The sequence below is a fragment of the Equus caballus genome, chromosome 6 (genome assembly GCF_041296265.1).
Source record: "Equus caballus isolate H_3958 breed thoroughbred chromosome 6, TB-T2T, whole genome shotgun sequence".
Classification (NCBI taxonomy): domain Eukaryota; kingdom Metazoa; phylum Chordata; class Mammalia; order Perissodactyla; family Equidae; genus Equus; species Equus caballus.
The window spans coordinates 60758593-60902771 of record NC_091689.1 but is presented as its reverse complement, the minus strand read 5'-3'; the positions used below and the strand labels follow the sequence as shown (position 1 = coordinate 60902771).

Below are 144179 nucleotides of genomic sequence, written 5' to 3'. Positions count from 1 at the left end.
TAATATTTTACAGATGAAAAAATTCAAGGCATAAGAGAAATTAAGTCACTTGTCAGAGATGAGACAGCTAAGTGGCAGAGCTGGGAGTCGAATGCAGGACTGGCCATCCGAGCACCACGCTCTTAAGCAGTTTGCCCTACTTTCTCCAGTGGAAAGGAGATAGGACCAAGGAGCTGGGGCCAAGAATGGTGAAGTACTTTCCAAGTAAGGGCTTGGAAAGATCTGTCTAATACCATAAAAATAAAAAATAAGTACACTGAATTGCTCATCAGAAAGATGGTATGGAAATTGAAACACACTCAAATAACTTCTTAGAAAAATCCACATTTTAACGTTATTTTAAAATTTCACTGAGATGTTTTGAATTATTGACGCAATCTCAACCTATCAGCACTTGCTACTTTTATGTTAAATGTTGACATGGACGCAATAACATAATTTTTGTCATGCATCATTAATGAAAAAACATGAAATGATAGTTTTGTGTAGAGGAAGATTTTAAGAGGTAGTGATCAAAGGAGCACATTCTGGAGTTAGCTGGGCTGAGCTGAATCCCGGTCCCAAGACTTACTGGCTATGGGACGTGTTGTCTTAGTCACTGCTGTATCCTGAATGCCTAGCAAAGGGTCTGACACTTAATAAACCGATAATAAAAGTTTATTGAAGTTTTAGCACTTAATTCATTTTTCCAGAAAATGAGGACTTGCTCTCTCTCTCTCTTCCTCCTGCCCTTCTCCCCCTCTCTCACTCTCTCGCTCTCTCGCTCTCACACACACAAACACAATCAAGACTTTTTTAGAGCATGGTGCAACATACCATTTCTGCTCTTTCTCTCTCCCTTTCTTGGCATTTTTCAAGAATAGTTGCTTCTCCTAGGACAGTGACATTTGTAAAACAACAATATTAAAGCTATGCTATGAGTATTTTACCCACAGATTCTATGGGCACATATAAGAAATTCGTATTTCAAAGTCTAAAATAGCCAGTTTGTCTACTTCGATCACATTAAATGACGTATTTCACTCCATTTTGTGCCCCATGGACCTGTCTGATTAGAATGTCTTTGGCTAGCATTTATTTTTCTGAAAGAAGGAAAAGAAATTGAGGAACTATTTGGATGGTATCTCAGATGACCTAAGAAACACAAAGGTCCTTAAACAGGCTTTGATATCTGCTCCTCTGCGCACTGGCAACATTCAGTAAAAATAAAAAATCATACAAGAAGAGACTAAATATCCCAAAGCGTCCATAACTGCCAAAATGCATAACTAATATAACGTCCTAAATAATACGGAAGACAGGAAATGGATAAAGTTCTATTTAGTCCAACAAGAATTATCCTTAAGGCTTTTGACTGCCTACTTTAAATTGGTATTTTCTTTTGATTGTAAGTCCAGTTATAATTAGACTATTCAATTCTCCTCCAACAAAACAGACTAAGAGACTTTGGTTAACATCCTAACTTTATTACTAGCAAGCTGGACGAGTTAGCACAAATAATTTGATCTTCCTCAGCTTTACTTTCCTCGTGTTTTACTGAAACAGTTGGAATACATAATTCCTAAAGGCCTTTTTAGTTCTAAAACACTATGAATTATCAGGTTAATAACAAAAATGAGATCTAGAAGACAAACTGTCTTATAAATACTCATTTAATACTTTAATTTGTTTCTTCCATAATAGTGGTCAATATTTATTGAGCCAAGCACTTTTCTAACACTTCATACATATAAACACTTTATTCCTTCCAACATCCCCATGAGATAAGGACTATCATCGTCCCAGTTTTATAAATGAAAAAGAAAAGCACAGTGAACACAGAGCTGGTGGTCAAGCAATGTGGCTGAGATTCAAACCCAGGCCATGTGGCTCAGACCCTGTGTGTTGAAGCACTCTGCAATTCTGCTGGTGCAAATTTCAAAACACTCGTCCTGATCCAGAGGGGGAAAGACTCCACCCCTGGCTCTCACAGCAGTTGGTAATGATTCCATGAAGGCAGAATGTCATGTCTTCTTAGAAATGCTTTTTCTGGTAGAGAAAAGTCTTTTGAAGGTTAAAGTTGATGTCACCCCCCTAGAGAACTCTGTATATATCCCTGGCTCCTCCTGCCTTTTAAATATTTTCTCTAGTTTTTAAATTACACAGTCTGGTTGCTGGGATTTAAAAATGATGCTGATACATCAATATTTTGCTCTTTGTGTCAAGATGTGTAGAAATGAATGCTATCCTATAAAAATATCAGCAGCAGATGATTTAAAAATATGAGTATTGGTTCCTTAGACTATCATAAAATATGGAATAGATGAAGGAGAAAAATTTTGCAAATGGTTACTTAGGTAAGCCTGTAAGTGTTGCATGAATGTGTATGCATGTATGTATAAATATGCGTTACTAAAGAGAGTAGAAGCCAGGTAAAGTGATGGTCTATTATCAGCAATTCCTAAAGAAACAAAAAGATCAATAAGGTTAGTAAGGTTTTAGGTACCTATGTATGTTGGTAAGCTTGTATGTGCTTAATAAGACAAGTTCATCAAGTCGAATTCAATCAAATCAAAAACATATGGTAGGGGCGGGCCCCGTGGCCGAGTGGTTAAGTTCGCTTGCTCCGCTTTCGGCAGCCCAGGGTTTCCCTGGTTCCAATCCTGGGTGCCGACATGGCACCACTCATTAGGTCACGTTGAGACGGCATCCCACATGCCACAACTAGAAGGACCCACAACTGAAAATATACAACTATGTATTGGGGGAATTGGAGGAGAAAAAGCAGGGGAAAAAAAAAAGAAGATTGGCAACAGTTGTTAGCTCAGGTGCCAATCTTTAAAAAAAAAAAAAACATATGATGAACTTACTATGTGACAGCAGACATGAGCTTCTGCCATTTTGACACAGGACCAGAGTTATATGAAAGGACAGGAATGATGGCACATCTCTGGGGAAAACTCCATATGGAAATTACAAAGCTGCCTAACCGCTCTTTACCACCTGCACTGTGGGCAATAACCGCTGCTGACGCGTGGAAGCCATGAATGACAGAAGGAAGGAAACTCCAGCTGGTGATGAGAGGGGTTATGTGCCTCCATCCCAGGGCTCCCAAAAGGGGGAAAAAAGCCCACATTTTCTACTGAGAAAAACGTGTAAAAGGCTCACAATCAACCAAATAACTTAGGAAACATAAACCATGGTCATATTGTTCATAACGCAAAAGTGATGATTATAGAGATTAAGATAAAAAAGAAAACCTTACCAACACGAAGTCCAAATAATATACTTTCTCTCTTGATATTTTAGTAACACAATAGCTATCATTATCTTAATGCATGTGTACAACACGCACAGTTGTGTATTCAATAACTACAATAAATGTTTTAAAATAATTTCCTATCAATTATTATTTGTCATATGCTTTCACTCTCCTGGGTTATTTCCTTATGCTTAACATTCTAAAAGGGTAAGAGAAAATACCAGAGGGCTCAAGACCTCATATTGTATGATTCCACTTACATAATGTACAAAAAGACAAAATTAATCTGCATTATTAGAGGTCAGAATGGGGCTTAGAAGGGTGGCTAATAATGGAAGGGAGCATAGAAGAATTCTATGGGTAAGAATTAGTGGGTAATTCTACCCTAAGCTTCAGGGTTCTTGTGATGTTCTGTTTCTTGATCTAGTTGCTGATTACTGGATGAGTTGAATTCATCAAGCTGTCACAATAAATAAACATTCGGTATATATGCTATTCCTTAAAAGTTTTTAAAAAATTAATTACATTCTTATGCACTAGCCACTTTTAGAAAATATAATTCTGAAAAGATGTTTTTTACATCTATTAGATTGGCTAATTACAAAAAAAAAAATTGACCATACCAAGTGCTGATGAAGATGTGGATAACATGGAACTCGTACATTGTAGCTGGGAACACAAAATACTACAGTTTGGCAACTTCTTATAAGTCATACACATATTATGACCCAGTAATCTCACTCCTAAGTGTTTACACTAGGGAAATAAAAACTTATGCTTAGACAAAAAACTGGACACAAATGTTTATAGCAGCATTATTTATAATCACCCCAAAGTGGAAGTAACCAAAATATCCTCAAGGGGTAAATGCATAAACAAACTGTAGTACATCTATACAGTGGGATACTCCAGTAATAAAAAGGAACAAACTATCTAGGCTGGCCTGGTGGTGTAGTGGTTAAGTTTGCATGCTCCACTTCAGTGGCCCAAGGTTTGTGGGTTCGGAGCCTGGGCATGGACCTACACACCACTTGTCAAGCCATGCTGTGGTGGTATCCCACATACAAAATAGAGGAAGATTGGCACAGATGTTAGCTCAACACCAATCTTCCTCACCAAAAAAAAAAAAGGAGAAAACTATTGATACACACAACACAGATAAATCCCAAACGCATCATGCTAAGTGAAAGATGCCAATCTCAAAAGGTTACTACCATGGTTGCATTTATACGACATTCTGGAAAAGACAAAATATAGGGATGGAGAACAGGTCAGTTAAGGTGTTAGGAGTAGGGGCACAGTCTGACTACTAAGGGGTAACATGAGGGAAGTTTTTTGGGTGATGGATTTGGTTCTGTATCACGATTGTGGTCATGGTTACACAAACCTATGCATATGCTAAAATTCATATAACTATGTACCAAAGAAAAATAAAATTTACTACATAAATTAAAACATAAAAATTAGAAAAAAAAATCCTTACTAATTACAACAAAATATCCAGTGTCCAGGAATAAATCTAACAAAAGTAAAGCAAGCCCATTGGAGAAAAAAAAATAAAACCTTATTGAAAGACAAGGAGTGTCTAATTAATGGAAAGATACACAAAATGTTTCAGAAGACTCAACATGATAAAGATGTTAGGTGTCACCAAATTTATCTGAAAAATTGATACCTTTCTAACAAAAATACCAGTAGGTTCTTTTTTTTTTTTTTTGAGTTATTTGACAAGATGGTTCTAAAATTTCTATAGCAAAGAAATGGGCCAAAAATAGCCAACTGACCTTTGAATAAGATGAACAGGGTGAATGGACTCATTCTACCTGAAAACAAAACTTACTGTAAAACCGTGGTAACTGAGACTGAATACGGATGACCCCTGCTTTACAGTGGTTTGACGTAATGATTTTTTGACTTTATGATGGTATGAAAACAAAATGCATTCAGTAGAAATCGTACTTCAAATTTTAAATTTCGATCTTTTCTCAGACTAGTGCTATGCGGTAGGATGCTCTCTCATGAACCATTCTGTACCTATACAGCCACTCTGTTTGTCACTTTCAGTAAAGTATTCAATAAATTACATGAGATATTCAACACTTTATTATAAAATAGGCTTTACGTTAGATGATTTTGCCCAACTGTAGGCTAACCTAAGTGTTCTGAGAACATTTAAGGTGGGTTAGGCTAAGCTGTGATGTTAGGTAGGTTAGGTATATTAAATGCATTTTAGACATGATATTTTCAACTTATGAGGGATTTATCAGGACGTAACCCCATTGTAAGTCCAGGAAGATCTGTATTGGTGCAGTGCTAAATAAAGAAGCCAAGGGAACCATATAGTAAGTCCCAAATAGATCTCATATATGTAAACTTGAATTATGAGAGAATGGGATTGTGTATCAGAGGAGAAAGTGTAGATATTCCATAAATAGTGTAAAAGCAATAAATTTGGATCATTATTAGTCATGATAGACTAAGGACCTGTAATAGACAAAACTACTTTGTATAAAAACAACAAATTTAAAGGAGTTAGACTAGCAGACTTCAGGACTTATTTAAAGCCACAATAATCAGAGAGTGTTGTGTTGGTGTTAAGATAGACAAATAGATCAATGGAATAAAATAAAGAGTCCAGAAATACATGCACACACATATGTGATGAATTGATTTTTGACAAAGCTACAAAGGCAATTTAGTGGAGAAGGGTCAGTCTTCTATATAAAGCATGCAGGGACAATTGGATATCTATATGCAAAAAAAGAAATGAGCTTCTATCCATATTTTTGCATCATATGCAAAAATTAACTCAAAATGGATCATAGACCTAAATGTAAAACATAAAATTATAAATATTAAAAAAAAAAGTAGGAGAAAACTTTTGTGGCCTTGAATTGGGCAATAGCTTATAATATATGACACCAAATGCACAACACATAGAACAAATTCATACATTGGACTTCATCAAAATTAAAAACTTCCTTTCTCCAAAAGATCCTTTTAATAGAATGAAAAGACAAGCTACAGACTAAGAGAAAATATTTGTAAATCACATAAAAGACTCATATCCAGATGTTAACCATTCTCAAAGTTCAATAATAAAAATATACATAACCCAATTACAAATATGAACAAAATATTTGAAAAGATACTTTGCCAAATAAGATATACAGATGGCACATAAAAAGATGCTTAACATTACTGTCTACTAGGGATGTAGAGATTAAAACCACAATGGGGTACAAAAACACCTCTATTAAAATGTCTAAAATTTTGAAAACTGACCATGTCAAGTGTTGGAAAGGATATGGAGCAACCGGACTTCTCATATAGTGCTGCTGTGTATGTAAAATGACACAACTGCTTTGGAAAAAAGCTTAACTTTTTTTTATTAAGTTAAATACTCATCTATCCTATGATCAAGGCATTCCACTCCTGGCTATTTACCCAAGAGAAGTGAAAGCATATGTCCAGACAAAAACATATAAACAAATGTTCATTGCATCTTTATGTATAATAGCCAAGAATTGGAAACAACCCAAATGTGCAGCAAGAGTTGATTGGATGAATAAATTGTGGTAAATACAAGCAATTGAGTACTATTTGGCCATAAAATGGAATGAAGTATTGTTATACAGCATAACACAGATAAATCTCAAAATAATTTTGCTAAGTGAAACAAGCCAAACAAAAAAGAATACATACTGTATAATTCCATTTATAAAAAAGCCTAGAAAATACAAACTAATCTACCATAACAGAAAGCAGATTAGTGCTTGCACGGGAAGAGGAGACAGGTTGGGACAAGATTGAAAGGATGGATTACAAAAGGGCATAGGGAATTTAAGGGGTGATGAATATGCTCATTATCTTAATTTTGTTTAAGGTTTCCCATGTATGCATATGTCAAAATTTATCAAATTGTACGCTATATTAGTTTTCTATTGCTATATAGCAAATTATCACAAACCTAGTGGCTTAAAACAACACAAATTTAATATCTCACCATTTCCATGGGTCAAGAATCCACGTATGGGTTAAAAGGGTCAGGATCTTACTTAGACTGAAACTGAGGTGTCAGCCAGGGCTGTGATCTCATCTGAGATTCAGGGTCTCAGAACTCAGTGTCATGTGGTTGTAGGACTAAGGTCCCCATTTTCTTGCTGGCCGTCATCCAGGGGTTCTCTTAGCTCCTAGAGACTGCCCTCAAGTTGTAGCCGGGTGTCTCTTTCACAACATGGAAGCTTACTTCATCAAAGCAAGCAGGAGAATCTCCCTCCAGTCTGCTCTGATGGAGTCTTACACAAGACAAACCAATCAGGGGAGTGATGATCCCATTGTATTCACAGGTCCTGCCCATGCTCAAAGAAGAGTGTCTTAATCAGCTAGGCTACCGTTACAAAATACCATAGACTCAGTGGCTTAAACCACAGAAACCTGTTTTGCTCATAGTTCTGGAGGCTGGGAAGTCTGACATCAAGATACTCACTGCTTTGGTTCTGTGTGGGAGCTCTCTTCCTGGCTTTCAGGTGGCAGTTTCTTGCCATGTCCTCACTTGTCCTTTCCTCTCGCTTTTCCTCTTCTTAAAGGCCGCTAATCCCACCGTGAATCCCTCAACTTTATGACCTAACCTAATTTTAACAAGCCAGCCCTGGTGGTCTAGTGGTTAAGATCTGGCACTCTCACCACTGAGGCCTTGGTTTATTTCTGTGTTGGGAACCACATCACCTGTCTGTTGGTTGTCACACGGTGGTGGCTGTGTGCTGCTGTGATGCTGAAAACTATGCCAACTGTATTTCAAATACTAGCAGGGTCATCTATGGTGAGCATGTTTCTGTGAAGCTTTCAGACTAGACAGACTGGGAAGAATGACCTGGCCATCCACCCCCGAAGAATAGCAGTGGTACATCTAAACAATGAGCATCAATGATATAGCACTGGAGAATGAGAGAGCATTGGAAAAATGACCGGACGAGGATCCACTCCACCGTACACAGGGTTGCTGAGAGTGGGAATTACCTCCATGGCACCAACAAAAATCCTAATTACTCCCAAAAGCCCCATTTCCAGATACCATCACATTAGGGGTTAGAACTTCAATGCATCAATTTTGTGGGGACACATTCAGTCCATAACGGAGGGGATTATACAGTGTATGCACACCAAGGAATGGAAATCTTGGAAGCCATCGGAGAGTTCTGCCTACTGTATAACCTTTAAACATGTGCAGTTTATTTTATGAAAACATCAACGTGAAAGAAGAGGAAATGAAGGGCCAGCCTGGTGGCATAGTGATTAAGTTTGCATGCTCTGCTTCAGTGGCCGGGGATCACAGGTTCAGATCCAAGGCACATACCTAGCACGACTCATCAGGCCACACTGTGGTGGCATCTCACATACAAAAACAGAGGAAGATTGGCACAGATGTTAGCTCAGGGACAATCTTCCTCAGGCAAAAAGAGGAAGATTGGCAATAGATGTTAGCTCAGGGACAATCTTCCTCAGCAAAAAGAGGAGGATTGTCAGCAGATGTGAGCTCAGGGCTAACCTTCCTCAAAAAAAATAAATAAATAAAATAAAGATTGGTGGTTGCCAAAGGTGGGGGACAGGGAAAAGGATGAAGGAGGTGGAAAGGCACAAACTTCCAGTTATAAAATAAATAAGTCCTGGGGATGTGATGCACAGCGTGGTGACTATAGTTAATAATACTGTAGTGTATATTTGAAAGCTGCTAAGAGAGTAGACCTTAAAAGTTCTCATCACAAGACAAAAAAATTATAACTGTACGTGGTGATGAATGCTAACTAGCCTTAGTGCGGTGATCATTTCACAATATGCACATATACGAATCATTTGTTGTACACCTGAAATTCATATAATGTTCTATGTCAATTAGATCTCAATAAAAAAGAAATAAATCGAAATAAAAGTAAATAAATCCATTTTATAAGTTAGGAGATGGGCTAAGTTGCTATAACCAAACGATCCCAAAATACAATAGCTTAAACAAGAGAGAAGGTTCTTTCTTTTTCTTGGTGATAGTGGAGGTAGGCAGCCCAGCACTATTCTGGTGGCTCTGCCACCTCCGAGCATCTGGTTTCTGCTTCTAGGTCCAAGGATGTTGCTCCATTTTTCCTCAACTTATAGCCTGGAGGAAAGGAGGAGAGGACCAGAGGAGGGCATGGACGTTTCTTTTAAGGACACGTTCTAGAATAGCATTTCTGAACCTTGACACTGTTGATGTTTTGGGCCAGATAATTCTTTTTTGTGGGGGACTGTTTTGTGCGCTGTAGGGTGTTTAGCAGTATCCTTGGCGTCTACCCACTAGGTACCAGTACCAATCCCCTAGTTGTGACAACCAGAAATTTCTGGGGGTTAGGAGGCAGAATCACTAACCTAGAAAAAGACATGTTACTTCTGGTGTTATCTATTGCCTAGAACTTAGTTATATGGTCATAAAAAGCTGTGTAACAATTACCCATCTAAAACTTGAGAGCTCTATTATAAAGAGAGAGAGAATGAATGTTTGGGGACAACTTGTAGTCTTAGCATCCATTTCAGGCACATGGACTGCCAAATTACTAAGTCCCACCTCATGTCTGATGTACTTGCCTGGGATGCACAATTGGGCTAGCTGTGGAGGGAATGGACTAGGGGCGGTCACCAGTAGGAAGAATTTCTGGGGTCCTTGGCCAGAGTTCCAAAGAAAGGAAAGTTATAATGCATGGTTTAGAAAAGAAAAATGAGAGAAGGCTGGTTACTGTTCTGAGGGAATCTAAGATGGAAAAATCCAGTTTCCCAACTACGGCCCTGCCCTTGGAGTGAAGAATTAGACCAGTTTTACCCAAGAGTTTTTAAAAAGCCAAATCACAAGAAGCTGGTCTGGCTTCTCTTTGAACCTCCTGAAATACTGAAAAAGAAACCCACAAAAAAAATCCCATACACGCATACACACACACACACCCCTCTACACATCAATTTTAGATGGAAATATATCCTTATGATCTTATAAACTATTTAACATGTATATATACATGGATGCACATATGAGTATATGTATATATATGTGTATATGCATTTAAGCATATGTGTGTATACACTCATATATATATTTCCTCCCTTTTTTACACCCCTTCCCACAAGAGGTCTTCTGACTACGTGGTCCTGACAAAACAATCACGAGTCAGTTGTATGTAATTTCCTGGGAAGGGTGGATATTCAGGTTTCTTTCTACTAAGCCCAGTTATCTCCTCACATGAAGTGACAATCGGGCTTTGCATCCCTCAGTGACAACACTGTCTCAGCTCCCCAGCTCCTGTGCAGAAATTCTTGAGGAGGAAAAAATATCTACCCACCTCCCTAAAACAGTATTCTTCAGACTTTGGGCCGTCCAAATCCAAATTTAGGAGAAAAAATGACTAACTCTGCAAAGACAAAGTTCAATCAATACATGCAATTCATATTACTAAATAAAACGCTTAGGGCCTCTATCGGAAGGCCCTCCATTTTGGTTCCTTCATTGGATTTCAGAGCTTCTGTAAGAATAATGGAGAGGTGATCAATCACCCTACATCTGCATTAGGAAACTGCTGGGTGAAAAGGAAGCTTTGCCCCAAGGCAAATTCCTTCATCACCACTAGAAGATAAAAAATACTCACTACTCCGCAAGTGGAAAGTTTTCCAGCTTCATCCCTTTAAGGTCTAGAAGCTATTAAGCACTTAACATTTTAGAATAAGGCAACCCAAGGCTTTCATTGAGCAAACACAATTTAGTCACACAGGTTTGCCAAGCTGCCATGTGGTTTTTGACTTCCTAATACCTCAGATGTCCCCAAGCAAATTTTTAAAACACAAGTTATTCTTTCAAAATGCCAAGATTCCATGGGAACATTATCCTCTATTTCAAAAATAAAGTTTCAAGCTATTCAAAAATAAAGTATCAATCAGTCGGTGCCGAAACTGTAGGAAAGACTGTCGCTCCTGCCTTTAGAAATCTGTACCATTCCAGAATGTGGGGACTGTGAAACCAGATTCCAGCTCACAGGAATATGTGAGGGTTTGGAGCTCTTTAGAGGAGGCAGATATTGGAGGCCCCTGTAAGACAGAGGCTTGTAGACCAACTTCTGTATGAAAGTACGCTCGTAAGTCCCTCTGACCCTCTAAGAGAACAGAACTTTTCGAAGCACTGACCTGTTCGTTACCTTATTTAATCTTCACTAAATTATTCTAATTCGTAGCATTGTTTCTTGTTCAATTAAGGAAAGAAACTGAATTTCTTTAGTCCTATCTGCTTCTATTTCTCTCCCTTCCATTTCACCAATTCGGTCCAGTTCTGAGAACGCACCGAGCAGGTGGAGACCCATGGAGGTGTTTTAAAATGCTGTGATAGACATAAGAACGAAAAATTCTTTTCCCCATGAGATTGCTATTGGGAAAATTCCAAAGCAAAGGGAGACGTGGAAGTGAATGTTTATAGAGTGAACTTCTGGGAGCAACAAATGTGGAGGACAGACCTTTGCCTCTTTGCAATTCAAACTAGGATCAGCCTACTTTATCCTGGGGGCAGACTGAGAGAAAGAGAGCTCTCCTTTGCTGAGTATCGCATGCACGGCTGCACTTCGCAGGCTTTATCTCAGTGAATCCCCATGTGGACATGTTATCCTCATCTTCTGTACGAGGATAAAAAACACACCCACATCCTTGTATCTGGTACACGAAAGCGCATAAATCAAACCCAGGCCTATGGATTATAGTTTTAAAGATAATTGTATCTCACTGATAAATCCTGTGTTCCTGGTCTGTAGCCACATCCTCGGTAGCTGAGGAAGCCCTGAAAATTACCCTTCTCTGCTGCAGCTAAACTCATATCAACTAATCACTCCAAGCTATTGAAAAGGGTCCAGATAAACCTCACTAACTAAAAATATAATGGGCGAAAACCCTCATCCATTTCAAGCTATTTTTCCCGTCTCTTGAATTTTTGAGTGTGAATGTTTGGTTTAAAAACAGCCTCATCGAGCCAAGTTTAAAGAAGTAGGTCCAAGCAGCCTTTTGGTTCAGCTCAATTATAGGAGGGTGGTTGTTTTTTTTTTTTTCCCCCAACCTTTAGAAGATTTTCAAAGATATTTTTAAGAAGTGGGGGAAAAAAAGTTACACGAGAAATTCTGCTTCCCAAGCTGAAACATGTGCATGTGAATCTAGGATAGTTGAACATGAAAATTATTCTTGGGAAAATATCTGAGAAAGAAAAGATGCCATATTAAGGCCAACTGAGTAAGGAAGGTGATGATTAAGTGGGATAGAGAGTAATGTAAGGTCCCACTTCATCTCTGGATAAACTCATTGTCTCATCCTCAATGGAGTTATGCCTAGGATGGGCTGGGGTTGCTTACGACAGGTGATTCTTGAAGTCACATAAACACAACCTCTACCACAACCCCTAAAGACCGCTCTCTCTCCCTCCCTCTCTCCTTCTTTCTCTATCTCTCTCTCACACACACACAGTTTTAAATACACATTTTTTGTATACCATCCAAGATAGTCTATTATTATTTACTAGAGGCATTTATTACTTAAGGGCACTCCAACGCCCACACAAGATCATCTTATTTCCTGTGCTTGCTTCAATGCACATTTTTCCACACGTTTTTACACGAGGGAACCATCACTCTAGCATGCTGACTCGTCGTAGGAATTTTTAGCCATCACCTTTAACTTAGAGCCACTGATTCATTTCTAGAATAACATTAAGCAGAAAAATGAGGAGAAGGAGGGGGAAGAGGAAGAGAGAGAGGGAGAAATGGGGAGGAGAGAAATGAATAAATGGGTTATTGCTGCCATCTGGTGGCAAAGATGCAAAAATACAAAAGATACATTCTGACAGATCAAAATAGAATTAGTTTGAGAAAACCATGGTTTTATAAAATGTCAGTGTTTAATTTCAAAATGATTACCGGATGTTTTATGTTACTTATTTGACCCAGACCAGTAGGAATTTGAGCTGTTCTAATTCACATTTTTTTCCTCAATATCCAGGAAGATAAAGGTGTTCTGAGTTTTCAGGCCCAAGGACTGTAGAAAAGTTTTAATGATCATTGCATCTATCTCACCTCCCATGGTATGCTGGCCCTCAAACTCTTAATTCAGAAGAACTAAAAAGCTGAAAGATTTGCTGTATATGGATGTAGCTTTCAAAGAGGACATCTCAACAACTGTTTGCATCTACCAGGTTCTTACAGTGTATTTCTTAGGAAGTTATCAATGTGATAAAATCAGGCGAAATGCAGGATACCATTGCTTTAACAGTGCAGACTCGCAAGGGGATTCCAAAGTCACTCCTTCCTATCTAAACATCCTCTTATACCAAAGCTTCAGTCATGCGCCAAACAACATGGTCTCCCATTACGTGACGTGCTCCACTCTGTACAGGAATTCAAACTTTCATTATCCACGTGCACAATTTGTTTATTTCTGCCTCCAAGCCTTCATACTTTCTTTCCTTTCCACCTGTTTTCCTTCCATTATCTCCTAGGCAACTATTTGGGTCCTGGCTGAACTTCCAAACTGAACACCGTGAAGATGTGTCAAAGACTATCTACACGTGGCTCTGATCATCACAATCACCCTTTTGCTTTTGATGTGCCAGGCACTGTTTTAAGCATTTCCTACATATGCTATATTTCTGAAGCCTCAGAAAAACTCGAGGAATTATTATCCCTGTTTAAGAGTTGACAGATCTTGGCTCAGAGCAGTAAATAATTTACCAAACTCTACACAGGGAGTGAGTAGAAAAACGAGGTTCTGAAGAAAGCTCAGTCTAATTTAAAGATTAAACTTGTTCCTTCCTTCGTAATCACTCTATCAGCTCTTTAGCATGCATACACGTGCACCCACACACGCACACAAATGTGCATGCACGCACACACAGCTTTGTATAACTGATACAATTACACATTTACATTTAATAATAATAAAAGGACATATATATTCTTACATCACTTTCCTACGCAATTGGATCCATTTCCCTGAATGGGCCATGAGTGATTTGAAGTTAGAAATAATACCTGGCATGTCCTTTTGGCAACTCCAGAGAGCCCACATTAGCGAGCGGTATGATTTCTCGATTTAAGAGTGTGGCTTCTTAAGTCAGACTACATTCTACCACATACCAGCTGCACGGTGTTGAAAAAGGTGCTTGACATTAGACCCTTAGTTTTGTGACTTGGAAACGCTGATAAGGCCTTTTGAAAAGTGGGTGAAATATCCGTGAGAAGAGCTTAACTAGTATCATGGCTGTTGCATGTTTGTCACTCAGTAAAGGTTAGCTTTTATTATTTCTGTCCTTTCTACACACTGGATGTCCAATTCAGGTTGTTAGCTAACTGTTTTCAGTGATATAGTCATGCTTTCACGAAAGGAAGAGAAAAGAGCTCTTATTTATCCTCAAAATACAATACTGGATGATTCTGAATGCCAACTCTAGAATAACAGGACAAGGCTGTTTATAATGGGCTGTAATTCATGTGAGAGCTGGATAGAGCATCTTTAGATATTGGAACAAGCAGAGGGCACCATACTCCTGGATTTTGCAACCTGACAGTGACCATATGGAAAGTCTTAAATGTGAAAATGGCGGCTCTGCCAGTTTTCTCCTAGAGGTCGGCCAAGGACTGTCATACTCCCTGCCCATCTCCAGTAAATCCCAGTAACTAATTCAGCTCCTCTCAGTTTTGGCTTTTTCTATAACTTTTCCCTAACAGACAAACTCAAAGGGGAATTGCAACACAAACACCATTAAACCATGTAAATCCCAGAAATTATATCCAGATTAGACTTTATACTTTCTGCTCTCTAGTTATTTTTTATTTTAAGGATTGGCACCTGAGCTAACAACTGTTGCCAATCTCTCTCTTTTTTTTTTCTGCTTTATCTCCCCAAATATCCCCTGGTACATAGTTGTATATCTTAGTTGTAGGTCCTTCTAACTGTGGTGTGTGGGATGCTGCCTCAACGTGGCCTGGTGAGCAGTGCCATGTCCTCACCCAGGATCCGAACCAGCGAAACCCTGGGCTGTCGCCCCGGAGTGCGCGAACTTAACCACTGGGCCATGGAGCCGGCCCCCTATGCTCTCTAGTTTTTGTGAGGGAATTAAAACAGCAATCACTGAGAGAATTTTTATATTTCTGGAAAAATAATTTAAAATGCCATTTTTAAGGAAAAGAGCAATTATTTCTCATCCTAGGAAATGACAAGAATTTTCCCAAATTACTGGTTAAAGGGTGGTAGTTTTATAAAAGTTTAATGGGGTGTGTGTGTGTGTGTGTGTATTCAAAGGTACTATCATTTCTTAAACCACTGCCCCACTGCCATGGGTACTGAGTCCCTAAGAACCCCAGTTCTGCCATGACCATAGAAAGGTTACCCACCTCAGGGACAACCCACTGAGATTAGAAAAAGTATATAAAATCCTTTAACCTTTAATCCAGCAATCCTGCTGCTAGAAATAAATCCCCAAGATACACTAGTAAAAACAAAAAACACATTTGCTCAAGATTATTCACTGCAGCATTATTTATAACATCAAAAGACTAGAAACAACTCAAATATCTACCACAAAAAGGACTGCTTGGTTAAATAATATATCTTTACACAATGGAGTATTCTACAGAGTAAAAACAGGAGTGAGAAATATTTCTATGCATTTCTATGGATTATGCAGGATATGTTATTGAGAAAGAACAATCAGAGTAGAGAAAAAGTTGTATAGTGTGCTGTCATTTATTAAACTACAGGATACACATACATATGTGTGTGTACGTATATATACACATATATTAAAAAATCAGTAGAAGGATAAGCCATAAAAATTCTTAAATACTTATCAATAGGCTAACAGGGAATACAGAATGCAAGGAAGAAGCATAGAAGCTAATCTTCTGTAAATATAGCTTATTTTATAAATTTGACTTGTGAACCATGTGAATAATTTAAATATTTTATACATACATAAAATATTTCCATATTAGGTATATGAATATGTACAAGTAACTTTCAAAGACAGTAAGTTTTCTGCACATCCTGGTCTAAGGACAAAAAAAACCTTTGAAAGAAACACTTTACCTGTTTCAACAATTTATATTGTTGGTAGTAGTGTTGATATTGTCATTCTGAGACTGTTGAGTGTGTCACATAGGATAAAGTAAATGAATAAGTACATTTGTATCACTGATAAGTAGGAATTTCAGCATGGAAGAAAGGAAATGCAATGTTAAGTTTAGTGAAAGGAAATTAAAGTCTGTCTCCTTGAATATTCATTGAAAGTATCAGTGTGAACTCATGATGAATTTGATCTTTAAGAAAGATTTGAAGGATTCCCTAACTCTGTCTTCTGAAAAGACCTAGAAATAGTGACCAGCCCAGTAGTAAGAGTAGCTTTACTGCCCAGATCGTGGTCTCTAAATATTATTTTCCACTCAATGGAACACGGGCTTCCTAGAGAAATGGCTGAATCCAGATCTGGAGTAAGAAATTTGATTTGCAAAGGACTCAGGGGTCAACTTGAAAAGCCTCCCACTGTCCCAAAGCGAGACAATTAGAGCATCGATAAGAATAATAAATGGAATCACATAAAATATATATTGGTTGTTAGTGCCGTTGAGTCGATTCTGACTCCTGGCGACCCTGTGTGCAGCAGGCTGGAACCCTGCCTGGTTTTTCGCACCGTCCTCTCACCTTCTGGTGCTCTATCAGACAATGTCCCACTGCTATTCACAGGCTTTTAATGGCCAGTTTTTTCTCAGAAGTGGGTGGCCAGATCCTTCTTCCTAGTCTGTCTTAGTCTGGAAGCTCTGCTGAAACCTGTCCACCATGGGTGACTCTGCTGGTATTTGAAATACCAATGGCACAGCTTTCAGCATCACAGCAACGTGCAGCCACCACAGCATGACAACCGACAGATGAGTGGTGTGGTTCCCTGACTGGGAAATAAATCTGGGACACGGCGGCGAGGACACAAAATCTTAACCACTAGACCACGAGGGCTGACTAAAATATGTACAGTCCACGGTTTATAATGTTCAAGCAAGCCAACAAACTCATTGCCCATCTTTGGAGAATGATAGAGAGCAAAGTCAGTTTGAAAAATAGTAAATAAAGGGAAAGAATTAAGCTTTATCCTGCACTTTCTATATAAATTATACTTCAGAGTCACTAAGTGGTTAATGTGGCTAGGGTTCTCTATATAGAAATAGTCCAGCTAATAAACAAAGGGGGCCTGGCCCCATGGCCAAGTGGTTAAAGTGCCACGTGCTCTGCTTCAGCAGCCTGGGTTCATGGGTTGGGATCACAGGCACGGACCTACCCCACTCACTAGCCATGCTGTGGAGGTGTCCCACATACAAAATAGAGGAAGATTGGGACAGACGTTAGCTCAGGGCTGATCTTCCTCAAGCAAAAAAAGAGGAGGATTGGCAGTGGATGTTAGCTCAGGGCAAATCTGCCTCAACAACAAAAAAGGAATGGTAGAATAGTGATATTCTACCAACAGTGATACTCTATCGGAAAGAGTAATATCACTCTTTTTCAAACTCCAATGAGTGAATGGATTTAGACAATGATTATTAGCAACTTCTAAAATCACAAAAAGAGAGCCAATGAGGTGACAGGTGCCTCTTGAAATAAGTGCAAAAAATCTATCAAGTACTCTTGCCTGAAAAATTAAACCCAAATCTCAACTCTAAATCTAACTGCCAATTTACTTAAAATACAGAAATACATAAAATGATACCTTAGAGATGCATTCAGCACCATCTATTTTCTTCAACAAATAAATTATAAGAGAGGGGGAAAAAGTGCTGGAGAGAGGCCCTACAGAGTAAAAAAGATTTGAGAGACGTATTGTCCAATTGCATTGTATGACTCTTATTTAGAACTTGATTTAAAACAAAAATGAATTTGAGATAAATTGAGAGAGTGGGGAAAATGTGAACACTGACAGAATGCTGGCTGATGTTAAGGAATAATTGTTAGTATTTTAGGTGTGCTAATGATATTGTGGTTGTGTTAAGAAGAGTTCCTAGCTTTCAATGATACTGAAATATTTACATAAAAGTGTCTGGATATTGCTATAAAACGATCTGATGTGTTGGAGAAGAATAAGAAGGGGGATAGAGGAAAAAGGTTTGAGCATGAATTGGTAATTGTTTGGAAGTAGCAATGAGTATATGGGAGATAGGAATACAATTCTCTCTGGTTTCATATATATTTGAAATTTTCCAAAATAAGAAATAAAAATAAAATCTGAATTCTTTCCATTAGCCTCCAAGGACCTGTATAACCTGGTCCACACCCACCTCTCCAGTCTCATCTCATCACTCTCCCCTCACTCACTGTGCACCAGCGACTCCAACCTTATTTCTTTTCTGTGAACCTATCAAGTTCTTTGTCCAGAGAGGTTGGAGCAGAACAGATATTTGAAGAGATAAAGGGAACGAACTTCCCCCAAATTATGAAAGACATTAAATAAAGACACAAGAAGACAAAGGAAGCAATAATTTTATATCTATTTGTCTTTTTCCAGCTAATTCTAGTAGGCAGTTACAAGTACTTTATTCAGTGGAGATCTTGCACCTCAAGGCCTGCTTAAATCTACAGTTGACCGCCTCAGTGGGTTTTGACCAAGAAAAGCTCCTCAGTCCCACTCTGATATTTGCATCTTCTGAGTGACTCCAGACACCAGCATTAACAAGCCCCAGGTTTGAGGTTTATAGCAATTGTATGTTCCATGTTATGCCTTCAGAGCTAAGATGCACCAGGATAGTGGAACAATAATTGCTCTTTGTCATTTAATTTAATGTGGAAATGAGAATGGAATAGAATGCTGGGGACAAAATTTTAGAGGTCTTCTGAAGGCACCGTCTTCCCAGATGGTTTTCACTGCAAGGCAACTGATCTGAGGAAGACAGAAGGGGGACACTGGCTTCAGAAACAGGGACTAAACGGTGGGAGATCTGAGATACTTAAGGGTGAAGAAGCCAGAGTGCTTAAATCAATCAGAAAAGGACAAAAAAAAAAATGGGAATGGAGAGAACAACTACAAATTTGGGATACTGTTTGTCCCCAAGGATTTCTTTTATAAGGACACAAAACGAATTCTACTTTTGCCTTCAAAGCCAGTCGTAGAAATCTGGCCATAAAATAAACAGGATAAGACAAAGGGTCACATTAAAACAGGAAGGTAGATGAAGGCAGATAGTTACATAATTTTGCCCCACACCCCTTGGCAAGAACTGACAGTTCCAACGCCCAAGCGGAGCTCCACATGTGATCTCTGACTGATCTGGAAGGAGAATGTACCTGGCGTGGTGAGCGGCGAGCACTCCCGAAAAACTGATGAGGGAGGAAATCTTTTCCCCTGCTAGAATCAAGTCAGAGAACCTTAGAGTGAAGAGATTGGAAAACTAAGAGATCAATGATGGCCACCAGTTGCTTCTTTTAAAAAGGCAGGATGCTGCTAACAACCCATACCATTCACGTGAAAAAATCAGACACCGTGAACATAGCCTGTTTGCCGACCTTGTACTAGACCCAAGGAGCGCGATCCTGAGCAAAACAGGCACGGTTTCTGAGGATAGACAGTGGCCCCTTTTTCTCTATCAGGAAGTCGGTTGTCCAAAATCTTCACTGAGAGACCAGGCAATGGACCTTCCTAGGCTCACCTCTCCTAGCTTCTTTCACCAGCAATCCTTCCCCCCACACCCCTGGGAACCACTTTTTAAAGCTGACAGAGTCCATAAGAGATCAGTATGCAGGAACAAAGGATATGAGACAAGGTCCTCCAGAGGCCAGAACTCTCTACTCCATAGAATTTGTGATATACTGCAATGCGAAAAATTAAATCCTCAAAAATTTAGTTTTCTAAACAGGACAAAATAGCTAAATAAAACAGCCCCCATCAACTTTACCATCTTTACAGTAGTCACTTTATTTATTTTTTATATGTATTCCTGGTGTCATCAAGGTTTTTTCCAGCTTGCATGCTTTCTGTTTTTTTTTTTTTTTAAAGATCAGCACCTGAGCTAATATCTGTTGCCAATTGTTTTTTTTTTTCTTCTCCTCAAAGGCCCCCAGTAGATAGTTGTAAATTCTAGTTGTGGGTCCTTCCGGTTGTGCTATGTGGGGAGGCTCCTCAACATGGCTTAATGAGTGGTGCCATGTCCATGCCCAGGATCCGAACTGGTGAAACCCTGGGCTGCCAAAGCAGAGCTCACGAACTTAACCACTTGGCCAGGGGGTCGGCCCCTGTAGTCACTTTAATTCAAAGATAGACAAGTCACGGATGGTATCATCTGTTTCTGTTTTGTCTAACTTAGAAGAAAATTTACATTATGAAAAAAAAGACAGCACCAAAGAATGAATTCAATTAAGCCTGCTTTATTCCATACATATAAATGAATGTGTATAAACTAAGTTGGTTCATAAAAACCAAGAAGATTTTTTCAGTGCAAAACTGGCATCAAAATTAAAGGAACTTAGAAAAAAGAGTCTCACTTAACAAAAATGGCACAATATTCAGGTACCGTGAAAAGATCAGATTATAAATATTATGCCAGAACATATGAAAACTCATCTTTTTAAAATTAATGAATAATTAAAATACTAAAATAAACAGAAAAGAGACAAAATATTTTAATTCTTCTGTTGTAAAAACATAATTATTTATGTATATATTTTTCTTGCATAAGATAACTTTTATTTTTTGAATAAGTCAATGTATTTGGTTGAAAAAAAGGGAACAGTAGAAAAGTAGGTCTCCTCCCCACTCCTTGTCACCTAGATCCTGTTCCCAGAGGCAACTGCTAAAACCAGTTGCTTGAGTGTCTTTGGGCAATAGGCAGTGCATGGACCAGTAGCGCTGCCATCAGCATCTGTATTCATATTGCTGTCCCACCTGCTGTTTGAGGTCAACACTTGGTCTGATTGGTCCATGAATATCCCCTTGGGTACAAGAATGTGCCTCTTTGCCTGTGTGGGTGACCTTGTTTCACAAATGTAGCACCCTGTTGTATCGATTGCTTTGTTTACTTAATTTATGTGTGAGATTTTCCAGTGCATTCGTATAAGGTTACCTTGTCCTTGCAGATGGCTGAGTGGCGTTCCATTACGTGGATATGTAATACCTTATTCAACCAGTCCTCTCTTGATGCACGTCTTGGTTGTGTCTAAATCTTTGCATAATCTTTGCACTTACTGGAAGCGGAAATGCTGTCTCAAATGGTATTCGTATTTTGCACCTATACTCAGGTTGCCAACTTGCCCTCTAGAGATGATAAACCAATTTCCCCCTCATCGATAATATAGGCCCAGCCAGTGCCCTTTGCCATCACCAACACACGGCAAAATCAAAGTTCTTTATATTTCACATTCCAAGATGGGAAAAGTGCCTTTCGTGGCAGCTTTAATTTTACTTTCTGTTTCTGTGGAAGTATCTGGCATTTTTTAAACTATATTAATAAGAGTTTAGAATGACAAAACTTTGTCATTGTCTATTTCCTTGAAACTCCGTCCATCAGAGAGTTGTTAAATTTTAGCCTGGATCTTTGCCTGAGAGATGATTCACTGAAACCTCCCTGCTTAGCAGATGAAGCAAACCAGGCATAGCCAGGTGAAGGGAGCTGGCCTCCAGCAGGGCCGGGCCGTGGCTGCCCCGGGGTCTTGTCCTGACACAGGCCCCGCGCTGCTCCTTACTGTTACACTCACGTTTTGTTTCACGTCTTTATATCACGGATACGATTTTATATTATATCACTGCCAAGGGCCAAAGACTAAGGGCTGACATATAAAATGCTTTAATTTAATTCCAGCCTCAATTTTACTTTATGCAATGCTTGCTTTCCAGAACGTTCTGAATTTCTGATTATTATTTTATTATAAAGAGCTGACCTGTAAGGGAGAAAAAGATGTATCTATCAAAGATATTTCCCTCAGAGTCAAATCAAGAGGGAACTGCTTTGTTTTCCTAAAAGTGAACGTTAAATTCTGCTTTTCCCATTTCACAACTCACCATGGCTCTACATCTCTACCAGGATTTACTGTGCTCCAGTATATTTTGTTACATTATTGAACAGGCAACACTGAACAACCAAAGATTAACTTTTTCTATTATTCTCTGTTTCACCCCATGACGGAAATTCAGATCTGTCTCTGTAGGACATCAAGGTGAGAAAATGATTTAAAACACAGACTGTTAACACAATCTGCTCTCTCAGGGACATGAATAAATTGGAGAATCTGTAACAAAGCAGCATCACCAGTTTATCAGTGCCATAATTATTTTTTAGTGTTCCATGATAGGCTGTGTTTATCAGAGAGAAGATCTTCAAGCCAAGTAAGAGATTTCATAATTTACAAAAGGCTTTTCCTTACATGATCTAACTTAATCTCACAACCGCTCTCTGAGGTACTGGTAGTTATCTTCCCATTTTACAGTTGAGAAAATTAGCTTCTCCAAAACTGTCCATCAAACAACAGTGACAAAATATTTTCACAAAAACTGGATGATCCAAAGAGCAGTACAAGCTAAAATATATTTTCCTTCTGAAAAAGATGTTACCAAGAACAAATCATCATTTCATATTGCACTTAATTTTGGCTCCCAACTTATGGTTTTTGGCTTTTTATCACCTCTTCCTATGTGCCTTTCCATCTTTTTTTCTCCCCTTGAATTCAAGCCAGATCTTCCTCAGAATTAATGTTTGCTAAACATTGCAGAATTTTCTAAATCTTATCTTTAATACTCATGCGATTTACTCTGCAGAAGAAATACCTATGTCTCTTCCTCAAGGTGGTTAATGTGGGTGAACTTATTAACTAATTGTCTTTTTCAATATCTACAGAAGGATGACACTAATTTCCAGAATCAATGTATCCCACTCTGTTCACAGATGAAGCTACTCTGTTATCATTAGCCATCACCCACCACCATGAGCCAGATGCTCTACGGACTGTCCTCCCATCATTACATTTGGGTATTGCCTTAAATAGGTGATCATAAAAGCCATCTTTTTGTGTGTGAGGAAGGTGGGCCCTGAGCTAAGATCTGTTGCCAATCTTCCTCTTTTTGCTTGAGGAAGATTGTCACCGAGCTAACATCTGTGCCAATCTTCCTCTATTTTATGTGGGACGCTCCCACAGCACGGCTTCATGAGCGATGCTAGGTCAGAGCCAGGAATCAGAACCTGTGAACTCTGGGCTGCCAAAGTGGAACATGCGAACTTAACCACTATGCCACTGGGCTGGCCCCCAAAGCCATCTTTTTTAGAACAATTCTGATCTTTGAATGCTTCTAATATTCGGACTCAATCACAAGATTTAAAATGAGGGAGATAATGATGAAGATTCCTATATAAAAATAATAATAATACCCAGACAGAGATTTAAAGATCCTTTGCACCTAGCATTGATGACCAAGCGTGGTCAGGCTGGTCAAGTCATCCCGAGGTTCCCAGAACATATCTGGGAGCAGAATCCCTTCTGTAACCATTACCACAGACATGCTAACAGAGATCTCAGTTCCTGAAAGCCCAAATGCCCTACCACTTCAGTGTTGCTTCATGCCTTTGTGTGCTCAGCTTTTAGCCTCCTCTCTGGGCAGGTACCTGCCTCAGATGAATCTTCACCAAGAGCACCTGTAATCAGCGGAGCTTTAAACAGGCAATGGGAGGTATGAGGTCTAGATTGTACAAACTGAGAAGAACCTGAAGGCAGCTGGTCTATGAAAGTGAAACCGAAGGGCTTAAAGGGCATTCACTCTCTTGATAGAGTAGACAGCCCCTTGAAGAAACTGAGAAGCTATTCCTTATACACGAGGGCACGGATAGACGTTTTTCATACCTACACCTGTACTTTCAGGTTTGCTTGTTTGTTTTTGTCATTGAGATTAGGGAAGGGGGTAGGAGTTAGTGTTTAAAGACATCACCTAATCATTCCTTTGCAAAGTCAGGGAACAGAAAACACAATTCTTTCTCTTGATGCAAGTTGAGCATTCTCTGCGCATAGAGCGAAGAAAAGTTCTCTTTTGCCGTAAGCAAAATGTTGCCTGTGTTAGCTGCCTGAACATGGTTCTTAGAAAAGATATCAACCATAATGTCTTTAAAGAGCACTAAAATCAGGCTTCTTGCACCTCATGGCTGCTTCGTAGCTGTTTCTTCAATACTCCCTCTCTGGTGCACCACAATTAAGGCCCCCTTTTGTGGCTGCATGTTGGCCCTGCAGAAGCAATAACAACAACAACAACAAATCAATGATCTAAGGAACCTGGACTAAGATCCCAAGTGCATTCCTCAATAAAATCTGATTTAAACATCCAAACCATTGTACCTGTATTTATTACTATTATAGCTTCTATAAGTGATTATAATTTATTAAATGCATACTGTGTACTAGTGTTTTACATATATTAGCTCTAATCTTCAGAATGTTCCAATTTATAGATGAGTAAACCGAGGTTTAGAAGAATTAAGCTATTTACCTAAAACCGCAAAATTAGCAAGTGGCAGAGTCCTGGTTGAAACAGGTTTTTCTCAGTCCAAAGCTCATCCTCTTAGCAACTCTGCCATCTAAGGAGACAATAAGAAAAACATCAACAATTTTAAACTTACTGAGTGATTAAAAAACAACACATAAATTAAGAGAAAAATCCAAATTTTCAGCACTACTGCTACAGTTTCCTGTTCCTTTGGCTTCTAGCCATGATTGATTTGATGGGAAAGATAGAAAAAGATGAGTGAGGTCAGACTGAGTGAACAGAAATATTGGGAGCTCTAATTTAGTGTTGCGCACAGCACTTCTAGCAAATTTCCAGTAGGCGGCAGTGTTTAAGAGCATTACTTACAGCCACCACGTGACTGCAGCTACTGTGGCAATGAGATTGGGTGTCAAACAAGACTCTAAACTATGGCCAAAACTCGCATTTCCAGTTAGGGAAATGAATACTGCTAACAGTGATCGCAATGTCAACAGAGCCTGACTCTGTATTTCATACATCGCCTAGGAATTTGAGACACAACAAAAAATAATAGCCATTTAAAACCACTCTGTAGCTTAGCCCACAAAATTCCAAAGATGGAATTGGTATTTGGAACAATTTCAAGGGTCTTACACAGAATTCCCAAAATAAGAGTAACTGAATTTTCTGTAATTTATTAATGCCAGTGTTCTATATCTGGAAGTTGAAGGGTGAACCCCAAATTAAACAATTATCTGGAAATGGTAATGCTTTATCTCATGAATCTTTTATATATCTAAAAAGTCATCTGTAGTCAATTCCACTTATCATATTAAATATCTTTAGAATTTTAACATTCTTTTCATAATTGGGGTTTCTTCCAAAGAGAGGAATTCATGTTTTCAAGACACTTTAAATCAAATGTGCATGATATTCACATCGTCCTTTTTCTTTTTTTGCTATGTTTTCTTGTGCAAACTTGTTACTGCAATGTAATATACATAAAGTGTGCCAATCATAGACATACAGATGATAAATTCTCATAAACATAACTATGTTGCCAAAACCTAGATCTGGAGACTGAACATCCTCAGACCAAGAACCCCATCACGACCCTTCTAGTCAATACCCTCCATAACCACTTTCCTGACTTCTAACACCGTAGACTCACATCTAATTTGAAAATGTGTAAATCATCTGGTATACTTGTAATAGCAGAAGCATAAATACATGCAGAGTAAACATAGTAACTAACCAATGAAGTGCTCACATCTTGAATATGGGGGGCGGGGGTGTGCGTATGAGAGAGAGAGATAAAGACAGACAGAGAGAGACACTTTTGGAAACAGCTGATGAGATATCTGGACTCTCCCTTTGAAAAATGCACGTGTGCATATATACACAACTTTACATAAAAATGCAGAGGTTTTTGGGTCTACTGAAAGGTTAGAAAGCCTTACATCAATGAATATGACTTTAGGCAGTATAAAAGGGTAATTTAAAACTTTTCAGGAAATATGGAATGTAAGCAACAGAGGACATTCCCTGGTTTAAATACATACACAGCCCGAGTTCCTGAATTAAGTTAAGGAAGATGATGTGTCTAAAGTCATCATTAGCCACCTCGCACTTCGTACTCTGACAACGCAGAATTGCTCGTTGCTCCCTAGCTTACACGGCCATTCCGCGTCTCAGGATCTTTGCTCCAGGTTCGCCCCTCCGCCTCTGCTCCCTCCTCTTCCTCTTCTCTCCTAAGGTGGAGCTGAGGTTTATTCAGCTCCATCTTAGAAGTGAGTACAGACCTCCAATTTTCAGGAAGCCTTCCCCGATTGCCTAAACCCTCCGTGCTCCCAGATGAGGCCAGATGCCTCTAATGCCCCCTGCTCATGAGCCCATCGTTTCATATGACCCCTAGACACTAAGCAACTTGAACGTAGGAACTGAGTCATTTAACTTTGTGTCCTTAGGTCTTACATGGCACCTGGAATGCAGAAATGCTTTTGAATGGATGAATAAGTTCACATATACATATGATACATCCATTCAGTATTCACATTCAGGTGGCTTAAGTTCAGACACCATTGAACTTGTTTTCAGGAGAACTTGAAACAGTATCACTCCCTTTGAACAGGCTTGTTTAAAAGGAGCATGTGCCCATGAATAAATTATCCCATCTTCTCTCTCTCTTTCAGCAAAGCAAACTCTGAAAGGAAATGGGGCAGCTCCTTCTGGGTGAGTCCCCGGTTGGTCAGTTTGGGTAAGTGATTTTTTATAGTAAACATTTCCTCTCTCTTTTGTGATCCTTTTCATTATTGTTGTTTAAATAGATATAGATGCATATGGTATAAAATTTAAAAAGCTGCAACAACACATACACTGAAAAGTAAATTTTCTCCCTACCCCATCCCCAGTTACTCAATTCCTTCCCCTAAAGCAATCACCATTGGCAGTATTTATAGTCTAGGCATATAAAAATATTTTTATTACATTTTAAGACGTATATTCAAGAGAAAGAATTTGCTTGTGGTTAAAACATTCTCAGGCTTTGACAGTTGCTAAAAACAAAAAACCAGCATGTTCTCCAGGTGCTCCTTGTGGACAGGCTGCATCTGAGGTGCCTATAGGGGTCCAGGCAAATCCATTCCAGGAGACAGATGGAAGTAGAGGTCTGAGGCTTGGAGAGAGGTCTGGGCAGGAGGTAAAGATCACAGGTCCGAAATCGTCAATGCCATTGGAATGATATAACAGCCCACACAGCATGGACAGAGGAGGAGTGAGAGGCTGATGTGACACTGAATCCTCAGAAGCACCGATATTAAGGACAGATGCAAGAAGAAGAGCTAATAACCAAATCCAGGCAGAATCAGTTAAGGATAGATGTCTTCAGTCTAGGCTGCTATTACACGATGCCGTAGACTGAGTGGCTTATAAACAACACAGATTTATTTTGCACAGTTCTAGAGGCGGGAAGTCCAAGACCAAAGCGCTGGCAGACCCAGTGTCTGGTGAGGACCCGCTTCCTGGTTTATAGATGGCTGCCATCTTCTCTCTGTCCTCACAAGGCAGAGGGCGTGAAGGAGCTCTCTGGGGTCTCTTTTATAAGGGCATGAATCCCATCCACCAGGGGCTCCACGTTCATGCTAATCACCTCCCCAAGGCCTCACCTCCAAGTACCATCACACTGGGGATTATGCTCCAGCATATGAATTGTGGAGTGACACAAACGTTTGGTGTATAGCAGGGGTGAATTAACAATGGCAGATTTTGAAACATCAAAGTAAGGGTCAAATCTGCCCTCTGAACGCTCTAAATTACACTGATATGCACTAGAAAGGCCAGCCCTGTAGGATACTGAAGGGAGAGGGATTTGAGTGAGAGATGCAAAAACATATTATCCATTATTTATTGAATGGTCACTCTGCGCCAGGAATGCGGGAATATAACAATGAACAATACAAATTCTTGTTCTGTCCTTTCACAGGTTCATCATCTTGGAGCAACTGTAACTCTAAGAGGATGCCCTAAGATGACCTTTCCTCCTCACACTGGTGGAACATTCAAAGTAGAGACATTGGTCTCAGGTTGCCGATATGTAAATCATCCACTTGAGCTTAGGATGATTTTGAAAGGCCTGTAAACATCTATTGCCCAACCTGCTCAAAATCTTTGCCTAGAAAGAGAGGCCAGGTGTGCAATAGGGGAAGCCTACTAAAACACATCAAAGATGGAGGAGGAGGATGAGGACAAGGGTGAGGAGGATGAAGAAGAGGAGAAAAAATGCAGCAGCAGCCAAGGCATCAAAAGGGTCTGAGGTTTCCAAGTTTTCATATAGTCTTCATTCATTCATCTATTTAAAAGTAAAAATAAATCCTTAAGTTATTTTCTATGATACGCCTTAAATTGTTTTAGGCACTGAGAATACAGAGATGAAAGATGGGCCTCTAGAAGTTTGAGGTTCACGGATAGATGAACAGACTCTCCCTGTTGGTGTAAGAAGGTGCTGTACAGAGTGTGGCACCATTCCAAGGAGCCCTTTCATACACACATGTGCACTGATGCTCGGTCACATGGATACATGCGCAAGGGGCTAAGGAAGCAGGAAGAGGGATACTTCGCCTGTTTAGGTCAAGAAAAGATTTCAGGAATTTTAGACCAGAGATTATTAGTTCTCTCTTGGTTGCTGTTGTAGGGCATTTCCTGCACAGACTTTATCTAATTTGAGCTTCATAACAATCCAATGCCATTCTGATGCCCATCTTACAGATGTCAAATATTCAGAAAGATTATGCTGCCTACTCCCCCTGACAGAGCTAGTAATGGGAAGGTCTGGATTCAAACCTAGACAATCTGAGAATGTGCTTCTCTGATCATCACCCTTATCACCCTGATCAAAGCATTTGGCATTGAATTATACGTGCTTCTTTCAGGAGTAGAGTAAAGGAGGTGAGACTAGGGAGTCAAAGTAAGCTTTGAGACTCTTTAGAGGTTTAGAAAAGTTTTCCACAAAATTCAGGCTTTGGAAACCTGTATCAGAATTACTTGGATATTTATTATATATGTGGGCCCTTGAACTCCACCCTTACCCTCTGAATCAGAATTTTTTTGTATGAGATGTTTCAAAAACACTGGTTTCAAGTGTGACACTTAAAATATTTTTTTAAAATCACACTACTATGATTCCAAAATGATGAATGTGATACAGTTTAAATATATTGATATCGAACCTGAAGTGAGTTCACTCATCCATTGCTCAGCAAGCCAATCTCTGACACTGGGTGTAGTGGAAGAACGTAGGACTTTATTATTGCACAGTGCTGAGCAAGGAGAAAGGGCAGCTAATGCTGAAATCCCAAACTCCCCAAAAAGCTAAAAGGAAGGGTTTTTATTTGGGGTTTTATGTCGGGGGGTAGCATATGGCCTTGCTTGTCAGAGCTTTCCCACCAGCCAGTGTTTTGCCTTGAGACTACTTGCAGAGAGGAGGGAGCCCGAGACCTTGCTGTTCAGCAGCTTACCCACCAGCCTGGAGCTCCTTGGCGGGGAGGAGAAGGAAGAGATAACGAATCCAGGTGCTCGTCCTTGGCTGTGTCGGTCTCCCTGGAGGATAGGGGATTTTGGAGCCAGGAAGACAGGGAGTTTTAACCTGTTTTGGTTTTAATCCCATATATGCTGGGTTTAATGTAGAGAAACTGATATCAGGGCCAGTATCAATATGATGCCGTGAATCTCAGCCTGTATCTAAAGCATCCATTTTATTCTGATATAGCAGGAAATTGACAATTTTCCTAAGTGCTTGTTTATGAAAAGAGGATCTGGGGCCACAATAGAGTGAATGATACTGGACTTGCAAATGTAAACAACTAGGAAACGAAATGAAATAGGAGAAACAACAGTTTTTAGACATTGGAAGACAGACATGACAAGATCATGCTCCATGAAAAACAGGAACGAAGATGAGCTGTATAACTGCCTTAACTTTCTTCCTGGAAGCAGTTTTTGGACCACAATGTAAGCAGAAGCAGTCCAAGCAGAGCACTGACATCTCACTAAGGTGAAGAGACAGGGACTGCCATCAGGAAAGTTGAGGCAGCTGGAACATGCGGGACCGCATAAGACAGGAGGACAGCAAGGAACAACTGCCAAGGAAATATAAGCTGAACGATTCCCAGAACCCAAGTGAAATTTGGAGATGTTCAAATTCTGATCAGCCATTGTGGAGAGATCCTGTTGAAGACCCAGGGGGAAAATGACCACAGAGTAAAATTTCTCTAGAATTGCTCTAACAGAGATTAAAAACAAGCCTCAGTAGAATCAAGCTGATCCACAAGTAACTTAAATGCCTTCCAAACAAACCTCAACATCCTCTGTAGAATGTAGCAACATCTAGATGCTTTAAATGGTAACATTCACAGTTACAATGTCCAGCATCCCAAAAAAAAAAAAAAAAACTAGATATGGGAAGAAGCAGAGAATTGTGACCTATAACCAGGGGAGGAAAAGCTGTGAATACAAACAGAAGATAGAAATGATGAAGCTGGTTGAAATTTATACACACGCACACACTCAAAGATGTAAAGGAAAATATGAATATACACAAGAGAGGAATTGAAACTATAAAAAGAACCAAATGGGACTTTCCAAAGATGAAAATATCCTTTCTGAAACTTAAAATATACTAAATGAACTTGAAAGCAGATTAGAACCTACAGAAGGAAATTTCAGTGAACCAGAAAACATAATAATAAAACTATACAAACTGAAGCATAGAGAGAACAAATAAGCTGGCTTGTGGGACTATACCAAGCACACTAATAGCAATGATTTCAAGCCTCCTGGGCTTGATTCTTAGCATCACTGCTTAATAGCATTGTGACCTTATCCAATTGATTTCAATTCTCTGTGCCTCAAATTCTCCAACTTTCAAGTAAGAAGAGAAATAGCACCTGGGTTAAAGGGTTCTCCTCAGGGTTAAACATGTTAAGATGTGTTAATATAGATAAAGTATCTGACACACCCAGTAATCACTCTGAATTTTAATAATTTTTATTAAATTCCAAATGGTAAGAGAAAAAATTGATTATAGTAAACTATTTCTAGCTGGTGATTTAAGATTTATAATATTTGGGGGCCGGCCCTGTGGCCGAGCGGTTAAGTTTGAGTGCTCGGCTTCCGCAGCCCAGGGTTCAGATCCTGGGCGCGGACATGGCACCACTCATTAGGCCATGTTGAGGCAACGTCCCACATGCCACAACTAGGAGGACCCAACAACTAAAATATACAACTATGTAATGGGGGAATTGGGGAAGAAAAAAAAACGCAGGAAAAAAAAAAGAAGATTGGCAGCGGTTGTTAGCTCAGGTGCCAATCTTTAAAAAAATAAAAAAGAAAGTTCTCTGATGGCTTTCTGTTTAAAAAAAAAGATTTACAATATTTAAAACTAGAAAATATAATTTTCTAAAAGTATAGCAATCATTATGAATAATAAATAGTTTACTTCTGAAGAAGGGTAAGATTTATTAGAATCTTATTGTATACTAACAAAATTTCAACTCTATCTTTTATATAAGATGTGGAAACAAAACAAAGACACAGATAAGAAGAACAAATTAGTGGTTACCAGAGGAGAAGGGGGTAGGGGGAGGGTAAGGGGGTAAAGGGGCACATATGTATGGTGATGAATGGTAACCAGACTTTTGGTGGTGAACACGATGCAATCTATACAGAAGCTGAAATATAATAACATACACTTGAAATTTACACACTGTTATAAATCAATGTGAGCTCCATAAAATAACTTTTTTAAAAAAAAGATGTGGAGACAGAAAGGATGCACATTAAATTGTTAACAGTCATACCTCTAAGGAGAAGATTGGGAAATGGGGAAAATGAGGACTTTTGCCTTCTACTTTGTACATTTCTGTATATTTTCAATTCTTTCTAAAGTCATCAAGTGTTTATAGAGTAAAATTAAGAGAGTTAATATGAGGTGATCTGACAGTATGGTATTACTTAATTAGCCAGCAATTGACTGATGTTTTCTTCTGCTTCTGGCTTTACCATGATTCTGTTGCCTCATTAGATTGGCACCCTTGTTCATTAAATACTATTAGACAATTGTCTCAAGGTCAATACCATCAGTACACTAATAACTTCGCTGCCAAGATTATATGGGGCCATTCAAAGCACCCAGTATAGCATCTAGCACATAGCAGGTCTCAATAAATATTCATTCTCTTATGTACCACTCCCAAATAGCACCCATTTTTTTCATTTAATGATCAACATCAAGATTCTGGATTTTAGGGGTTGCTTTTGATCCACCTGATTTTCTGTAATTTTTCTTTTTTAGTTTAGTTTTGTTTGTTGTTGATATTTTTATTTCCTATAGGCTAAAATGGGAAAAAACAAAATGAAATACTAATAAAAGGGCTTTTTTGTGTTTAAATGCATACGAGAAAAGTCTCCTTTATCATTTTTTTGCTTAGGAAGTACCAGCGAGCATTTGGAGTGAAAGATAAACACAGCTGCAGGGAAATCGCTTTCAGAAACCCATTAAGCCAACCGATTCCAACCACTGGTGATGGATGAGTGGTAGAAACAAATTCCTTTGTGGTGCACAAGAACACTGCAGAAAGTTGCATTTTAACCTGCCTTACATAACAAGCAAGACGTAATAGCTAACCTAAATACACAATCCACAGCTAAAATGCCCGAGGCATATGTTGTCTGCAACATTTTCTGCCCTGAAAGTGCAGGAAATTCTTGAGTCTACTGACACTGCCTAAAAACCTAGGTAGGGCTTGATATATTTTGAAATATTTGTTTATTTTCTAGTTAGAAAAATGACCTGTGCTCTTTGCACAAATTGTTCAATATAAAGAAATGCATATTTAAAAAACCACTCGGGTGCATACAAAAACTGATGAAATCTGAATAAGGTCCATGGTTTAATTCACAGGAGTGTACCAATGTCAATTTCTTGACTTTAATAACGTATGACGGTTAAGGGAGGTGTTCTTATTGGGGGGAAGCTGAGTGATAGGTACATGGGAACTCTCTAAGTAATTTTTGCAAGTTTTGTGAGTCTAAAATTATTTCAAAATAAAAAATTTTTAAAAATCACCTACACTTAATATTTTGGTGTTAAAACAAATAATGACACTATGATTAAAAAATGGGCAAAAGAATGTATCAGTGAGGACCGTTCCTAAGGCCAGTGATTTCCCCACCTGGAAAAGTCCAGAGAAGGGGCTCAAACACCATCACCTGTTTGTCGCTTGCCTGCCATCCCTCCATTCATATTTCTTTTGGTTGGTTCTAGCTTCAGACAGGTTCTTCTCTTGAGAAGTTACAATGTATCCATGGGGAGAAAAGGGTGATAGAAGGACAGAAAGCTCCTGGCTGTCCTCACAAGTAAGGTGAATAGTTGCTAAGTAGAAAAAACAAAACAAATGTCCACTCTAGTAGATGAGCAGATAACGGAAAGTTAAAAAAAAAAAAGCAAGCGTTCTACAAGTATTCAAAAGGTATTTATCTTTACCAATAATCAAAGTTATATAGATTTAGAACAAGCTACAATTTCCATCTGACAACTGATAAAAATAAAACATTGAGACAGACGTGGCTGGGGAAGCATAAAACAATCTTACTCTTGTAGAAAAGAATCTATTCATATTCTTTGGCCCAGTAATTTCACTTTTAGACATCCTAAGGAAGGAATAGAAAATACAGATGAGGACTATGTACAGGGGTATTTATACCATGTTATTTATCATAGTAAAAACTATAATGTCTCAAAATATGGAAATACTTAAATCGTGGTATTTCTGAATAATTGAATACGTAGTAACCATTTTTAAAAAGGAAACCAATTTATATGTATTTTAAGAATGATGCAAAATTTTGAAATAGTTTGCTTACTAGCTGTATGATCTCAGGCAGAGTATTAACCTTATGTGCCTCAGTTTCCTCATCTGTAAAATGAAGATACTAACAGTACCTGATATGGTTGAAATGAGATGAAGTGAGTTATACAAGTAAAATAAGTATTTCATGTCATTAATTCATTAATTGCATCTAATACATGCTATTGATGTATTGCATGCTTGGCACATAGTACTTATAACAATAAATGAAGCTCTTTTATCATATAAAACAAATTCCTGGATGTGTATTGCTTTATAGACCTCTAGGAAAACTTTAGGCAAGAGGACCCCACAGTTTTCCATTTTAAAGTCTTAGTGATAACACTTTCCACTTTACAAATTGATATGCTTTAAAGGACTACGTCTCTTTCCTTTTTTTTTTTTTGAGGAAGATTAGCCCTGAGCTAACATCTGCTGCCAGTCCTCCTCTTTTTTGCTGAGGAAGACTGGCCCTGAGCTAACATCCATCCCCATCCTCCTCTACTTTATATGAGGGATGCCTGCCACAGCATGGCTTGACAAGTGGTGTGTAAGTCCACACCTGGGATCCAAACCTGCGTACCCCAGTACGCTGAAGCAGAATGTGTGAATTTAACCACTGCACCACCAGGCAGGCCCTCTTTCCATATTTTAAGGTTCTATATTAAAAGGTTAAGAACGACTGGGTATCAGGACTGTGATTCAAGAAGTCAGGACAAATAAGTGGTTGCTCTGCGGATCCGCACTGGGTATGAGAAGGAAGGAGCAGGGGACTGTTATTTTGTTATAATCATTTCCATTCTTTTCAATTCTTTCTCTTTTGTTTGCTAAAAATAAAAAATTAATGTTTTGAAATGGACACAGGAAAAACCACTCGTCTTCTTCAGAGTCTCTAAAATAAGAAAAGCTGTGAAACTATAGAACAAAAATCCTTGGAAAAAACCTGTGTCCACTGACAAATGAATGGATAAAGAAGATGTGGTATATATATGCAATGGAATACTACTCAGCCATAAAAAATGAAATTGTGACATTTGTGACAATGTGGATGGACTTTGAGGGTATTATGCTAAGAGATTAAGTCAGATGGAGAAAGTCAAATACTGTATGACTTCAATTATGTGTGAAAGATTAAAAAAACACAATAACAAACACACACATAGATACATGGAACAGATTGGTGGTTACTAGAGGGGAAGTGGGGTGGACCAAGGGCAAAAGGAGTAAAGCAGACATTTGCATAATGACACATGGAAACTAGACTTTTGGTGGTGAAAATGGTGTAGTCTACACAGAAGTTGAAATATAATGATGTACATCTGAAGTTTATATAATGTTATAAACCAGTGTTGCCTCAATAAAAAATAGAAATTTAAATAAACATTTAAACATTAAAAAAATATGATCAACATTTCAAATAAAAAGAAAGCTTGCTACCAAGAAGAAGAGGCCATGGTTCTAGGAATGGGAAATGTTGATGGCTATGGGAGGACTTCACATAACGGAGACCTTTGCAATGCCCTGAGGGTAGGTGGGTTGGGCACTTCTGTTCCCAGGAGCTGTGCCCAGGCAACCTCAAGGACACCTTTTCGAAAGCAGTAGAAAAGCTCTGCTTCCTGAGGGGCTCTACTGGAGCTGGTCTGCCTGAATGTTAATCTTCAGGAAAAAATTGTGAACTCCAATCTGGTGCACAATTCACTCTATGTGAACAGTTTCTTGTCAATATCAGCCTAAGGGGACTGAACACTTACCAAGTCAAGGCTCACCCAAGGTGTCTTTCAAAGACTCATATCTCCCCCAGTAAGAGAGAGCAAGAATGTATTTTTCTGTGAGTGGGACATGTTTAGTCAAAGAGTTATCCACCGATGATTTTCAGGCACCCAGACAAAACGGCCTCCAAGGACAAGAGAAATAAAAATCCATGTACACTCTTTGGCTTGAGTCCGGGAATTTGTTACCAACAACATTACTTCAAACATCAGTCACTCATGTGTACTAGGGGCCTGATACTGCTTAGCACAAACTAGTCCACATCCAGCAGGACTCCACCACTGGCCAATGCAAACCTACTGGTATCACTCAGAATATCATCACCTCCCTTTAAAAAGGAATAGCTAATATGTACACGGAAAAGGTACTCCATTTTACAACTATCCAATGATGGCTAGACAATTAAATAGCTAATTATTTTGCTCTTCAAGAAATTAAACCTTCAATTCTCTTGTTTCCCGACTAACATGGTTTCTCTCGTGGCCTCATTTTTTTCTGGTAGTTAGAGATACCCACCAACATCAGTTCTTCATTTACAAGCAAATATTACTATTATAGCTTCAACTTAAGTAACAACTTGCTTATCTGAAACTCAGCTTCAAGGAAACTCAATTATCTGGAATACATCCAGGATTGGGAAATAAAGGAAAATGGCCAAAAAAAAAAAAAAAGGTGTAAAACAGTCTATGAACCAAGGAATGGATGCTTCTTAAATCCTAACTCAGTTTATTTGCTCATATTGTGCCCCAAGGTTAGTAAGTATCTAGCTGGGAGACACATGAGTGTCTTATCAGATACTATGTTACTTGGAGGTATAAAAAGGAAGAAAATACACTCAAAGAATTTACAGCTTTAATAAGATTAGCTAATCTCTCTTTACAATCACAGAAAGAAAAAAAAAACAGAAAAATAGAATTTAAAGAGAATCCCCACAAGCAGGCACAGAGATAGCAACAAGATTAAAATTATTTCTAGTTGTATTCTTTTTTTAATTTACTTTTTTAATTTTAATTTAATTTAATTTAATTTTTTTTAGGAAGATTAGCCCTGACCTAACATCTGCCGCCAATCCTCCTCTTTTTGCTGAGAAAGATTGCCACTGAGCTACCATCCATGCCCATCTTCCTCTACTTTATATGTGAGACGCCTGCCGCAGCGTGTCTGAACCGGCGAACCCAGGGCGGCTGAACTTAACCGCTGAACAACGGGGCGGGCCCCTCTAGTTGTATTCTTAACTCAGAGTGACTTGAGGCTAGTCACTCATACTCTGTGTATTCATTTGGATTCAATTATGTCAAAACTCCTATTCCATTCTAAAGTTCTATGAATTTGGTTTTAAAACAGTTGGTAATTTGGCAACAGGAGATAATTATTTTTTAAGTTTATTATATCTTTTTTTTTTTTTTTTTTTGGTAGGGAAGATTGTTGCTGAGCTAAGATCTGTGCTAATCTTCCTTTATTTTATGTGGGATGCAGTCACAGTGTGGCTTGACAAGCAATGCTGGGTCCATACCCGGGATCCGAACCTGCAAACCCCGGATCTCTGAAGTGAAGTGCGTGAACTTAACCACTATGCCACCAGGACAGCTTTTAGGAGACGATTTTTTTCAAGGCACAAGATATCAAAAAAAAAAAAATCAGCGGAGCAGTTTGAGGTCATTTACTATGGAAGCAAACACTCTATCCTCCGTGACAGGCTTTATTATAGCACATAAACATTGCGCCCAATGGCCCATAGGCAGAAAAGGCCCAGACAGAGCAACTGTATGTTATTATATTTACATTCTTTATCCTTTCATTTTTTTTTAACTTGTTTACTATCTGTGTTCCTCTACTAGAAGATATGCTCTCCATCAACAGGCATCTTGTCCATGCCCGTCGTGTTTCCATAAATATTTTGTGAAAGAAATAATCTTCTCTTTTGATGATTTTTGACATTTGCATTCAGTTTTATAAGCAAATTTCTAAGAATTAATTACTTTTATCTCTAGACGAACTAGTTTAGTGTGCACTGCCTATGACGTATTTTCCAACACCCCCAAGCAATTCTCCAGTTCTCAGCAGACAATGACTGCGTGTCCTACAAATTTAATTCAATTCTGACGCTATCTACTTGGTGATAGCATCAGATCCCACAGGTTAAAGGCTCAGTCTCACAGGATTCCCTCTGCTGCAGCCACGCCCATCACCGGTGGAGGCTGTTACCTGTGCTTGTGACCCACTGGCTATAAATCAGAGGTTCCCATGAGTTGGATTCATTTGCTAAAGTGGCTCACAGAATGCAGAGAAACACACATTTACCAGTTTATTGTAAAGGATATTATAAAGGATACAGATGAACAGTCAGATGAAGAGGTCCGTAGAGAGAGAGGTCTGGGGTGCACCATCCTTCTGGTATGTTTACCCACACAGAAGCTCATCCAATCTTATTGGTCAAGAGTTTAAAGAGCCTTAACCTCCAGTCCTCCCACGCCCCCTTCCCAGAGGTCATGGGCGCGGCTGAAAGTTCCAGTCCTCTATTCTCTTGGCCTGTCTGGCGCCCATCCCCATCCTAAGGCCACTGGGACCCTACCCTAAGGCACTTCATTAGCGAAAATCCAGGAGTGATGGAAAGGGCTTGTTATGAGTAACAGAAGGTACTCTGATCGCTTAGAAAATGACAAGGTTTTAGGAGTTATATGCCAGGAGCCGGACAAAAACCAAATATATTTCTTATTTTACCACATTGCCTATACTTTATACCATAACTTCCTCCTTACTTGGATCCCTCATTTTGTTTATTTTTCAATGAATTGAGATATAGCTTCCAAAAGATTGCTTAAAGAATCAAATAATATGAGGTGTGGGGAAGAAAAAGGTTTTCTCCATCCTCTTAGGGTCTATGGGTGGGTCTGAAAAAGTAAATGGACTAAGATGGATTAATGGGAGAAATGCATACAAATTTTATTAAATTTTTACATGTACATGGGTGCCTTCACAAAAGAATGAAGCCCCAAAGAAGAGACCAGAGCAGGAAGCTTTGATACCTTTTAGACAAAGAAACAATAAATTTGCAAGGAATTTGACAAGACAGAAGGATTTGGACTGGGGTAGTAAATGGCGGAGAAGCAACTAGGAAGATAAAGATTGGTTTAACAAAGTTTGTTTATACAGATTTCTCGGTCCTGTGTCTGGTAATGAGTGTCTCCCTTCCTCCTGGTACAGGAACAGTACCTTTCCCACGGGAAATCTATCTCCTGCTCTCAGGGAAGAAGGACAAGGCAGAGGGAGGTCAGAGTGACCTTTCTGCTTCTGCTGTTTTCTAAAACCCCTTCAGCTTAAGATATTTAATATGGCAAAGTACCATATTTTGCCATAGCATGTTGTGAATTCCATCAGGGGAGTATGTGGTCTGAATCGTTGCATATATAAAATTGTTCTTCACTCTTTACACTGAAAAAAATAACTTGCCTGGGTGTACAGTTCTCAAAGATCTTTGAGACAGCTAGTGTGTGCTCCCTTCGCATTCAGAGTTGTAGATAAAGAATTCACTTTGATCAATCAGGTTAGTCACTGATATGGAGGGGCTGGAGATGAGGGTAGGGGAAAGAAATAGAGAGCTCTTCTTATTTTTTCCCAACCCCCCCTCTCCCCCTACCAAAGACATTCAGTAATAGAGATGACAGGAAGGGGAAAAGTTGGGGAGATATTTAGAAGTTTACAGAAGATACAGATTAACTCTTTTGGAAAGTAGATGAGAAAGAAGTCTAGGGTGGCTAGATTTCTTCTACAGTGACTTGCTAGTCTTGCTTCAAACTTGGATTCAAGGTGAATACAATAATACTTTTGAGACTATGCACCAGCTCTTCCTCTCGCCGATCATCCTGTTTCAATTTGTAACTGGACTGTACCTATTTTCAGGGTCATTCAAAGTCCCCACTAACTGGACTTTATAATCCCAGAAAGTCTGAGATTTATCAGCTCCTCTAGACACACCCCTTTCTTAGCAGCTCTTTTTTGAATTTTTATTGTACTTTAACCAAATCTCGATTACACTTATCACATTGTATTGTAATTGAAAGACTTTGTCTACTTGTCTATCTCCTTTGAACTGGGGGCATCTCAAGGGATGTAGTGTTATATGTATCCATCTTTGTACCTTCAGTGCTTGATACTGAGATGAAATATAAGCAGCAAGTATAGGATTAAGGGCCATTTATGAAAAAAACCCCAAAACATTAACAAAAACCTCATTTTAAAATTTTTTTTTAAAGATTGGCACCTGAGCTAAAAACTGTTGCCAATCTTTTTTTTTCTCTTCTGCTTTTTCTCCCCAAACTCCCCCAGTACATAGTTGCATATTTTAGTTGTGGGTCCTTCTAGTTGTGGCACCTGGGACCCCGCCTCAGCATGGCCTGATGAGCGGTGCCATGTCCATGTCCCAGATGCAAAGGGGTGAAACCCTGGGCCCCCAAAGCGGAGTGTGCAAACTTAACCACTTGGCCACCGGGCTGACCCGAAAAACTCCCTTTTATATCCAGAGAGTCTGTGAGATTGCTATACCTCAAGTCATTTTAATTAAACACACACACACCCCAACCACACACAGACCTGAAGCTGAATCTTCAGGATAAGTCAAACTGTTTACTCATTCATTCATCATTCATTAATTCACCAACATTGTACTGAGGTACCAGGCACTGGGCTGGGTGTTGAAGGCACAGAGATAAACCACAACATGCAGGTTTGGAGTAGCTCAGGGACTACCAGAGAAACTGCATCTTAGTAGTGGCCCCATTACTGCCTTTGAGATCGTATAGACTGTAGAGAACGTCAGAGGTCAGGCACTAGACCTCACTGGTTTTGTCAGGCAACTAGTAGACAGTTAATGCATATTTGATGAATTGAGGTGGAAAAAACCCCACGAGTCATTGTTGCATCAAATGAACTATATCCGAGATGATGAAAATTGAAAATTCAGTTTTATTTTTAAAAAGATTCAGAAGCACCAATACTATTCCAGGGGAACACGCCACCACAATCTTGGCTAAGAACAAGGGTCCTCTAAAGTTGAGCTGGAAAGCAAAACAAAAATTTATTCTATTTGGACTAAATCTATTCAAACAAGAGTGTGAGAGCCCAGAGCAGTCGAAGATGATCAGGTTTCAGAAATAACGCGGTGTGTGTGTTGAAGAGCCTGTAAACTGTGAAAGCGACCGAGACCGGAGGCCGCCTCAGCCACCAGAAGGTGACCTCCTCATTTGGGGAGGGCGCGGGCGTGCGCACGCTTGAGCCCTTGTCCTTGAAGGGGATTGAGCGAGCGGAGGGGAGGGGTAGGCGGTGCTCGGGTTTCCAATCACAATAAAGGAAGCTAAGAGGCTGCCGGGGGGGGGGGGGGGGGGGGGGGAGGGCCCGCCTCCTCCTCCTCCCTCTTTGCGGATCTTGAGCCGAGGAGACGCACGCAGCTGACATTGTCTGCCTCGTGTGACTCCTACAACCGTCTCGAGAGCCTTCTCTCTGCTGGTAGGTTTCAGCTCAGGACCCTGAATCCTGGCTCACGGGCAAACCCGGTGGGATGTGCAGGAGGGTCCTTGTGTAGCAAGACTCGGGGAAGGACCAAAACAAAAAGGGCTTCTGTCCTCTGGGGCCTTTAGTCCTGAGCATCCGGGCTCGAGCCTTGAGTCAACCCTCGGGTTTGGGGCGGCAGGCGGTGCCCTCGGCCGGGGAGCAAGGCGGAGCGAAGGGGCAGCCACCGAGCTTTGTCCCTCGCGCAGCCGGGCTCGCCTGCAGCTCTATCGGGGGAAAGACTTGTTGCATTTGTACCTAAAACCTGGGCCCTACGTGTCCTTGATCGGTTTATGGCGGCCGCATCACCTCCAGTGCCTGCCGGCGGGAGTCCGGACACGTGCCTGAGGAGCTAGGGGAGGAAGAAGGAGCCGGGTGACATGCGAAGGCTGGCTGATCTTGAACGTGGGTATTGGAATCTCCTACCCCGGGAGTGGAGAAATGCGCCAGCTTTCGCCGGGCTGAGGGTAAAGGATGATCAGCAGGTTTGGCCCTGCGCTCCAGTCTTTACCTGGGTACAGATGCCGCCCTTCCCGGAGCCACAGGTCCGTTCTTTTCTAGCCTTTTTTCTGGATGGTTCGCGTGTTTTTGCTAACTTTGCCAGCTTTGGGTGTTCAAAATAAGGAAGGCCTAGACTTTTCCCTAGAGACCTTCTCCTGGGAGATGTGTGGTGGCTGCTTCCCCTTGTGACCTGCCCTCCCCGCTTCCTGCGCCAGGACGAAGAGGTGACCTGTGGGCGGCGAACAGTGCAAGCTGCAATTGGGGCCCGGAGAGAGGGGGAAGGGGAGGGCTGACGCTTGTTTGGTGGAGGAATTAGATGGCAAACGTGGCTTTTTAAAAGGTTTGAGTTGAGGGATATTCTGTAAAGAATTATGAAGATCTTTGTTAAGATCTTTGAATCTAAGGCACTGGTTTATTTCTGATGATGCATTTGGGGGGAAGGATGTAAAGAACCCAGAACCGAAAGTTTTTACCCGATCATTCTTGTTCCTTACAGCCACCTCTCTGATCTTGGCACAGGCCTGCATATAATATAGAACATTTTCTGCTAATCTTTTAGAGCGTCTATTAAGGAAAAATTAAAGAAAGACACTTTTCTCCAGAAAGATCTGAAAGAAAATCTGTACTGGCTCAAGCCTCTAAATTATAGTTTCTGAAATTCCCAAAATTAATTTAAAAAGTGTGTCTGAACAATTAATCTGTATTTCTATAACAACCATTTCTGGATTTTTGTTTTCCACTGTTTGCTGCGTTCCCTGTATACCTAAAGGATGTTAAAAAACATACCAGTTAATGAAAATAAACTTAATGGAGAAAAACTGTTCACCTAGAAGAGATGCAACATTCTTTTGATTCTGCTGAAAATGCAGGACATGTGTGGATGTCGTTAGAAGGGCATCCATTTGTGGAGGCAGTTGCATGCCATTGTATATTTCTTTTTTCTTTACCACCCAGGAGAAAGCTGCAGATGTGCTCTGTAAAGGCAAAATAATCTCTCAATGTAGTCCCTAAAATTGGGGGGAAATATTTTTAGGGAGAATAGCTATAGATCAAAATAGTTGTTGCACAGCCATCTCCAAATTCAAGTACTTTATTTCACCTTAGAGCTTTACTCTTTCTTAACATTTACAATTGCTAAAGTAATTGTTCCTTAGTCCACTGCAGATGAGAAACAAAAAAAACGAGACTGGCAAGCGGAATTACAGTTTGAAACAGGTCCAGGGGCCTCTGACACAACAGTCTGACATAAAAAGTAAAAGGCAAACTAAAATAATAATCATTATAATGGGTTATAATTATGTGATACGCAGAAAGAGTTTACTTATGATCTGTACCCTCTGTCTAAGAAGGCAGGGCAGTATATTTTGTATACAAAATTGCCTTGGAATTGATGTTTATTTTAATAAATTTGCCTTTGTTTTAGTTATTCAGAAAATGCACCTGATTGCTGACACAGATAAATTTGGTGTTACCATATAGAATGTTTTCAAACAAATTTCAATTGTATTTCATTTTTTTGGCTTCCCGCCCTCCTTTAATGGCTGGAAAGAAGCTGATTCAAGGCTGATATTCTTGCAGTGGGACCCCCTGAAAGGAGAATGTATTAAGTGTCTGTCCACCTTCCAATTAGCTTTCAACGTGCGCTAAAAGAAATTCAGAGTAATGTTTTTGCAGATTTTGCAAAATATTATTCATTGCCATTTTGTTGTCACTGTATTTAAGCACACATTGTAGAGCCAGTATGCTGTGACACATTTTAAGTAAGATTTAAAGAAGAACCAGTCAGTTCCTATCTTCCAAGAGTGATAATAACCATTAGTTGTAGAAATTATGTTCATAACTGTCTATTAATTCTTTTAGACCAAGCTTAAATATGGGTTAATACTGCGCCTTAACTTAGTTTACTTAGTTACATATAAGTTCCTTATGGGGGGACTAGAAACAAATCAGTTACTTTGAATATAAATATTTATGTCTTTTAGCCAGTAAATGAAGAGCCATAAGACAGAATTGTTACAACTTGGTAAATACTAACTGGAATCATAGGCCAAAGAGAAGAACTTGAATTCAGATGGGCTTCATGGAGGTTTTCGTCTTGATTAAATTCTCCATTAAATGGGTCACATGGTTCATTAAAATATATTCTATGTTTTAGAACAGCGTGAGGCTAACTTTGACCTGTACTTTAGTTCAAAATTGCAACAGTTAACATTTTAAAGATTATTCCGATTCAGGTTGCATGTGTAAATGTATGTATAATGTTTTGATTCTTTTCGTGCAGTGCAAGATGGCAACTCTTAAGGAAAAACTGATTGCACCAGTTGCGGAAGAGGCAACGGTCCCAAACAATAAAATCACCGTAGTGGGTGTTGGACAAGTTGGTATGGCGTGTGCCATCAGCATTCTGGGAAAGGTACATTTCAAGAACACCAAAGATGAGAGTTTCAGCATGTGTATACAATCTCTTTAGGCACTTCAGAATTTTACCATATCTTTAAAAGATAAAAGATTTTTTTTTCCTGAATAATTTGAAGTAAGTTGTAAACATGATACTGTACCTTTAAATACGTGAGTGTGTTTCTCCCATGAGAATGATACACTCCCTATGACATGGTGGAGTTCTTGTACTGAGGGAACTTAACATTGATAGAATACGATTATCTAATATACAGTGCCCAGATTTGAAATTCTCTGGCTGTCAAAATCATGCTTTTTATAGCTGTTTTCACCCCAATCCAAGATCATACATTTCACATACTTATCATGTCTCTTTATACTTTAATCTGGAACTGTTACTCGGCCTCCCTTTGTCTTTCCTGTCTTTGGCATTTTTGAAGAGTCCATATTAATTTTGTAGAACGTCCCTTAATTTATGTTGGTCTGATGTTTCCTTGTAATTAGGTTCAGGGTAAATTTTTGGGTGGGGTAATGACTAGGTGATGTCATGTCTTTCCCGGGGCCTTACATCAGGTGTTCGACTTGTCTCTACTGGTGGTGTCTGAGAATCCTCTAGTTGAAGTAGTGACTGCAAGATTTCTCCACCGCAAAGGTCCCGTTATCTTCTGTAATTAATCAATACAGTGGCTTCTTGATGTCATGGAAATATCCTGTTATGCCCTTCAAACTTTCACCCAATATTTCATTTTGAAATAATTTCAAACTTACAGAAAATTGGCAAGAATAGGAAAAAGAGTAAAGCTTCCACAGCCACTTGACCCAGATTTACCAATTCTTAACATTGCTATATTCTCATTATCATTCTCTCTGCCTCTCTAACCATATACATGGATTTTTTCTGAACCATTTGAGAGTAAGTGTGGATATCATACGCTTTCCTTCTAAGTCCTTTAGAGTACATTTCCTGAGAGGACATATTCTTACATAATCAGCACAGTTATCCACATCAGCAGATGTTACACTGGTGTCGTATACTAGATTTTCCTTATATAGCCCCATAGATGTTTGGCTTGCCTCATATATACCCCTTGTGGTTCAAACCACAGTTAGCTTTCTTTAGTCTCCAAGGACTTTTGAAGAAGGAGCTCTTTTCTTATTTACCTCACTGAATCCATTCTTTGTTCTTTCTGAAGGCTGCCTTAAAGTAGGAACACCTCCCCCCGCAAATGCCGCCTTGCCTTCAGTAGAGCACACTGTCCCTTTGTGTCATGTGGAGGCTGCCTGAATAACTCCTAGCCAAGCATATTTCTGTTTACAAAGTTTAAATTCTAAAGGAACAAATTCTGGATCTTTACAGAGAAAAAGTTACCAAAGAAATAACTAAAATATATAGGGCACACCAATGAAAATTTTATTCTTTTGCATTTTTTTCTGGCTAGTTTTCAGGGACTAGGTGCCTGTGATTTAGGATAGCTGCTTCCCAAGATACAGGAATTTAAATAGTCACAATTTAGTGATCACTGTTCATACCAGTAAAACAAAAAGTATTCCAGCTTATGTTTCCTTTTTATACATTTATCGGGTGTATACCATGTTTGTACTAGCCCTGTGGTCAGTAGTTAAGATAAAGATTTGGGTCGCTCACCACTGCAGCCCAGGTTCCTTTCCTGGTTTGGACCACACCACCATCTGCCTGTTGCCATACTGTGGTGGCTGCATGTTGCTGTGATGCTGAAAGCCATGCCACCGATATTTCAAATACCAGCAGGGTCACCCATAGTGGACAGGTTTCACCGGAGCTTCCAGACTAAGACAGACTAGGAAGAAGGACCAGGCCACTCACTTCCAAAAATACTGGCCATGAAAACCCTGTGCATAGCCATGGAGCATTGTCTGATAGAGCGCCAGAAGGTGAGAGGATGGCACAAAAAGACGGTAGGGTTCTGCTCTACTGGACTCAGGGTCACTAGGAGTAAAGATTGACTCCATGGCACTAACAGCAAACCATGTCAAAGTGTTTTAACAAAAATCCTTCATTTTAAACAACAACCTCAGGAAATGGGAACTGTTTGTATCCTGTTTTCAGACGACGTAGCTGAGGCTTAAAGAGACTGAGGAGCCTGCCCACAGTGGTAGAACTGTATTTTGAACCCAGGGCTCTGGACTTGTAACCATAGAGACTCCCCAATTCCTTTTGTTCTGTGCTAGTATTTGGGCAGTTAAAAACACAGGATATTAATAGTAGCTAAAAATTCTTTTCCTCGTGCTAATTTCAAAATTTAGACCTTTCAGGAAACTGTTGCTGTGCTATCACCATTCTGTAAGGAGTACCTCTATGGTTATTTTAATTATAAATTTAAAATCTTAACTGAATAATTTAGTTGAGACTATCCGCGTTACGTAATACTTTGACCCAATTCAAGGGCTTGAGAGAATAGACCCTGCTGCTAACACAGTGGGAATCTTCCAATTTAGACGCTGTGAAGGAATGACTGCCTTGTTCAAGGACCATTTTACTAATTAAAAATGTTTAAATCTAATTTTAATGGGTAAGGATTAAAGTGCTTCAGCACTGTTAGTAATATTTGGTAAGGGTTATAAACCCTGCTAGTTTAATAGAGACAGGAAAATAGCGTCGACTCTGTCAGGCGTCTGTATTTGACCTCACTCCACAAAAGTTCCAGGGGGTGCTGTCATCTATATACTACTGTTGGGAAAAAACAAACTCAGCAAGATTAAACAACTTGGTTAAGACGCCGCAGATAGTGAGTGCAGATGTGGCCTTTTTGAGTCCATCACTGGTGTCTCTACAGAAGGCACACATTGCTTTGGCCCAGAAAATGAGGGACACTAGAGCATCAGATGGAGAGGCTGAGGAGGCCCATGAAGGCAACTGAGGCTCCACCGTGCTATGACCCACCATTATGAATTGTTTTCTGCTTCTACTCTTGCCTACTCCCCACCCTTATTGCCAACATAATAACTATAGTGAGCTTTTATAAAAATGTAGCTCCCCTCCTTAACATTTTCCAGTAGTGTCACAGCGCACATGTACCACACACACACATAAAAACCTGTGAGGTGTCAAGGGTCTCTCCCTGCCTGTCTCAGAGCAAGGCAGTGGAGTGCACAACGCCAGGGGCACCATTCACAGTGTTCGTAGCACCTTCCAATGCAAGGTGGTGCTAGTGTCTCTGACTTCATCTCTTACCCTCTGCCTTCTTTCTTCAAAACACCCATCTTATTTCTGCTTAAACTCTTTTGCTTGATTTTCCCTTCACCTGAGGTGTCTACCCTAGACCGTCACTAACTTGACTCTTTCCTGTTATTCATAGCAGGTCTTCCCCAACTGTCTGGTACAAAGTAAACTTTCTTCCCAGTAACTTTGACATCACCCTGCATGTGTTTGTCACACTTCCATCATCAGCATCCTCTTAAATTTGTTGCTTAGTTCCTAGTCCCTTCCTGATGCAGCCACAAGAGCAAGGACTTTGCCGAATTTGTTCGTTACTATATTCGTGATTAGTAGAATAATGCCTGGCACATTCAGTAATAACTATGTATTAAATAAATGAATATTCCTGCTATTACTAAGAGATTGCACTTATATTTGGTCAAATTTTGATCATAGCTTTTCCTCTTTCATGGCTCCTACTGCCAAATAGGACTTTTGCCTCACTACCAATCGCAGGCTCTGCATTGTAGCTGCCAAGACCTCATCATGTTGTCAGGGTCACGTAGAGCTTACAGGCAAAGTTATTCTACCCTTACCCTCGGTCCAGCTGTTTTTCGTTTGAGTGTCCGTTCTTGATTCAGTCAACTGTCGCCATGTTCTTATGATACAAACAGAGCATAAGAAGTCTCTTAGAAGGAGCGATGTAATTGCAGACATATCGCAGAGCAGTTTTTGCGGTGCAGGACTTGACTTCAAAGTGGAACTTAATTAAAGTTTGATATTTATACAAGAATAGAAGGGTTAGTGGAACAGACTAAAAGCCCAGAAACAGGCCCCAAAAGTAGTTAGTAAGATAGAAGTGGCATTCCAGAGGAAAAGAAAAATAAATTACTGAATAAATGGTGCTTGTCCATTTAGCTAATTATTTGGAAAAAGTTATACCTTTTCCTCCCACAAAATTTCCTGCAGACTGAACACTTGAATATAAAAATGCAACCATCAAATTAACATTGGGCATTGGTGGCAGTATTTATTAGGGAAGAGGACCAAGAGGCAGATTATGGCTGTGAATGGTCTACACAAGACTTGAAAAGACATTTTTATAATATGTTAAACAAGGTTTCAAGAGTGATGTTCTTGGCTTCTAACTGACCTTGTTCCGTAATAAGTTACTGCGTTTGCAATTAATCTAAGCCTTGCTGTTTCAAACATTTTAAAATATGTATTTACAGCTTAAGTGAAATATATATGGTAAATTCATAGGCTGTCCAGTATGTGAAGACAGGAGGAGATTTATTTCAGCCAAACAGCAGTGTCAGTACTTAATCACGCGTCCTCTATTTGCCTGTCTCCACGCTTGGAGGATATTCAGTCGTGCAGATGCAGCTAAATTCAGCGCTGCAATTATTTTTTTTTAAGTGTTGGATCTCTTCCTTCCTTGCCAGCTGAGTAGTGTGCACTTCTCAGCCAATTCTCTACGCCCACGGAAACAAAAGACAGCATCCGAGATCCGGTGACATCCTTTTCCAGTTAAGCCCCAAATTGTTTTGCCCTGTTTACTGCAACAGTACACATGTGATGTTACTAAAATAAGAGTAATATTCCTAGTGCCCAGTACCTTGACAGAATGTTATGGCTTTTAAGTTATACTGTATTAATTTAGGGCTTAAAAAACAAATGAGGGGCTGGCCTCATGGCCTAATGGTTAAGTTCCATGTGCTCTGCTTCAGCGGCCTGAGGTCACAGGTTCGGATCCCTGGCGCAGACATGCAGTGTCGGCAACCCACATATAACGTGGAGGAAGAGTAGCACAGATGTTAGCTCAGGGCTAATCTTCCTCAGCAGAAAAAAAGAATAAAAAAATCACAAAGGAGAGTTTTGTGTGATCTTGTCAGAGGCTGCAGAGGAACGAAACCATTTTAAAGTGTTAAAACGTGTTTAAGTAAAAATGGATGAAGACTAATGCCAGTATTTGACATACAGGGAAATGAGAAAATAGTTACGAAGTGATCCCCAACTCATAAAATGGTCTTGTCAGAAGTTTGCAGAGAAATCAGTCGCTTGTGAGAAAGAACACACTCAATCACAAGGAGGCTTGAGTCTCAGAGAAAACCTCACAAGCAAGCCTATTGTATCGTGCTTCTTGAGCCTAGCCAGCCCCTGGGATGCTAGAGGCAAGGCACGGTGCTCATTCTTTGGCTTCTACAGGGAGGAGGGTGTGCTTTGCTGGAAAGCTAAAGTGGCTCAAGTTTCCTTTTTGGCCATCTCCGCTCTCTCTGCTTTTTCCTCTGCTGGTCAGTGCCCTTCTGATACCTCTAGTTCCGTCCTAGGCTATTTCTGCCTTAGCCTTCAAAGGGCTTCCCAAACCCCAGTTACCTACCCTTTTTGCCCATCAACACCCTTCACCTGTATAGCTAATCGCACTCTCCCTAGGAGAGATATTTGCATTTTTAAGTGGGCTCCAGTGTTGATATATTATATTCAGCTCGTTATTTTGTTAACAGCCCTGTAAAGAGTAAAGGCAGGGACTCTAGTGACATTTCACTGGAAGGGATAACTACTTTTTAAAGAGTTTGCAAATTATGAGTTTCCATATGATAACCGAATTTCAAAGGTGAAAGTTTGTTTAAATGTGTTTAGATTGACACCCTCTCCCCTCTTTGTTACGAGATGAAAAGATCAAAGACTTGCTGAAGAATGTACATGATTACTGAAAGAGAGTGTCCAGGGTTTTGTTTTTTCTCCCACTATTCATGTAGAGATAGAGAGAACCTATAAACATAAAATATGTTACATATAAAACATGTTCTATAGAACATAACAAATTATGATACTAGATCAAGATTAAATAGTATATTTATTGATTTAGGGTTTTATTTTGGATGAGCAGCACAGGATGACAGTTGTTGAAAATGGGAACTCTGAGACTGGGCAAGTGCTGGTTGATGGTGTGTGGCGAATCTGCTAGTCCTGGACCACTCTGTCCATAAGACTCTCCCCCTTTTGCCCACCAAGACTTTCAAGTTGGTCAGAGCCAACCTGAGGATTCCAAGCTTCAACCCGGGCTTCAAGTCCAACTGTAGAGTGAACTCAAACTCTTGATGGTTTAAACCAGATCTGTCTTCTCAGCAACGCCCCCCAAACTGAGGTGACCTTCGGGATGGATAGACTGCCCGAGGTTTCTGGGTCTGGGTGAGTCTCTTTCTTCACCACTGCTCCCCATTAATGTGAAGACTTGTGTGCCCTGAGGCCACTCTTGAACTGGGTTGATTTCATCTGGAATCTTTTAGGTCTACATATTATTTTTTTATTTTATTTTTTTAGTTATCTTATTGAGGTCACATTGGTTTATAATATTGTGTAAATTTCAAGTGTATGTTACTGTATTTCAGCTCCTGTGGACTGCCTCTTGTTCACCAGCAAAAGCCTAGTTTCCTTCCATCGCCATGCATCTGTGCCCCGTTACCCCTTTTGCCCCACTCCCTTCCCCCTCCCCTCTGGTAACCACCTATCTGTTCTCCACATCTATGTCTTTATCCTCCACATCTGAGTGAAATAATATGATATTTGTCTTTCTCTGCCTGTACGTCTACGTCTCTTTAAAACAACTTGTATCATGCTAATTGGACCCTAGTTAAATACTAGAAGATGAGATTCTGAAAAATCTCTTCTGTGTCTTAAGTTCACTATTCAAGACGTTTTATTAAGACATTGTTTAAAGAGCACAGCTAACTCCATGATGAAATTCTCGAGGTTTTTAGACTTGGGGTATTTAGCCATTTAGAGGCTCTCTGGGTTGTTCTGTAAGCTGATATCCTTGAGTGGTTTGGGGGACTAACACCTGTTTTGTGTTTCTAGTCTCTGGCTGATGAGCTTGCTCTGGTGGATGTTTTGGAAGATAAACTCAAAGGGGAAATGATGGATCTGCAGCATGGGAGCTTGTTTCTTCAGACACCTAAAATTGTCGCAGATAAAGGTAGTTTCCTTTCATGCGCCAAGTGATCTAATAATAAATAATATCCTCACTCCCTGATAGAAAATTAGTCTTCCGTCTTGGTGGATCTAGTGTTGGCACTTTCTTCTTTCCTTCTGGGTCCAGTTCATCTTTGAGGACAAATGCAAGTGTTAGCTCTGTAAACCCCCCACCACATCCCTTTCACACATTTGGTTCATGACATTTTAGTAACTGGTGTCATAATGCTTGTTTACATGTATCTGAGAACAGGAATATTTTAGATCCAAAAAAACATTTGTGCAACGTCATTTGAGTGCCTTGAAGAAACCAAATAAATTTATATCTGGCCGTCTCTCTTCTGCTTTTTTTTGTTTTGAGGAAGATTAGCCCTGAGCTAACATCTGCTGCCAATCCTCCTTTTTTTGCTGAGGAAGACTGGCCCTGAGCTAACATCTGTGCCCATCTTCCTCTACTTTATATGTGGGACGCCTGCCACAGCATGGCTTGCCAAGCAGTGCATAGGTCTGCACCAAGGATCCAAACCGGCAAACCCCAGGCCGCTGAGGCAGAGCATGCGAACTTAACCGCTGTGCCACTGGGCCGGCTGCCTAGCTGTCTGTCTTCTGGATTAGCACATTTAGGCAGTGATTTTGCCACCGCACCATGGCTGTGCCTAAAGGTATAAGAATGTGGGCCTCCAAAATAATTTCCAACAATACTCCTACTACTAATAGCTGGTTTTCATTGAACAATTAGCATTCTGGGTACTGTGTGAAACTTTGGAGGTCTCATCTTACCTCATCTTTACAACCACCCTATGAGAGGTCCTGTCTGTTACCTCCAGTTTATGGGAGAAGAAATTGATAAAGTGTTCATAACTGTCAGAAGTCACATAGCAACAGTTTAATTTTATGAATCATCCATAGCTATTGAGTCTAATGATCCCATCAAATCATAATGTCTGTGTATTTTGGGAAAGGATGTGCTTCCTTAAAATGAGTATTAGAGGGCCCGCCTGATGGTGCAGCAGTCAAGTTTGCACGTTCCGCTTCAGCAGCTCTGGGTTCACAAGTTCAGATCCCGGGCATGGACCTATACACTACTTAAATCAAGCCATGCTGTGGCAGGCATCTCACATATAAAATAGAGGAATATGGGTATGGATGTTAGCTCAGGGCCAATCTTTCTCAGCAAAAAGAGGAGGATTTGGCTGTGGATGTTAGCTCAGGGCTAATATTCCTTGGAAAAGAAAAATTAAGTATTAGAAAGTAATGTCTGGCCAAGAACAAACCCTTCAGCACCTTCTTTTCGCTTCATAGGTTGAGTTAACATTTTAAGACTAAAGGTACCTTTGAATTGCTTTTATGTTGGAGGGCGGCCTGTTGAACTTTGGACTCACTGTTTACACTTTGTATTATTGCTGGCAATCCAATATTCTCTAAAGTCAAGAGCATTTTGAGTTTGTTAGCCAGAAACATAATTTAGAGCCTTCCTTATTTCCTTGGTCCATTCTCTGAGCCAGTTTTATGGTTGGAATGCTTCCATGTAGCCCAAGGAGGAAGAAGCCACAGGGGCATTGCACTTCAAAACCTTATAATACAGAAAACGGAATTCTCATATCAGTTCTAGAAGCTTTTGTGTGTTTAGGTTTCTAGAGCATATCATATATGCTATGTTTGGATGAAGAGCTGTATGTATTTAAAGTACCTTTTTTTCCCTTCTCCTTCAAGATTACTCTGTGACCGCCAATTCTAAGATTGTGGTGGTGACTGCAGGAGTCCGCCAGCAAGAGGGAGAGAGTCGCCTCAACCTGGTCCAGAGGAATGTTAACGTCTTCAAATTCATTATTCCTCAGATCGTCAAGTACAGTCCTGACTGCATCATCATTGTGGTTTCCAACCCAGGTATGATTATAATGCCTTGAGGTTCACTTCGGTTAAGTTCAGTGTTTTGTTTTATTTTGTGTTTGGAAGTTAAAAAAATCTCTTCCGATATTCACTACCAGAAGCAATTCATGAATCTTCTGTTATTGGCCTCAAAAGAGCAGTGTTAGCACAACAAATGGCACTGTCTCAGGCCAAATGCTTACAAATGCAAGAGGAGTTTTATATGAAGCAGTTTCATCTGTTGGTTTCATCTGGGTTTGTTGTAGAGTCGAAAAGCTTTTCAATTTTCTATCAAGATTATCCTGGGATGCATGCTGAAATATTTGAATGTAGCTCCAACTTGGAAGAAGCATTTTAGCGTATATGACCTGTTTGCCAAAAAAATGCATTCTGGTGGACTTCTCGCTAAAACTCTTCAAAATTGAATCAGATTGAATTTGACAAGAAGCATGTAAAAACCATCAATCAGTCCAGTTTTAAAGGGAGTCATGGACTGTACTGATGGACAAACACATGCTAACACCAAATGCTATAATGAAAGCTGCTTTCCTTGCTAAATCAACATTTGCAGAATAAACATTAAAACTTCTGATTAGAAAGAATTGCATTTTTCCCCCTAACGAGTCAAAATTCACTCTCTATTTTACACTTTTTTTGTCTATAATTTGCCACCAAGCTTATTGTTTATTGGTGAGCATAGTAGATATATTGATGAAATGGTCAAACTGACTGTCTCTGAGACTTCACATACGGACAGATTGTGAATAAGAATCCAGGGAATCCTTAATAGTTTATGGAATATTGAGAGCTGGGAGTCGACAATGACAGAGATTATTTTAGTACTATTCCTATTCTCTGCAGTCCTGGACTGGGGGTTACTGAATAGTTCAATCTCATATATGAACCTTCTCATAAAGGTATGGTGGCAGATAGATGCAGAACAGGAATGACAAATAGCTGGCACACAGGAAGTTGTTGCATCCTGTGTCTAAGGCAGACGTGATTAACTGGTTATACAACTTTCTAGGTATAGCTTCAAAGCCTTAACTCTCCCGGGAGTCACTCCCACTGACTCAGAGTCTCCAAGGAAGAGTTTCTAATCTCCAGTACAAAATGACCTTAAAATATCTTAGCTAGTGTCTGTATATGAGTGTGGAGGTGGAGACTGCAAGATTAACCCCTTGAAGGGCCCAGCCCTGTGGCCGAGCGGTTAAAGTTTTGTGCATTCCACTTTGGCAGCCCAGGTCCATGGGTTTGAATTGAATCCTGGGCGTGGACCTACTCCACTCACCAACCACACTGTAGAGGTGTCCCACCTACCAAGAAAAAATAGAGGACGATTGGTATAGATGTTAGCGCAGGGCAAATCTTCCTCAGGAAAAAAGTGAAAAATGAAATAAAAGCTTAACCCCTTGACTTGGTTATGTGCACATTTTCCCGCTGTTTACAGCTTAGGCTTATGGGCTGTGATCCTCTCTAGACCGGTAAGTTTTACCTCTGGGCAGACTCGGGGCTGTGTACACCAGAATAAAGGTTCTCTCATAGAGGTCCTTTCATTCAATAGTAAAAAATGTTAATAGCTGTATTACCAGAATTGTTACTGCATAGTATATTGTGCCCAGGAAAATTAATAGTAGCATGCTTTGATAATTCAGTGACTAGTGGCTTTTGGTTTATGATGACAGTCATTACAATCATGGAATGTTAGAATTGGGAGAAACTTAAGTGACGATCTAATTCAAGCGTTATTCTCTTTCTTTTTACATATTGTAAGTTAATTAATCTGTGAGGCTCTTATATATTCTTGTTTCAAGTGATAACATAAATTTAAAAACCACAATATTGCATTTTTCATGTTTTGTTAATCTCTCTTAATATAAGACATAGAAGTTTTTTCTTGTTTCGCTAACTCCCATGATCTCTAAAGTATTTACATCTTTGATCTCTAAAGTATTTACGTCTTTCTGGCCGTGTCTCATTGGGGAAGGGGGAAGTGGGAGAGGAGGAAGCAGGGCACCCACTAATTGGCATAGCAGTCAAAATCAGTTTTGATTCACTTAACATGTATCATTCCTAAAATTTTTAGTGGATATTCTCACATATGTTACCTGGAAACTAAGTGGATTACCCAAGCACCGTGTGATTGGAAGTGGCTGTAATCTGGATTCTGCTAGATTTCGCTACCTTATGGCTGAAAAACTTGGCATTCATCCCAGCAGCTGCCATGGATGGATTTTGGGAGAGCATGGCGACTCAAGCGGTAAAAAAAAATGCAAAAAAACCCCTAGTATTTACTGAATACTTACAGTGTTGTTCTTGCCATTGTGAATTTTTTGTTTTTAAATTTTATTTTTATATATTTTCACATACTTCACATTACAGATAAGTAATTTGTGGGAAGCTGCTTTAGTACTGATTAGGTAAATATCTGATTCCTCGTCAATTTTTTGCCTGCTAAGATTAGTAGCCATTAATGATTCTTGGCTAAATAAATTGTTGCTATGATAGTTGTCAAACATGACATTCTAAATCCATCATTTCTTCTATACTTATGATTTGTATTCTACTGTAAGGGAGAGCTTTCTCTTCCCTATTTATTTATTAGTCATTTGTATCAATGTGGACTCAGATTTTTATTTTATTGCACAATTGTTCTGTCACTATCATTGTAATATGCAAATTGTCCCAGAATTGGCCAGTAATAGGCTCCTCAAGCTGGCTTCTGTGTCTTTTTGACACGTCTCATCATTTTTTGAGCCCTTCCTTGCTTTCTGGAGCAATAAAGTGCAGCAGGCTCATCTTATACTTTTCCTTTCCCAGCACGAGAACTATCTGTTTCTTCGATGAGCCCTGTTTCCTTCTAAGAGGAATAATATTTAGAAACCAAGATCTGGGCATAGGTGTGCTCACACTCCTGGTATATCTTTGCTTCGAGGCCCTTTCAGCGGGCAGAACTATTATATCCATCATGTTTATTGAAGGAGGAATGAATTGGCTAACAAAACCTTTTAAATAATCAGTGTCTACTGTTCTATTACGTAAAATAAATCTTGCTTCATATGAAATCTGATTTTTAATAAACCATTTATCATAACTATCAATCACTTAAGTAGTATGAGACCATATAATAAATCTCTCAAATGTTTTCATTAGGAATTTAAATAGAATTGTGGGACATAAATTAATCATTGTAAAAAGATCAACATTAAAATTATATTGCACTTTTATTTCTTTTATAATACCTTGTTTTGAAATGGTTAAAAAATCCATTTATTTTAAATGTTTTAAGTTAATATTTCTCTGTTCATTTAAATTGTTTCTGTTCCAAACAATTTTATGTTGAAAACATTTATGAACAATTCTGATTGTATTTCATAACTCTAAGCCTATTTATTAAACCAAAATACATTGAATAGGCTTATGGTATAAAAGTGTAATGATCCAAAACATTTTAATATTAACGATAATCTGTATTTTACTAAATTCATATCTGCCCTATATGCAAGGAACTCTTTTCTCCCTCAAAGGTTAGGGTATAAATTTCCCTTTGAGTTTAGTGGTAGTGTGTAATGTGATTCTTAGTAAAGAGTTTACTGTGATATTCTAAGAATTTGGTCTTACAGTTACTACATTTGTGCTTTTTTATATAACGCAGATTTTTTTTTTCTGGCACATTATACTGCTTCATTCAAGAGTTCCTAATATCCAAGGATTTGTCTGAATTTGTGTCCCATATAAAAAGTATTTAGTACAATGTCCGGTGTGCAGTAAAGGTTCATTAAGTGCCAGTTATTACAATTATATGATTACTTAAACCACAATTTGGAAGTGATGGTACATGTCTTCTGGTTCAAGACTTTCATTTTAATGAGGGAAAAATTGAGGCAAAGCAGGCAATCCTGGCCTGTTGGAGATCCTTTAGCTAGTTAGTGGCATAATGACAACTAGCATCACGTCTTCTGACTCCCACCCAGTGTTCTATCACTCAGGACTGTAGTGTTTTTTCCAAAACATCATTTTTTTCTTATTTCTGTGTTGATCTATATTGTGTTCATGAAATGAAAGAGAATTAAACCATGCTCATGTAGGCATGATTATGTAGGTTTCATGGTTTTCGTCATAGTCTGTGAAAATGCCTTAGTTTTCTCAACACTTAGTCTGAATTCATAAAAGTTGGAGACTAAAAGGGGGTCTTACTTGGCCACAGGCAACTTTGCCCTTCCTAGCTGGTTTCAGCCATACTAGGCTACGCCCTCCTTTGCTCGTATTTCCAGAGTCTACGATGCTGTCCTCCAAACATTCTCTGAGGAGCACATCTGTTTTTCAAGGTCCAGTTCAAATGCCTACTTTTTGTAGGCCTTTCTGACACTTTTTTCCCCTAAATTAAGTAAACCTTTATTTATGTTTAATTACATCTTCTCCATACCTCTGTGAGAGCTTATCCCGTTGTGTTAGTTTTCTTTACTTGCCTGTTTCTACCACAAAGCATGTCTTTATTCGTCTTTGCACACCAAGGTCTTCAATTATACTTTTGTTGGGGCAGGAGGTGTTAAGAGTAGATGAGGTGGCTGTTTTGGTGCATCGAAGCCTCCAAGAGATACAGTCCAGGATACACAGCACCTTTGTCTGCTGTGCTTCTGGAAGCATTCTTCAAGGAGAATATTTGATTCAGTTAAGACCAGAAAAATTCACTGTGGTTACATGGAGTTTCTTTGAAGAGATAAGATGACCTTGGGGCATTAGAAGACCTAGAGATAATTAGACTATATTTGGGTCTTATCCAAGAATTTTTTTGGGGCTGGCTCCATGGCCAAGTGGTTAAGTTCGCACGCTCTGCTGTGGTGGCACAGGGTTCAGATCCTGGGCGCGGACATGGCACCACTCCTCAGGCCACGTTGAGGTGGCGTCCCACATCCCACAACTAGAAGGACATGCAGCTAAGATATACAACTCTAAGATATACAACTGTGTACAGAGGGGGTTTGGGGAGATAAAGCAGGGGAAAACAAAAAAGATTGGCAAGAGTTGTTAGCCCAGGTGCCAATCCTTAAAAAAAAGAAATAAAGGAAGATTGGCAACAGTTGTTAGCCCACGTGCCAATCTTTTAAAAAAAAAATTTTTTTTTTCACTTCAGAAGAAAAGAGCTTACATTAGGAAAACAGCAGGAGGAAACTTAAGAATTCCTCAAACCAAAGTTTCAGATAGTCCCGAACTAGTCTCCTGTGATTTCAGAAACTGAGAGAGAGGCAAAGAACTTCATATTCTCTGTAAGCAGGACACAACTTTTCTGTTTTGTACCAAAGTGATTGAAAGTTAAAAGATCAGACATGTGATTATTTGAAGGCAATTGTCAGCGTTTTGGAGGAACTCTGCTGGAGTCTATTGTAACTGGAGCAGTCCCAGTGGGTATTCAGTCACTTACATTAAAGGTGAAATCTGGACTAAGAGGATTTTTTAAAATAGTGTCAGAAATGTATAAAATATTTATCCTTTTTTTTGACAGTGGCCGTGTGGAGTGGAGTGAATGTGGCAGGTGTTTCTCTCCAGGAACTGAATCCAGAGATGGGAACGGACAATGACAGTGAAAATTGGAAGGAAGTGCATAAGATGGTGGTTGAAAGGTAAGTGGAAGGGCGCTTGATTGAAGATGATTAATTTCATCTTTACTTAGATAAAATTATAACAATTTTCGTGGCCGCCTGCTCAGATAAACTGTTGATATAATAAATATGCGCTGTTATCTTCCAAAACAGACAAGACTAACTTACGCTGGTCAAACTTGCTATTCCAGTCCCCCTAGGGAAAGCAAATATTTTTCTAGAGAAATTCTGTTCCAGAAATAAAGGAGCAGAGCACAGAATTAACAAGTGAAAAGGGCTTTCAAATTACCTCCTATCAGCAAATGAGTTTGAGTTAACTAGAAAGGTAAACCTAGACACTATTAGTCAGATAGTTGCCTAAAATAAATACTTGCTGATTGATTGCTAAAAGAGTAAGTTGTGCTGTATTTACCTGTGCACACTCACACTCAACTGAAGATGTCTCTGTTTTCTTCCATTTTCTTTCTACTTTTTTTGTTTAAGAATTTTTTTTTTTTTTTTTTTTTTTTTGCAGGGAAAGATTTGCCCTGAGCTCACATCTGTTGCCAATCTTCCTCTTTTTCTTTTCCCCCCCTCCCAAAAGCCACAGTGCATGGCTGTATACCCTAGTTGTGGTCCTGCTAGTTCTTCTGTGTGAGCCGCTGCCACAGCATGGCAACTGACAGGCGGGCAGTATGGCTCTGGGCCAGGGAAATGAACCCTGGGCCGCTGAATCAGTGAGAGCGCCAAACTTTAACCACTAGGCCATCAGGGCTGGCTCTCTTTCATTTCTTTTGAGACTGTTCCTTTTGTTACTGACCATCCTCTTTCTATGAACTTCATGCTTATCATGAAATAAGATGTCATTTGGACTAAAGAATATGGGCATGGATTTAAATCGTGGCATGGACACTAACTATATAGTCTTCAGGAAGCCATTTAACCTTTAACTTGATTTCTCAGTTTTCTCTGTAAAGTTATATGGTAATATAATTATTGTAAAAATTGACTAAAAACACACACATCTATGCACACACATATCATTGATAAGCATTCAATAAATGTTAGCTATTATTATTTGCAGAGAATTGTTACAAAACTAACTGATGTCTCAAATATGGAATCATTTTGTTTAGTTCAATTTTAATGATTTTTTTCCCCAGGAGTTTGACCTATATATGGAGAAGAAGATCCGTTTAAAAATTGAAAGGGGGGTGCTGCCTGGTGGCACAATGGTGAAGTTTGCACATTCCGCTTTGGTGGCTAGGGGTACGCTGGTTCAGATCCCAGGTGCTGACCTATGTACCAGTTGTCAAGCCATGCTGTGGCAGGTGTCCCACATATAAAGTAAGGGAAGATGGTCATGGATGTTAGCTCAGGGCCAGTCTTCCTCAGCAAAAAAGAGGAGGATTGGTGGCAGATGTTAGCTCAGGGCTAATCTTCCTCAAAAAAAAAACAATTGAAAGAGTCCTTAGCATTTCAATTAACATAAGCCCTTTATAAATGAGAAATCTAGGGCTCACCCAGGTAGTGTAACTTGCCCAAGGTCTTCCAGTCAGCGGTAGACTGCATTAAATCTCAACTTCATAATACTCAGTTACTCCTGCTACCTCTCAAGTACCAGTGCCTTGGTGGGTTTCGAGGTGTACAATTTGTGCTCAGAAAATTGCCAGACAAGATATTGTCATCACTGTGCTCTTAGGTTAGTTGGTCACAGTATTTTAGGTGACAGTGGTAAGTGGGACCTCAAAATTGAGGTATATTTTGTCCTTTGAATGTGAAAGTCCTTTTGCTTTCACTGTTTCCTCAGTTCATTAATATCTTTGGAAATATTTATGTTTGTCACTGTTTCCTCAGTTCATTAATATCTTTGGAAATATTTATGTTTGTGAATAAGATTGATTGAAAAGTGTACATGTTTACCATGGTGACTTTATAAACATTCACTTATATAGTAAGCTATTTAAATTTATCAAAATGTTTACGTAGTGCTACCGTGTAGTGTTGAAATTTTAAACATTTTACCTATATATTAACTCATTTAACAGACTTTTGAAATAGATACTATTGTTATCCTCATTTTACAGAAGAGGATACAAGCAAGAAAGGGTAAATAATTTACTCAAGATTACACAGATAATAAGAAACACAGCAGTAGTCAAACCCAGAGTCTGGTTTCAATAACTATTGAGTCTCAGTTCAATGATCCCTTTTATGATTTTGTTTTTCTTAGTGCCTATGAAGTCATCAAGCTAAAAGGATACACCAACTGGGCTATTGGATTAAGTGTGGCTGATCTCATTGAATCCATGTTGAAAAATCTATCCAGGATTCACCCAGTGTCAACAATGGTGAAGGTAAGAAACTGTTACAGAATATAAATGTACAAAATAATCAAATAAACTTATAAAAAATATAATGCGATTTCTAGTATTCTATAAATAGATTCATTTAAAGAAGGACCAAAAGCCTCAGCTCACAGTTACTTTTGTATCTCAAAGTTTTATGGAAACCTCTTTTCCAGCAGAAGTCTAGGACAAGGACACAATACTTATACAGGCAGAGACATCCAATAGATTTTTATAATTCTCCCTTGTATGATGTGGCAAATTAAATATTAACTGAGTCTTATTCAGCATGTTCTCAAAATATATGATCATTTGAATAAGTATAATAGAGTTTCGTTTCAAGTTGGTGTCTTAAACTGTGGGTGGCCTTTGATGTAGCACCTGATACCTTAGCAAATTTAGTTTAATTCAAAAGCTAGGGAACATTCAAGTAGAAATTGATTAAACAAAACTAAAATTTTATTAAAACTTTATGTAAGATAACTGACTCATTTTCCACAAGTCAGGGGTGAAAAAGTAAGGGAGGAGTGGCTGGCCCCATGGCATAATGGTTAAGTTCAATGTGCTCTGCTTTGGTGGCCCAGATTTGTGGGATCGGATCTATGCCACTCACTGGCCATTCTGTGGCAGCGACCCACATACAAAGTAGGGGAGGATTGGCACAGATGTTATCTCAGGGCAAATCTTACTCAGCAAAAAAAAAAGAAAAGAAAAAAGGGGGGAGGAATACAATAGAGTTAAAACATGGTGTTGAGTGTTTGTTTTAAAATACTATAACAAAATCTTAAAAAGCAAGTGTGGCAAGAATTGGATAATTACTGAGTCTTGAAGTGCATATATAGGAATTTGTTTATTCTCTCTACTTCAGGGTATGTACAAAAGTTTTGAAAATTAAAAAGTTTTAAAAATATTAAAGTAACTTTAATATACTTACATAATATAATTAATTATGTAGTTAAATCGACCTTGTGAATAAATAACTTTATGGATTGGTAAAGTGTTTTGGAAATTGGACTGTTTTTTCAGCAACTCTTGCATGTTGCAGGAATCTTGCCTTTCAGCGGCCTCCAACTACTTTTTTGGATCCTGCAGGTCAGCTACCACCTGAATTTCCCTCCCTAAGTAAAGAATTCTAAGAAACAGGATTTCACGAAAAGTAGCTCATGAAGAACCATATTTAAATACAATCTGAGTTGAAGGCATATATGTCAGATTTTATTAAAGTGTGTCTAAGCAGAGAGAGATGTCAATAAGTTCTATTAAGTACTTAGTACTTTCTCCTAAATTTCTAGTTTTATTGTAGTGTATATTTGTGTATTCTGTGTATGTTCCCAATTTGGAACGTAAGTAGTAGGGAAATATGAGGCTGTAAGTGATGAAAATTAAAGAATGAGCTTGTGCTTATGAGATTTCCTGCTCAAACAGGACCTGTGATCATTCTTACCTTTGGCTTCCTTTCTTAATCTAAATGCTATTTTTGCTGTGGCAGGGGATGTATGGCATTGAGAATGAAGTCTTCCTGAGCCTTCCATGTATCCTGAATGCTCGGGGATTAACCAGTGTTATCAACCAGAAGCTGAAGGATGAGGAGGTTGCTCAACTCAAGAAAAGCGCAGATACCCTGTGGGACATCCAGAAGGACCTGAAAGACCTGTGACTACAGGCTTGTAGGCTGTAGATAATTAGGAACTACAATGTGATTAAGCATGAGCCTTTAGTTTTCATCCAGGTCCATGCATCACAGTGTGCTTTTATCTTCCTGTATATGCGAATCTGGGCTCACAGAATCAAAGCCCATGCTTGGTTTAATGCTTGCAATATGAGCCCTTGAACAAATAAAATCAACTGTGGTAGCGTGCTTCTGTTTCTGGGATTCTTTCTTTAATGATTTCTGAAAGATTTCAGTCACTTGTTCAGATAATTCTATCCTCACATCATAGATTTCCCTAAATTCTATCATCTACGTTCCATCTTCTATACCCCTCCACAAAAATTCTTTGTTGCAACATGTATAATGATTTTGTTGTTGTCCTGAGAATACCGTTACCATTTTTTTTAAAGGACTTTATATTTTTTTAGAGCCGTTTTAGGTTCACCCCAAAATTGAGGAGGAGGTACAGAGATTTCCCATATACCACTTGCCCCCACACATGTGTAGCCTCCCTTATTATCAACATCACTGGCCAGAGTTGTTCGTTTGTTACAATCGATAAATGAACATTGACACACCGTTGTCACCCAAAGTCCATAGTTTACATTAGGGTTCACTCTTGGTGGTTTACATTCTGTGAGTTTGGACAAATGTATAATCACATATATCCATCATTATGGTGTCAAACAGTATTTTCACTGCCCTAAAAATCCTGTGTTTACTATGAAGAGGGAATTATGGCCAATGGATGACATTTATAAGGAAGTCCATCTTATTTCTCTAAAAGAAAGAACCTCTAAAACAGCTTTCTAAAATTGGAATTAAGTTAGTTCTAGTTTGGTAATGAAGAAAAATGGAAGTTTGGGCTGAATTATCCAGATCCAGGGTACTGTGAGACAGCATAATATGAGGGTTAGGAGGAGAACTTAAGGCAGACTTCCTTTAACAAGGAATTTCCAATTTACGTGTAATATCTAGGGGTCAGTTTAGGTAGTGTTAAGAACATGGAATTTGTGATAACCTAGATTTCGGTGCTGGTTCGATCATTGATTAAGTGATTTTGGCCAAGTTACCTATACAACCACTCCCAAGCCTCAATTTTCTCACCTATGAAATAATGCTAATGATATCTCTTCAGTAAGGGTTAAATGAGAATGTCAAACTCCTAGCACAAGGCTTGGTGGTAATAGTAACTGACACTTAAGTAGTGCTTACTGTTCAAGTGTTTTGCGTACATCAACTCACTTAAATCCTCCCAACTATCTTATAAGGTAGTGTTTCTCAACCTTGGCACTGTTGATGTTTGGGGCTGGATGATTCTGTGTTGTGGGGGACTGCCAGTGCATTGTAGGATGGTTGCATCATCCTAGCATCTACGTACTAGATGCCAATAACACACCCCTCCCTCCAGTTGTGTCAACCAAAAATGTGCAGACATGCCAGATATTTCCTGGGGAGCAAAATCACCCCAGGTTGAGAATCACTGCTCTAAAGTATTTGAATCCCCATTTTACAGATGAGAAAAATGCAACAGGAACACGGGGGTCCCACAGCCACTAAGTAGCAGAGTTGGGATTCAACCCAGGCACTGCAGCTTAATCTGTGCTCTTAAGCACAATGTACTACATTGCAGTAAATATTCTTGTTACATTTTTATATCATTAGAGTTTATAAAATAATAACAAAATCATTCTTTCATTTAATGCTCCAGCATATTAAGAGGATATTATTCCTGTATTACAGAAAGGAAGAGTAAGACATATTAAGTACCTCTCTCAGGTCGCGTTTTCAAACCAACTCAGTCTTTTGGTATGACGCTGATGACGTCTAGATGTAAGGAAGAAGGTTATTTTAATTTATGTCTCTAATTCATTGTTCCAGTTTTTATGTGAATGCTGACTTTACAGTAAGCCGGTGGTTTCCAAGCTTGAATTTCATGGGACAGTTTAAAATTTTTTGAACTTTGTCAGGACTTGCGTGGAGAGAGGTAGGGGGCCTCAACACAAGTTTGCCAAGTAAGTTCATGGAGAAAAAAATAAATGACCACATATTCTCAACATCACACAGAAGAAAAGACATTTTAATGCCAAAAGGACGGGAAAATGTAATCTCAAATTTATCAGCTGTCCTGGACCATGAGCAAAATCCTTGGGATGGCAGAGCCAAGAGCTAGAAGAAGTCTGGGTCCTTGGATTTCGTGGAGCTGCTTCACCAGCTACAGTCTGCCTTCTTCCAAATTTTTTTTGCTTTAGGAGGAAATAGACTCCCATTGCTGTTATTTTGGGTATCTGTCTCAGCTGGCCCAATCTAATTCTTAGTGACACACTGCATACGACTTTATTGGGAACAACCCACCATAAGGTAAAGCACCTGTTAACAACTTTTTGTCTAATTGGGGAGGTAGATATGAATGATAAATAGCAAAACAAGGTGCTGTAAAATCAAGAAAAAACAGTCCTCAGTTGGAGCACTTTAGTTATTTTCTAATTCTTTGGGCTAACACTCCCTAGGAATAGAGTAGACTCACAGGAACACTTGACTAATTAATTCACGGATTCAGATACTCCATAGGTCAATATCTAAAGTGCAAAGGTCACACACTGTTTGGGACTGACAGAGATAGTTTATCCATAAAGGAAATTTTATCTTGTAAAATTTTAGCATTGGAAGTGGCCTTGGCCCAAGCTGTTATTTTGTAGAAGAGACACTGAGATCCAAGTACTAATGGAGATTAGTACTTGGATTTACCTAAATGCAACCAAGCTAGTTTGTGTATCTATTAGTTAGTGAACTTCAAGCTGGATAAAACAAAAGAAAAAGGAGGGTGGATTTATTGATGCACTTGACCGAAAAGCCTAGAAGTGAAACTGACATTAAGCAAGATTATATTCAGGACCAACAAAAAAATGTGATGAGGATTATCAAGTTTTTCTCCAACTCTCTGTTTAACTCTTCTCTCTGTTTGTTTATTGTTTGTTTATTTATTTATTTGAGGAAGATTAGCCCTGAGCTAGCATCCGTCGCCAATCCTCCTCTTTTTGCTGAGGAGGATTGGCTCTGAGCTAACATCTATGCCCATCTTCCTCCATTTTACATGTGGGATACTTGTTATTACTGAAGCTCCAACATAGAAACACTAGTCATAGCTTTAGAAAACCGGAAGATCAAAAGAGCGCAGGAATCCTTTACCCAGTTTTGGAGCAAGTAGTTTTGGAGCAAATCTATCTGAACAAAATTAAACAAAATTAACAGGGAGGCCGTAATACATTAAATTAGCCAATAAACAAATGTTTATTGTGAGTCTGTTTGGTATAAATAACTTCTAGTTGCTGTGGTGGAGAGACAGAAAACATAGTACATGTCTTCAGGGAAATAAAATATATGCTGTGATCTGATGTTTTTACGTTTAGTACGCAGAACACTACACTTGTGTCCACATGTTGCAATTCCAAAGTCATGGGCTCAAATCCATGGTTCAAATCTGTGTGATCAGAATGTCAGATTCTTTAAAATGTAGTGAATAAGGAAATAAATGAGATGACGTGTAGGAAATGACTTTACGAACTCTAAAACTCTACACATGTACATCATTGTCCTGAGACACAGTACAGTGATAAATTCCTGCGTGCTGTGACGGCTCTGAAAAGTAAATCTTTGTGGACTGAGAGATACTTTTTTGGAGAAGATTTAGAAACTAAGCTTTAGCCAAGTGAAAAGGATTATGAATAACCCAACAGCATGACTGGAAAAAACAATTGTTGTATGTGTGTCTCACACCCTAAACCAGGATGATTTCTAAATGAATCAAAGCTTTACATGCAGAAAAAAAAAAAAAGTAAGTTCTAAAAGAAAATAGGGTACATTCTTTTATTACCTTGAACTTGGGTTGACCTTTCTAATTAAGTCTCCAAATCTAGAATCATTGTAGAAATGACCATTCCATTTAACCACAGAAAAAAAGAACTTCATGCCTGGAAAAACAACACAAGCAAAGTCAAGAGACATCAGCAAACTGGAGGAGAATATAGACTCATATTACAGGCAAAGAATGAATCTCTAATGTATAAGACTTCTTAGAAACTAGGTTTTTAGGGGCTGGCCCCGTGGCGTAGCAGTTAAGTTCACGTGCTCCCCTTCAGCAGCCCAGGGTTTGCTGGTTTGGATCCCAGGCGCGGACCTATGCACCCCTTATCAAGCCATGCTGTGGCAGGCGTCCCACACACAAAATAGAGGAAGATTGGCGTGGATGTTAGCTCAGGGCCAGTCTTCCTCAGCAAAAAGAGGAGGATTGGCAGCAGATGTTAGCTCAGGGCTAATGTTCCTCAAAAATAAATAAATAAACTTCTAAAAAAAAAAAGAAACTAGGTTTTTAAATGTTATAGAAAAATAATCAAAGGGATATGAATAGACAGTTCACAAAAAAGGAAGCAAATTGCTATAAAATATGTGAACAAATTCTCAACTTCGTTTATAAGAAGTGCGAGTTAAAAGTATACTGATATACCATTTTCACCTAATAGGAAAAATCCAAATGTGTGATAACACACTCTATTACCACGACTATGGGGAAGCAGAACTCATATACTACTGGAAGGAGTATGAATTGCTATGACCCCGATGGAGGGCAATTGAGCGATATCTATGAAAACTGGAAAAGCACATGCGTTTGATTCAAAAGCTCCACTGTGGAGAATTAATCCTACATGCTAGCACAAGAAGGACATAATACATGTTTTGGTTTAGTCAGGCAGCATTGTTTATCATAGCAAAAGATAGCAAGCAATTGAAATGTCTATCAAGAGAGGACTGTTAAAGGCTGTCAATTCGCTCAGTGGAATACCATTCCATTGTGTAAAAGAATGAGCATGCCCTTCACATATGAATGCAGACGGAAGTGTTGATAAGTGAAAAGAGTAGCCTGCAGAAAAATGGAGGGAGAAAAAGAAGATATTTTCTATTTGATTGAATGTACATTAAGAAACTATAAGGCTACGAAAAAGCCTATGTCCCTTTAGAGTTAACGGATGATGGTTGGGGAAAAGGGAGGGTGGTGAGACCTGGGCATATGAAAGGGAGCACTTTAGGGTATAATTTTTATACTTTATGGCTTTTGAAGCAGGTGAGTGTATTATTTATTAAAGTTTTTTAAAATAAAAACATGTTAAAAATTGCTTTCAATGCAAAAAATAATAGCAAGGACATGAAAATCTTCAGAAATTCTGAGAGATTAATTTTGTCTTTTTGCATCACTTGTTCTCAGCTTCCTATACTGTGGAACAATAACAACAACTTCATCTCTTATGAAATGCCCTTTACAAACATTCTGAATGGTCTAGTGATGATTTTTTTCTTTTTTGAGGAAGATTAGCCCTGAGCTAACATCTGCTACCAATCCTCCTCTTTTTGCTGAGGAAGACTGGCCCTGAGCTAACATCCACGCCCATCTTCCTCTACTTTATATGTGGGACACCTGCCACAGCATGGCTTGATAAGCAGTGTGTAGGTCCATACCCGGGATCCGAACCAGTGAACCCCCGGCCTCCAAAGCAGAACATGTGAACTTAACCACTGCGCCACTGGGCCAGCCCCTAGTGATGATTTCTTTTAATGTCCTTGCTCAGATCACAAAGAAAAGCAACCCACACCAATCAAGTCATTAGATTGTAAGAGCTATTTGCTATTGTTTATAGAAGTCAGAATCCTCAAAGCTTTTTCAAGATCTAGTCATTTTCTCCTGGGAAACTTTGGGATTCTATTAACTGTTACACTACATATTTTCATTGCATAACACATTATAAGAAATTTATTATAAGAAATAAATTCTGTCTCTTTTCAAGCCCATGGAATGGGCTGTTTCTGAACAGGCACTGTGTTTTTGGATTTAACATTGAGATAGTATCTTCTTATTTCTAGATTATTCATCTGAAACCCATTGAAGCTAGTGATTGAAGACCAACCATTCTCTTTAAATATCCTGTATTACTTTATCTGTGCTCAGATAATAGAGGACAGACTTTACAATGTTAAACCAATAGATTTGACAGGATGATATAGAGAAGAACGAACTCTCACATCCTTGGAAGACAGATTTAATTTAATTTATTCTGAAACAACCAAGAAATTTTATTACTAGGGATCAGAGATGAATAGACGTATAGGTAACGAAATTATTCTGAGATGAATCTGGTTTGGGGTGAAAACAACTTTCTAAGAAATACAGCAATCTCTGAGGGTTAGAAGAGTTAAATAACACAGGGGATTTTTCTCCTAAGGGAACAAAAATCCATCAGATGGTGATGACAAGTGACTTCCCAGGTTATCTTTTATTTGCTCTAGTGACATGGTATTTGGCGGCCTGCATTATGAAACACTGGTGGTTGCCAGGCATGACCTCTTAGCCGTGAGGAACTAGACGGCTGCCTGGAAATCATGACTCTCACCTGATACCAGGCAGCTGGTGCTTTCAATTCATGCCGAAGACTGATGATCATCTCTAATCAGCAAATAATTCTAAGAACAACGCACAGGATATTTTTAACAGTACACAAAAATAACACATATATATTAGTCAAGGGCTTTGCAAGGGGACTTCATGAGCCTATTTAAAATTTAAAGATTTATTACATTTTGTTTCTATCCCTAATAATAGTAGGGGGGATGGGAGAGAGGAGAGGTGTGCTAGAGCAATGCTTAACATAAGTAGGCTTTTAATAAATGTTGTGCAATTGCATATTAACAAACATATTTTTAGGTCAAAAGACTTATTTTATATGTAAATATTGTATTTATGTAAGATTCATATAGATACATAAAAAGGCATGTTTTTTCTGTATGTTAATTTTGAACACATTGTAAGTTCAATAATATACTTAATTTCATTTTAAAATTAAATGCCTTTTAAACACTTTCCTCCATGCCTCAACCCATATAATAAGTAGTAAGGTTCTTGAATTTTAACAATAAAAACTTATTTGGACATCGAAAACCCTTTTAAAGATAAAAACAACATCTCCTGAGAAACCGGTTTTGCTTTTTATTTTGTGAGCATTGAGAATAGAATGAGAAAGGATGTTCTGTTTCATGTGGACATTTTTGAGGTCGATTCATTCTATAAAGAGTTTTACTTATCATGGCATCCAATTTTAACTTTATTCCTGGATATCCTTCATCCTTGGTTTTCTTATTCTTTTTTTTTTTTTTTTACCCAACTTCAGAATTGTGCTACCTTCTCACTGTCACATGGATCATTGTAAGTTGTTTGAAATATTGTCTAAAAAATGTGTACTGCAAGTGGGTAAAACTTCACAAAAAGCAGCAATAAACAAAACCTCCAGACTTTTATTGACTGTTATGTTTCAGACATCATGCTAGGCACTGGGATTCAAAGATGAAAATGACACAATTCCACCTTCAACAAGCTTGATGCAAGCAGAAAATTATGGTAAAATACAGTATGAGAAAAGTAGCCAGAGATATGCGCAGGGCTTTAGAGGAACATTAAGGAAGAATATCTAACATCACCTAGGAGGGTAGGGCTTAAGAAAGCCTTGGTCTAGGTGACACCTAGAGGATGAGAGAGGAGTTGGCCAGGTGCACAGAATGAGCAGCCAACAGACTGTTCCTGGCAGAGGGGACAGTATCTGCCCAAGCAGAGAGGCAGGTCACAGCATTGTGGCGGGGGGTTGGGGGGGGGGGTTGAAATGCAGTCTGACGTCACTGGAGCATCAGATTCCCAGTTCTGAGTGTTAGACGATGAGGCTGGAGCAGGTGGCGGGACCTGCTTCCACAGAGACACCCACTAGAGAAAGTTGTGGTGGTACAACAATACACAGGGCATGTCAAAATCTACAGTGGAAGCCAACAATATTTAGACTCTTTCAATAATTATGATCTTTCAGGGTTATTGGATTTATGAGTAATGTACTCATTAAACTCTAAAAAAAGATAATCATTGATGTAACTATATTTTATAAAAGAAAAATGATCTCTTCCTTCCTCTTTCCCAGTTCCTTAACTTGAGAATTAATTGCTATGACGCTAGTATGTATGGAGATGCCGGACTCAAGAAAGAAGACACATCATTTCCAGAAGGAACGATTTTCTCTGGGAAGGCAGAGCTCTAGGTCCTCATGGAGTGCTTTCAACTCTCTTACATGCAAGCAAGTGAGTTAGAGAGCCAGAGATGGGGGCTGGCCCAGTGGGGCAGCAGTTAAGTTCACACATTCCACTTTGGCAGCCCGGAGTTCACCAGTTTGGATCCCGGGTCCCAACCTTCGCACTACTCGACAAGCCATGCTGCGGCAGGCGTCCAACATATAAAGTAGAGGAATACCGGCACGGATGTTAGCTCAGGGCCAGTCTTCCTCAGAAAAGAGAGGAAGATTGGCAGCTGAGGTTAACTCAGGGCTAATCTTCCTCAAAAAAAAAAAAAGAGAGAGAAAGCAAGAGATGTGTCTCTGCATTATCCTTTTTCTTCTTCTTTTTCTCCTTCCCTTAATCCTTTTCAAATCTTCCATCTTTTCCCTAGAAGGAACTCCCATTATTTCTTCAACTGTGACATTTCAACATTTTGCTCATGCTTGGTGACTTAAATTTACCTGATCTTACTTTTAAGTGCTTAAATATGAGGAATTCTGCCTATGCCTCCAAAAACACATTTAATCTCTCAAGAATCTAGTCATTAATTTTGACTGAGTGCTTACTGTGTTCCAGGCATGTGAAGGCACTGGAGGTGAAGCGGAAGGCAGTGGACATGAAGCCTAGTGGGAAAAAAAAGACACTAATCAAATAATCACACAACCAGATGTTGCGTATCAGTGTGATATCATTTCAAATCCACTTGTTTATGACTTAAATGAAGTTGTTTTAATCCACTTGTTTACGACAAAGGCAAAAAGAGTTGTTGTTTTGATGTAAGAATGGAATAAGTTGTATCAGGATATCATCGTCGCATTTGTTGTCATGGATAAGAACTCAGTAGTCCCACTCCTGAGAGGCCTTGCAGGGGGCTTATCAATAGGAACGTGTGGAGAAGTAACTATGACAAGGGGACATTTAGACTATAAATATCCAGAGTTTGTGAGGAATATCTGAGTTTTGGTCTGGGCAAGGCAACACTTTGCTGATCTGAATAAAGTCTCTGAAAACCTTGGGACATTGGCGCCTACTGTGGTAAGGGTGACTCCTTTGTCAGTAGTGGAGACAAAGCATGCAGCATCTCCATGAAAGATGATGGACCTGGCCACAACTGGTACCATCGTTCCTGGCAACAGGGGACTTTTCACTTTCTTTTTGCACTGGCAACTGGGTGTCAGCTCTAGGTTGGTAAAGCCATCTCTCCCAAGTGACTACTCATGTAAAAATTTTGACTTTATTTCTTTCATCTCCCCATGCCTGGAAGGATAGTGTGATTAATCTAACATTGATTTGGAGTATGTTATGTTATTTCTTTATTGGCTTATTAAGAGACTTTATCCTGTGTGCCATTGGCTTGTGAAGCTATTATAAATTCCACAGTGAACCTGTGTCAAATAAAATATAGGCAAAAAAAAAAAGTCTCAGTCTCTGAGTATGATTTTTGCCCCAAAAACAAAACACTGGGTATACATACAGTCATATGTCGTTCTGAGGAAGGCATTATTAGGCTATTTTGCCATTGTGGGAACATCGTAGGATGTACTTGCACAAACCTAGATGGGGTAGCCTACTACACACCTAGGCTATATGGTGAAAATATTATGGGATCACCTTTGCATATGCAGTCTGTCATTGACCAAAATGTGGTTATGCAACACGTGACTATAACTACAAAGTGTAATAAGTATTAGGAGGAAAAAGTTCATGATGTTAAAAAGAATCTTTAAGAGGTGAACTTGCTGTATTTTGGGGAGGCATGGAAGGCTTCCCTCTGGGAAAGTTTCATTAGATCTAAAGGTGAAAGATTTGAAGACTATTCTAGGCTGAGAATGCGGCATGTACATTGGCTATGAGGTGGAAAGAACCATGTCCTATTCAAGAAACTAAAGGAAAGCCAGTGTGGTTGGGGCTCAGAAAAAAAAAGAGGAGAGTTAAAAAAAGAAGCAGCTTGTCAAAAGATAAGAAATGACAAGTGTTGGCAAGAATGTAGAGAAAAGGGAATCCTTGTGCACTGTTTGTGGGAATGTAAATTGGTGCAGCCACTATGGCAAACAGTATGGGGGTTCCTCAAAAAATTAAAAATAGAACTACCATATGATCTAGCAATTCTACTTCTAGATATTTATCCAGAGAAAATGAGAACGTTAGCTTGAAAAGATATATGCACCTCCATGTTCATAGCAGCCAGCATTATTTACAGTAGTTAAGACATGGAAACAATCTAATTGTCCACCAATGGGTGAATGGGTAAAGAAAATGTGGCATATAAATATGCAACAGAATATTATTCAGCCATAAAAAAGAAGGAAATCTTGCCATTTGGAACAATAGATCGACATTGAGGGCATTATGCAAAGTGAAATAAGTCAGACAGAGAAAGACAAATACCATATGATTTCACTTATCTGTGGAATCTAAAAAAATCAAAAAACAAGCTCATAGATACAGAAAACAGATTGATGATTGCCAGAGGCAGGGGGTAGGAGGTAGGCAAAATGGGTGAAGGGGGCGTCAAAAGGTACAAACTTCTTGTCATAAACTAAATAAGTCCTGGGGATGTAATGTACAGCATGGTGACTATAGTTAATAATACTGTATTGTATATTTGAAAGGTGCTGAGAAAGTAGCCTTAAAAGTTCTCATCACAAGAAAAAAAACTTTGTAACTGTGTATGGTGATAGATGTTAACTAGACTTATTGTAATGATCGTTTCACAAAATATACAAATATCAAATATTATATGGTACACCTGAAACTAGTATAGTGTTATATGTCAATTATATCTCAATTAAAAAAATAAATTAAATTTAAAAAAAAGAAGAAGCTACAGAAGTACACAGGTACTGTATTCTGTGAGATCTTGTAAGCCAGGTTCAGAATCTGAATCCTTAGCCCAAGAGAATTTGGAGTCAACTGAGTATTTTGAGTTTGACTTCATTAGATTTGCATTTTTCAAAAAGCACTTTAATTGTCAAGTGGCAAGAGTGAATCCTGGAAACCATTACAAGACATGATTGTAACTTAGACTAGGGTAATGGTGGTGGAGAAGCAGAGAAACAGGAGAATTCTGGAGATATTTGTGAGGCTACATTGCTAGGACTCATGAGCAACAAGCAATGGTTAGGAGTGCAGATTCTAGAGCCAGACCACCTGATGTAAATCATGGCTGACATTTTTTAGCTGTGTGACTTTGAACCAGTCTATTAATCTTAGCCTCGGTTTTCACATCTGTAAAATGGGCATAATAGTGGTACTTCTCACCCAGGGTTGTTGTGAGAACTAAATACTTAATATACATAAAACTCCTAACACATTGCCTGGCACGTGCAAGTGCTTTAGAAACGTTTGATGCTATAAGCTTGGACATGGGGGATGTAGACAGAGAAGAGGGAGAGTCAAGGAGGACTCTCAGAAATGATATCCATTGTATTCAATCTTGGCTGGGATTGGTTTAGAATGAATCATCTAGGGGTATGAAATCATCAAGCTCTAAACAATCTACCAGAAATGATTGTGATTTTGTCCAATGGGAGAGGCTTTTGTTCAGGTCAGACCCCAATGAGGAAATTACTCTCTCTTCAAAGAGTGATTAAAAACAAAAGAACACCATCTTTGTTGAGGAATGCTGAACAGCAAAGAGCAAAATCACAAGGAGCTGCCTGCTATCGCAGAGCACTAATATTGAAACGACATAAGAAGCTGCTCCTTGGGCAATAAGGAATTAGCAGCCGTCTCCTTAGGAATTATTGAGACATGTTCATTCATGCATTCTTTCAGCAAACATTTCTGAGTGCCTATAACATGCCAGGCAATTTGCTAGGAGCAGGGATACATAAGTGACCGTGACAGACAGGGCTCCTAAAGGTGAGTGTGAAAGATTGATGCTCAACAAAATCCAAGAAATTATTTAAAACGACACTCTATATCTGAAATTAACAACTTGGAAAAAAGAAATAGAATCGATAAAGTAAAAATAAGAGGAAAAATAAGAAAAGTTACTAAGCATGATAAAGGCTATATTTCAGAGGTCAATAGCAAACATTATATTAACATATTAATACTAAAAGCAGTCTCGTTGATGTCAGGAAAACATTAGAGATGCTTGTCATTATTATTTGGCAATGTTCGGTATATTCTAGAAACTGCAATCAAACCAAAATGAAATGTGTTATAAATACTGGGAAAGAGTTACTATTTTTAGATGATTGCCTACCTAAAAAATCCAAGAAACACCATTAAAAACTATCAGTGCTAGCAAAACAATATAGTAAGATGGCAGATCCGAGATCACTATGTAAACATCAACAGTTTTCCCTTCTACTGGAAGAAATTTAAAATAGAGATGGAAAAAAGTCTCATTTCACACATCACACTAAAGATAAAAGCCTTCGAATATCTATGAATACATTAAATGCAAAAAGCAAAATAAAAGTAAAGTCTTATATGAAGAAAATTATGAAATTACTAATTATAAATTATGAAAAAATATAAATTATAAAAGTTACTAATGAAAAGACTTGAATACAGAGATATTTTATACTCCTAGGTGGGAAGATAATATCACTCAGATATCCATCCTTCCCAATATAAAATTAGATGAATTCCAAGCAGAAACTGAATGGTTGGATGTTTTTGTTTCGGTGGAGTGAGGGGTCTGAGGGGAGGGGGGTTGTTTTGTTGGTGGTGGGTTTATCCAAGTGCGATGGAATTAGATGAGATGTTTAAAGTATCATAGCAACATGGTCATAATTTCCTAATAAAATGATCCCTCTAGCTGCTGCGCAGAAAACGGACTGTGTGTGTTTGCGGCAAGAGGGAGAGCTAGGGAAATGCGGGGAGATAGTGAGGAGGATTAAGAAGGCTAAGGCAGTTAGATAATAGATGAGGGGGTCTTGGACCACGGCGGTGGCCAAGGCAGCAGAGAGAAATGGACTCCTTTGAGACATATTTAAGAGAATAAATTGATGGGCCTCAGGGCTTGAAATAAACTGAGTATTTTCAGACGCAGAAAGAAAAATTTGGAAGTATTAATAAGGACCCTGACACAAGATAGCGATTCTCAGTGAGGAGTGTCAGGAAACGAACAGATTGCCGGGAAATAATTGGGAAAGCTTCAATAAAACCCGGGCACCTCAAAAAAGAAGATACAGAAATGAGAAGAAGAAAGAGTTTTCTTTCAGCCACGTCTAGCTAAGAGCTTTCAGCAGTTCTTTGCAAAGAAGAAACTGGAAATTATTAATGGAACTATCATTTGTATTTTGCTGCATAGATTATACTTAAGTTAAATGTTTAAAAATTGTTCATATTATTCACGGCATAATGTGAATTCTGTCATTCTTATCTAACCCCGTTGTGTTTATAAAATCCTAAATAATGAAACCCTCCAGAGATTGCTACGCGTTAAATATCTCGACTGGGTGAATGCTAACTGAATTGCACTCAAGCTTCTGCTATCCAGGGGGAGAAAACTGGGTGAGCAGTATTTCTCATAGGATTTTGTTCCAACAGGTTCAATTTCTGTGTGATACGTTGACTCTAGAGAACAAATTGTTTATACAGAGAAGGATCCATCACTTTCTACCTGACTTCTCAGAATTAAAAAAGTTAATTAACCTTATAAAGGTTAATCTCCATGAGGATGTTTTAAAAAATATCATTTTGGCAAATTATTGCCATCACTAATAAGAGTAAAAGTCTAGCTATTACAATCTTCTGAAGATCACAAAAAAAAAAAATCAAAAGAGAAACAGTTAAGACAGAAAATAACATTCTCTTCCTGTTATTCTACAAACTGCTCTGCTCCTCTTCAAAGGAGACAAAAATTTTTATTTTCAATGATGTATTTTGGTAGAGGTGAATTTCTAATATTCTACACAATTAAGATAAAATTCTTAATTTCGTACAGATGCTCACAGACCGATACACATGTCCTAGCATGTCCCCAGCGCTCCTGTGGTGTGATGACCCACGCCAGGTATTGAACTAAATATTAACTAATAGTTAATAAAAACTTAACAAGCCAGTCTTTGCTATTGTAGAATTCACGCAGGTTCAAATGTGTAGACTTTCTTCTCTTACAAAAATATTTGTATATCTTAAAATTCCTAATTAAGACTTCTATGGTTTGAGACAAAACAAACTTTTAAAAACAACTTTCGAGGCCGTTTTTTACAAAAAGCTTGTGGAAGCTGTATATTCTATTCCTGGATCAAGGCCTAATTCTAACCAGCTGCAAAGCTGAGATAATAAATGCTTTCAGAACAAACAGTATCTTTCAACCTCAATCCAGAAGTTAATTTGGTCTAGGATTTAAGGACTCAACATCAGTTTTTAATTGCATACATCTAACCTAGTGTCTCTGAGTATTTGCCCATCTCTCCACTGAAGGTAAGAACTGCTAGGCTAATTGACAAAGAGATAATAAATTGTTTTTAATTTTAACTCTTTCTTGGTCCTTTGGAATGCTTTATAATATGTGCTTTATATTCTGATTATTTGTTTCTTGAACTTAACCTGCTTGCACAGCAGTTAATCTTTTCTGATTGGTTCACCTTCAGGAATATTCTGTCCCTTCCATAGGAACTACTATTTAGCTAATTGTGATGTTATAATGATATTTTCTTAGAAATAAAAATCCTGAGTTATGGGATTTTCGGGGAAATTGAATTTCTTTGCTCAAAACTTAGTTTCTGGTCTCCAGAAAGCTGTGTTCTCAAGCAGGCGCCTACATACCCAGGACAAATGGGAAAAGCTATTTAGTACATGATCTGAAAAATTAGCATTCTTAAAGTTTGCTTTTATTCATAAAATAAACTTTTGGTTTTGTAAGCAAAGCTAAAGTTTCTAAGCCTTTTATCTAAAAAAGAATGAAAAGAAAAACTTTTTTGGTTACTATAGTAATGTTAATCTGACCTGTGGAGAGCAGAGAGGACAGCACTATCTTTAGCATTCATTCATTTATTCATCAGTGATTTATTTATTCATTTGTGTTGTTTGTTTTGTTTTTTGCTGAGGAAGATTAGCCCTGAGCTGACATCTGTTCCCTATCTTCCACCACCACAGCATGGCCACTGACGAGTGGTATAGGTCTGCACCCAGGGACCAGGCCTGGGCCGCCAAACCAGAGTGTGCCAATCTTAACCACTAGGCCACCAGGGCTGGGCCTCATTTGTAGTTTCAACTAGGCAGCTATACACATGTTTGGTGAAACACTGACTTCATTAAAGCAGTTGCCTGGGATCACAATCTACAAAAAAGCAGCTCTAAGTATCAAACCCATGCCCTCAATTACTAAGATATGGATATGCTGAAACATATATTTACTTCCCATGCATACCTATCTTCACTGCACTATGTTAGAAAGACCTCAAAACAAATAACAGAACATATTTGTCACCTGCAGGTTAGCACATGGACTTAGAAAAAATCTCCCTGCATTTTCTTACCCCTCTCTTCTCTTCTCAACCTTCCAACCTAAATCAACACTAAAGAATTTTATAATCACTCATCAGAAAAGTAATTCCACAGTATTCGTGGGGGCCGTTTCAGTGTTACAAGAACAACTTCTTTTCCAGTCAAAGTGCATGTGAAACTGCCAACTATATAAAGTAAGACTTCTCTTCCAAGCGTAGCAATTGAGAAATAACCTAGTACTGATCTTGCGAAAGACATGATTTAAAAAAAACTTTAAATGTAAATATAACCTAACAAATTTTAAAATCTTGTGTCCCCACAGAATTGTGTTTATAATAGAGCTGAGTAATGTCTATGACCGTTATGACTTTTCCCTTTGATCTGACACCATCGAATTAAGGATCTGTGTTTAATGAGAACATACTTTTATGCCTTCTGCACACAAAAATGGAGATTTATTGGGTTGATAGAAAGAGCTAAGTCAAAAAATACATGTTCTCAAGGAGATATTTGATAAACATTGATGGTACAAGAGTTCATTGGGGTCCAATGTATTGCCAGTTTCATCAAGGTTGGGTAGAACTGATTCTCTGGTTCGCTTAACCACCCTGAGCATTGACATAGAAGCTGAAGAAAGCGAGTATCAACAGGCATTCCACCTGACAGAAATCACTTCAGTACAACGGCCATACTAACATCAGAATTTCTCTCATTATATTAAAAAAATAGATAAATATTACTACATCGACTATTTTCATGGCACCATTTTGAAAGAAAATTAGTTTGTTACCACATACATCACTTGACTTGTTATCTTTGTCGTATTTGTCATAAATATATGTACTTTTTTATAAGCTTCTGCATAGTATATATACCTCTATTTAGTATAAAATCATTATGTTGAAAGATTTGGCCGTGTTTTACGTCCTGAACTTGGTGGAGAATGTCAGAAAAGTAAGCCTGTAGCTTGGTATCTCTAAGTCCACACCTGTGTCCCTGCATCTAAGTAGAGCTCAGAAAAAGGGGAGTGTAGATGACAGACAACTAAAGGTCTCCCAAATTGAGACCAGGGCAGAAGGCAGATTAGCAGCTTGAGCTGGCCTGCCATCTGTTGACTTCATGCGTCTGGATTGCAATCCTGGACTCTAAGTCAAAGCAGGATTTGGCAGACACTGTACCAGGGACGTGTATACATTCTCTTCACTAATCCTCACAACGACTCCACAGGTAAATATCATCACCCCCGTGTCATAGGCACATAGAAATAGTTCAATTCCCGCTGACACTCGCCTGACCCCAAAGCCCTTGTGTTTAACAATTTCACTCTGCTGCCTCTCCAGCAATCTCCTGGTAAACGTACAGTATCTCAGACCTTGGCTTCTGCTTTTGGCAGCTTTTGCTCTCGTCTTCACGTCACCTTGCTCCAGATTCTGATTTCTTTCAACTGATTTTTACAGAAGAAAATAACAACAACAAACCATTAATCCTATTGATTTTATTGAAAATTTAATGGGAAAATAAGGGAGTCAATATACACTGACAAAAGCATCACAAAACTTGATTGAAGGTCTCAGGGTGACTTACTTTCTCCCCAGGGAGATATCATCTTTCTGCCTTCTCTCTTCCCCCAAATTCTTGTTCTTTCACTTCTTTATCCACAGGTGCTAAAGCTAACCCCTCCGAATCTCCATCTTGTCTACTCTACTCAGTGAAAGAGGAGTTTAAAATAAAACTATAGAAGAGGGCAGAGCAAAACAAAAGCTCTATTCCAAAACCAAGTTCTGAGTGACTGAGTGAGACTCCATCTATGCTGCCACTTAAAATAATCTCAGTGGTCGAGGTCCAGCATCCCTCTCATTATCTTCAATGTGATGGGTGGGCGTTGTCAATTTAGATTAATACAAGGTTCGTTTAAGGATAATCACTTCTTTCTTTGGCCATTTCCTGATCAGCAACTCCAATTTTGCATAGAAAAGAAATTAAATCAAAAGTTTAACAGTCCTGTGTTTTTAGGGACTTGGCAGTGAACTAGCCCCTTGGAGAGTAAGGTGACTATGGTGACTGCTAAAAGAACAGATTTACCCAGCTCCAGCTGATCGTTGCCCTGAAGGTATGTAAAGAGGATCTAGATTTTTCAAAAGAAAATAGAAATCCAAAGCTGTATGTGAAATCTCTCTCTTTTGAGAAATAATTGCACCTTTTGTGCAGCACTGTATGTCCCAAGTAAAACTCAGGGCACCATGAGGTGGTCTGTGCCATAAAAGTTGAACTTTCTGGAGCTCTATTGCGGGTGAGTCCACACCACCCACACTGTACTCCCTCTTCCTACGATCTCACTACCCCATGGCTTCAGCCACCAGCTGTGTCCTAGATTTCTTGTTTGAGGTTCTGAGTGGGCAGAATATCTAACTTTCTGTTAGACATTTGGCTGGTATCTCACTCTACCATATCTAAAGTTGAAGTCATTATCTAATCTCTCAAGTCAACCTATGCTTCTCCCACTATTTCTTATTTTAGTATACTGCAGGACTATCTGCCTAGTTGCCCAACTAGGTACAGAACTACCCTTACTTGTCCACACTCAATAAACTCCAAGTCCTGTCAACTCTTAAACATATCCCACCACCCACTTCTCTCTCATTCCCCTGGTAACACTCTCATGCAAATTGCCACCATCTCTTGCGTAGAGGACATTGGAATCATTTTTACTGAGGTTGGGTTCTCTAGCCAGCCCATCAGTGGAAAATCCTGGCCAAGATACATGAGTCAACCCTCAGGCACATTCAGCCAGGGAGACACTCAGACCATGGAAAGATCAATTGTAGGGAACGCAGTCTTCTGGTTCCTCCTCTTTCTGGGGCATCCTCTCTCCTCACTGAGTGGAGTCTCCCAAGCTATTTAAATTGTTCTCTCTTGTTCTTTCCATCTTCTCTTTACCTAGTAGATATAATTGAATTTTCAGAAGTTAAATATTCATATGATGCATATCGAAATATTGTAAACACTTTGTCTTTTGTCTCATCCTTCCATAATCCATTCTCCATTGTGCAGTGACAGTGATCTTTAGAAAATGCAAATCTGTAGAATGATTCACTATTTAAAATATGTCACACCATGGAATCAGACCTCACTCACCAAACTTGTCTGAAACAAACCCCCGCAGTGTGGTGTGATTTGTTCCAGTTTTTTACTAGGCTGTTACACAAGGGTGTTTACTTTGTGATTATTCATTGGGCTTACAATTTGTGCATTTTGCTATTTATGTGCTTGACTTGAACTTAAAAATATGTAAAAATAAAATAATGCAAATTCTATCATGGCTTTTTCTTGTTCTTAGGATAAATTCAAAACTCTTTTTCCCTCCCAACGTTATTAAGATGTAATTGATATATAACATTGGGTAAGTTTAAGCTGTACAACATATATTGTGAAAAGATTACCACAGTAGGGTTAATTAATGCCTTCATCACCTCACATAATTCCCATTTCTTTTTTGTGGTAAGAACATTTGAGATCTCCTCTTTCAGCAACTTTCAAGCATATACTACAGTATTGTTAACTATAATCACCAGGCTGTACGTTAGACCCCAGAAATTATTCACCTTATAACAGGAAATTTGTCCCCTTTGACCAACATTTCTTTATTTCCCCCAACCCCTGGCCCTTGGCAATCATCATTCAACTCTCTGGTTCTGTGAGTTTGGCTTTTTTAGATTCCACGTGTAAGTGAAGTTTATCTTTCCCTGTCTGACTTATTTCACTTAGTATAATGCCCTCAATGTCCATCCATGTTGTTGCAAATGGCAAGATTGCCTTCTTTCTCATGGCTGAATAATAGTGCATTCTGTGTGTGTGTGTGTGTGTGTGTGTGCGTGCCACGTTTTCTTTATTCATTCATCCATTGATGGATACATAGGTTGTCTCCAAGTCTTGGCTATTACAAATAATGTTGCAATGAACTTGGAGGTGCAGATATCTTTTCTAGTTAGTATTTTCATATCCTTTGGATAAATATCCAGAAGTGGAATTGCTAAATCATATGATAGTTCTATTATTAATCTTTTTGAGGAAGCTCCATGAGCTTTCCATAGTGGCTGCACCAATTTGCTTTCCCACTAACAGTGTACGAGGGTTCCCTTTTCTCCACATCCTCGCCAACACTTCTTATTTCTTGTGATTTTAATAATAGCCCTTCTAACAGGTGTGAGGCGATATGTCATTGTGGTTTTGATTTACATCCACTGAATTATTCTTTATCAATTTTATATTTGAGGTAAATGTACAAATAGGAGGAAAATTAGTTTCTACTACCCCATTAAAATCATGGTCTGATGATTATTAATCAGTCTAAATTACATTCTTTGTACATTATACCCAAAAACACACTGGGATTTATACGTTTCAATAGGAAAATTTTTAAGAAAAGATTTAAGAAAAGGGAAACCAAGTTCTATGCCTATCCTCAAAATTTAGTTTGTAAATGTAGAATAAAATAACCAGGAATAATTTTTTAAAACACTGTAGAAATAGGAATCAAAAGAATACTTCAGAAATCTAAAGGCATTTAATGCCTGGAAACTCAGCCCAGTCAATTCTACACGTAATCTAAAGTGGTCTGCGAAATTTAGAAGGGGAAATGCGAATTTTGGATCACCTTGGAAGTGATGAAATAAGCATTGGTGACTGTGTGAGTCTAGGAGTTTGGCCAAAAGGACAAGGGTCAAAGGTCTGGACTTGTGTCATGCTCAGCCTATGAGGATTCCACTCTCCCAAAGGGTGCTTGCCTAAGCCCCAACCCGAGGATTGTACTCGTGATTGGGTTGTTTAGGTAGATACTGATTGCAGAGATTATCCTCACTTGACCTGCCCAGAGAAACTGTACAGAGGAGCTGAGAATTCTTCCTTCCATCGGGAGTTCTCTGAGAAGCACATCAGATTTCACTGGGCTGGTTTATTCCTATGAGAAGCTCCCGAAGAAGCCTGACATCTACCAGCTCCGAACCTCCGAGTCTCTAAAAGCACCACGCCTGGGATTACAGTTAATTGAAGGAGGGATTCAAAAAAGTTTCAGAGCACTGGACGAAGAATGCTGCGGGGTCGATCTTTGTCTGTGACATCCCTTGGAGGGCTTCCCAGGTGGGAAGTTGCCGAACTTCCTGTGGAAGACGTACTGCTATTTGAAGTCTCTTGGGAAGTGACCAATAAAGGTTTGTACTACCCTGAAGGTGGCGATTTGCCAGATTGCTGAAGCATGTGGATTAGAATTTCACAGACGACCCGCTAGTGAGAATGAGTTGCCAGTGAGTGAAGAAAGTATTTCAACTGAATAGAAATTTAGCTTACATTTAACCTTGTCTATTTCAACCGGCAATGAAAACTTAGACTTGGGTACGTGTTGAAGGGGGAGCAAGTTGAAAATATTAGTCCTTGCCAGGGAATGTGCATTTAAATTCAAATTTGAAGTCCATATTATGACAAAACAGGAATAAAAAGTTAATATTTACTTTTTTGCTTTTATGATTTTTCTCAGCAAAAAAGCACAGTTAAGTACTTTAGGGAGAACTGTATGCGATCAGGACCAGTTAGAAACTATAACTGCATATACTGTTAGCGATTATGTGAGATATTTAATAGTATTTCTAACAGTTCAAGATTAGCTTGGAATAAAGTTTTAATTTAGAAGCTGCTCAAAAGGCATAATATTGAGCTCCTATTAAGAAAAATGAAAATAATTTTTTCTTCAACGCTATATATACCTGGAAATTATATAACAAGAAAGGAAATCAAATTGACAAAATAACTTCCTAATAAGTATAAACTCACTTGTGCTGGATTGGAGAAGGCAAGCCGGAGAATACAACCCTAATGATTTTTATAACAACGGTTTCTATAAAATTACTAAAAGAGCAGTTCCCTGTGGGTTGATATTATCTAGTTTAAAAGTGTCAACACTATTGACATTAAGATTGAGGGAATATTAGCAAAGAAAAAGTAACAGCTTTGAAGGTTGAGTTCTTCAAGGTCATGAAGAACCAGGCCAAGCGATGGGTGGGTGAGAGGGAGTAGGAACCTGTGGAGTTTAAAGGATCTGAACTGACAGCATGTGGTGTGACACACTACATGTTTATCACAATAATTTAAAGGACCCGAAATGATAACATGAATGTGGTATATTACTTCTTCCTTTTCGCTAATCAGAGCCGGCATAACTTCAAAGATATAGGAATGATATTTGGCGCCTGTGCTGATTTTCATCTTATGCTGAATGTTCAAAGTTCTCATGAGTACGCGTTCATAAAATTCATAAAATCAAAACTAAAAATCAATTCTGCCTATGTAGAAATGCACAGCACGCACGTAAGAGAACTAAGCACAGTCTTTCTCCCTGTATTCTAACGAGGAGGAAGCAAAGAGGACAGAAACTTTATTTTGGAGAAGTGAAGTCTTTTGCGAATAGCTATTTCTAATGTTCTCTTTCCAGTCACAACTTTTTAAATATGTCCAAAGTTCCTGGGAACAGAACCTTCGCTATTACACGTGAATCCCGGAGTGTACCTTGAAATTGTGATTTTCTCAACAGAGTAGGCAGTAACTCAAGTATGGAGATTGTTGGTGGAAAAAATTCGGGGGAGTCTTTAGCAGCAGGAATCAGTGCAGAAGATCTCTGCATGAGTTCCAGCACCTAGTAGAGCCTCTTGTCTTTCCATCTTTTCTCTCCATTTCGCAAACACTAATGGAGCATTGTCTCCTGATGCGGGGAACTCGTTGATGAAAACTGTTATCCCATGGATCTTATATCCCAGTGACATGCATGCTCTTCTCAGGGCCTGGAACAGTGCCTGGCATGTAGAAAATGCTCAAAGGATTTCTTTCTTTTGAGTGAGGAATGAATAAGTTTATTTTCAACCTCTAAGCTGTCTTTCATGCTTATTTTCTTTCATTTCCTGTGCAAGAGGAAGGGAATTTTTTTGTGGAGGGGAACCCACAGTGTGATTTACCCAAGTTGACATCATCTCCAATATATCTTTATTTTAATATTTATTGCAGTCTGGTTTTTTTTGGTTTTTTTTTAAGTGGGGAAGATTGGCCCTGAGTTAACATCTGTTGCCTATCTTCCTCTTTTTGTATGTAGGATGCCACCACAGTGTGGCTTGATGAACAGTGTGTAGGTCTGCTTCCGGGATCTGAATCCGCAAACCCCAGGCTGCGAAAGCAGAGTGAGCAAACCTCACCATTATGCCACTTGGCCAGCCCCTGCAGTCTGATTTTTAAGAGATTTTTGCATAAATTGATTATTGTGTTCATCCCTGGAAATACATTGACATGATAGGTTTTTTTTTAATTTATTTTGAACTTTCCCTTCCCTGCAGTTCATAGCAGGGATATGCAACATCTTAGAGATCATGAATTCAGCTCCTCCATTTTGTAGATGAAATGGACGCCAATAGGCATCAAATGATCAAGCAAATAGCAGGGAAGGGACTAGCATTTGGTCTCCCCGAAGTCCACTGCTCCTTTTTACTACCACACAAGAGAATTAAACACTAAAACCTCCATTGCCAAAGAAAATGTCCTGAGGTGAAAGAACACAGGATTTTCAGTCATAGACATAGATTTCTGAGACTTTGTAAAAGCATCCTTAAACTATTTGACTATGAGCTTCCTTATAAATGAAGTGCATGTAACATGCTCCAGCCATCTTACAATGGTTTGTGGCAACCAAGGAAACGCATTCATATCCATGAAAACAAAAGACTTTTGGAGAGGGAAAAAAGCCCTCACTGCCAGAATTTGGCCAATGAACAATGGAAGTGTGTAAAACACAACAAATGAGAGAGCTATAGTTAAATTATTGGATGTCAATTCTCAGACCTCAAAATAACCTTTTCCACTGGTTTGCATACCAACAAATATTTATATAACAACACTTGTTCATTGACATGTATTGTTTTATTCATTCATCCATTTATTATTAAATAAAGATTCATCAAGTGTCTGTTAGGTGTCAGGCGCTGGGTGAAGAGGGGCGTAGCGTTTAACAATATAGAATCGATTCCCAATCTTTCAGAATTTACAAACTTGAGGGAAGATAGATACTGAACATGCAATTATAGTGAAACATGATGGATGTAAGAATAAGAGAACGAGATGTTCTGACACTATTCTGTGGGGGAGAGGGGCAGGGGTTTGGGAAAAACCTCTCTAACAGTGAGATATTTGAGGTGATACCTCAAGTGTGAATAGCTGTTGAGTAAAGATAACAGAGGAGGCGATAAGGAGGGCACGGTGTTCTATGTGAGGGAACCGTGTATGCCAAGATGCAGAGGTGAGAAAGCACACTCTGTTCAAAGATCTGAAGAAAGCTCAGAGAGGGAAAAAGAATGGAGCATGACAGGAGGTGGGAGAGACCAGCGGAGGCTAAAGTGTGAAAATTATCGTGAATTAATAGTCCTTAAGGAGTTTTATTTCCAATCCTTGAATGATGGGAAGCCATTCAAGTTCTAAATTGTGAGAAGTGCCAAGTAGTCAGATGTATTCTTGAAAAAACACTATACTTGTTGGGGGCGAGTATAGCGGGAAAGTTAACAGACAAATTAGAGACAGTGCGGGGGCAGCCCCGAGGGCGAGTGGTTAAGTTCACATGCCGGCTTAGGGGGCCCAGGGCTGGTTGGGATCCTAGGTGAGGACATGACACTGCTCATCAGGCCATATTTAGGCGGCATCCCACATGCCACAACTAGAAGGACCCAGAACTAAAAGTATACAACTATCTACTTTTTAAAAAAAAATTAGAGACAGTGGTATTGATGCGGGGTCGGTGAGCCAAGGAGTCGAAAGAAAGATTTCTTGAACTCTCAAGATCTGGCAGTAGTGCTCTTTTATTTAGAGAATAGTGTGGAATAGCATGGGGACAGGACCCATGGGCAGTCAGAGCTGCTGCGTGGGGACAGGGCCCACGGGCAGGAGGAGTCGCTGCTGCTGCCCCCGCTACTGCTGCCAACATGGGTGGAGAGTAAGGCTAAATTTAAGGCATAGGCATGTGAGTTATCTCCTTACAAGACAAAGGAAAGAATATGTGAAAAAGTTAAAATGGTATCAGTGCCAGTAGGGTCAGGCCATTGGGCGGTCCCACAACTTTTAGATAAGAATCAAACCGGATTGAGTAAATGGCAGAAGCCACCGCTTAAATATTATCCTCAGCCAGAGACAACGGAGGATTTTGGGGGCAGGGGGCTGAGGGTCAGTTACATGAGGTTGCCAGACAGTAACCAACTTAAGTCCTTGCCTTCCCCATTAAGAGTTTCCAGAGATAAGGCCATCCCACCTTCTTCCTGGCCCAGAGAGGGAGGCATCTTTACAAATGGAGGTTTCCCTTACAAATGTAGACGTCTCCCAACAAAGGGCAAGCAACTCCGCTCCTCGGAGCCTGCTTCTCATCTGCAGTTTTAAAATTAACCAGCCTAAGAATCCTCATCAATATGGTCTAGGATGGAGCATTTTGCCCAAATGTTGGAAACATAAAGATTTACTTTCTCCTTCTTTGCTCAGCCCTTACTACAATCATTTCTTCAGCACAGATTTGCCCAAATCACTGTAGACTAAGTACCAATTATCATGTTGAGGATATTTAGGATCATTAAAAATATTGTCACAAATAATGAATGTAATTTAATACACATGAACACTTCTGCAATTTGGTTGTTAAATGAATGCTTCCCTCAAAATCAACTAAAAATAATTTGTTTTAGCCCTAAACTAGCATATTGCTGGACATAATACCTCTTCCTGCTCCCTCCTTAAATCAGGCACCATAGCTCTGGGTCACATGGTGTGAAAAGGACATGGAAGAACTCAGACAACCACATTCAAAATGGTGTGGGAGAAACTGATGATAATTGCAAGTCGACTGTTCTGAGGGATGCATTCTAAAGGTGGGGACCTTGATAAAAATGGACTTCGAGGCATTTATAAACCTAAAATTGGATCTGAAAATGGCATATGCTCAGATGCAGATGTGCTTTTTCGGAGAAGAGGACTGAACGCTTTCATCAGATTTCCGAAGTCCTCAATGATTGACCTGAGGACCAGCGCTCTGAAGTTCCCCAAGCCCCTGGGTTCCTTTTGTTAACCCTGAAGGCCTGGACTCAGAATTAAAAAGCTATTTCCTCTAACTGTTATTTTCCAAACAGCTTTTCTCTAGAGCAGAATAGAAAGAATTTAGATGTTTGTGTTTTCTGATGCTACTCATTTTCTTCCTCTGTCCCTCCCACCCACCGTTTTTAAAGATCCACCAATGTGTGGCTCCACAGAGTTACTGACAATCTTGCCATCTACAGCCCGTGGGCTCTGGAGTCAAACTTCCTGGACCGAAATCCCAACTTCATCATTACCTGTGTGATGTTGGGTCTATCTCATGGCCTCTCTGTGCCTCAGTTTTCCCCATTTAAAAATAAAGATAACAATAGCATCAACCTGTAATGGTGCTGTGAAACTAAAAGAAATATCAGGTGTAAATCACTTAAAACAGTGCCTAGCATTTAATAAACACTCTGTAGGTATTAGCTTATTAATTATTTCTTCATAAAATTTGTTCATAAAATGAGGGAAGTTGGATCATACTGGCTTTCACTTTGAGTGACTCCATGATTCTATTTTTAAATGCAAAAGCAGAAGGGAGAAGAAAAGATGTGGGTCAGGGTTACCACAATTGTGGGCGACAGCAATTAGGGGTTGAGGGCTTTTTGCCTGGTGTGGATATGCAGTGGCCGTGTCAATGGCATCCCAACCACACCACATGAAACACACCATCCGTGTCCAAACCATGATTGGCACACACATAGCTTCAAGATGAGCACTAGCCTGCTGGCTTCCTTTTCATCCAGACGGCTGTGTCTGAGCGCCCCATGTATAAAATATGGAGCCGCCCTTGTGGTGTACTCAGGGTGGGGTGTGCATGTCGTCTTGGTCTAAGTGTATCATCTCCCACTGCCCGAGACCACGACTGCTTTGATTTGCACCACGGACCAAGCATAGTGCTGGACACGCGCTGTGGACCATTGTCACCAGAAGCGTTTCCTCTTTCCTACCAGATCTACTACTGCCTCAGAGAATGAGGTTCTGACTGTACAATGCCTACCCCTGCTTCTGTGACTGTCTTGAGACAGGAAGTTCAGATTATTAGCTATGTATACTGAAGTCACATGACTTCCAAATTCTGTAACTTTTAAAACATTTTAAAAATAGTGAAAGTAGTCCCAATTTATATGTAACTATAAAATGCCTTATTTTGGCTGGTGTCCATTGTGGTTTGGAATCCGATTTTTAGCAATATTAGCAGTGTTTCTAGATGAAAACTTGGGGTTTTAGCTACCTTAATGATGTATATGCCATGGGAGCCCGTCTTTTCTTTCTTATGAAAGGTCTGATAATTTGTCCTCACATTAAAGAGAGCTCCCATGTTGTTTCAGAAAAATATAGATCAATAAAATACAAAGTACATGTTTGAAAGTGAAGAGTAAGTCCAAATTCAGTGACGTACACTGTGGTGAAACCAGAAGTCATTAAAAAATATGAGTGGGTGAACCTCTGGTTTATACTCCAAATTTGAAAATAGGAATGATCTTATTTTTATGCCATTGTACTCATGAGAGGAGTTTGGGGCAAAATGTGGTAAATAAACAGGAAAAATCAAGGAAACTAGTTAGCATATAAATATGAGAAGGACAGAGAGAGGCTAAAATGATGCTTGGGCATATGAAATGCAGTAAGAAGACTTCTCCACAGAGAGACTACAAGGAGAGGTGTCGGGGGAAAAAGATTTATTTACAATCAGGCCTCGACCAACATGGGCTGGACTTTTATTTCATGTCTTTATTCCTGATAGACTGAAAGAACATAGCCGTGGTATCCGTGAGCACTCTAAGGCTATTTGGGGACTGTCTATATCAAGGCTGAAGCCCTCAAATAGGAAAAAGAGGCGGCAAATTAATTAACTATATTTATGTTTGCATTTCAATTCCCAAATCTAAATGTCCATTTTTTTTCAAATAATTTCTCTTCTTCCTTATGTCCTTTAGTGAATAAAAATGTGTTTGCATTTACCCAAGTGTATTTGAATTTGGAGCACAATCTAGAAAACAAGGATGTTCTAAGATCTCTGGGCAACATACATAATTGCATATAAAAGAGATTTCAAGAATAGAAATGTGAATAAGGCATTTAATAAGGGTGTGCCATCAGAAACCAATCATATATTGCCCTTGATAAGATGAAGGAAATAAATCTACAGAAGAGGAGAAATTATTTGAAGATTTTGCATTTTTATGGATAATGGCTTTCGTAAAACTTTATACATATATTTAAATATGTTGCTAAAATGTGACTCACACTTTAAACAAAAGTTCTTTTTAGTTGTCCTTGCAAGCTATTTCTCTAAATTTGTTTTTCCTCAACAAGTAGTTTTGACGGTTCATAAAATTTCCTAGACTTTGGGAAAACATTTAGGTGTACTTGATGTTGGCATCAATCTGCGTAGACTCTTTCCTTGCTGAGCGGTTAGGGGAATCGTGCCTGTTCTGGTCTAGTCTGGAAGCCACTGCTCGTGGGATCTGCAGATCTTCTTCATCTGTTCCATGTTATCCTCATCACCTGTCATCTGAGCTGTGACTGATAGTGTCCTTATTATCAGACTCTGCTCAAGTGACAGTTTAAATTTTCTTTTCAGTATAATAAAAAAGCTTTTCCTTAAGGGGGAAGTTCTTAAGGACAGTAAGTTTGTGTAGTCTCATGTGAAATTTTGTTTGCATGTAATATTTACTTTTGGGAGGTACATTAGCTCTTCTCTTTTATAAATTAATGAATACTGTCAGTATCATAGGGTAGGTTCAACATTTGCCTTTTGGTTTCATCTCTCACGAGGTAACTTGCCAAAAAGTGTATTTTGAATGGCTCAGGCTTAAAGAAAAATTTGCTGATGCCAATTCTCCCTTTTGACCATCAATTGTGACTAGCGACGAGATTTATTATTTAAAGTCTAAGTTACTGAAATAAAAATTTTAGAGATACAGTAGCTATCAAATGCTCTATCTTGATGAATTAAAATACCTTATGAAAACCCACAGTGAGAATGAGAAGTAGTGCATGTGCAAGCAATACAATTCTTCTTGGAAATGGAGTTGAAGGTTGGTGCCAGGATCTGTATTGCTCAAGGATTTCACGCAAGATTTCTTGAGTCATCCCCTTGCCTATAGCTCATGGACAAAATGTTGCTCAAGAAATTGCTTCAGACTGTTTTCCTATTCTCATACAAGTTAGTTGCTTAGAGCCAGCAGAGGGAAGAGCCTGCCTAGCTTTACGGAAGTTCTTCTTGCCCTGACCCTGCCTATCCCTCCTAGCTGGTTACTGCGCCTCAACCTCTCCCTTCAAATATCTGTTACTCTGTGCTTGTGCACTTTGCTCCCAACTTAGGGCCATGGCTCTAACTCTTCCCTCTGCCTCAAAAAGTCTTCCCCATGATTTCTGCCTGCCCAATGTCTTCGCCCTTTTAAGAACTTACTCAAATATCATCTTTTCAATGAGGCTTAATTTTTAATATTGTTGCTACAACCTGCCCTTCCCCCCAAGCTAAGTACTAGTTTATCCCCATTGAACAGAGGAGCTAGTTGAGCCTTAGGTTAAGTGAGTTAACTAGTTCAGTTTAAGTTGGTTCTAATTTTTCAACATTAAAATGCTTTAATAATTGTCCCTATAAACATATCTCTTGATGCTCTTCCCATTTTCCCCCAGGACAATTTCTAGATGTGGACATGCTGGATCCAATGCTATGCATAATTTCCAAGAGTAGACGTGTTTTCTTGGCTTTGTGTTTTAGTAGTAGTGGTTGCAATGGCAGAGGGGAAAAAATGAAATACCTTATGAAAATTTGTATTTGTGTCATTGGGTTTGACATGAGGGTTTGGCCAAGTATGCCCCCTCAAAAGCTATCAGTTCTTTCCTCTTGTTAAAAGTTATCTTGCTTGGTAGCTTAGAAGGGAAGCGGCTCTTTATCTTGGGAGACTTGCTCGTAATTTCAGCAGGGATGTTACTTGCCCGACCCTTAGCCCCTTCTTGGACCACCGTAGGAGCAGCGGTGAAAGATGACTATAGCTGCTGAAGGCATGTGTCATGACAATGGCTGTTTATCCCAACCTTGACACTTCAGTGTTTACAGTGCCAAGCCAAGGACTGCTTTATTCCCATCATCTCTTCAGATTTCCTTGAAGTGTTTGCACTTCTCTGCTGCTGCCAGCCTGATGCTCTCTGACAGCCACCCAGCGGGGCCTCTAAAAAATGCTAGGAATTGAATCAAATACCAGCTATTTGATAACGTCCCTTGAAAAGCTTCCTTTAGAAAGTCAAATAAATCCCTGTGCTTGATGGATCCTAAATGCTAACTTAAAAATGTAAACTCATTTCCACCCCTTCGCCACTTAAAATGAATTGCTAACCCGAATGATAATGGGACCTTTTTTTTTTAACAGTTGGTGGCATTTATACTGTGATTCAGACGAAGGCCAAAACAACGGCAGATGAATGGGGAGACAATTATTTTCTGATTGGTCCATATTTTGAACATAATATGAAGACCCAGGTGGAACAGTGTGAACCTGTAAATGATGCTGTTAGAAGAGCAGTGGACACAATGAATAAACATGGCTGCCAGGTAAGGGACACTGATTGACACTTCATTTGACAAGTCTTAGTAAATCGTTATGGGAAAACAAACCACAATTTACATGAACTCACGAGAGAAGAACATCCATCCACTTTGGGAAAAGGAGGAGATTTCTGAGAAAGATGATGAATTTGACTTTAAATAGGTTACATTTGAGGTACCTTGTGAAAACCATAGGGAAATGTCTAGTAGGATAATAGGTTTGAAGCTCAGCAGAAGGTATAGGATAGAGATGTTCTGGGGGAAGTCATTTGTATTTAAGCTGTAGTTGACATTATGGGTATTGATAACATTATTCAAGAGAAGTTTATAGACTAAGAGCAAAAGTTCTGAGCCAAACCTGGGGGAATGTCAACATGTCAGAACATCTACATTAAAAGAAGCCAGAGATTGCAAAAGTAGCACGGCTAGTGATATAGAACAAAGGATGACCAAATCCTAAGCCTCAGAACTTATGAATATGTTACCTTATATAGCAAGGGAACTTTGTAGACGCGCTTATGTTAAGGATTTTGAGATAGGGAGATTATGCTAGATTATCTGGGTGGGCCCAATGTAATCACAAGGGCCCTTAGAAGAGGAAGGCAGTAGAATCAGAATCAGAGAGGAGACGTGATAATGGAAGCAGAGGTTGGAGCAACAAGCTTTGAAGAGGGAGAAGGGGCCATGAGCCAAGGAATGCAGACGGCCTCCAGAAGCTGGAAAAGGCCAGAAAACAGATTCTCCCCCCAGAGACTACAGACAGAATGCAACTCTGCAAACATGTTGATTTTAACTCATAGGACCCATTTTGGACTACTGACCTCCAAACCTGTAAGACGGTAAATTTGTGTTGTTTTAAGCCACGAGGTTTATGGTACTCTGTTGCCATCACAACAGGAATAGTGAGGTCGAGACAAGGGATGAGAGAGTTTCAAGTATGAAGGAGGGATTAAGTCAACAAAGGGTTGAACCTGGGTCAATTAGATATAGCAATATTCAGTTTATTCATAGTAACCTTGCTAAATACAGTTTCAGAGGAGAGGAGGAAGTTAAACCAGATTGCAGTGGGTTGAGGAATGAATCAGTGGTGAGAAAAGGGATACAGAAATTGTGGCTATGAGATTTTCTATGAAGAGGAAAGATAATTAAACAGTTTCAGAGTGACAAGCTTTTGAGAACTGGTGTTTTATTAAATGTAGTGAGATCTGAGTGTATTTAGATGCCAAAAGGAAATATCTAGAACAATATTAAGGAGAAGTTGAAAGTTCGGAAGAAATGGCTGATTGAGGAGAGCAAGTTCACTGAGAATGGGGGTGGAAAGAAGATCCAAAGCAGGACGGAAAGGATTGTTCCTCACCCCTTTCATTCAAAGAGGAAATGAAAGATGAAGGCAAACAGAGGAGAACTGATGGAGAATTCAGGATGATGTCACTCAGAGCTGTTGATGATCTTACTGAAGTAGGAGTGAAAGGTCATCTTATGAGATTTAGGAGGCAAGTGTTAAGAGAATTTGAAGGAAGAAGTTCTGAAAAAATGTTCAAGGAATAGGTAAAAGAATTTCTGGACGTCTTTGAGGTATAGCCATGACTTGCTAATGCCGCTAATATACATGACTGACTTTCTCCAGCAGCAATGAGCAGCCTGAGTGAAAGCACAGAAAGCTGAACAGAGGAGGGCCAGTGCTGTTCAATTTCAGCTTTTGCGCCATGGGGCAGGTTGGCACAAGTCTTGGAGGTAATGGTAGAACTGACTGAATCAGTGGTTGAGTTGATGGACCGTTGTGTCTGAAATGGACAGGAAGGAAAGCGAAGCCAGAAAGGAAGTGATATTGTAGGAGAAAATGGAGGGTTCCAGGAACTGGAAGTCATGAAGAGGAAAATGAAAAATTATCCAGTTGGAGAAATGGAGTGAGAGAAATGGAAATATAGAAGTTACAGTCAAGTAACAGAATGCTAAAGTTGAACATTTCAGAGGAGAAACAGTTAGGCTTTTGACAAGGATAGGAATGCAGCCATGAGCTTGGGTGGCTGAAATACAGTGGACATGAAGTTCTCTGAAGTCAATAAGGTCAAGTAACTATAAAGTAAGCATGTAGGATAAAAACCTTGGACTTTGAAGATGCCCAGAATAAGGCGGAAAAGTAACCAGGTGATTAGTACAAGAAAAGGTATTATATTTGGATAACGCAAATTTCAAAGAGGTTTTCATAAACAAATAAAGAAGAAGGCTTTAAAATTTTCAGTATAATTTTTTAAAAGAAGAACTTTCCTTCACAGTCACCCCAGGAATATAGTTTCTTGGGGTGAAAAAATGAGAAGCCCTCATTGAGATGTCCACGTGAGTAGTGGTGTCTAGGATGCATATGCAAGATTTAAGGTGCAGAATATTTAATTTAAAAGTGAACTTCAGGCGCCTCCTCTCCGCGCGGCCCTAAGTTGAGGCACTGTGGTTGTTCTTCTGGGGTGGTGTGTGAGACTGCCGCGGCTGCCGCAGTTGGCTCGAGTTTCTGATAGCCTGAAAAAAGGAGGAATTGTTTCTTATCGGTCGCCGCCTCAGGGAGGAAGTGAGGGTGGATTTTCTGCTGAGGGTCACGCTGTGCATCCACGGGGAAGAGGTGACGTCGGTAGACGTTACAACGACGCAACAGTGTCTCGAAAGCGCCGCAGCCGGGAGGGCGCCTGGGAGAAGCGCGCCTGGGCGCCGCGGGTGATGCTCGTGGCGACTTCCGCCAGGCCCAGCGGAAACTCGGCCTGATTTTCACGGATTCTGTTTCAGACTGGTGTGATTGGAAGCAGGAAATACTTGCATGTTAAAGGACAAAGTTGTTAACACAAATGTAACTTTGGAACATTGTGGAGAACAACAGTTTGACCAATGTCTGAAACTGAAGACAGTCCTATATAGTGAAAAGGACTCTGAACTTGGTCCCAGAGGATCTAGATTCAAGTCTGACCCATGTGCCCTTTGGCTAGGGCAATGTTTCTTAAGAGTCACCAGCGTCATCTGGAGTGCTTTGTAAAAATGTGGATACCAGGGCCCCACCTGAACCTAGTGAATCATGTTTTGGGAAGTCTACATTAAAAAAAAAAGCATCATAGTGGATTCCAAGATGGCGCCGTGAGTAGTCCTCTTTGTCTCTCGCCCTTCGAGTCTACAATTATTTGGACACTTATCGCTTGACAAAGGATATCCAGACAGCATCTCAGGACGTCTGAGACACCCACGCGACTATACATCGGAAGGCGGACGGACTTTCCTCCGGGAGGATGTGGAAATAGGTGAAAACTCTCCGACCCCGACGGGCAGCCTAGTACCCGCAAGCGGCTTTCTTCCAACGGACGCCCCCAGAGGATCCACACACATCTAGGGCAGGAGCGAGAACACAACAGAGGAGCGACGGTGGAAACAGGTGACCAGAACCCTACTTAAACCCCCTGCAATTACTCCTAAACGCAGAGGGAAACTTTGGAGTTGCACACCTGAGCCCGCGGGGAGAGTCTCTCCCCGCCATTGGCGGGGAGACCCAGCCTGGTGCTCGGGGCGCCCGGAGGGTCCCAGAGAGACGCCCGCCCCGGGGGACTAGGGATTGCCGGAGATCTCGGAGAGGACCGGGGCGGGGGAACTTTCAAAGGCGCATCCGGCGACCCGGTGGGGAAGCGCCGGAGCTCCGCCAGGCAGCAGACAAAACTCTCTGTCTGCCAGTAGCAGAGGGGCCACGCTGAGCACTCAGGGCTCCCGGCAGAGGCCCGGAGAGAAGCCCAGAGGGCGGGGCGACCCCCAGCTGCCGTTGCCCGCCCCGGGGGACTAGGGATTGCCGGAGATCTCGGAGAGGACCGGGGCGGGGGAACTTTCAAAGGCGCATCCGGCGACCCGGTGGGGAAGCGCCGGAGCTCCGCCAGGCAGCAGACAAAACTCTCTGTCTCCCGGTAGCAGAGGGGCCACGCTGAGCACTCAGGGCTCCCGGCAGAGGCCCGGAGAGAAGCCCAGAGGGCGGGGCGACCCCCAGCTGCCGTTGCCCGCCCCGCGGGACTAGGGATTGCCGGAGATCTCGGAGAGGACCGGGGCGGGGGAACTTTCAAAGGCGGGTCCGGCGACCCGGAGGGGAAGCGCCGGAGCTCCGCCAGGCAGCAGACAAAACTCTCTGTCTGCCATTAGCAGAGGGGCCACGCCCAGCATTCAGGGCTCCCGGCAGAGGCTCGGACAGAAGCCCAGAGGGCGGGGCGTCCCCCAGCTGCTGTTGCCCGCCCCGTGGGACTAGGGATTGCCGGAGATCTCGGAGAGGACCGGGGCGGGGGAACTTTCAAAGGCGGGTCCGGCGACCCGGAGGGGAAGCGCCGGAGCTCCGCCAGGCAGCAGACAAAACTCTCTGTCTGCCGGTAGCAGAGGGGCCACGCTGAGCATTCAGAGCTCCCGGCAGAGGCCCGGAGAGAAGCCCAGAGGACGGGGCGACCCCCAGCTGCCGTTGCCCACCCGGTGAGGCTAGGGATTGCCGGAGATCTCGGAGAGGACTGGGGCTGGAGAGAGTTCCAGAGACCCAGCTTAGTAGCCTAGGGGGAAACCCTACAGGCTCACAGAAGCCTTAGGGAAAGCCTCTGCACAGCACCAGTAGAAGGCACCCAGCCGCCAGCCACAAGGCTGGAAGACCCCAGGGCAAAAGCAGCATAGCTAGGTGTACTAACCACAGACTGTAGAAGATGCCAATAGCTCTCCTGCGACCCATAGAGGACAAGTGAGATTTGGTGGGTGCCGACAGCAACGGAGCAACAAATATAAGTGATCCCACCCCTGGCCGCTGGAAAAGCCCATAACACCGTTGCAGACCCCAAGGAGAGAGCGCATCTAGGTGGGCAACAACAGTAGGCCCCTGCAGCCTGAAGCCCCCCGTGACGGCCCCCACGGCAGAGGAGGGAATCCAAAGGGCCACTGTGGCTACGAAGAGGGGCCCAGGCCCAGTTAGCAACTACGGACAGGGTTCCTGGTTGGTGAAGTATAAACAGCTCCTCCCCCCACCGCAGCAGCTGAAACAAGTGAAAGGAGCAACTAAACTCTATCTCCATGCGGAGGCACAAATCAACATCATCAAGCAATATGAAAAAATACATTAAATCTCCAGAACAGAAAGAAAGTAACAAATACACAGAAAACAATCCCAAAGAAAATGAGATATATAACCTAAATGATGATGACTTCAAAACAGCCATCATTAAAATACTCACTGAGTTAAGAGAGAATTCTGACCGACAACTCAACGAGTTCAGGAGCTATGTCACAAAAGAGTTTGATACAATAAAGAAGAACCAAACAGAAATATTGGAAATGAAGAACACAATAGAGGAGATTAAGAAAAATCTAGATGCTCTGAACAGTAGGGCCGATAATATGGAGGAAAGAATTAGCAATTTGGAAGATGGCAATATAGAATTGTTGCAGGCAGAGGAGGAGAGAGAAGCAAGACTTAAAAGAAATGAAGAAACTCTCCGAGAATTATCAGACACAATTAGGAGATGCAACGTAAGGATTATAGGTATACCAGAGGGAGAAGAGAAGGAGAAAGGGGCAGAAAACCTATTCAAAGAAATAATGGCTGAGAACTTCCCAAATCTGGTAAGGGAGATGGATCTTCAGGTGACAGAAGCCAATAGATCTCCAAACTTTATCAATGCAAGAAGACCAACTCCACGGCATATAGTAGTGAAGCTAGCTAAAGTCAACGACAAGGAGAAAATATTAAGGACAGCCAGGCAAAAGAAACTAACCTACAAAGGAACCCCCATCAGGCTATCAGCAGATTTCTCAGCAGAAACTTTACAGGCTAGAAGAGAGTGGAATGATATATTCAAAAATCTGAAGGACAAAAACCTACAGCCGAGAATTCTCTACCCAGCGAAAATATCCTTCAAATACGATGGAGAAATAAAAACTTTCCCAGATAAACAAAAATTAAGGGAGTTCATTGCCACAAAACCTCCTCTTCAGGAAATCCTCAGGAAAACCCTCATTCCTGAAAAATCCAAAAAAGGAAAGGGGCTACAAAACCAAGAGCAGAGGAGATAAGTAGAAGGACAACAACAGAGAGTAGCAGCTCTACATCAGAACAGATTAAACCATGGGACGAGAAACAAAGGAAACTGAAGAAAACCGGAAAACAAGACACAAAATGGTAGTGGTAGGTCCCCACGTCTCAATAATCACTCTAAATGTAAATGGATTGAACTCCCCAATCAAAAGACACAGAGTGGCAGGATGGATCAAAGAACAAGATCCAACAATATGCTGCCTCCAGGAAACACACCTCAGCCCCAAAGACAAACACAGACTCAGAGTGAAGGGATGGAGAACAATACTCCAAGCTAATAATGAACAAAAGAAAGCAGGTGTCGCTATACTAATATCAGACAAGGTAGATTTCAAAGCAAAACAGATAAAGAAAGACAAAGAGGGACAGTATATAATGATAAAAGGGACTCTCCACCAAGAAGACATAACACTTATAAATATATACGCACCCAACACAGGAGCACCAAAATTTGTAAAGCAACTCTTAATAGAACTAAAAGAAGACATCAACAACAATACAATAATAGTAGGGGACCTCAACACACCATTAACACCAATGGACAGAACATCCAGACAGAAAATCAACAAGGAAATAATAGAATTAAATGAAAAATTAGACCAGATGGACTTAATAGATATATATAGAACACTTCATCCAAAAACAGCAGGTTACACATTCTTCTCAAGTGCACATGGAACATTCTCAAGGATTGACCATATTTTGGGAACCAAAGCAAACATCAATAAATACAAGAGAGTTGAAATAATATCAAGCATCTTTTCTGATCATAACGCTATTAAACTAGAAATCAACTACAAGAAAAAAGCAGAGAAAGGTGCAAAAATGTGGAGACTAAACAACACGCTTCTCAACAAACAATGGATCATTGAAGAAATTAAAGAAGAAATCAAATATTATCTGGAGACAAATGAAAATGAGAACACGACATACCAAATCATTTGGGATGCAGCAAAAGCAGTCCTAAGAGGGAAATTCATCGCAATACAGGCTCACCTCACTAAACAAGAAAAAGCTCACGTAAGCAACCTCAAACGACACCTAACAGAACTAGAAAAAGAAGAACAAACAAGGCCCAGAGTCAGTAGAAGGAGGGAAATAATAAAAATAAGAGCAGAAATAAACGATATTGAAACAAAAAAGACAATAGAAAGGATCAATGAAACAAAGAGTTGGTTCTTCGAAAGAATTAACAAAATTGACAAACCCCTAGCCAGACTCACCAAGAAAAGAAGAGAGAAATCGCAAATTAATAAAATCAGGAATGACAGAGGAGAAATCACAACAGATACCAATGAAATACAAGAGATCATAAGAGAATACTATGAAAAACTATATGCCAACAAATTGAACAACCTGGAAGAAATGGACAAATTCCTAGACTCCTACAATCTCCCCAAACTGAATCAGGAAGAAATGGAGAATCTGAATAGACCAATCACAAGTAAGGAAATAGAAACGGTAATCAAAAACCTCCCCAAAAATAAGAGTCCAGGACCAGACGGCTTCTCTGGAGAATTCTACCAAACATTCAAAGAAGACTTAATACCTATTCTCCTCAAACTGTTCCAGAAAATTGAGAAAGATGGAGAACTCCCTAACACATTCTATGAAGCCAACATCACTCTGATCCCCAAACCTGACAAGGACAACACAAAGAAGGAGAACTACAGGCCGATATCACTGATGAACATAGATGCAAAAATCCTCAACAAAATTTTGGCTAACCGATTACAGCAATACATCAAAAAGATTATACACCATGATCAAGTGGGATTTATACCAGGGACACAGGGATGGTTCAACATCCGCAAGTCAATCAACGTGATACACTACATCAACAAAATGAAAACCAAAAACCACATGATCATCTCAATAGATGCAGAGAAAGCATTCGACAAGATCCAACACCCATTTATGATAAAAACCCTCAGTAAAATGGGTATAGAAGGAAAGTACCTCAACATAATAAAGGCCATATATGATAGACCCACAGCCAACATCATACTCAATGGACAAAAGCTGAAAGCCATCCCTCTGAGGACAGGAACAAGACAAGGGTGCCCACTTTCACCACTCCTATTCAACATAGTTCTGGAGGTGCTGGCCAGAGCAATTCGGCAGGAAAAAGAAATAAAAGGAATCCAAATAGGTAACGAAGAAGTAAAACTCTCGTTGTTTGCAGACGACATGATCTTATACATAGAAAACCCCAAAGAATCCACAGAAAAACTATTAGAAATAATCAACAACTACAGCAAAGTAGCAGGGTATAAAATTAACGTGCATAAATCAGTAGCATTTCTATACACTAACAATAAACTAACAGAAAAAGAACTCAAGAACTCTATCCCATTCACAATCGCAACGAAAAGAATAAAATACCTTGGGATAAACTTAACCAAGGAAGTGAAGGATCTATACAATGAAAACTACAAGACTTTCTTGAAAGAAATAGGCGATGACATAAAGAGATGGAAAAACATTCCTTGCACATGGATTGGAAGAATAAACATAGTTAAAATGTCCATACTACCTAAAGCAATATACAGGTTCAATGCTATCCCAATCAGAATCCCAAGAACATTCTTCACAGAAATTGAACAAACAATCCTAAAATTCATATGGGGCAACAAAAGACCGCAAATTGCTAAAGCAATCCTGAGCAAGAAAAACAAAGCCGGCGGAATCACAATCCCCGATTTCAAAACATACTACAAAGCTACAGTGATCAAAACAGCATGGTACTGGTACAAAAACAGGTCCACAGATCAATGGAACAGAATTGAAAGCCCAGAGATAAAACCACACATCTATGGACAGCTAATCTTCGACAAAGGAGCAGAGGGCCTACAATGGAGAAAAGAAAGTCTCTTCAACAAATGGTGCTGGGAAAACTGGACAGCCACATGCAAAAGATTGAAAATTGACCATTCTTTTTCACCACACACCAAAATAAACTCAAAATGGATCAAAGACCTAAAGATTAGGCCTGAGACAATAAGTCTTTTGGAAGAGAATATAGGCAGTACACTCTTTGACATCAGTTTCAAAAGAATCTTTTCGGACACTGTAACTCCTCAGTTGAGGGAAACAATAGAAAGAATAAACAAATGGGACTTCATCAGACTAAAGAGCTTCTTCAAGGCAAGGGAAAACAGGATTGAAACAAAAAAACAGCTCACTAATTGGGAAAAAATATTTACAAGCCACTTATCCGACAAAGGGTTAATCTCCATAATATACAAAGAACTCACACTGCTTAACAACAAAAAAACAAACAACCCGATCAAAAAATGGGCAGAGGACATGAACAGACATTTCTCAAAAGAAGATATGAATATGGCCAATAGACACATGAAAAGATGTTCATCATCGCTAATCATCAGGGAAATGCAAATCAAAACTACACTAAGATATCACCTTACCCCTGTTAGATTGGCAAAAACATCCAAAACCAAGAACGACAAATGTTGGAGAGGTTGTGGAGAAAGAGGAACCCTCATACACTGTTGGTGGGAATGCAAACTGGTACAGCCACTATGGAAAACAGTATGGAGATTTCTCAAAAAGTTAAAAATAGAAATACCCTATGACCCAGCCATCCCATTACTGGGTATCTATCCTAAGAACCTGATATCAGATATCTCAAGAGTCCGTTGCACCCCTATGTTCATCGCAGCATTATTTACAATAGCCAAGACGTGGAACCAGCCTACATGCCCAGAAACTGATGATTGGATAAAGAAGATGTGGTATATATACACAATGGAATACTACTCAGCCATAAAAAAAGACGAAATTGGCCCATTCACAACAATGTGGATGGACCTCGAGGGCATTATGTTAAGTGAAATAAGTCAGTCAGAGAAAGACGAACTCTATATGACTCCACTCATAGGTGGAAATTAGCATATTGATAAGGAGATCTGATCGGTGGTTACCAGGGAAAAGGGGGGGTGGGGGGAGGGTACGGAGGGGGAAGTGGTGTACCCACAACATGACTAACAAAAATGTACAACTGAAATCTCACAAGGTTGTAATCTATCATAACATTAATAAAAAAAAAATAAAATAAAAAAAAAAAAAAAAGTGAACTTCAGGTGCTACAGGGCACCAGGAAAATATGTCATAGTGAGGGTAGCATCAAGAATGTAGGAGAGTGAAAGAAGGATGCCGTTCTATTGGGATGTTGTACATTGTACATCCCAATGTTGTACTATCGGGATGAAATAAGTGAGATGTTAGAAGGGACTTGCATTTGAAGCACTTGTGAAAGAAGAAGATGAAAAACTTAATGAAACTGACTAGTCTCATGACTCTAACTGGATTTCCTATGTAAGGATGTTTCCATGTTACAGCCAAGAACTCATTGGAGGTCAAGACAAGCTAGCTTACATTCTCTGTGCTTCAACAGTTCTCTACGATCTTAGCTCACGGTATCATATGTCACATATTAGGCAGTCAGTAAGTATTCATTGACGGAATACATAAATCAATGAATGTTGCAAAGAGAAAACTATTGAAAAGTTGTTTGGGTCTGTGGAAAATTCAATCTGAAAAGGAAAGACTGCCATGATAAATACTAAATTACAATGGAAGGAACTGACACGTAATGAGAGTCTTTCAAAGTTGGCCAAGGCATGGATGGGAGAGAGACAGCACCATACGTTCCTGAGTCCCATGGAAGGGAATGGTAATCAAGCGGGCTTCCAGGCTCTGCAAAATTTGGCCTTGGGTGGAGTCATAAAGGTCAATATATAAGCAATGTGGGCACATGCATAGGAGAGTAAGCATGAAATAAAGATGAAGACAAAAGAATGAGTAAATAACTATAGAAAAAAGAGACCAAAAGGGAATGAAAACTTGGCTATACAAATGAATATACAATTATAATTGGAAAAAATTTGAGATAGCTAATGCATTAAAATTTGCATAAGATAAAACATTCAGGAATAAAGGAAGTTAATTGAAGAGTGTAATAGCATTAGACTTTGAGCTGCCAGATTGAAGAGATAATGTAGCTTGGGCAATATATTTAGTTAAGATTTCTGACAGCAGCCATATTGGGAAACACTTTGTGTCCCTTTTTTTTGATAGGAGGAATATGAGAAAGCATACACATTTATCTCCAGAAACAACTTTTTCCTAGCAGGAAATATTGTCAGTCCTGTTGCATAAAGGAAAATAAGTGGCACAGTAGACATCATATCCCATGACAAGTTGTAAAAGATACAGAGCAGTTCATCTTACGACTGTCGTAAAAACATAGACCTTAATATTAAATCGTAAAACCATGAGCTCGAGGTTACAGAAGGGTAATGAAGGACAGAGGTTACATGATCTCGATATTTTATTTTATTTTATTTTATTTTATTTATTTTTTGAGGAAGATTAGCCCTGAGTTAACATCTGCTGCCAATCCTCCTCTTTTTTTTTTTGTGCTGAGGAAGACTGGCCCTGAGCTAACATCCATGCCCATCTTCCTCTCCTTTATATGTGGGACGCCTGCCACAGCATGGCTTGCTAAGTGGTGCCATGTCCACACTCGCGTTCCGAACCGGCAAACCCCTGGCCGCTGAAGCGGAAAGTGCGAACTTAACCACTGTGCCACCAAGCCGGCCCCTAGATATTTTATTTTTAAATGACCGTGTTTAATGAGGAGAAAGAACTTGTAGATTCTAGATGAGCGGATGAAAGCCCATTCCACCTTCAGGCTCAAACATCAGATGCTTTGTGTTATTGCTATGGTTTCCTATATACTTGCATAATCTGCTGTTGAGTTCTAAATAAAGCTTATATCCTCTAAGCACAGATACATTTTCCTCCCCTGCGTTACCTGGTATTATTCCATGGCCACGTGTTCTTTACATGGCAGGTGCGCTTTGGAAGATGGCTGATAGAAGGGAGTCCTTATGTGGTGCTCTTCGACATAGGCTTTTCGGCTTGGAATCTGGACAGGTGGAAGGGTGACCTTTGGGAAGCGTGCAGCGTCGGCATCCCTTATGACGACCGCGAAGCCAATGATATGTTGATATTTGGATCTTTAACTGCTTGGTTCTTAAAAGAGGTACAGTTTCCTGTATGGTCATACAACAGAGGAGCAGCACAATTGTGTTCTGTGCCAGCAATGATCCCATGATCTTTGGATTAAGTCAATTTTGAGATGATGCCATTATTGATTATCCTATTACATTTCAAAGGAATCTGAGAAAATTTTCAGTATTCCTCAGACTAAATACCAACCTTTGGAACAGGGTAATAACAATACTTATTAGTATTTACCTCATGTCAAGTTTAAATAGAATGATGTGATGATCATGGTGAATGATCATCTATTTAGCAGGCAATATAATTGGGTGTTCTATAGAAAACTCAGTTGTGTGTTTTACATACATATTCAGTACATGTGCAAGGAAAAAATAGATAGTATACATCATGCACTATGTACACGCATTCTGGAATCATAAGAGTAGAAAATAGCTTGAAATATTTGCCATTGGTTATGCACGAGTACTTGTGCAACTGCAGTGGATTTTCGATATTTTCATCATTTGTTCACTGCTGAAGTGATCCCAGCAGTTGCTAAGGAGTCTATATAGCAGTGAAATATCCCAGAGATGTAAAAAATGGGAAATAAGAGCATTAAAACCTAGTCTTTGTTAAATGAGCCGAGTCTGCCCTCTCTTAAAGTCCTCAAAGATTGGCAGTAGGACTTCACATTCCTTGCGTTACCTCAAGATGGTGATGCCTAACCTAAAAATCAGATGGTGAAGGAAGAGCATCTCCAGCAAAGTGGGGGGGGTGGTCTAAGGACGAATCACAGAACCGCATGTTGGGAGTGTGTTCCCCTTGGCCAGTGTCTCTTACAGATGAAGTCATATTCCAATAGCCATAGTAAAGGGGACGGTGGAGGGGCCATCCACTTGCTTGTGTTGGTGACAGAAAAGGAGAAGGGTGAGGTGGTGGCAGATCTGGCCTAGTGACAGATATACAGTCTTGTTTTAGCATCAGTTGGTGGAACCAACTCTTCCTCTGCAAACTGCCTCCCTGAGCCACCGCCTCCAGGCTGAAGCCAGCCTCCAAGGATGTGTGTGTGTCTGTGTGTGTGTGTGTGTGTCTGTGTCCGCTGTCATCCTTTCAGTTAAAGGGAAATAGAGGGCAGAGAAGAAAGAAAGTGAGAGCTCCAATTTTCTCTAAAATAAAGCAGTTCCAGAAATAGAGATTTCCTTTGGTTGAAATAAATAAAGACATTGAAAAAAATCCAAAGCTGCTGTAAACCCTGTTTCTGTTGTCACCTCTGCTGCCGCTGATCTGTGCAACTGTTAATGGCTGTGAGGAACTTTTTGAAGGGCACGTACTTTAAAATACAAAGGTCTTAGCATTTGAGTGCTTCTCAAAGAATATTTTCATGGACCACCACCTGGAAACTTGTAAGAAATGCAGATTCTTGCCACCAGCCCAGAACTGTTGGATTACCTGGAAATAGGACCCAGACATCAGTGCCTAACAAGCCTTCCAGGTGATTCTGATGTATGCTAAGTCGAGAACAGCCATCTTAGGTGAACTCTCCAGACTTACCCGTCTCCACACAGGCTTCTGGAACTCAGGTGTTTTGCATTAGCAATGCTACTCCCCCTTAAGGAAATGGACAGTCATAAGGGGAGTGAAATATAAATATTAATTTTTAGTAAGAGTGAAACAAGGTAACTTTAAGACAAAGAGATCGATGCTCTGTCTGGTTTTAAAACCAGACCTGGAATTGGACCTGGGTCCTCAGTGTGTGACTAACTCACAATTTGATTCTAAGCAAGGTATTAGCCTCTTTCTCCCCAATTCCGTATTCTTAAAAAACAATATAACAATTTAAATGTTTTTGGTTTCAAAGGACAGAAAAACGCAAATAAGACTGACTTAAAACATGAAGTCATTTATTGCTTATTTAAAAAGAAGCTCGTAAGTGGGTAATCCCAATTGATTCAGCTGCTCAGTGATATCTTCAAGGATATTATTCTTGCTGTCATTCATTCATCCATCCAGTGAATATTTATGAATACCTACCGTGCATTTATTCTATGAGGCCCCTCTGTGGATACAGTAAATCTGATCCATCACTCAGAGGAGAATTATGCCATAAAAATATATGGGCTTTATGAACGTGCCTCTAAATTCTATAAAATACTAAATCTGCGTGCTTCATATTTAGATCTCTTTAAATTGTGCTAAAACTTACAGGCACGATAAATTTCCTGATGCTGTGGGCCAGGAGCAAGATCGGGCTTCCCCAGCTTTTCTAAATCTCCTTTTCTGCTGTAGGTGACAGATCATGCAGATGGGAAACACGTCATTGCCCAGTTCCACGAATGGCAGGCCGGAACTGGACTGATCCTTTCTCGAGCCCGGAAACTGCCGATCGCTACGATATTTACCACCCACGCCACGCTGCTTGGGAGGTATCTCTGTGCAGCGAACATTGATTTCTACAATCATCTTGATCAGGTAAATAGGCCTCCCTCCTGCCCCCTCACCATGTTTCTTTCACATCCTTGAAGCTGAAGGATGACAAGTATTGATTGATCTTTACATTTCATTTGCCAGCCAGCTGGCAGAAATGCCCTTTTAACTAGTCAACATTCATGACAAAGCCTCCCCTGGGTAACAGAGAGCTCATTCAGTTTGACTTTGTTCAGAGTGCAGTAGAGTGTACTGGTGAGAGGCCAGGTATCTGTCCTCTTTGGAACAATAGATCCAAGATCCAAAGGGGCATGATGGGAGTAAGACACTGTGGACGCACGGTTGGGCTCCTGTCTACACTGAAGCTTGGGAAATGCTGTGAGGACACTGGATCCACTCACAGCTCTGAGTAGCAGGTAGAGAACAGGAATTCTAGGCATACAACTTGCACTATGAGCCTTACTTCATCTATCTGCCAAATGATCAGATTTCTCCCGAAGCTCTGCAATGTGCAGGTGGAGTTTTTGTGGGGGTCAGCCAAGGCAGAAGTTATGAAAAACAGAGATGTGGGTCCTTGGTCACCAAACAGCTGTGTTTGCTCATCTTAGGAGACTGCTTGATTCTATGACCCAAAGTCATTCAGTTTTGATTTCTTTCTTCTATTTTCCATCAGTTAAATCAGGTTAATTAAAGTATGTCTTTTAATCATCATGTCAATAATATTAACAAAGCATTTGAGTGCTATAAAGTCAGGAGTTTTGCAGACGTTATCTATATTGCCAATCAAATCAATTTAGCATTTTAGGGTTCTGTTTCTATCAGGAAAATTCAAAAGTTGATTTCTAAAGACGTCCCCAGTTCAAAACAGTGCTAAGATTCTATGAAACAGAATGGGTGTGTGTATAATAGACGAAAAATACTCAGATAATGGGAATGGAAAGTTATACTTCCATCTCAAAGACACTTTGAGTGCCGGAAATGTTTCTCTGACAAACTTGAACATTTGCAAAACAATGAATGGTCCTAATGAGAATTTTCCTGTAAAAAGGTCAGCCTAACCTAAAGGTCATATTGTACAGATAAGATGTATATTTAAAATAAAGTCACGAAGGAATTCAGAAAGTCAGGAAGTCAGGGAAATTTCCTGACGGCATATGATAATGGTAGACTAATAAGGGCAAACCAGCGATCTGTGATAAGCTCTATGACGGTGTTTCTTGGAGAAGAGCAGACTTTGATTTTTGTGAAAGAGGAAATATTAGAGAGGCTTATCAAATATTTAACTTCAGAATACTTAAGAACATTATATAGTAAAAATTAATAAAAACAACTAATAAAATACATCAGATATTATTACATCATATTCATATATACACACCAGATATTATTAGTTGTTTTTAAGGAACAAATGCAGTGTAGTATATAGTTATATATTACAACCACATCTTTTTGATCAAAGGGTCAGTATTTATATCATGCTGTCTTCAAATACTATTATCTATCTCGCCAGCTTGAAGCCCCTCACTGGTTGAAGTATGTAAGCTTAGACCCCAGCCCCTCATTCTAGTAAAATGTTTGCCAGGAGAGTGACTAGTAACAAATAGTCAAGGACCAGATTTTGAGTTAAATTCATAATTATTTCTCATAGAAAAAGCTCCCATAGTCATTTTTCACAGCGGACTCCCCATGCTCACACTAGGTTTAGAATCTGGGTGATACCTTAAAAATACCAAATTATCTACAAGAAAAGTTTTTAAAAGTGCAACATAAGAAATGAGTCATAACTTAGTCTTTTGATGTAGGACCCAAGATCTGTTTCACTAAGTTCTGACTCAGACAAATAAACATGGGGGGAAAATGAGAACAGGAATAAAAGTATTCAACTTTTGTGAAAGAAGAAAGATGAGAATTATTTTACTCAAATAATAATTACTAGCTGAAGACATTTTTTGTTAATAGCTGACTCACAAGGACCTTGAAGTCAGTTTAAGTTTTTAGTTGAATTTATTAGCTAAAATAGCATTTTAACCATTTTTAGATAGCATATGAATTTTCTGAGACGCTGCAAGAGGATGTTTCTAAATTCATTCTTATCGGTCCGCGTATTGGTCAATTTTCCCCTCCAATGTAATAGGTAGATAACTAATGCTTTTTAAAAAAAAAAAAAAAGTCTTCTTATGTTTTGGCCTCTCTTTTCTTGCTAGCAACAGAACTTCCTTGATGGAAATGTGAGGACCGTGCTTTTTTGGATTAGGAAATGGTGAAAGAAGTCATACATAATTATTTGATGGATTTTAACTCTTTCCTCTGACCAAGTTTTGAGCTGTTCAACTTCAGTTATAGGGTCATCCTCCTCTGCTGCTGGACTGGTTTTTACTGGTTGATGTGTCCTTTACCTCATTCCCTTTCTTGTATACACATTATCCAGAATTCAACAAAAAGTTATGAGATACATGAAAACTTAGGGAAGTAAGACCCATCATCAAAAGAACCAGGTCCAGATATGTCCTAGATGGTGGAATTATCAGACAGAGATTTTTACATACTATCATAAATACAGGGAAAGACGGACAACATGTGTAAACAGATAAGGTTGCTGTAAAGCCACAGATGTGGCCATGCATATCACAGACCTAAAAGATAAGGGACCCCAAGGGGACCAGAAAAAGATAGAAGAATGTACACCTACCTGTCTTCATGAAGCCCTGTCACGGGATCGCCAGGCCTCTGCTGACCTCCCTCTGTATCTTTGTGTACTTGCTTAACTCACTTAGAAAAGCTATCTTCCCATCTCTAAATGTCTAAATGTTAAATTCAGGGGCTTCTGGGATCTGGCCCTATTATATCCTACCAGGTTGTCGCCCTATTGTATCTCGTACATTCTGCATCTAATGCTACAGTCACATCAAACGTCCTGCTATTTTCTGCACAGAAGATGTATATTCTTGTGACTGTATGACTGTGTATGCTTGTTCTTTAGGGCAGCTAATTTTTCAGCCCAAAATAACTTTTCCCAAAATTAAACTTTCACGTCTGAATCTAAATAACATTTTATTCATCCAATCAACTTGGAGATATAAAGATGAAGAAATCATGGTCCTTGCCCTTGAAAATCTTACATTCTAGAAATGATACTGACAATGTGAACGCTTATATAGTACTATGAGATTCTTTTTCCTATCCTTCCCTCTGATACTATACCTTACTCAGGCACTCACTCATTTCTGTCAGATTTTTACCTGTTTTCTCACTAATTTATAAGCTCTTTGAAGGTAACAGAAGCACAGAAATCACTCAACAAATGTTGCTAAATGAGAGGTTTGGTTGAATGAAAGAGACCAGCCATATAGAACTTTTTAAAAAACTTCTGCTGGGGCCGGCCCTGTGGCCAAGTGGTTAAGGTCACACGCTGTGCTTCCGGGGCCCAGGGTTTTGCTGGCTCAGATCCTGGGCACGGACCTAGCACCTCTCATCAAGCCACGCTACGTGGGATGCCACAACTAGGAGGACCTAGGACTAGAATGTACAACTACATTCTGGGGGGCTTTGGGGAGAAGAAGAAGAAGAAAAGAAGGTTGGCAAGAGATGTTAGCCCAGGGCCAATTTTAAAAAAACTTTTGCTGATCCAAGGATGCCAGATAGAGCCCCGATTCAAACATTTGCAGAGAGATGGTTGCAAATATTACAGTCATGGAAGAACAATCCAGCAATTTCCTAGTTCTAATCTCTAGAATCATCTAATGAGTCTTTTTGAGTATTTTCCTCTATATGATGCAGTAGTTATTGAGACTGACTTGTTGATCTAGTTAAGAGTCTAATTGATATAAAAGCAGGTGAGAGAACAAGCTTGGAGTCAGACCTGCTAACATATTGCCAGAAACTTTATCTTCTTTTTTCTCTTAGACGCTGCTTGTTTCGTATGCAGCTATATGAGACATAACATTCAGTAACTAAGCAAAATGGCAAACCCCACAACCGTTGCCAACTATTTAAACAATTGTTGGGGATTTGGCTTGTTTTCGTTTTAAATTAAGATGCCCAGGATAATAGATGATTGCACTATCTAACCCACTGTCTAATTAAAGTAACTGTACGTTCCTTGAAATTATTCAGCGGTAAGAGCTATATAACCATGGAAAAGCATTCGCTTTTTCTTTGTTACGTTCCCTTTCAGTGAATTAAGGATGGTCATAACTCTCCTTCCTTTCAGGATCAAGCTTAATGTCAGCTTTGTTTCATTGTTTATGGAAAAAGTACAATAAGGACCATGGGGAAAGGAACTAGTCCAATATTGATAAAACGTAGGATAAGTAAAAGTATAATTAAAATCCCCCAAGGTCAGGAATTCTATGCAATTATAGAAAAGTGGAAATATTTACTTAGGGGGTTAAATAGCAGTTTAGAAGCAGAAATGAAGTTAACATTTTTTAAAGCATAAGTAGCTATGTATTTTAACAATGGGTTTAATACGAATTTATCATTACCTTTTTTGTGGTCATAAAATTTCACACAGCCTTGAGGAAATCGATATGAGAAATATGTGATTTCGTTTTGCTTGTGTAGAAGGATCAGTGTAAGCAAATGTACGTGTGTGTATTTTGTTTTGTTATGACAGTTTAACATAGACAAAGAGGCCGGGGAAAGGCAGATTTACCACCGGTACTGCATGGAGCGAGCTGCTGTCCACTGTGCTCACGTCTTCACCACGGTGTCTGAGATAACAGCAATAGAGGCAGAACACATGCTGAAGAGGAAGCCAGGTAACTATGCCCCCTGAGTTTGTCCTGATCTTTCAGTTCCAAATGACATCAGGGCATGAGAATTCTAAAACAGAAATGCATAAAATAATAGAGGAAAAATTACTTTCACTATTACCACCCAAATCTTTACACAGATTTTAATTCACAATTTTAGTGGCTTTGCAGTAAAATCAACACTAAGCTATATTTGGAACATAGTAGTGCTCACTCTGCGCTTCTTAAATAAATGGACTATGCGTGAAACCCCCCAGGTCTGAACTGGGCTGTCATCATGACTTGTGCATGTAAGTAAGCTGAGCTGACTTTTCCATTTTGAAAGAAAGTCAAGAAAATATCAGAAATTTGTGTGAGGCTATCCCAGTCTTCCATCTTGTGCCATTGCCTCATTGGTCCTGTTTAGTAGAAACCTGTTGTTTTACTTCTCCCCAGAGCTTCTCACATGTTTTTCTGGAACTATCCTCAGATCAATCCAGAGGTTGCAATGCCAAGAGACATGTTCATAAAACATGATCCCATCACCTGGCCACAGCTGATTGGTCCAGAGGTAGACACCTGACATAAGCTGGGCCAATCAGGAGGCTCCCATAGGGAGAAGTCTAAACAGATTAGACTGTTCGAATGCACTCTTGTATAATGCAAATGTCAGCCTTGAAGCTTAGGCAGTGTCCATTTTTCTATTATGTTTCATGGGAGGCAAAGAAGGTGAAACTACTGTGAAGTACAATAAGAAGCAGAAACAGACTGAGAGAGGGATTTTTCGATTTTCCACAGTGATTTAGACCATGGCTTAAACGAATTCCTGAGGCCCAGCTAAATCTTTGCCATGAGATACTCCAGCATCCTATTAATAAGTTCCTCATTATTGTACTTAAGCTAGTGTTAGTAGGTTTCTGTTACTTGCAACCAAACAGTCCTAATTAATATATCCTCCCTGCTTAATTCCTGTGGCCTTGTCTCCAGCTGTCTTTCTTTCCGATACAAGTTAAACATCTAGAGAAAGTGTTACAAGTTGCTAGATAATTGAAAAAAAAAAAAAAAGAATTGAAGTCATGTGAATAGCTGCAGACTGAAGACCCCATGCTATTCTTTCCTCTTTCCAAGGAGTCTCTTGGATTCACTTGGAGTCTCATTCTCATGCCTCTTCTAGGAGTTTACTCCATCAATATGATCATTTCTTTCTTGGATCCTTTTTTTCTTCCCTGTCTACAGTATCCTTTTCTGTGTTTACAAAAATGCTTTGTTTTTTCCTATTCTATGATAAAAATTTCCCTTGAGGCTGCTACCTGTCAAATGTCTTCACAATCTCACCCTTCCTCCTGCTGCCAAATATGTCAGAAGAGTTGCTTCTTCCACTTCCTCACAGCCCCTTCCACTCTGACTTCCAACCTCCAACACTTGGCCTGAAATTGGTTTTCCAAAAATTATCAAATTCAGATTTCTTTTATTTTTTAATGTTCCTTGAGATTCTTTAGCATTTAAAGGTGATACGTACCTCTATCTTTGCTTACTTTTCATGACACTGCACATTCTAAGTTTTCTCCAATATGGTTATTGTCTAGTGTCTGTAACAGTATTTCTACTTTCTTCTGTCTTTTAAAAGCAGGCATTCTCCACCATTGTATCTTGATCCTGCTTTCTCTACATCCTATTTTCTTAAATTCTTGTTTTCTTAGGGAGCTGCAAGATAGTGGTGAAAACTGTGAGTTTTGTGCCAAACTGCCTGAATTCAATAGAGAAAATTATTTTGTGTTGAATATATGTTACTAGCTATGCAACACTGTGAAAGTTACTTAAGCTTTCTGTGCCACATCTGCATAATATTATCTCTTGTCTAGAATTGTTACAATGATTACGTGAGTTAATGCAGAGGAAAAACTCAGATCAGTGCCTGGTCCATTGTAAAGGTTCAGATAATGTCAATGATTATTCTTTTGTATGGATCACTGTCTAGATTTGCCCAAGCTTTTCTCTCCATTTCTGACTACCCACAAGCTAACTTCACCTGGAAGTTCTACTAGAGCTCCAGACACTGCACTCTGCTCCACTTCTGACTATGATGGAATCATGTGCTGGCTCTGATTGAAATTGTGAAATCTGATGTTTTGTGCTCACAAAGATCAATGGACTTTTAGGAGATCATTAAACACAAATTTTTTTCCAAGAGAATTCTGGGGGAAAAACGTCATATAGCATAACCGTGAGTTGGTATTTTCTAGTTTTTCTTGAAATCTTCCCCAATTAAAAGTATGACCACAGCTACAATGCTCAGGGCACAGCTCCAGAGCAAGAGGAAATGTTAGCTGAGTCAAAAGTTTGCCTGGGACCAGATATTTTTAACAATATTACTATAGATACTAATTGGCAAAGGACTATTTATTACTTCTTTGCTTTGACCACAAATTCAACTCAAATTTATTTCTGACATTGAAAAGATGATATTTTGTTTCAAATGCTGGAGAGAAGGCAATGTTATAAATTCACTAATTACAAAGATGGGATTGAATTCATCTCCTTTGAAACGTAGCCAGCCTGGAGGTCTGGTGGTTAAGTCTCAGTGTTCTCACCACTACCAGGGCCCAGGTTCATTTCCTGGTTGGGGAGCCACACCACTCGTCTGTTGGTTGTCATACCGGGGTGGCTGTGTGTTGCTGTGAAGCTGAAAGGTCTGCCATCAGTATTTCAAATACCACCAGGGTCACCCAGGGTGGACAGGTTTCAGCAGAGCTTCCAGACAGAGACAGACTAGGAAGAAGGACCCGACCACCTACTTCTGAGAAAAACTGGCCCACAAAAACCCATCAACAGAGCAGAGCATTGTCTGACATAGCGCCAGGAGGTGAGAGCATGGCGAAAAAGACCGGCCAAGGTTTTGCTCTGCTGTCTATATGCAGGGTTGCTAGGTGTCAGAATTGACCCCACAGCCCTAATGACAAAAAACTTTGAAACTTGAAAATAATGTACATCAAAATGATCGTCTTTATGGATAATATTCTCATAAGTTTTTATTCTATGTTGAAGCAAAATACTGCCAAACAAAATATTCCCCACTGAAGAACACCAATCCCCCAGCAGCTTATGCATTCACACATTTACTATAAAAGCAACCATTGTCATCCTTTCACTAAAGTTTGGTCATTGGGATTTGTGAAAAGTTGAAGTTACAATTCTATTCAGAACCATCTGATTTTGCTCAGAGATGTAAATTTTACAAGAGAATCAACGTCCTTGTAAGAATATTTTGATTTGGGGGCCTGCCCGGTGGCGGAGTGGTTAAGTTTGCTCGCTACGCATTGGTGGCCCAGGGTTTCACCGGTTCAGATCCTGGGTGCGGACATGGCACCACTTGTCAGGCCATGCTGAGGTGGCGTCCCACATGCCACAGCTAGAAGGATCCACAACTAAAATATACAACTATGTTCCAGGGAGCTTTGGGGAGAAAGAATTAAAAAAAAAAAAAAAAAAAAGACGATTGGCAACATTTGTTAGCTCGGGTGCCAATCTTTAAAAAAAAAAAAAAAGAATATTTTGATTTGGTTGCAGAACTGTACCATCTGTCCAAACTTCACAATTTGCATATTTCTTAGAAAATATAGGGTTTGTGGTGTCATCTTAGAGAAACGTCACATAAATGACACTAAGTTTGACATTATAATGTCAACAAAACAAAATAGCCAATGAGTGGTTTCATAGGGTTTTTCCAGAAAGGTCACCAGAATCCAGTGCTCCTGGCCATTTTTTCAGACACACTAAGCACTGATCCATACCCACTTCCAATGTATAGAGGCTGGGATGCAGAGAGAGGGTTTGCAAGAAGATTCATCTTGACTTTCAGAATCTATTAAATGAAGTTTAGGAAATTTTGAGCAGCCCACTTTACATGATGTGAGATGATGTGAATTATTCATGTGACAATGAATCCCAGGAGTGTCTCCTGCATTCAGAATGTTCAGTAAAATGGTTCAAAATTCTGTAGAATGTTTTGAAAGTGCGTCTATATATTACCATAGGCACAAGATAGGTAGGGTATGTTCAGTTATGATATAATAAGCTTCACTTTTTCAGGTGGTCATTGGCCAAGGTTGTTAGAATCACATTCCTTCTTCATGATTACAGTGAGTGATCACATAAGTGATGGCACTGGAAGCGATTTTCTGAAGTGCCCCTTCTCAAAGTCATTTCTACTTATTACGGCAAAGAATGATGCCAATGCCTCTGGGTAAGGAATTCCAATGGCTCTCAAACCAGGAAAGTAAACTCAGGACAAGAAACCATCCACAGATTTCCCAGGGTGACCTCTGAGAAACTAGAAAGGTACAAAGAAGCAACAACGTCATTCCTTTTTGATTTGCTCTTTGCACCAGTACACTTCCAGCTTAGAAGTAGAACATGAGCTCTACCAAAGGAAAAAAAATTCAAGGACAAATGTGACCAAGTAGTCCTCAAGCCAGTTACATGCCTCTAGTGAGTTGTACGTATTGTGCCAGTTCCAAAATTTGATGATACAACAGGGCTCTGTGATGACAACATATGGTGACAACCGAGGCAGCATCCAATTCCTTTTTGGTGGAAAGATCTTACATTCTTACCAACGATGAATTTCCTGCATTTTCAGTTTTTGCCAATTGGATATGTAAAAAATGGTATGGCATATTCATTTGTCTTTGAATACTGAGTTTTAACATTCTTCACCTTTTTTTTTTTTGGCATTTGTATTTGATCTTCTATTACGTAGCTATGCATGTTTCTTTTCTATCAGAATGTCTATCTTTTTTCCTATCGATTCTTAAGAGTTGTAGACACCCACACATATCTATGCCTTAAATGTCAAATATTGCTTTTTTCAATTTTGTTTGCCATTTAATATGGTTATTAATAGTTTTGCAATCATTGACTTTGAGTCCATGTTAATGCCTTAATGTGAACTCTAACCCCCATCTTTTAGTCAACTTTTTTGCTCTGTGTTGGCATTGCCTAACCTCAGACAAATGGATGACACTGACATTGTCTTCTACTTGGGAACAACAGCAAGAAATTAGTAATCAATGTTGCTTCCAGGGAGAGGAAAAAACTTGGGAGACAGAAGTGGAAGGGAGACTTTTCAGGGTACATATTTTGAATTTTTGAAATTTAAATACTGTGAGTATATTACCTATGTGAACTAATTAATCATACTTATGTAACTAAGAGAATAAAATTCAGACCAACACCAACTGTAGAGTGGAACTGAAGATATCCTTACTAATACAGTGAACATTGAAAAGACCTTTTTAAACACTATTTGTAATGACTAGATTCTATATAAATATTTTTACTCTAGAGACAAAGCTACAATTTTAACTATGGCACTATGTATGTGTATCCATATGATCCTATATTTATCAATGAGGCATAAAAACATTTTTTAAACCTTACGTCTTAAGCCACATAGGCAGTGATGTGTTGGAAGCAGCTCATACTGGCTGACAAGAGCCAATTGTGAGATTTCAGGAAATTTTTGAGCCAGTTACTAAACACAGACATTATTAAAAATCAAATTATATAAATTTATAATTAAATTTTATACTAAAAACAAGATTAATAAATACTCAGATGACATCGCTTCCTAATTATTTTACTATGATCTATACTCAGGTTATTTATATCTATTGCATTCACATGGTGGAAATAATATGCAGTGATATAATGGTGTTACTGTGTATCTCTTTCCAGCTCTGTATTCACATTAGTAGCCTGAAATCAGTCATGGTGGGAGTACTTACACCAGGGAAGTAGGCAAATGTTACAAATAAAGTCTTTTTCTGTCTCTCTCTTTCTTTTTGCTGGAGTGGTGGACACACTGCCTGCACGCCTGTATGTGTGAGATTATTCGGCATTATAAACATGGACATTAGAAGACCTCATTGACCTGACTCTTTAGGCTAATAAACTGCAACAATTAATTTCAAGACACATTTTTTATTTTTCATTGTTTGTGAAACAGTGAGAAAATTCCAGTGGGATTCAAGTCATAATAAAGTGGTATCCATATACATTCTTGCCCTCTCTAGCATTTTGGATAACGTAGCTGCCTGATACAGTGGATAAGGGTGTAGACCCAAGAGCGAGGCTGCTTTGCTGTTAAATCCCACCTCTGCTACTTCGTAGTGACTTGCCCTTGGGCAAATCACCTCTCTGCAGGCCAGTTTCTTCATTCGTGAAATGGGGACAGCGACAAGAGCTTGCTTCAGTTGGTTTTATGAAATTAAATTAATATTTGTCAAATACAGTAGAGTCTGGCACAAAATGAGCCCCATATAAGTGTTCTAGAGAGATAAATACACTGTGAGGGGACTGTCATACTGTCCTGATCACACTATACAGTTCTTCTGGGAATCATTCACATGAAGGCTTTCGCTGGAAACTTTGGCGACTTAAAAGGAATCCAGTGGCAAGGTGTGTGAAGGAGTATGGCAAATGCCTGATTACTTAGTAAAAACTCATAAAAATCAGCAATTTTTTGGTCATAAGAAATGACCAGGAAGCCTGGGTTGATCTTGTGGAACCATTTCAAGAGTGTAGCCTATTCACTGTAAAATATTCTTCAAAATGATCATGTCCTTTATAGTTCCAGCTCAAATCTCCATTGCCGAAGTCTCCATTGCCATGTGCTAATTTTTTTGACACAGCTTCTTTTTTCATTACCTTTGGTTTTACCACTGCTAAATGCAATAACCCGCGTATTCAACTCAGTAGGTAGTTCTCATCTTGTACTCTGAATAGTCTATCTTTCTTGTCACAGACCAGTATTCTGGAAAACGAAAAATGTATTCCTGCCTGGGCAACAAAGTGTCCGGGCAGAAAGAATTGGTTGTGTATTAGAAATAAAGGGCTTCCTTTCCAATTTTCCAAGTGGACAGAACAGTGCCCACGTGCTTGGTCAAATAGGATGACAAGAATAGTTTAGTGCACGACATGGTTCAGAACACAACATGTGGAGGCCACCTGCGTGGGTTCCGCTCCTACTTACACTGTTTTCTTGGACAGATTGCTTAACAACTCTGTGCCTCAGTGGCAACCTCTGAAAATGCAGATAAGAGAACCTGTGCCATTGCAAGGATTAAATAAGTTACATTGTAAGGTGCTTATAGCAGTGCCTGGTACACAGTAAGCAATCAATAAATGAAAACTATAATAATCATTATTTTTGCTATTAATTAGACTGCTCCATTGTACCAACCACTCAATGTTATTTTGGTCAGGTACAGCTGATTTCCTATTTCATAATTTATTGCGAAGTTTTATGAATTTTAAATTCTATGATAGTCAGAAACTAGAAATGTTAATAGACAATTATATAGATCTAAAAACAGTTTTTCTACCATGATAGCCTCTCTTAAAAAAGAATTTTCACAATGATTTTATCTTGCTTTTCCAGATGTAATCACTCCAAATGGCTTGAATGTTAAAAAATTTTCAGCAGTACATGAGTTTCAAAATCTGCACGCCATGTACAAGGCCAGGATCCAAGATTTTGTTCGAGGTCATTTCTATGGGTATGCTTTTCTTTATTTAAAAACAAACAAACAAACAAACAAAAAAAACCTTTAGCATGTGGTTTCAGGGATCTATGCGATAGAGAAGAGAGGGTTGTTACAGTGTTTATCTTTCCCAGCCTCCTTTGTACTTTAACAAAATTCATGTGAACATTTTGTTGCTGTTGCTTATTTCATTTGAAACTGTTTTGTTTTGTTTTAGTCATCTGGACTTTGATCTTGAAAAGACTTTGTTCCTTTTCATTGCTGGGAGGTATGAGTATTCAAACAAAGGAGCTGACATCCTCCTAGAATCTTTATCCAGGCTAAATTTCCTGCTCAGGGTAAGAAAGCTCTAGGATGTGATAACATGCTTTTACAGGAGGACTTTCTTCTATGGGAAGTAAAGAACTTTCTGACTTCTTAAATAGTTTTTAAGAGACTATATGATTTCCAAAGACTTAAAATGACAACCTTATTCTAAAAATGGCTTCAGCCTTTCATTTACGTATTGGGATTGCCACATTGTTTGCTTGTGTATTTGTCTATGTGGTCAGGTATATTTTTAAGAGAGCAACAAGCTTACCAAATGATGTGTGCTATGTTTTAAGATGACATGATAGCATCCCTGGCCCCCGCACCCCCCGCAAGTTTGTAACCAACTGAAAGATAAATATAGAGAAATCAGGAAAATGGAGAACAAAATTTCACCGTGTTAAAAACTGATAAAGACCATAATAGAAGATGTGACTTTGGTATATGACACCAATAGGCTTCCTAATACTAAACTTTGGTATTGGACTTAGCCATCAATCTTGGGCAGCTCTGGCCATCACCATCCACCCCCAAAGGAAGGAAGCAGGCCTTCAGAGGAACCTGTACCACGTGGCTGAGAGCCACACAATTGCTCTCTGTAGAATAAGGCAGACATGCACAAACTCTGTTCCTCCCCCAGCTCAGCAGTCACACCTCCTCCTCAAGACTGAGAGTCTCTCACACTGTGAAACTAGGAGATGTCCCACCACATGGAAACATGAAGGAGGAGAAGGGAGGACCCCACTCCCAACAATTTGGAATGACTTTTCACTCAGGAAAGTAAGACTTAAAATAGGTTTCCAATTAATCCAACAATCATACCTGTGCCAATAGAAGCAGCTATAGAAAATGGTACCATGTCATAGCTATCCATAAAAGCTATTGGTTTATATTTTAATCTGATCACATAAAAATACAGAATAAATAACAATTAAATACTCAGAGAAACCAGTGTAAAATTTCAATCTTATTGAGAGGCCGAGGCAACCTAAACTTTCCTAAGCTCTGTACTACTCTCCAGCTAGGTTTTTCTTTCTTGGACACTAGATTTATCCTTGCTTTAGAGCAGACATTGCACCAGATATGCTGAAAGATTTACGAAAATCACGTTAACAAGGACGTGATGTATTAATTAAAACCCAAGTTTGTGAAATAGGACTAAAGACCAGGGAGATAATAATCTTAGTTCATAATATTTCCTAGTATGTACTTATTGAACAAGCTTTATAGATGGACTCACAACTATATCAAACGTATCATGTTTAGGGACATTGTTAACTTATCCATACATTTATTAAATATTCATTTTATTTTTAGATGTAAATAAAAAGCCAGTTGCTATTATTCTAAACGTCAAAGATAATTAAAAACACCTGAAGTTAAAGGAAGGCCTCCTCATTCCATACAGCACCTTTATTCTTTAATAGCATGTTGGCTTCTCCTGGAGTGAGCTTCCTGTTCTGTGGCTTCTGAAGATGTTTCTAATAGAATGTCAGGCCCTAGAATGCAGAGGCCACAGACTAGAAGGCAAAGTGCCCCACACTCAGGAGATAGTCATTTCCAGAATACATGCACATTCATTTGTTCACAGTTTTAAGTGAGTCTATGCTTTCATTTCCACAACTCTTTGATATTTCATTTCCTTCTGAGAGATGCTAGACCAATGATATTTGTAGGAAGAGGAAAACAAAACATGGGTTTTAGAGTCAAAAAACATGAGTTTGAGGGGCCAGCCTCGTGGTGTAGTGGTTAAGTTTGCATGCACTGCTTTGGTGGCCCAGGATTCATGGGTTCGGATCCTGGGTGCGGTCTTACATACTGCTCATCAAGCCATACTGTGGTGGCATCCCACTTACAAAATAGAGGAAGATGGGCACAGATGTTAGCTCAGTGACAATCTTCCTTGAGCAAAAAGAGGAAGATTAGCACAGATGTTAGCTTGGGGCCAATCTTCCTCACCAAAAAGCAAAAAAACATCAGTTTGAATCCCAGCTTTGCCAATAGCCTATTGTAGGAGCTCAGACTCTTATGTTGGACCTCTCTTGTGGTTCTCTTTGAACATTAGTAAAATGAGAAAAGTAACATCTATTGTGCACAGTTATTACAAGGATTGGGTTAAATTATGCATTTAAAGCACCCAGCACGATCCCTGCCACATCAAAGGTGAAAAGCATACGGTGTTCCTTTACTTTAAGCTAGAAGCCAAAATGCTACATCATGAGACTCAAGACATTTAACAAAAAAGTGTAAACAATCTACTTGTGCAAGTCAGTGTGAATAAGCTAGAAAAAAAGGAGAATAAACCAAAACTAAACCCCCATTAACTTTCCAGTCTGAAATTTTAAAAAACTAATTTTAGTTTTGTAATATTAGGTCACATTTATGTTACTTTTTTACCCACCAAAAAGTGTAGTGATATCAATAGCAATTGTTATATGTTTTAGATGATCAACACCATGAAAATATTTTATGTCTGAATTTTCAAATTGTTAATTGACAAATATAGATTGAAAGCTAGATTGATATTAAAATTTCTGAAAAAGCCTCAGGAAGGTGGGTATAATTTCTCTGTGAATCATAAATAAGTATTCTTTTCATTGAAATCTATTTTAAAACACTATTTTTTCAAAATTTAAGGTCCAGCTGTCACAAGTTTTTTTTATCTTTAGTAGTTGACCATGTTGTGTTTTCTACTCTCTCAACAGATGCATAAAAGTGACGTCACGGTGGTGGTGTTTTTCATCATGCCTGCCAAGACAAACAATTTCAATGTGGAAACCCTGAAGGGCCAGGCAGTGCGCAAACAGCTATGGTAATCTCACGGCTTGTAAATGTTTTCGAGCAGTAAGCGTAAAGGGATTTTTTTACGTGCATAATTCCTGATATATCTCCTTGAACTGTTTTTTCTTAAGATTATTATCGCACAAATACTAGGAGGTTCTCTTCTCATTGTGCTATCATGTCACATTATATAATGCCTAGAAAACTGATAACTATGGGGGCCAGCCCCAAGGCTGAGTGATTAAGTTCATGTGCTCTGCTTCAGCTGCCTGGGGTTCGCTGGTTGGGCTCCTGAGTACAGACCTACACACTGCTCATCAAGCCATGCTGTGGCGTCATCCCACATAGAACTAGAAGGACTTACTGCTAGGATGTACAACTATGTACTGGGGCTTTGGGGAGGAAAAAAAAAGAAAAAGAGGAAGATTGGCAACAGATGTTAACTCAGAGCCAATCTTCCTCACCAAAAAACAAAACAAAACAAAACAAAAAACTGGTAACTATAAAAACTTTGAAATGAGCTACCATGGAAGGATAAATCTTTTGTAGAAATCTTTAAAGATGGGTTGAATTTTTTTTTAATTTTTATTGTGGAAATTGAAAAACATAGGCCAAAGTAAAGAGATTCGCATAATGATCCCCTACATACCCATAGCCCAGATTCAACAATTATCAATGAATTCCCAATCTTGTTACATCTATACCTCCATCCGCTCGCCCTCCCTACCCTCCCCTGATTATCGTCAAGCAGAGGAACGTCACCCTCTCTGGGCTGCTCAGGGTGTTCTGCAGCCTCAGCTCTGGAGGCTTTAAGCTAAATTGGCAAACGGGAAGTAACAGAAGAGGTTATACAAATGAGATCGGTAATTTCGAAGAAGGCGCTGACAACAGCAGCATTGTCATGGCAAAGAAAGACGTAAAGTTGTGACACTGTTTAAGTTATAAATCTTTCTATTTGTCCAGGGACATTGCACATTCCATGAAGGAAAAGTTTGGACAGAAACTCTATGATGCCTTATTAAAGTAGGTGCTTGGAACACTGAACACCGGAAATATTTAAAGCTTCACTATTCAAAGTTAACAGTTTAGACACTCTATTTATGCTGATCCAAATATAAATAAATTAATAGCCTTTGAAGATGTATTGCATCATGTGAGCAGGTTTGGTTTTATCCCTCATCTGACAAATACTTGTAAGCAGGTTGTACAAATCAGAACTTATTTATATATGCAGATAGATTCCAATTCAATGGAAATCTCATTAGGGATTAATATGTCAGTCTGAAGCTGAGGGAGATGTCATGAGATTTTAAGTCAAAATATATACTGACTATATATTAAATATATATTTACTTATATATTAAATTAATGTACATTTATTAATTAATATATTAATCGATGCTAATTAACATGTTTGTTTAATAAATAATAGACATTATTTATTAAACAAATTTATTTAAATCGAAATAAATAAATTATTTATATAAATGTGTAAATAAAATCAAATGAAAATATGTTACAAAATAATGAAATATGTAAGAAATATATGGATTTTGTTATGGTATGAGGTGAAAGCGATGTCGTCTCCTGACCCATGGTGGCAGACGTGCATCATTTCTTTTTACCAGCAGACATATCCACTTATAGGTGGACGAGTTGTGGCCACTTTAGAACATAGGACTCAGGAGTAGGTAAAATATAAGGGAAGTGTCCTCCTGATGGGCAACATTAATGCTTTAAAAATGGATGTCAATCTTCTTCTTTACTATCCAAAGTGGTCATTTATCAAACTTCCTCACACTTGAGGAATTCGTCTGTGAGCTTCATCAGGAAACTGTGTTTGCTTTACATTTGTTTTTCAAGTGCTTAGAAGGGCATCTCACACTTAGGAAGCACTGAACTAGTGCCAGCTGTTTTTACTTTTATTATTAACATTGTTTTCCCCACAGAGGAGAAATTCCTGACATGAACAATATTTTGGATCGAGATGATCTAACAATTATGAAAAGAGCCATCTTTTCAACCCAGGTAATAAAGAAAAAAGTACCCATCACTTTCCATAATTGTTAAAATCAATTTAGGCCAATATCTTAATTTATTGGAATGGACTGATTTGGGAAATTTTTGGACCTGAGAGTTAGAAAAGTCATTCTTAAGTATTCACCTAAATGACGACTTTGTACGTTCTCTCTCATGAGTGATTTCCAGGGCTCCTTTTTAAAATCTTGTGGAACTTTTCCCTGTATCCAGTTAAAAAATTCATTCAGGGGCCAGCCCTGGTGGCCTAGTGGTTAAGTTTGGTGCACTCCGCTTTGTGGCCCAGGTTGGGTTCCCAGGCATGGACCTACACCACTCGTCTGTCAGTGGCCATGCTGTGGTGGCGGCTCAAATACAAAAAAGAGGAAAATTGGTAGCAGATGTTAGCTAAGGATGAATCTTCCTCAGCAAAAATAAAAAACAACAAAAAATTCATTCAGAAACGATATAGACAATTGAAAACTGTGTATATTGCAATGACAACAAAAAACCTCCTAAAGTTTTCAAAAAGCATTGAATTCTGAGTCACAATAGAGAAAAGGTGACTATTTCTCAGTCAAGTGAAATTACTGCAAAAAAGGAAAGATTAGTATTGTGTTACACACACACCGAAATCTTGTCATAACAGTGAGGCATCAGGCATGAGAAGACAGCCCTGCTAGGAGGATCCAGGAGATTTCAGGACACCCTTTCCAGATAAGTACCAGAAGCAGTCAAGAAATCTAGGCCTTTCATACAGTGGCCGCAGGTGAAAAACAAAAATGTTGTGTGTTCACGGTATCCACAGGAAGTTCTTCAACCCATTATCCTCCTCTGAAACATACACAAAACTTAGTCATCATCATTAGTATCGTCTCAGAAGACTAAAAGCGTCAGATTGGATGACATGTTGCCAATGACCTATTGTTGAAATTAGTCACACTTATTAATTCTTTCCACAATTGACATTTTCTTTCCTGTTACTTCAGCGACAGTCTTTGCCTCCAGTGACCACTCACAACATGATTGATGACTCCAGTGATCCCATCCTCAGCACCATTAGACGGCTTGGGCTTTTCAACAGCCGCACAGACAGAGTCAAGGTAGAACTATTGTTGATGTAGGACACTTCACAGTGATAGAGAATATATTTTTTGAGAATTTATTAGAAGCCTCTTTTGTTTTAACATCTATCAGAAATATTTTAAACGATATTTCTAAAAAAATTAATTCTGTGTTCAGTCTTGGCTAGTTAAAGAATAATGACTATTTTGAAATCATTCTTGAAAACTGAAGAATATTTATGGCTTTGAGTCATAATTCTAGCATTTATTGTCATTGTACAATACTGTCAGTAAGCATAAGGAAATTACCTAATTCTAATGTTACAAATATATTCTAAGAATTACTTTAATTAATGAATCTCTGAGATTAACGTGAATGGTCTTTGTTTCTTCCTGATAAAGTTCAGTTTAAGGGAATAATATGAGAAGCTTCCAGTTTCAGAGAACGTGGCTAATGACGTTTTTAAGTAATTGTCTATAGACCAACTAGTTCTTTTGACTCTTGAGTTTCTACAATGACTAGGTGTGGCGTTAGCTGCATGGAAAAGGACTGGTTTCTACCACTGTGGAACTTAATCTCCACAGTGTTTATTGAGGGTCTATATTGTTCTAGGCTGGGGGCTAGGTGTGGGGGACAGTGGTGAGCATCCGAACAGAGAATTGTTTATCTCTACTCAATTCCATTCACCGGTATTCCAGATCAGGTTGTCATAAGCTTTTACCAATCTTTTCAGAGGTCCCACTTTCCCTTTTCTTTCACCTTTAGCAGATGAATTCAGTGAGTTGTAAACTCCTTCAGTGTCCCTCCGTTGTGGTCTTAAAGACAGATTTTGACCTGTTCTTCCTTGTTTTCCTTCAGGTTCTAAGGGTTGTTCTGGGATCTCATGCCCTCCCACATTCTTAGGAAACTGGCCCTATCTACCCTCTCTTATATTGTAGGTTTACTAGCTCCTTCCTATGGTGTCTATAAATACTCTTTAAACTTCTCCACAATAAAAAACAAACTTTGCCTTAACTCTGTCTCTTCTTGATGTTTTTAAATGTTTCTGTCTACCCTACTCTTCTCTGCAAAATTACTTGGAAAAAAATAGCCTATTCTCAAATTCATTCCTCGTCTTGCATTCACTCCTTGATATAGGCATGAATCGATGTAGTGGAGGGAGACACCTGGACTGTTGAGAGATGACAAGGGCCTCTTACAAAGGCCAATCCAGAAGTGCTGGAGAGGACAGAAGGACGGGAGAGATGGTTGCATGTGGAAAAGATCTTACATAATGCCCAACGGACCTTGGGAATGAGAAAGAGGGAGGAAGCAGGGATAATATCCTGGCTTCAGTATTTAACAATGCTTTCTAAAAACTAAAGAAAGGCTTTAACAGAAGTAGGTTTGAGGGTCATGTCACAAATTGAGTTCCGTTTTTGATAGTTGAGTTTGACTTACATGTGAGACAGTCAAGTGGAGATGTTGAATAGGTCCTTAGAAAATGTGGGTCTGGGGTTTGCAAGGGCAATCGTGAAGGGAGCCATTGGTGTGTGCAGTAGTGGAGGCCAGGGAATGGCACCCCGCCATGCTGGAAGACCAGGGTAAATAAGTGGGGAAAAGTGTTGACCTAGGGAAACTGTAAGATTTAGGAGGGGATTAAGAGATGAAAAGTCAGAGAAAGAAAGAAAGAGCCGAGAATTAGAAAAGAAAAATATCTCAGAAATCAAGGCAGGAGAAATTTTCATGATAGCAGGAAGAGCTCATAATACAGCATTAAGTGATACAAGCTGCATATAAAGTTTTCCGTACTGTGTTAACCCTTTCATTTCAAGCATATTCTACATACACACACAGATACACACATATATGTGTATGTTGCCCTATACCATAGAATTATGGGTGATTTTTATTTTCTCATTTGTCTTTCTGCATTAACAAAATTTCAACACCTAGCACACCTCCTATAATAGGAGGAAAATTTTTCACTGGAAATGCAGGAATGTCTCTGCCAAGGATGCCCCATTCTTTACATTTTTCAGCAGGATTGGATCCGCAGACACTTACCTCACTGCAGAGGGTATCAACACCAACTTGGCCTCATTCTCACGTAGTTTACCTTAGACTGCACCTTCTCAATGTTTTGTTTTTTGGAAAGGAAATAATGGGGGCAAGAAAACCTCTCATTTCCCTGTAGATTTCTGTTTGTCTCAGGACCTTTTATGTCACACCTGTATCTAAATCTGTGGTTCTTTCTCTGATGATCTATCTGTGGCTGGCACACGTTATGTACAATAAATACATATGGAAGGGGGGATAGGGGGTGAAAAGAAGGGATAGGTCATGAGGCTGACTATGGTTCATGCTTCCCTTGCTCATAGGAAGATTGAGGCTGGAAGGTCCCTTGAAATTGGAAGCTTAAAACAAAGTATGCTTTGCTGATCTACATTTTTTTTTCAAAAGTGTGGTAACAGTGAAGCAATGCCCCAGGAATGGACAAGGACCTTATTTCCTAAATACGTTAAACACTTTCATACCTCTGCGTCTCTGCTCATGTAAGTCTATCTTTCTGAAATACCCTTAGCTCAGCCGTTCTAACAATTCCTTTGGGATCCAACCTAAAAGTTATCTCTTCTTTGCACTTTTCCTTAATACGCGTTCATCTACTCCAGACAGAATTTGGTTCTTTATCTGCATTCCCAAGACACTTTATATCTACAGCAATTATAGGAATTATCACATTGAATTATATATATATATATTTTAAAAATTTGTGTATCCATTTTTCCACAGATACTGTGAGTTCTTTGAGGCAGCAATCATATCTCATATACATTTGCTCAGTTTTTGTCCTCTGAGAAGAAGATCTCCAAGACAAAATTAAATATAAAAGCACTGATTGGCAGAAATGTCTGTGAAGGATAGAAAGATTGAAAGCAAGAGTAAGCGGAGAGGTGCAGTCAGACACTGTAAAGAGAAAGCAAGAAGGAAGGAGGAGGGGCTGGCCCCGTGGCCGAGTGGTTAAGTTCGCGTGCTCTGCTGCAGGCGGCCCAGTGTTTCGTCGGTTCGAATCCTGGGTGCGGACATGGCACTGCTCGTCAGACCACACTGAGGCAGCATCCCACATGCCACAACTAGAGGAACCCACAACGAAGAATACACAACTATGTACCGGGGGGCTTTGGGGAGAAAAAGGAAAAAATAAAATCTTTAAAAAAAAAAAAAAAAAAAAAGAAGGAAGGAGGAGCTGCAGATGCAGCCCAGTTCTAAAAATGTCAGCCTATTTTTTTTTTTACAGAAAGCCAACTGTATTTAATGAAAAACTAGAATTAATAAAAATTAGCACATATATAAAAGTATGCATACATAGCCACACTATCTAGTGACTCATAAAGGGGAAAAGCAGTGGTCCAGGACCACTCAACATGGCTTGTCATTTAATGGAAGAAAACACACACACACACGTACACACATGCACACACACACGCATGCATGCGTGCACGTGTGCCCATAAAAACTAAACAAAAATAATTTTCAACAATATAGTCAATCTACAGCTAACACAAATTCAGAATTCTTTTATAATGCTTCCTTTCTTAATACAAAAGACACCCATTAATATATTAGTGTTACTACATGCAATATTTTCCTTTAGTTAACAATCTTTTCTTCATATTTTACCTTCACATGTATCTTCCACCTAGCAAAACAGTTTCAGATTGGCAGGCAGATGGCTGCCTTATTCTATGAGCAATTGAATGCAACGGTTTAATGGGGAGCTGTATTAATAGGGATAGGAATTCTCCAAGCGAAGTTTGCTCATTAAAAGAATCACCCACTGGGCAGGAATGGGTTGGCACTGGTACCCATCTCGGCCAGTTCTATAGGCTACAGATGCTGTGGTGGATCCAGAGGGGAGGCAGGCGGGGCTGTCAGTCAAGATCCCTGGGCCAGGATCTCTTGAAGGAAATCTGAGAGGCAAATTCAGGGCTGCCACATCCATAGAAAACGCAGTATCCCAAGTCCTTAAAGACGAAAATTATGCTATCTCACTTTACATCTATGCCACACAATCAATTTTTAACTTTACTTAATCTACCTGTACCTTGGTCTTCTCATTTGTAAAATGGTGGTAATATAGCCCCGCGCTCAGGGAATTGTTGCAAGGATGAAATCAATAATAGATGCTGCTTTTAGCATGGTCCCTGGCACATAGAAATTGCAGAATAAATATTAGCTTTTATTAGTACTTTGTCCAGTATATAATGGGTACTCAATATTTTTTAGAAGAGAATGTGAACAGAGTTTGGTAAGAGTAGTAGATAGAGGATTTATCTTTTTCTGCAGGGCTTAATAAACTCTTTATCAAAGAGAGGATGTGTTAGCTAGATCTTGATCAATGAGCAGGAGTTCACTATGCAAATGACAGGAGGGAGGGCTCACCAGGCAGAACAAATAGATGACAAGGCACAGAGATACAAAAGCACATGGTTTATGTAGAGTGAATGGAGAAGGAAGTTTGTTTCATACAAATTATGTTTATGCAAACTCATGAATATTTTGACATATTCGTTGGTTATGATCAGAAAGCAAACACACACACTCATACACAAAAGAAATAAAAGAAAGCACTGAGATAAAGTTGGCCAAATCAGAATTAGGTATTTTGTTTGTTAATAGTATCCTTTAAAAGCTTGAAACTAACTCAGGGCCCGTGCTAAGATAAGAACCTATTTGCACACCTGCGGATTTATGGAATACTATAGAATGGTTCTTAACTCTCAGACTGAATTGACAAATTTTTTCTAAGAAAATGACCATTCGATTGAGGAAATGTTGCAGATTATTTTGAATTTGAACTTATCATTGATCCTGCCTTGATAGCGGGGAGCAGTGAGAAAAGTCTAGACTGCAGACTTCAGGTCTCAACCCTGTGCTGTCGCCCTGTGAACATTAACTTCCTGGGACCTTACTGCCCTCCTAGGATAAATACAGTCAGAGGGTTTTTGTTGTTTGTTTTTTCCCTGCTGATTCGGGGCACGCTGTGTGCCAAGTGCTCTGCTGGGGGCTTTTGTACACAGGATCTCATTTAATCCTCTAACCTTGGGCTGATCTCTAATATCCTTTCCTCTGCCCTGGGTTTCTGCAATTGGCTGTTTTAGGGTCCAGAGCAGCTGTTTTCTTATTTTAGTTGTGCTGTCATTCTGTTTGGCTGAGAACAAAACGAATGAGCCACGATGTTTTCCTGTTCCGAAATGGGCTTTGGAGAGTGCAAATTTTCCTAAGCTTGGAAATGCCAAAGTAGGCACAATGCCTTTCAAATCCCCCTTTGTTGCTATTTGCCAAGAGAGTATAATGGGCTGTCAATTTGCTGGTGGCCCAGACACAGTCAGTATCCATGTCTCTTCTCTCAAATCACATTTTGTGGAGGAAAATATTGTATCCATTTTTAATTTGCCAGTTTGTGGTTCTTGTGATTGAATAAAGCGTCATTTTTAGGTACTGTTTTCGGGCATTTTACCATTTTATTTTTTAAATTTAACATATTTCCTTTTTATGGATCTACTGAGATGTAACTAACGCCTGTAAAGTCTTAGTTTCCTTATTTCTAAAATTTGGACAATGAAAATGTCTATTCTACCCATCTCACAATGGGTAATCTCAAGGATTAAATGAGGTAATAGATATGAAAAGTACATATATCATTTAAAGTATTATTCAACTACTGTTATTATTATCATATATCCAAATTAGGGTTTTTTCCCAAAGTAATCTCTTTGGAAGAATATATACTTATTCCATGAATAAAAAATAAAAAGTGTAGTGTGTTTGCTTGAGAAATAGTTTCTTTTTCCTTTTCTCTTCCGCTCCCTTTCTCTTTCCCGTTCCTTCCTGAACAATTCAGGTCTAAAGCCATTAGGTGGGGCAACACAAGGTAGGTGTCTACACTGGAAGGGGGAGTGAGCGTGCTGCGACGTCCAGTGAGAGGGCTGGGAGCCCAGGCAGGGTGAGGAGGATCCTCACAGCTGGGGGTCAGAGCCAGGGCGGAGTGAGGCGGGTGTCTGCGCGTGTGAGGGAGGGGCGGCAGAGGGAGGCTAGCAAATGCAGGGAGAGTGTCTGAGTCTGCTACGGCTGCTGCAGCAAAAGACCACAGACCGGGTGCCTTCGAAACAACAGACATTTATTATTCTCAGTTCTGTAGGCTGGGAAGTCCAAGATCAAGTTGCCAGCTTGGCTGAGCTCAGGTGAGGAGCCTCTTCCTGGTTCATAGATGGTGACTTCTCACTATGTCCTCACTTGGTGGGAGGGGCTAGGATCTCTCTCTCTTTTATAAGGCTCTAATATAGATATTATATATAATATAATATATTTTATATTTATATATAATGTAATGTAACAATGTATATTTACATTTTATATATATATAAAATCCCAGTATTTTAAAATCAGATTTTATTTTTAATAACTACGTAGCTATGGGAGAAGGCTGACAGATAACCTAATAATAGTTCAGGAAGAACTTTAGTAAATAGGAGAAATAGGAAAATTCATTCATCCGGGTGGGCCGTGAAGCAGCTGTCCTATTCACAACTTTCCAATGACAGCCACGCTCTCTCTTGTCTCTGCCTTCGCAGAGCGATACAGGCAGTGCAGTCCTAGAACTGGCTCACACCAGTGCAGGAGAGCCGGTTGTCAAATTTCAGAAATTTTGTGAGTCAGTTTTAAACGCAGCCATTGTTTAAAATTAAGTTATATAAAGCTAAAAATAAATCAATTATATCAAATGAAAGGTTCAAAACTCATCTCATCCTGATTACCTGTGCTCTTACTTTACCTATGCTCTTGAGGTTATTTATGGCAGTCATGCCCACGTGGTGGAAATACTCTCTGATGACGCGCTGCTGCTCTTGCCGTCTCCAGCTGAGTGACATCACATTGGTAGCTTGAAATTGGCCATGGTGATTTCATTTGTACAGTGAAAATAGGTGAACTCCACACATCATGGCTTGGTTAAGTATGTATTGATTGTCTAGACTTAGGAAAATGATGGAGAAATATTAGCAATGCAGATTAAACTTAAAATTATTGTGGGCATAGTCATTACACAAAATTGTGAGTGGCACAAAAATATGAGGAAATATTTTTTCATTATTCCAAAGCTAATATCCAACTCAGAGAAGAGGTCTCTCATGTCACAGAAGAACCTATGAAGTTCTGACACATATATCTCTCTGTTTTACTTTCTTTTACTCATTAGCAAAGGAATCATTCAACATTTGTGTCCAAATTACATTGTCATCAATCGAAACCATAAGTTGGTTACGAATACCAGATTTTAGCAAAAATCAGCAAAAGCATTTTGGAGCATTTGACTATATAGAACTTACAATAAGAAAGACTATGTATATTTTTAATAGACTATTTTTTGGAGAAGTATTAGGTTCACAGCAAAACTGAGCAAAATGTACGGAGAGTTCCCAGATACCCCCTGCCCCCCCTGCCCCCCCCCCACACATAGCCTCCCCTGCTATCTGGGTCCTGCACCACAGTGGTATATTTCTTGCAATCAATGAACCTACACTGACACATTATCATCACCAGAGATCCGTAGTTCACATGGAGTTCACTGTTGGTGTGGTACGTTCTATGGGTTTTGTTAAATATATGACATGTATTCACCATCATAGTATCATACAGAATAGTTTCACTGCCCTAAAAATCCTCTGTGCTCTGCCTATTCAAGCCTACCCCACCAAGCCCTGATCTTTTTATTGTCTCCATAGTTTTGCCTTTTCAGAATGTCCTATAGTTGGAATCATATGCTATGTGATCTTTTCAGATGGCTTCTTTCACTTGGTAATATACATTTAATTTTCCTCCATGTCTTTAATGGCTTGATAGCTCATTTCTTTTTAGCACTGAATAACATCCCATTGTCTGGATGTATCACAGTTTATCCACCCATTCACCTCCTAAAGGACATTCGGTTGCTTCCAAGTTTTAGCAATTATGAATAAAGCTGATATAAACCTTTGTGTACATGTTTTTCAGTGTACATTTTTTATTTTTTTGGAACTTGTATGCTACGCATCCTTTATATCAGTAAAATCAGTAAACTTACGTACAAATGTATACTTTTACTTTGGTTTTTCGGTTCTTGAACATTTACCAGCACACCACTGCTTAGAGGCCTTGGTAAACACTTTGGCTTTTGCTGTGAGTGGAACGGGAAGCCACTGAAGGATTCTGAGCAGGGGAGTGGCTGACCTTTTTAAAGGTTCACTCTGGTTGTTGTGTTGAGTAGAGACCTTAGTGGAATAGAAGCAGGAAGAAAGGGTAGGAAGTGATTGCCTCCAGGGAAGAGAGACCGGTGGCTTGGGTGAGGGCGTCTAGTCTGATCTAATCTAGATGAGATTCCTAGAACATCTTCCCTGTCCCTTGGCTCTATTTCACTTGACTAGTTCATGCTTGGGGCCCATGAGGGCAGTCTATTAAATAGTTTCTCTCTTTCCTGTTCAAGGTGGGAACGAGTTGAGAAATACGACAGGGGCAAGCAATTAGAGAACCAAATAAAACTTTTATTTGTGATAAAGCCTGGTTTGGGGGATGTAGTTTAGCATGAGAACAAAAATGGGCACACTCATTGGCTGCCCTCCAATCTCAGCCTTGGAACCTGAGCGAAAGTTAGTCGGCAGAGTAGATTCTTACCCAGAATGGAGAAAGGAGGAAAAAGCCCCCAGACTTTTTCTTAACTCTCTCTTTCTCCCTTTTTTTCGCCTTGAGTCTAGAACACAAGGATTCTATAGTATTGAAATAACCAAATTGTAGGAGATTTTCTGCTTTAATTTCCCCTTTCTCTCTTTTTTTTCTCATTAGAATTTTCCTTTTTTAGGTGATTTTGCACCCAGAGTTCCTATCCTCCACAAGCCCATTATTACCCATGGATTATGAAGAGTTTGTCCGAGGTTGTCATCTTGGAGTATTTCCGTCTTACTATGAACCGTGGGGTTATACTCCAGGTATGGGGTGTATAGATGGTGGAATGTTTTGAGTTGTATTAATATTTTATTTCATGTGTATGTTTATAATATTCAAGTTGATATGTAATTTCTCCTAAGGTTTTGGTTTTGCAGTTTGTTTTAAAAGTAATTTTGGTTGGGGGCCGGCTGGGTGGTGCAGCGGTTAAGTTCGCACGTTCCACTTCTCAGCGGATCCTGGGTGCGGACATGGCACCGCTTGGCAAAAGCCATGCTGTGGCAGGCGTCCCAAGCATAAAGCAGAGGAAGATGGGCACGGATGTTAGCTCAGGGCCAGTCTTCCTCAACAAAAAGAGGAGGATTGGCAGCAGTTAGCTCAGGGCTAATCTTCCTCAAAATAAATAAATAAATAAATAAATCCATAGATGGAATAAAAAAAGTGATTTTGGTTGGATCTGTCTCAGGGGTCAATTTTATGCTTTGTAGATCCTGACTTAAGAACAAAGACAGAGATTATGTAGGTGTACCAGCGTGTGGTCGGGCATATGTTAGTGGGTATCTGAGTTATTGCCTCCTTGCATCCCCCTAAAAAAGAATGTTTTATAATATGCAAAGATTATATATTATTTCATTATCTCCACCAGTCCCATCTATTAATGTGAAGCAGAAATTGGTTAATATGGGAAGCAATTGTCCAGCAAAACTCACACATTCACATGCTTAAAGAAACAAATAGGCCGGCTCTGTGGCCGAGTGGTTAAGTTCGAGCGCTCTGCTTCTGTGGCCCAGGGTTTCGCTGATTCGGATCCTGCGCTCGGACATGGCACTGCTCATCAGGCCACACTGAGGCGGTGTCCAATGTGCCACAGCTAGAAGGACCTGCAACTAAAAAAATATACAACTATGTACTGAGGGGATTTGGGGAGAAAAAGCAGAAAGAAAAAAAAAAGAAGATTGGCAACAGTTGTTAGCTCAGGTGCCAATCTTTAAAAAAAATATTGTGAGCTCTTTAAGGAGAATGGATTATATTGCATTTAAAAAAATAAACAAATAGGATAAAAAGATGTAAGTCTTCTTCACACTCTTGTCTCTCAAAAAGAGGTAGTTTTTAAGATAAAATACCAGTTCAGTGGTAGGTATTATGCCCAACGACATTGTTACATTCAGACCCTCTTTCCCCCCAAACCCTCTTTTTTAACAAATGGTGGATTCTCAGATCCCCGGTCTATTTTTCTTTTCTGGTCCCAACTAGCATCGCTGCCATTAGCATCAAGAATGATCAATTTGTATTTGTACTGAAGTGCTTAATTAAAAAGGAAACAAGTACTTTTATATACATGCAATACAAAGAATATAATAATGACTTTTCCACCTCTTATCGGTAATCAGAGATTTTCCTCCTGGCTTAGATATAATTCCACTTATAATTTTAAAATAAAAGATTCAGAAAACATTTTTATTTATAATTAATGTTTTGCCTTCTGCATCTCAGTGTCATCATTGCCCAAATAAGGGGCAGCAGCAGTCAAGGTTAGGGAGATCAGAGGCAGGATTACAAAGAGGAAGAATTTTTCAAATCTTTGCATTCTGATTCCAGAATTTAAATAAAGAATTTAAAATTCTAAATAAATAGGATCCTTTAATTTTTCAATAGGAGCAACATGAGGGCTCTGCATCTTTTGACATAAGGTCCTATTTTATTGTTCTAGGTGCACCATGAATAATTTGCCAGCAGCTATAAAAACATTAAAACTTCTCAGGAAAAATAGATAAAGGATTATCCCTTCTTGAAACATGACATAGGAAAGTAATTGCTCTAACTCCAGCTATATCTCTTGTCGTTCTAACAATTGTTATTAGCATCAGTTCTACTTTTGTGAAGGTGGTGTCTTCTTACTTATGAAATCCCAAGATAATTATCTTACATTGTTTATAATACAGTCTCTATCTTTTGAGATACATAAAACACACATTCCACTGATGTTATTAACAACATGTTGTTATTGACTCTTGTTCCTCTTATTTCTAGTAAGTATCGTAATGTACTATTGGAAGTATCAAGCACAGAGAAGCACAAAACCAATGCCTGAGTGATGGAGGAAGTGTGGGAAGTCATTTATGTTGAATAAAGAGAACATTATATAACTCATAGCAGACTTTCCCACAAAATGTCATCTTATAGGACAAAGTTAAACTTAACCTGAAATGAAAGAGGATGTATATCTCATGTTTTATGATAAAGGCCAGCAAAGCTGTTACAAAAGATAAATAGACGGAAAAAGCAGTTTGAGAAATACTCCACAGTGAATGAGTCATTCTGTTTTAAATTAACCGAAGGAAGTTGGCCACTCCTTACCTAACCCGAAAACTAACTAACCTATAGTTACAGAAATAAAGAAATCACGGGTGGTGTAAGTTTGGCCTTAGCATATTAGGTAACTCCCTAATTTAAAAAATAATCATTTTTTGTGATACTAACTCTAACTCCAGAAATTATTCGTTAAAATCTGTGTTTTTTGTTTTGAGAAAACTCAATGAACGTAAGCTGTTATTTCATTAAATTTATTCAGTTAACATATATTCAGCTTACCTGGGTACCTGGCATTTTACTACATGTGTGTTAATGAGTATTTAAAAAAATAAGGATCTGTGAAGTTCCGTAGAATTATAGGCAAAATATGTGAGTGTATATAAAGATATACACACATATATGTATGAAAATTTTTCTGAGGAGTTCCAGAGTTTTCATCAGATTCTTAAACGGGTCAATAATCTCCACCCCACCTTCCTCTCCTCTAGCACCCCCTCAAAAATTAGGAAACCACTCCTCTCTAGAGCCCAATCAAGAGGAAATATTTGCAGATCAGGAGAAAGGCCACTGTTTAAATCCTATTACTTCATGGGTAACGGGGTAATCTCTTTTTTCCCACCCATCCCTGCTAGCCAACTGAGAATAATTCAATATAATCAAATATAAATTCCTTGTTAAAAATGCAGACATCCTTAGGGCCGGCCTGGTGGCACAGCAGTTAAGTTTGCATGTTCTGCTTCAACAGCCCAGGGTTCACCGGTTCAGATCCCGGGTGTGGACCTACACATTGCTTGTTAAGCCATGCTGTAGCAGGCATCCCACATATAAAGTAGAGGAAGATGGGCATGGATTTTTAGCTCAGGGCCAGTCCTCCTCAGCAAAAGGAAGAGGATGTTAGCTCAGGGCTAATCTTCCTCAAGAAAAAAAAAAAAAAAAAAAGCAGACATCCTTGAGAGTGGGTAAGTTTCTTAAGACATATCTGATATTTTTTGAAAAACAGGTTTTGACTACAAGGTGAGAAACTAAAACAGATTCAGGGTTTGCTGAGTACCTATGAAAGTGGAAGGGATTAGTGCCAAGGGAGGTACTTGTGATGGGTGCATGTCATGTCCAAAACATATTTGCATACCCCATAAACATGCCAGATTCTTAGAGAGACCAGCTTAGAATGGAACAAAACCCAAAACCAGCTGGAATGAGAGAGGCAGGATAGAGTAGCAGTTCCATGCAAGAGTTCTGGAGCGGGACGCCTGGCTTCAAATCCCAGCCCTACTGTGTCCCCTGGCTTTGTGAAGCCGGGCAAGCACTTAACTTCTCTGTGCCTCAATTTCTTCATCCATAAGATGAGGATAATGATAGCCTCACTTCACAGGGTTGTTGGGAAGATTAACTGAGTTAATACATGTAAAGAGCTTAGTACCGTGCCTGGTGCAAAGCACACATGGCTATTACTAGGTGGACTGGGACTTTTTTTCTCCGCTGCATGCATAAGAGGATACAGGAGCTGGACTGAAGCCAAGTCTTTGTCTATTTCCCCTGGCAGCTGAATGCACCGTGATGGGCATCCCCAGTGTGACAACCAACCTTTCTGGCTTTGGCTGTTTCATGCAGGAGCACGTGGCTGATCCGACTGCATACGGTGAGGTTTTTCATCATTAACCCAATCCCGGGAGAAGTAACCTCTAACCAGACAAAACACAGGGTCTTTTCAGAGGCTAGCTCTAAAGCTAGCTTGATGGTTAAACTCATGTTTATACTTTTGTTTAATTGAAAATAGGTTTAATTATGCATTCTATAGAAGAGATGAGAATACTATTAATATTAAATACATTGCCCAAAAGACAAACTGCAAAAGGAGTGCTAAACCTGGACAAACTTCGCCCTTTTATCTTCTTTTTTTTTTTCTGAACTGGTTTGGCCCTCTGCTACTTAAAAGTGATATTACAATAACTGTGGGCTTAGAGGACGTCGTATATTGGTTGGCATAATTATTTAAAAGGTCCATGCCAAGTTAGCAAAATTCACTTACATTGTTTAAGACACCAGGAGAATTTGCATGTTACCATCTCTATGTCCACGTTGCCTAGCAGCAAGAAAAGTTCAAACGGGAAGGGTTCTCTGCTGACACACTGCCAATTCCTTGGTCTTTGAGAGCTGCGTTGTTGCTGTTCTTTCCTCAGGCTGGAGCTGTGGCTCTCAGCCGTGGCTGCATGTGGAAACACTGAGGAGCCTCAACAGCACTGAGACGCAGCCCTCACCCCAGAGATCCTAGTCAGTCAGCAGCCCAAGGGAGAGTCACTAATCCAGGGTGTCCCTATACTGCCAGATTTTTTTTAGCAAGGTCCATTTTCTTGGCTCTGTGTTGGTGATGGTTATAAACCATTAGAAGGAGATCACAGAAGAAACAGCCTAGGAAGGGAAAAGATAAAGCATAGGCAACAGGGGTGTCAGGGCGTGCATAATGCATACGGTCTAAGACAGAGCCTGAGTAACGAGAGAAGAAATGCTCTAAGCTTAGCTCTGCTTTTACCCCTGCTTGGCTCTTGTGCCCTTCAGGTATTTACATCGTTGACAGGCGGTTCTGCTCTCCAGATGACTCCTGCAATCAGCTGACTAAGTTTCTCTATGGATTTTGCAAACAGTCACGCCGCCAGAGAATTATCCAGAGGAACCGAACTGAGAGGCTCTCAGATCTTCTGGATTGGAGATACTTGGGCAGAGTAAGCAAGTTTGCGATCCGCACAGAGGACCGCTTTAAAAATCCCACCGGACTATGAAAGCCTTGATTCTAGTCGTAATCTGTCAAGCCAACTCAGAATCATAATTGTCAGAATCTCAGTGAGGTTTTCACATATATTTTTTACTTAATATGAATTTGTAAAATCCTAAACCCAATTCTTCACATTTAAGCTGAGCCCATAGCAGCAAGTCCATCAGCATCTGGCACTAATCTTACTGGCTATTTTATTGTCAATGTCTAACGAAGCATTACAGGTCTGCAGAAATGTTTCATGAAGATGAGGGAAACATCAGATGAAAAGTCCCTACTTTATTTCACTCTAAGTGATAATGTGATCATAATCCTCAGCTGCAGTGGGAAGTGCGAATATTATTGTTTTCAAAATTACGAGTAGAGGAAATACCTTCTTTCAGTTGTGCAAAAAGTTTATAAATACGCAGATGTTCATATATCTTAGCACTGGATGATTTAATAAAAGATCAATTGACTTTGCCTTCACATAATGTATCTGCTTAGATATGGTTAAACATCCCTCGGGGCTGGCCCGGTGGCGCAGTGGTTAAGTGCGCACGTTCCGCTTCTCAGCAGGCCGGGGTTCGCTGGTTCCGATCCCGGGTGCGGACGTGGCACCGCTTGGTACGCCATGCTGTGGTAGGCGTCCCATGTATAAAGTAGAGGAAGATGGGCATGGATGTTAGCTCAGGGCCAGGCTTCCTCAGCAAAAAGAGGAGGATTGGCAGTAGTTAGCTCAGGGCTAATCTTCCTCAAAAAAAAAAAAAAAAAAATTGTTAAAAAAAAAAAGAAAAAAAATCCCAGACAAATGATGGATGCTGCCATTTGCTAAGTATCTACCCACACTAATGCCCCTGCTCATTACAACCCAGGATGACTGAATTTACTGTCTTCATTTTATAATGAAAGCAGAATGATAAGGCCCTTCGAAGTTATGTTTCTTACCTATGGTCTGAATCAGGATTTAAATACAGCTTGTCTGATTATTCAGGTCCCATTTTTTCCCCCATGCCATACTGCTTCTCTATAGAATGAACAGTGTTTTCAGTCACCGGAGTGCTCAATTCATTCTTCAGTAAGGCCAGTATGATTTTCCCTCCAATATTTTGTGGTGTTTCTCTACCATGTCGTTGAAAAATAATAAAACTATAAACTGTCATTCTTTCTTTCTGATTCCCAAACTTCAGGTGAATAGAATCTGCTCCTTTCTAAAAAATATATTTCATAACTAGGAGGATAATATTTTATATAATAACTTGGTTATTGAGGTATATAAATCTTTTTTTTAACCTTTGAATTGATCTTTATCATATAGTATTACCAGCATGCCAGGTACCTGACATTAAGCAAAGCTTTTCCAGATAAATTCCATATGGAACCTACATCACCACCAACGGTAAATACTTTATGTATTGTTTATTTGTTTTGAAAGCTAAACTTCTTATTTGCGGCAAGTCCTAACAATACCTTTTAATTTGGAAGTAGCTAAGTACACAAACTATTATGCTTTTTCATAGTGTGGTATCAACGCAAAGAATAGAGGAACTCTCAGACCCAGTCATAGTGCCCGATTCAGAATCAGCTTTACGTATAGAATAAGCAGACAGTCAGCTAATTCACGTCACCGGGGAAGCACCGCCATATTAAAACTGTCTCTGCCTTGGTGCTCGAAAATGCTCCATTAGACGTCCAATCTTTTGGGAGTTGTTCAAAACTAAAGTGGTCTGCTTTAACAAGAAGTTAATTTGTTATCCAAGGAAGTGTTTAAATATAGGGTGACGACTTGGCAAGGGTCATCAGATTCACTTAGAAGGATATAAGACAGGAAACACAGCTTGAAGAAGGGCAGCACCAGGAATTTCTCTTCAGTGGGATCAGTCCTTCCAGCAGTCTAGGTAGTGGTCCAAGAGCTGAACTTCTTTGCTCCTCTACCCACCAGATGAAAGCTTAGGTGCAAAAACATGAGACCCATACCATTGCGTATGAGCTCCATCTTAGCTTAGTAGTTCCATGCCCCACAGGAGCCAATATCATGTAAATATTCACAGACAAGCTCCATGTCTCCACAGGAATGTGCCCAATTATAAGAGGCATCAAATTCACGGAATCCCAAAAGCTATGGATCCTCATCAAGTATTTATAGATCCTCTGAGTTCAGATGTAATTTCTCAATCAGGAGTCATTTTTATCATAAACAATTTTGCCTAATAGCACAACTGACATTCCACCTATATCAGGTGTCCAGAACAGATCTAGAAAGTTAACCCAAGGTAAAGTTTGCCCATAGAGAAGATGTAAGGGTTTCGTAAATCCCTGTCTACAAATTCCAACTCCCATGTTCACACTTCTAACAGAGTTAGTTGCTTAATATTTGGAGGCAAACCTGCACCTGATGATAATTCAGCTATATTCATCCATTTATCTCCTTACTCAACTGAAGAGCATTGAGTATCTACTCTGAGCCAGGTCATAAGTGCAGGACTGCGCTCTTTTTCTCTATTGCTTTCAATACAGAAAAGTAAAGTATCTGAGCCTGGAAATGACTGTTCACGTATGACATAAAAATAGTTGAAATACGCAGTGACAAGTGCTGTAACAATTTTATACATTTGTCTCCCCGTTCCAGCCTGTGCACTTCTAGATGGGAGGGATCATGGTCTTCATCTTTGTTTCCTCAGTGGCATTATGGTGCCTAACTCATAGTTGGTGCTTAGTATGCTTAGCAAATAAGTTATCTCAGTGAAGCTTAGGTAGAAGGGCAATTTGATTAAAACCTAGTGATACTTGCTCATTAACTGAAATAAAAGTGACTGGTGGAATTTCAGGGTCAGCTAAGTGGCCTGGCTTCCAGGATTCTTTCTAATGGTGGCTGTCCACACATGTACGTCCAGGCTGCCCATGTCATGCAATTTCATCGAGCAGATCTGAAGGATGACATAGAGTCTGACAATGTCAGCAGTGTAATATGGCAGTTGAGATTAAAGGCTTTGGAGTCATCACCGCCCTGGTACAAAGCTTTGCTCTACCACTTACCTGCTGTGTGACCTTGGGCAAGTCATTTGTCCTCTCTAACTTTCAATTTCCTTTTGTAAATGGGAAGAACAAATTTATCAGAGTTGTTACAATGATTAAATAAGGTAACATATGTATAGCACCTGGCATATTTCAGTGCTTAATAAAGGGTAGCTGTTTACGTCATGAATCTTTCTTGACCTTGGTGGTAGCAGAATCAAAGTTAATAGCCCCTAAACTGACCAAAAAATACATCCAACTATGTTTTTCATTAAATGCACATGCATAGTGTTTACATTGTTGAAAATCCAGAAGTCATTATAATGTCTGTCTTATTTTTCTCTTTGACAGACAGAAGGATTTAAATATCCCAGGCCTTCCTCAGTACCACCTTCCCCTTCGGGGTCTCAGGTCTCCAGTCCTCAGAGCAGTGATGTGGAGGATGAAGATGAGGATGAGCGATACGATGAGGAAGAGGAGGCGGAGAGGGATCGCTTAAACATCAAGTCACCGTTTGCTCTAAGTCATGTTCACCACAGGAAGAAGAAGCTGCACGGCGAATACAAGAACTGAAGCCCACGCCTCCCGACAGGGCTAACGTAGTAAGAACACAGTAAGAATGAATATTTAAAGAAATGAAAATGCCCCCAATTTCATTTTCTTCTAAGTATTACAACGGAATTTATTTTCTGCCGAAAAAGTGGAGGAGATTAAGTGATGGGCAATTTTGTAACTTACAATAAAATTCATGTTATTGTCCCCAACTTCTTTTTCCCCAGTAAAATTAGGCATGGGAAAGAGTGTTAATTGAGGGAGGAAGACTGGAAGTTTTTTGGTTTTTGTTTGTTTTTTTTGTGAGGAAGATTGGCCCAGAGCTAACATCTGTTGCCACTCTTCCTCTTTTTCTTTTCTCTCCCCAAAGCCCCCCAGGACATCGTTGTATATCCTAGTTGTAGGTTCCCCTAGTTCCTCAGT

At 39.4% G+C, this 144179-nt stretch overlaps 2 protein-coding genes across 3 annotated transcripts; both read left to right on the top strand.

Annotated features, from left to right (window-relative positions):
* The first annotated feature begins 41111 nt into the window (after positions 1-41111).
* LDHB (lactate dehydrogenase B) lies at positions 41112-63157 on the top strand. Of its 2 annotated transcripts, XM_070269050.1 has the most exons (9): positions 41112-41416; positions 41774-42003; positions 44241-44372; positions 51390-51507; positions 53217-53390; positions 55459-55632; positions 58876-58993; positions 61185-61308; positions 62789-63157. In XM_070269050.1, exons 2-9 carry the CDS (start codon positions 41839-41841, stop codon positions 62954-62956), a joined length of 1173 nt encoding a protein of 390 aa, XP_070125151.1. In that variant the 5' UTR covers positions 41112-41416; positions 41774-41838; the 3' UTR covers positions 62957-63157.
* Positions 63158-83221: 20064 nt separating this feature from the next.
* Positions 83222-143968, top strand: GYS2 (glycogen synthase 2). Its single transcript, XM_001502186.6, has 16 exons — positions 83222-83706; positions 93019-93200; positions 105149-105340; positions 107587-107769; positions 112340-112484; positions 119899-120016; positions 120219-120339; positions 123016-123122; positions 124055-124114; positions 125041-125119; positions 126097-126210; positions 135045-135171; positions 138984-139079; positions 139997-140160; positions 141508-141588; positions 143556-143968. The coding sequence occupies exons 1-16, from the start codon at positions 83586-83588 to the stop codon at positions 143775-143777; spliced, it is 2112 nt and encodes a 703-aa protein (XP_001502236.2). The 5' UTR covers positions 83222-83585; the 3' UTR covers positions 143778-143968.
* Positions 143969-144179: the final 211 nt, after the last annotated feature.

Excerpts from the sequence above, each read along its gene's own strand:
- GYS2 (XM_001502186.6), top strand. The coding sequence starts at position 83,586 with ATGCTGCGGGGTCGATCTTTGTCTGTGACATCCCTTGGAGGGCTTCCC. Across the intron at positions 83,707-93,018 it reads TTGGGAAGTGACCAATAAAG|TTGGTGGCATTTATACTGTG; the intron begins GTTTGTACTACC and ends TTTTTTTAACAG. Across the intron at positions 105,341-107,586 it reads CTGCTTGGTTCTTAAAAGAG|GTGACAGATCATGCAGATGG; the intron begins GTACAGTTTCCT and ends TTTCTGCTGTAG.
- LDHB (XM_070269050.1), top strand. The coding sequence starts at position 41,839 with ATGCGAAGGCTGGCTGATCTTGAACGTGGGTATTGGAATCTCCTACCC. Across the intron at positions 53,391-55,458 it reads CATTGTGGTTTCCAACCCAG|TGGATATTCTCACATATGTT; the intron begins GTATGATTATAA and ends TAAAATTTTTAG. Across the intron at positions 58,994-61,184 it reads CATAAGATGGTGGTTGAAAG|TGCCTATGAAGTCATCAAGC; the intron begins GTAAGTGGAAGG and ends TGTTTTTCTTAG.